A 144,179-nucleotide genomic window follows, 5' to 3' on the forward strand; every position below is an offset into this window, starting at 1 on the left:
AATAACTTCCCTGATTTACTACTGTGTGTGGAATTATGTTCGAGAATACTCCTGTGTTTCTCTAATAGTATTAACCTCTTATGTTTTGCAAATATTCCGCGGCCAATTATTGATTATTTTCCATACGACCCCTAACTGTATTGACCCAGCGACGCCATTTGTCAGCCGCGTGTCTTTAAACATCTTTTGAGACGACCATTTAAACTAACCCTGAGACGCCATATCTAGTAACAAGTAGCGGGGACAGGATTAATCAAAGGTAACTCTATGTGGTCACATAATCCAACACTGGCTCCATTTACGGTATAGGCAAGCTAAGCCAGCCTGGCGAGGAGTCGTGTGGCAGCTGTACAGACCGACATGGTAAGTTTGTACTGTGGCCATATGTAGATGACCACACCCTATCGATAATGATTTATATGTACGTGTCATCTGTATATAATCTTGTCAAATGTTTATAAGTTCTCTATTGATTATCATTGTTCGCTGAATTTCTGATGTTCAACACATTCTCAAAAATACTATACTCCATGAAATGTGTTTATTTTGGTCTTGTTTAGTCATTCTGATGATTTTTTAAAAACATTTTTAATTGAAATTTTAAAGTAATTAACATATGAGATGAAATCATAGTTGAAACTTTGTGGTCATTAAACGGAAAACTGATGTAGCTGGGAATATTTCGGTAAATTATACGAATGATCAACATTTGCAGCACAGAATTATTCTAATGCTACTCAGCGAACACAATCGTATAATTGTGCTTGTATAATGAAAAATGTAAAAGGCGTTATGTAAATGCACCTTGCTACACATCTAAAATCCAGCCAGTGTAATTCACTACAGTTACATGTTCCTCGGGAAATTACAAGGCGGTCTGGGGGCACCAAATTTGTAGTTTAAATGATGATGTTTTTATTCGATGTTTGATTTTAAATCTACATATAATGCTAATAATACTGTTTCTTACGCCATCAGTTTAAATATTACATCCAGTCTTAGTGATAGCATTTCTATTCAATCTTATTAAAATCTTGTGATCGCGACTTGTATACTTTGTAGTAACCTATAAACGAAGCCATGGAGCTGTGATTTAACTAATTGATTTATATTAGGCCTATACGTATTTTATTCATAAGTCTGTTTTCACAGACTTGACACGATATGATTTATACATACCCTTTTATGATTAAACAATAACACACCGTCCAATACCCATTAATCAAAGGTGAACTAAGGTTCCTTACCTAAATAGATAAGCTCTTCTTGGCAAGTGTAAATGTGTTAACACAGGGGCTTGGCAACAATCCCAACTCTATTTAATTCATAATGTTATCTATACTATATTGAACTTTTCGCTGTGTATCAAGTCCCCGTGCGCTATAATACAATCAACCTATATATCGAATATCTCCCCCATCTGCCCAATCAATTAGGCCTTTAGTTTTAGCCAATGACCATAAATACGACGCGTGTCGAATGCTAAACAACATTTTTATGTACCGTATGAATGGTCATTACATTTCGTGTGGTTTTGGCTGTTGCTCAAACCACGTGGATAAGAAAATTAGTACTTCAATTCATTGAAAGTTCGAATCATCGAAGTTCTACTATATTTTTGGTCATATTCCAGTCCTTAGGTCATGTTCAGACACTTTAGCGGGTCCAGATAAAATGATGAAAATCATACTATTTACAAGTGTATACTATATAAGTAGGAAGTATGATTATTAACGGTCTTTTATCTAACCCCCTAAAACATCTGAAATATATAAAACTAATTTTCAGATCCGTTTGTTTCGAACAGAAATTTTTGATGTATTTGTCGGTTAGTGTAGTTGAAATGCTAAGTTCCCTTACATCCCCCCTCAGCATAAAATGGAATAATTAGTAAAGCGGCAACAAGCTGTATTTATGATAATGAAAAGAATTGATTTTTCCGGGCAAAATATCTTATCGCTATAACTCGCTCGAAACTAAGGAGTTTGCAACACAACTTTGTCGGAATAGTCCAAGAGAATAATGAATGCTATTTCCATGGGACTGATCGTCATATAGATAATGTACTGTCACTTTCTGGGATAGCGTTTGATTGAGTCGGATTCAAATAGGTTTAAAAGCTCATTTGTTATGTCTTCAAACTGGTTCTTTGGTTTTCATGTTTGTTTGTGTCATATAACAACCAGAATACTTTGAAGTCGTGTTAGGTTTAGGAGTTGGCTGAAAAGAAGTGCCAGAAGAAAACCCACCGACTCACATTTAGTAACGGACAGGTACAGTATATAGGGTTTCGAACTTTTTTTCTAATGATCGAAAGCTAGTTGTAGTGTCAAGTTGGTTCTAAATTTGGGTTGGCGTATGACATTTTGATCAACCAGAGTTACTTCCCTTCGTTTATACTCCGTCAGTACTGACAGAGTGAAGACAAAGGGAAGTAACTTTGGTAGATCATAATGATACGTGTATTCTGTATTTGCGTATTACAGAGTAATCTGCCCTTGCGGGTAGGTATTGATTGTGACGTCGTGTGTTTGCGAGCGTAACGTCATACTTTTCGGAGAAAACGACGTCAATGCATTGTGCCCACAAAAGAATGACGGTACAATTGATACCTACCCGCATGGGAGCTAACTCTGGAAAGACACAATAGTGTTACAGTGTAAAAAAAATATAAATTATGAATCATTGATTCGGCATTAACGTGGAAATTCGACAATCTTTGGAAAATGTAAAAAAAAAAAATAATGATATGAATACATTATCAGCCCAGCAGTTTAGATACAGAAGCGATTCTTAAAGGTACCATTATATGATGTAAATATCGATAGTTTGTCGTGTTATCAAATCTGTGAAAAGCATGACTGTCTAATGACTGAGCTGCCTTTCATGTTTTATCAGTTTACAGTATTTGTAACGGGCCCTGTAATGAATGGAGGACTTACGTGCGGAAAACCATTACAGATATTGAGTACTGTACATGCACAGAAAGGCTTTTGCGATCAAATATGAACCGGTTCATTATTATGTATCGTCTGTATACGCTAGAGGCAGGAATGTATCTCTTTAATCGTATTAGTAAATGTCTGATAGCAATATTTCTTGCAAATATTATGTCACAGTTGAAAGCTCGACAAATGTCAGAAAGACATTGCTGTATAAAATATGAGATCTTGATGTCTGTGACAAACTATTTCTCATTGAAAAAAGTATATTTCCGTCATTATTCTAATCCATTAATATTAGATTACAAAATTACTAGATTAGAAACTTTTACATTGTAATAGGTACGACGCAATGTTTCAAATTGTCTTGGCTAAACCTCTAACATTGTTGAGTATCTTCTACCTAAATGCTGTACAGAATCAATTCTACTTCATGACGTCATTGTCTTCTATTACGTTAAAAATACTGCACAGATAAAAAGTTAAGTTAGAAATGATATGAATATTAGTCCTCGCTAACCCCTGGATGGAGTATCGATGATGTAATACCACATAAAACGTAAAAAAACTGCACAAAGGGATATTTATACTATCCCCCACTCCAACCTTGCGCCTTGATTGTATTGCCTGTTGTAGATGAAAATGAAAATATGGAAAAGAAATAATTACACGTACAAGCCACCCACTCGCGCAAAAACTGACCCAATTACATAGTTCACTTGTTGAAATAACAAAATTACAGTGCTAAAACCTCCTTTGACATAAAGACGGTATTACGACCATTTGGTATAAGGGACATTACGGTAATCTGCTATTAAACTAAGGCGTACCACCACGTATATAGCGATAAGAAACGAGGCCGAGCTAAATGGAAGATTGCCTTTCTAAGCTTTCGTCAATTCTGAAGCGATTACACATCAGAATAAATTAAATTGATAGGCCGGAGCCCCACTTGTCGATTTTTATTGATATGTGTAACACCTACAACACATTTGAGAATTCAATAGTGAATATATATCGTACATATCTTTGTAGTTAAGAAGGTATCCGGGGCTGCATGGAGCCCACGCATTTTGAACCACATGATTTATACAAATATTCAATATCATATATGGAATTTCACTTAGATGTTTTAGTGTAATATTGAAGGTTTATTAATTTACATGACTGTCATATAAATGGTCATTCTCGACACTCCAGGGGTTAGTATCACTGACGTGGATATAACGTCAGTGACAGTAACCCCTGGAGTATCAAGGTTGATAAATTACGTCAGGTATATTTCATTATATTTATATTTACTTGTCACTTCTACTATATAAACTAACCAAGGCAAAGTGACGTATATGACGGTATAACTGACACCCAAAACGTGACCGTTATGACGTCACTAATGTTGACGTGGTGACGTCAACTAATCAACGTCAAAATGGCTGTCCCATCTTGTGGATTAAATCGTCGTTGATTAACGGTATAATGGCCTAGCTTAAACAGTGTTAATGCAAAGACCCCAAAATGAGTTGATAATGTAAATATAAGCATTAAACTATCTTCCCATGGCATCTATGGTCTATATAGATGCCAGAGCTTTGCAGACAATCATTTCATAATGCGCGCTAGTAGAGCTTTGCAGACAATCATTTCATAATGCTCTAGCACGCATTAAGAAGATTGTCTGCAAAGCTCTGGCATCTTTATAAACCATAGATGCCATAGGAAGATAGTTAATGCTTAAAGTCCTAACCTCAGACGGAAAAGTGTATGTTGTTTGACTTCGTCGGGTTTCCTTCATTATGAAACCCGAATATTATGATTTTGAATTGCTCTGATTCTCGTAGTGACATGAACGCAAAAAAAAAAAAATTAACTAGCCAATATTATACCTTTTGTGTATTTTAGAGATAGAGAATTATTACTACCAATCTTGATCTCAAGTCTTTTAGCTTTTTTTTGTGATAATCCCGCTAAATGAGCTAGCAGATCTAGAGTTGTCTCGCCTAACTCCTCTTTTCAAATAAAACGGCCACTTATGCACAGACCGGTCCGTGTTTCAACAGTTAGATAATTTGAAGTTACAAATAGGCCTATTACTCTGCTGATATCTATAGTTACATTTAAATCGTTATATTGATGTTTCGATAATACTATATAGCATCTGTATCCATATAAGATATGATCCTGTTGGAATCAAGCTGTCACCGCTAAGTTCTTAATTAAGTGTTGTTCTAATATTGATGTGAAACTGTTAACATTGTCAACATTTCCAGCTGTTTATTGTAAAAAGAATTTCTGTCTACGATTGTTGGTAAAGATATATAAGTTGTGATGAAAAGTTTTAAAGATGCTCCACCGCTGACAATTGGTATTTTTTCACTATTAAAAACAGGAGCAGACGACTTAGTATTTTTCTCCAGTTACAAAAGTTACTTACTTTACACCATTACCACCATTGAAAAGTTTAAGCTTTTAATTTTACTTCAAGTTAAAAATATGAAAAATAATTAATTGCATCCCGAAAAAATTCCATGACACTATATCCTATATGGAATGAAGTACTGATTGCGCATGCACCACAGGCGAAATAAATTATTGTATATTATTTTTTGTGTTAATTAGGCATATATATACACGATTAAACACCAATTATTGTTCAAATGATTAACATCATTTATGCTCTGTCGGCGGTGGAGCATCTTTAACTTAAAACCTTAGTTTAAAGCTCATTTTTGACGATTAGGGACCTTAGCGTAAATAATTTATGATGAAAATAATTTCCTTACAATTAAATAACTATGCTAGTTGCTATTAACTTTTTACACTAAACATAAAACTTCTTTTGAAAACGCAGACACAAAATTGGGAGTTTAATGTGACCGGTTGGGGTTGCTTGTTCGGTGTCTTCAACAATATGCCTCATTAAGATAACACTATGTTTCTACTATTGCAAAGAGACAAAAACGAATATACCTCAACCTCCCAAAATATATAGACATTCACACAGGCAACACTGCGCACACAGGGATCTGAATATTAGTTACTGGGAACAGTTTGTATATATGGACACACCAGAGTGCCCATAGACCATGTTAGACGATTTAGGGATCTAGATAAAAAAAAACCTGGTTAACATCATATTCTACACAGTACTTTATACAAAGCTCGCCGAGACAAAAGATCTACACAAAACGGCTACTGCATTTGGAGAGAGTTGTATCATCCTATACAAGTATACAGAGTGCTGTCACTAAGACGATAACGCTTAATAAACTATAACTAATTTTCAGATCCCTGTGACAGGGAAGACCGTAGTGACTTGTTTATAGGCCGTTAAATTTAATTTTAAATTAAATCAAACTAACAAATCTTTACACACAGTGAAATATCAAGTTCCGACAGAATTGAATCGATTTTTTTTTGCTTTTGTTTTTCACGAGATCCTGTGTAAACTAATATTTGTGTAAACTATAGTAATGGAACAGATGTTATAAACTAGAAAAAGAAATGATATAAAATCATCCAGCTTATCATACACGTGTGAGGACAATATCTAACCCGAACGTTTAGACTTTACTTCATTTATTTATTGATTGAATTAAAATTCGTTTCAAAAGAACATCAGATGACTATTTCAGAGTGTTAGGATGTGCTTATAACAGTTTATTATACTATCTTTAAATATATCAACAGACTACAGTATATAGTGAACGGTAACACAGTATAAAGGTCGGCAAATGGCCATGCTGCAACTATTGAATATTGTCAAGGATGAAATATTAATAATTATTTTCTCCTGTGTTGTGAATGTTTAGCTATCTAAGTGATTTTTACAACAAGAGAGCTGCTGTTAGGATCGATGGCGCTTTTAAAAGGTTGTATTAAGTAATTTTGTGCTGTGCATTTCGACCAGGGAATTTATATGGACATTTATCGGTAGGTACAATGTAGAAGGATACCAAGACGTTAATAGGGAACAAAGAGACGTGATAATTATGTGTTATAGACTATGTACTATATATTATTTATATTAAATACTTTTCAAATGCATGCGGATGTGTATTACACGGAACTTACACGTGCATTACGTGAATGTAACTATTTTTAGATGAAAACGACAGCGCTAGCCTTTGCTGTCGATTCTCCTAGAAATAGTATACAACATCACGGTGCCGAATTTCCAACCAGCGGTAGCATATATATAGTATAGTATCACCAATCAACTGTCTGTATATCTTTATTATAGTATTTCTTCTTTAATACATACACATGTACATGTACCTTGGTTGGAAAGTCCCTATTGTATAAACAAATACCAATTCGCAGGTGCCTGTGATAATCAGAAGTTCGGCAAACCTTCCGCTAGATCACAGGGCGTGTACCTGCATGACTGGCTGGGGGAGGGGGTCCGTTACCTATAGAACAGAATGTGGTATACAGTACACAATAACACAACAGGTGCACTTATATATAACACTGGTATTTACTTGTTCACTGGGTACCTCAAAGTTCTCATATTTCTTTATTTGTCGCCCCATTGAATATTTAAAGTGTACCATTTATATACTTGGCGAGCACCAACAACCCACAACAGGTTTAGGGGATAGTTTGTCAATAAAAGCCACATACATTTTTTGGTTGGAGTAGAACTGATGGTGACTTTTCTTTAGAAACGAATCGAGATTGAAATACATCAAGAAATACTATAGTTCTATGTCAAATTGGTCACAAGGGTTCGGCACACGAGTCGACTCACTGTACCTGCATGTTCCAAAATAACCATTCGATTTTTTTTCTTCTTATTTCCTTTCTAATTCAGCTGTACATACCTACCTCAAATATATCTCTGTTTATTTTTTACAGGTAACCAACTGACGTTACGATGGTATACGAAACACCCCGATCGTCCCGTTCGGAATCCCCCGTGGCGCCATATCCTGGGTTCGACTTTGACGGGACGCGTATCTTCCCGTCCCCAATACCAAGAGTAACATGGCAGGGAGAAGCGAACGCCATTAGAAATCGTGGAACTGTTGGAAAGTGGGTTTTTGATTACTATGCTGGAAAATATGACTCGCCGCGTCCAGTACCAAGGTGTCCAACTCCGGCAGCTAAAGATAACCATGAACATGGCCGAAACGGGACGGTCGGTCGGCTGCTGAGGGATTCAGTCACCCCTCGACCATCCACTGCCCCTCCTCGTATTAAATCCGAGGCTGAGCCTATAGCAAGTCTTAGTAGGGGTAAACGTATGAAAGTGATTGTGCAAAAATATGCTCAGTCGGCACCAAGTCCCAGAGTTCCAAGAATTAAACCGGAAGCGGAAGGACATTCGCAGGTTCATAAAGGAGGACGAATGGACAAACTTGTTCACAGTTATGGATGTGTGACTCCGTCCCCTCGTCCTGTCCCGAGAGTGAAATCGGAGGCCGAGGGCATAGCTGACCTCAGCAAGGGGAAACGAATGAAAAAGATCGTTCACGCAGATGGGCGACTTCCGGTTACGGCTCGTGATAAAGCAGTTCCTCGTGTGAAACCGGAAGGGGAAGATAATGCCGATTTGGATCGAGGAAAACGAATGAATAGGATTGTTCATAGTTATGGAAGTGATCCTCCCGATCGTGCTATACCACGGGTAAAGCAAGAGGGTGATCCCAACTATAAACTAGATTTGGGTAAACGCATGTGCACTTTATTACATGACGTCAAGAAATACCCTACGTCACCTTGTCACGTGCCACGTGTTCGGCATGCCGAGGCGTCAACCATCTTACGTAAAAGTCGCGGTCAAATGGGACATGTTTTACGTCAGTCAGGTCAACGCACGTGCATTTACAAACCTGGCGTTCAAAAACAGTTGTACGACAGACCAAATTCAAATCTTATGTGATGATCAGAAGAGTGAAAGTTGAAACTTTTTATATTGTAAAACATCGCTTATTTATATAAGATATATATATCAATATCGTTAAAGGAATGCATTTGTATGTGATGGAACGGTTACACAAAATGTGCTCACGTATAAAGGACTAGCTATTAGTGTTCGTATATTCGTTCGTAATGCTAGCCTACAATGTTGTAAACTATCGAAATCAAAATCATAACCTTTAATGGAATTATATTTCTAGTTGGGCCTAAAGATGTGATACCAGCGATCGGATTTACCTTGACCGGCTCAACCAAATTGCCATAGGATTTCGATCAATGTGCATATATATACTGTAGTTGCTCCTTTGAAGTACATAAAGACTAACTTTATTATTGAAATATTAGTGCTTATGAATACGTTAGTGCATTTTATACTAAAAACGTACAATTGGTGTTATGTGGCTGTTGGGCACCACAATAAGATGTGGATATTGTCTGAACTATAATATCATATGTTTAACACTCTAAACTGAATTTAAAACTGATTGGAAGTTGATTTAACTGTGATATTATCAGCCACAACAGTCACCAACGTCACTGATTACTCACGACAGGCGTGGGAAGTCATCTGGATGTTAATTTTGTACATCGAGATGAGGGGGTATATACGACATTACAAACTCGAATCTTTTACCACGCTGTTCCATATAGACACTACAAACCACTCTAGTGTATTCAACACGACATTGTAGTAAACAAATATTGCTAATGCTATTATCTCTTATACTTATCTCATCATATGAGCTGTGATACACATATATAGAAAAGTCTATGGTTCAAGTTAAGTCATTATAAAACATATGACTTTTTATTAATTTATTTGTTAGTTATCAGATTTTAGGGTATTTTGACACGTTATCACGGGCGAGGCTTTTTTTTTATTATTGAAAGGGACCTGTTCCAGAGGAATATCTGTTTCAGGGGTATTTTAGCATTTGTTTTATCCATATGATTTAGTTGTGATGGGACAAAGTCCTTTGTGGAGGAATGTATATTACACTATTGCTATTGCTATTTCAAATCATTAAAAATCGTTTTTAGTAGATTTTATAAAAATTGTTATGCACATTTTAAGCACGCTTATGTCCTCAACGAGTTCGTGTTCTTGGGTCATAAAAACAAACTTGGTAGGCTTTATTTCTAATAATTACATGCTATTTGTGAAATCGGGTTATCTGCTATAACAATGAAAAATTGTGAACTTCATATTTTGTATGGAAATCAAAATTAAAGTTATGAAATTGTGAGTGAAGTATAGTAAGTCGAGCCATAATATATGGCAGGATAATATTCTATACATTTTAGGTGCTGTGGTTTGTGTATGTAATACACATGATTGTAATTAATTTTTGTCGTCAGTCTGGTCCATATAAGACACAGGGGCTTGGCACATCCTCAAACCCATTTATTAATTTATTTTTATATATGTGTATACATGCATTGATAAGGGCAGATAAGGCACAGTTTGTGGTTTCTAATTCAGGTCCCTGTGACTACAAATTTACAAGAAAATGTATAAACGACGCTAGAAAGTAATATGCATATGTCAATGTGGAACCTTTAGCGCTTTGCATATTTTCTCGTTTCCGGAAAGTGCCGAAGGTTAACGATTGGCACAGATCTGTCAGCATTTTTATAGTATTATGTGATTATTCCAGTCAGTATTCAAATATCAAACATACCCTTCTTTGTGCATTTGAAATGTAAGAAAATGTAAGTACATAATGTAGTTCTAATGTGATTTATCAAGTTAAAAATCAAGAAAATTTTACAATGAAATTTTGTACGTTCCTGAAATGCATAATCTAAAACCTGTGGCAATTTCCGTGTATAACAACATACCAAAGGAAAAAGACTTCAAAATATTTTCACGTTTACGGAAAGTAACGAAGGTTCCCGACTGAACGCTCGAGAATAGTCGAGAGCTCCCGGCCCAACTCGTATCAACACTCTTAGCTGTATTGTGATGGTGATATGTGATAGTTGTTTAGTGCTTTACATTGTTATTAAAACATTTTTTTTTAAATCCATTACTTCTTTTGGTTATTGTGTTTATAGACGTGATGATAGTGGGATTGACACTAAAATACGTTTCAAGACCACAGGGACATAGAAATATCAGAATTCCGTTGAATATGTTCAGTGTTTTTTTGTGTGTGTTTTTTTAAATATGGGTTTAAAAGTTACGTAAAAACATACAACTGCCTGTTTTAATTAGGCATACGCGTGAATGTACACTGCAACCGAGAGGTGTACGGCACATAGTTACATTATAAAAAGGGAGTTGTACGGCCTATAGAGTATAGTTACTATTATACATCTTTTCAGTGATGGGATGGTGAAAACTTAAAGGATAACTATTTAAGACTTAAGATAATGCATCTTATGTATCATTATTACATAATTAGTGTTACTAACAGTTTACAATTATGCATAAAATTGTGGTTTGTTTGTTTCTCAAAATCAGTGAATTGCAACATAAAGACACGTATAAAATGCACTAAATGCGTTCCCACTCAATAATTAGGTTATCGTTTGTAGATCCATTTATATTCAATATCCACGAAATTGTCGAGATGATAATGCGTTTGACTACTAAGATATATTTATTTTTTGATATCTGATCCATTGTCAATTTTAGAAATAAAGGTGATGATGATGATATGATGATGATGATTAAAATCATAGAATGATGATGATATAGATGATAGTTGTTATGATGATGAAGTGATAGCGATACTGAAAGTGAATAAGAATGAATGTATTTAGCTATTTGTAGTAAATTGCACATGAAAAAGAAAATAAAAAGAAAGAAGTTTAAAAATAGCTAAACGTGAAGCCGGAAGAATTATTACTGGTTTACGTTCATATGTAACTGTTTCAGCTTTATATTCGGAAACGTTTGGTTTTGGTTTAATTAGTTTAGCGTCCTATTAACAGCCAGGATAATTTAAGGACGTGTCAGGTTTGTTGGTGAAGGAAAGTCGGAGTACCAGGAGAAAAACGACCGACCAACCGTCAGTGTACCTAGCAATTGCCACACATGGGATTCGAAGCCGCATCCCAGAGGTGGAGGGCTTGTGGTAATATGTCGGGACATCATAACCTCTTGGCCACCCGAAACGGGCCTTGAGACACTTTCTTAGAGACGCAAATGTAGAAAACTTACAGTGCAGTCAACAAAATCGAGAATAATTTAGCACCAAATTTTCTCCATTCAGTTCTTCCTCCAAAAGTCGCTGATACTAATAACTATGCTTTAAAGGCCCACTACGTATACATTTCCTAAGCAAAATTTAGTGGTTTCTTAAAAAAAACCCATTAATAACATAAGAAAAAACATATCAAATGCCTAAGATGAGGTAACAACACCAAATATATGCAAGATTCCCTGCGTAATATATAGGATAACCGTGGAGATTCATTTCGATGTTTTGCAATCTGGCGCAATAATATTCAACTGCCGCGCGGTATTTAGGACAACGGCGGGAAACATAAGACGACCCGCGTTATGAAAATTATCATTTTATCATTTTGTTTATTTCAAATAAATTTATTATTTATTATTTTTTATTTTGGTTACCTGAGCTCATAGACAAAGGCAAAAAACTGGCTTATATCATAAATAAAAGCGTACTTTATTAACACAAAGACTTGCTATGTTTTAAGTTAGAGATAAGCCTCAAACTGTACAATATGTTGGAGAGAGAACAGATCTCGGCTGACGGGCCTCGATACAGTTCTCTCTCAAACATATTTTACAGGTTTCGGCTTATCTCCATAACATATTGTCGGGAAATTTGTTCTAAATTCGCTGACGTTATATGTCATCTGACTGAAAAATATATGTATAATCATCAAACAAACATTATCTATACAACTTAACACCTCAGTTTTATCTTTATGATAATTACCTATATCGAAGTCACTACAAGCCGTACACCTCATTTGCTATGAGCGGTACACCCGCTAATCAAAATATCAGCTATAAGCCGTACACCACCGAGATTTTACATTTCTCCCATATGGCATAAATAGATTGGTCTGAGAAGTATTTTTCTTGTGAAGCTATCCTTATATATCATATTAGAGTAATGTAGTTCTAAATTACATGTTTATGGAAGATGGAAAGTTCTTTTCCAGCATCTGTTCTAACGACAGGCGATTTAAGTCGGTACCTCCGTTAGTGTGTTTGCATGTTTACATCTGTCAAGTTTTTTTGGAACACTTCTCGAAAACCGTTTATATATCATTGTGTTACTGATATATTCGGAAACACGTGTACCAAAAGTCAGCATCCAAAAACATCTCAAAATGCAGATAAAAGCGACAATCTTAGCTCTGTTCAAATCCTGATTTTCTCACTCTCGCTTCAGGGGGTACCTAGTTCCGGGGTCATTACCACACTGTACCACACGGTGCTACAGGAACAAAGATAAATTTTGGAACTCAAATAAATACTGGAACACACATGTATATATAGAGATACTGAAACAAGAACAATTCTAGATGAGTTCCGAATACTTCTTCTCATGACCTTGACCTTTAGAACATCGATTACAAGAATCCTGCATGGAGCTACCTAACATATACAAATTTGCCATTTGATAAATATTATTCAATCATCGGAAACCTTTACAAGTCAACCCCATATAACGTAATACCACGGCTTAGACATTCGTACCAGACCCCTGTGACCAGACCTATCATGCATAAACACTAGATTATTTTTCATTCTCTGTGTACTTGCTATTACATCTTATTCAGTGTATAACTCTTATGACTTATTCATGCAAATCGGTGAATGTTGAGCCAGAAGAAATAATACGCTTTCTCTGCAGAAAAAAGAATCCAATTATTGTTGCCATGGAAACCGATTTGTAAATGACAAAAGGCTAGTTACAGAGAGAGGTTTGTTGTGTACTAAGTGACCCGGTCGTGAATAGACTTATTGATCTGCTTCACTATTTACTTATTCTATTGCTTATAAGATGCGGTAGGTTTTAAAGTTTAAAATTCTGTTAAAAAAAATAAATAAGAAAAAGGACACATTGTGTTACAGTCATTTGTATAAAACATAGTCACCAAATGTAGGGGAGGTAATTCTTGTTTAAACATATCGCTTTTTATTATTTAACTTTATATGTATTTATCACAATTTGTAATTAATTATTAATACTATTAATATGATATTTTTGTTGGGAAATGGTTTTTATAAGTTGCAATAACCTGTGCTCACTCCTGTTGTAAAAATGTTTTTGCAATGAAATACGTTTAAACTCAATTCGTTAGGTCATGTTTATCGGAATAATGCTAGCATTAATATAAATATGATGATGAAATAATATCGCTGATAGGTGAAATATTATCGGTGATAGGTCTAATGACAACTCAAATATTAAAAAATAAAACTATAAAACAGAGATCTGTATAAATAATATTTAACTAACTAAAATCAATATACATGATATCACAATAGTTGTCATTTTATTTTTACAGATTGATATAGCCGAATTCATTACTCTAATTAGTTTAGCCAATGTATTTTTGCAATATTTACTATATCGGAAAAAAAAAAGATAAAAAAAATAAAAAAAATTATGTGGAGATGCGGGGGATCGAACCCCGGGCCTTTCACATGCAAAGCGAACGCTCTACCACTGAGCTACATCCCCTCCTTGTTGACAAGGCATTTTAAATAATATTTGTAGCTATTTTAATTCCGGTAAGTGATTATCAGACTCATTTAATGCAGGCTGTAGTTCCATTTTATAATACGAATTCACATTTGATTGTAGAATTGATGCAAGGTAGATATGAAAATGTAAGAAGCTTTCATTAATAGAGAAACCCGTGATAAAGAAGTCAGGTTTGGTTACTAAATATAGCTTATTCATAAGGAGGTAAAAGTGTAGATCTAGCCCAAGCACGACTTACCTTCCACTATTTACTCGTTGATTTCCGGTGATAAATCATTCACGCTGTTCCAACTCAAGGACGTATATCTCACTTATAAATCCTTGTTCCAACTATATCGCCGCATGTTGATAACCAAGGATCTACTGATTTTTTATTGGAAGACAGTCGAGTTTGAGAAATAAGATAATTTGATTCCAACATACAATGACAATTTTAATGCATGTGTCTCTTCGTTTGTTACTACAGCATTTCAAGGATTTTATAAGTATTTATTTGCTTCTTTCTTTCTTTTTTATTGTTTCTAATACAAAGTGAACAGTAATGTACACGAATGTACACGTATTCAGTTTTATTTGTTACCGTACACTGTATACAACATTATTTTCTCTTTCTTTTATTTCATCAAGATGACCAAATTACTCGTTTATAACTGACGAAATTGATTTGAAGATTATTTGAAAAGTGAAGACTTCATTTATCGTCGGTTTACCGTGGTCTTATACAACCGAGTTACTTGTAATTTAATGTAGTCCGCTAAATTTTCTATATTATTAAGCTTTTTTGCCAAATATCAATTAAGCAAAAAAAAAGTCTGTTTAGGGTTTCATTAAAATATATATATATAGGGTCGGTAGGTCGGGATTTTTTAAGTGTCGTTAAGTAATGGCCGGAACCGGAGTCTGAGATCGAAATCCTAACTTTTATTTTTATTTTTCGTAGAAAAGTGGGGGGTTATAGGGTCGGGACTAAAAATTAGGGTCGGTCGGGTAACCCTAAACAGACATATACTTTTTGCCTAAGGCATAAAAAAGGCATATTAGCGGAAAGATTGTTATAAAGTTTTATAAGATTGTCTCTGCAGACCCATGAGGAGGTGAATGACTCGTAGGTTTCTAGTTATCTCTCCATTTGTTACAGAGACTAAATCATAGCGATGCTTCAATATTCTAGAGACTGGTGGGCAGTCTAGACAATACAAAATATGTGTAATAAACATTTAATTTTGTAATTATGATATACAATAAATTGCCTGAAAAATTATATGTTCAAAATAGTGTTTGCGATACGACAGAGTTAAAGTATATAATCACACATATAGCTTCTAAGCCTACCGTTCACCATATGTTACTTCAAATACTTGTATTAAATACTAACAGTTAGATTAAACGACGTCGCATGTATCTATTCCATTCCTCGACTGACGAGAAAACGTTGAAGCAGAGACATTGATAATTTACTATCTAAATCTCTGGTTGAAGACAATACTGAATTTCAATCGGCGGCCATACCAATTTCCGTTCGAAGCCGTGAGGTCTTTGTAAACTTCCATATTTGTTTTTTTTTTCAATTTTGTGTGATTAATGATGTGATGTCAATGTCAACGACTAAAACAACTTTCTGATATTTTTTTTCTGTTAACTCCACTGCCTGTCATGACATCAAGTTTTAATTCGGTACATAAAATGTACATGTACTCCTTCATTGTCTTTGCTGATGGTCCTTCACTTTATAAATAGACATATTTCCTTGTTAAATACTTTTAAGTACATTTTACATGTTTATAAAGAGACAGAATGAGATAACTTAATTCTCTTATTAGTGTTATTTTTTTTTAATTTTCTGTGACAATATACATTTGTATTTCTCTGACATATTATCACTTGTTGATCATCTTCTCTGGGTATCCTACACAATCTTGATAAGAAATAGTGAAACAAATCTAAAACTCATCTGACAATTACCACACCTATTTATAAAATGGGGATTCCCCATCTGTGCCTCCTCCGATTCCACATTCCTCAAATGTTACCTTATAAGTCCCCCGGAAGTGACGTCATGCTTCCGCCAAGTTGGAGGGTGAACGAAAACATTTGATGGTCCTGTACCCAAATTTTCTGTAAAGTTTTGACAAGCCTAGGGAACCTCTGAGTTTAAACAGCATATATGACAGGCAGGTAGGTACACCATATATCCTATGTATTTACACTAGTGACCTAGTTCTATGGTTGGGACTACAGCGGCGAAGTGATGTCTGATGAAGGGCTTGGTTCACTAATTAGTTTCGGACAGGTGCCCGATGTTTGGGACGGGGATGTTTGGATGATGGGTGTTTCCTCTGTTCGTTGAAGATTTAGTCACTTCAGATGTACGCTGAACTCTGATGCGAAATACTTTACGTCAATATATAGCCTACCGATACCTACATATGCACATTGTTTATTTGTTTACACTGACGGACTTAGATATGTTTATACTCCTGCTTATCCATATCATCTAAAAATGTGTATGTTTAATGTCGGAGGGTGTAAGACACAATGAACACTAATAAGAGAGTATGCCAAATATAATATCCCTGTAGGAGTCCTTTATAAAGTCTCTTAAAATTTTCAGTTTGGCATTTTCAGAGACGTCTAACGAAAGGTCTGTACTCTGAAGAGAAAAGAGTTATAAGGAAGGAATTGCAAGAAGGATAAATGTCATATTTGTTATAACTGAAACAGGAGAAGAGAAAATTTATAGCGGCCAGACCAGGATTCGAACCCGAGACCCCTAATTACTAGCCGAATGCTCAATCTCCGATCAGCTACCTGCAGATTACAGACAATTGACCCAGTCTAATCCCACTACACTGTCACTACCCTGTCCTTTTTCAAAGTCTTCACCCTTGAAGACATACAAGACCCTTATATACCACCTCTGTGGGTATTTTCATTGCATTTGGGCACTAAGTTTGTAACATAGATGAGAAAATGTAACGACCAGACCCGGATATCAATTCGAACCCTGGACCTTTGAATGCCAGCCGAATGCTCTACTGCTGAGCTACCTGCAGATCACTGATGATCAACCCAGTTCAACCAAGGATGTGATCTTGCAAAATATTGCAACTTGTAACTAAAATTATTTACAGCTAGATAGTGTACATATATTTGATGCATTAACTTTTTCTAGACCTAGGCCTGTGTGGTCTGAAATAAAAAAAATCTGTTTATATATAAAGCCCTTAATAGATTAGTCCTTTGATGCCTGGTACCTACTGACAGTAGAATTGTACAAATGTGACATTAAACTTTACCAACACAGAATAATTGAAGAAAAAAAAATTATGAAGCAGTTAACATTTTAATGATGATTTTAATTTCTTGCTGTGAATACATCATACCCAAAAATCCTGTTGAATCAGAAGTTGAACATTGTTGTACTTGCATAGTCCTACCTGAAATAATAAAATATATTTATCATAATTAATTTCAGATCATATGAATTACCGAAAGCACAATAGTGAAATTTGGTAATTGTTGTATATAATACATACATGTAAATCATTGTGTCTAGGATAATGCCCCTCTGCCCCCTCACCTTACACCCCAAACCTGTCCTGCCCTTTGCTGTCTTGATCTCCCCAAACACATAACCAAGTTACTTTCATTAGTTTGTTTACATCTAAATGACAATATGTTATTGGGCATATGATATTTGATATGTTACACAAGGGAAGTAACTCTTGTAACCTTAGTTACTTTATTTTCATTGATAGGAAAATGAGAATCTGTAAACAGAAACTAAAAAACACATATTAGACAAGCAAGATAAATTTCTAGCAATGTGGAAATTCTCAATACTTTACATATAACTAGTGGTACTGTAATTAAATTCAAATATTTGCTATTTTCCTCCTGAAGTAAATATATAAGACCTTTATTATTTGCGACACAGTGACTGTTAGATACGTATACTGCATTTGATAATCTGATTCTTTATCTTTTTTAAGTACATTATGTATACACACGTAAAACACTTAAGAAGGGCTGTATTACAAACTATGTTGATAACAAAGTGATTTTGTAGGTCCTCAGAGGTTCATTATAACTGTGTTTTACCGGTAATCATATTTGAATTTTGAATTAAAAAACTTTGATACTGTCAGAAAATATCAGTAAAAGATACTGAAGACCATAATGGAAATTAGAAAGGCAGACTCAACTGTGTAACTATATTATCTGAGTTCAATAATTATCAGTGATGTGAATCTATTCATCATCACGATTATCGGGTATCTTTTGTCTTTTTTGCAACAATTACGTATACTCTCAAAGTAAAAAAACCCAATAAAAATGAAGATACCAAGATAGAAAGGACAGTTTTGAATGTTAGATACATGTACATGCTCAGCTGCAATCTCTATTACATCTAGGTATACTTGTATATGTATGATGTATTATACCAGGACTGGAATTTCACATTTTAATGACTACCGGTAATTAGCAAGTGCTATAAATTGGAACTTACTAAAATACCTTTTTACTTGTAATTAAATCTCATATTCAAATATATAATGATAATTTTATTTGAAATAATTTTGATTTATTTTGCTTGGTGATGTGAAATGTACAGATACATCAACATTATTTAAAGGAAGAACAACATGTGCCCCCATATTTTCCATTAAAATCAATATTTATTCAAAATCATTAAGCTATTGTCACAATTGTCCCCCATGAAAATCACTTGCATATTTTTCCACTTGATATTCTAGGACATCTAGCTACTTCCAAATAGCAAGTAAAAAGTCTTAATTCGAGGCCTGTAACGAACTGGTTACTTGATAAAAACTACCAAAAAACAATTTGAAATGAATGATTTGTTTGTTTGCTTGAGTTTTACGGCTCATCAATAACTAAGGTCATTTAGGGCCAAACTACAAGTCAGGCATGAAAAATGTATGAATCAAAGTTTATATTTGTACATTGCATGCATGTGAACACAATTCATAGAAGTTAGAAGTAAAATCGATGTAGACAAAACAGCTACAGTAATTAATGCATGCAACTGACTTACCTTTAAAGGCAAATTATGTGAAAAAACCTATTTTACTAAAAAAAAATTGAACTTCATAAAATGTTGTGCATGTGTCCAGTCTGCCACGTAAAAGTGTATCTTTAAGGATATATCTTGTGCAAAAGATGGGGAACAATTGGGAGAAACTGTTAATCTTTTATAAACTATCCTGCAATGCTTATAAAAAAATGTTAAATTATGAATGCAAAATAATTAATTTTCAATGTTGATGCTATAATGATTATTTGGTTATTTGTTAGTTATTTTAAGAAAGACATATAAATCAACATTGCTACTAAAAATAATTTTGATATGTTTATCCCGAATGAGGGCCCCCTGTGGAGAATGGTGTTACATATGTAGATGTATGGTATCGGATGCTGGGCCTATGAGATAAGTGTCTCCGCAGGAAATGACAGTTTATGTACAAATGTATAAACCTGGTCTCTCTTGGGGTCAGAGGTCATACCACACATAGGTACCACTGTATAGAGGAATTCATATATCAGTAGATCTGTGGAGATTTATATTTAGGCCAAGACAAGAAAATATGAGTTAAAAGAGATTTTTAAAAAATAAATTTTATTCGTTATTCATATTATTGTAAATTTTAAGTTGATGAGGTGATAACATTAGTGATGACATCCGGTATACATAGTTGAATAGGGATTTGCTTGAAGAATTTATTGTCTTGGAAGTTCCGTCAAATCTTCCACACTGACCACCTTTATATAAAGCCCAACTGCTTAATAAAACCACTTTCTTACTTGGTCAATTTCAACACTGTGTATAAATTTAAATCTTTAAAGACCATTGTTTCTTGGTCCCTTGGGTAGTATTAGACCGGATTGACTCTAATAGACTCTATACAGACCGAGTTTGTTCTTCTCTTTGTAAGTTTTGGTTTATAATGTAAAAACAGCCACCTGTTTTGATTTAAAACAATAAAACCAAAAAATTATGTGATGATGATATATAGTTCATTGTTTACCAAAGGAAATAAGGCTGTATTAACTTATTCGATGGCTTCAGACTGAGTTTGTTCTTCTCTTTGTAAGTTTTGGTTTATAATGTAAAAACAGCCACCTGTTTTGATTCCTGCAGACAGGTGTAAAAGAGATACAGCTAATCTTAACTATACAACTTTTAATGTTGATGTGCGGAGCCAAATTAAGCTATATGGTCACAACCTGTTCCTTATCATCCTACTTCACTCTGTATCATATACATTGAGTGATAGCAAGGCCCATCACTTGTACATCAACAAAATGTTTCAGGTTGCCTTCAACTGAGAATTAATTGTCTTGGCCTGATTTGTTTGGGATGGTGGTTTTCTCACCTCTCAGCATCTTATGTTCAGGACTATTTATACAGTACTTAACAATACACCAGGATGTAGCAAGCTTTATGTAAAAGAGATTTACCCTAAATAAGTTGGTAACTCTTAAATAAGTCGGTAATAGGTGCTATTGTTTACGGATGTAACATTAGGTAATTGTTTAATAAGCCGTCGTAAAAGTGACCGTGATGTATGCTGAAGTTGGTGAGGTGCTGGCCATGAGGGACCAGAGGCGATCTGTATCGTCTGTGACATCACAGGAGGAAAGGTATCATGTTTAGGAATATGTAAATCAGTTTATTATATTTACTGGAATCGATTCCTGCATACTGTGATAGGAACGAACATACATATGTTCTACCTTTTAATAGTACATTTGTATGATTTAATTTAACATTGTATGTAACTGTTCTGCTATTAAAATATGGATATCTATGAGAATACAATAATATGTCTAGCAGTTTTATATTTAACTGAATTTAATATTATTACATGGACATTGGTTGTAATGTTCTACAAAATTCATGTTGCAGTAAAGCTGTCCTTAGTAGAGTTGTTTCCCTTTGAACAATCTAGTTTCCTGTTAAATTTTAATTTCATACTGAGATTGCAATGAGATAGTAATTATAATATGGAAGTTATATCAATTATTTTGATTATTACCTATGTAAACAGTTCTAAAAGATTGTAGTAGACCTATATATTAGTAAATCCACCGAAGGAGACTTTTGACAGGTTAAGAATAATTAGCTTTCAGCATTTTTGTTCTTGCTCTATTCGACTTTGCATATTGAAGAGTTATCTGCCCTTGTGGGTAGATATTGATTGTGATGTCATATTTATGTTTGCAATCGTGACATTGTTTTCAGAGAAAAATGAATATATCCAAAAATGGAGAGAGAGAAAAATCCCACGTGGGGCAGTATGTTGCTAGGTACTGACCACTAGCAGTAGTTTTTCTGCGGGTTCTCCAGCATTCCTTAACCAACAAACCTGGCATGTCCTTAAATGACTGCGGCTGCATGATAATAGGATGTTAACATTAAAACTATCAAACCACAAAATTATGATGATGATGATATATAGTTCAATGTTTACCCAAGGAAATTAGGCTGTATAAGTTATTCCATAAAAAAATATCAGGTCTGGAATGTGACAATTAAGTAAATGTATTTTTTCTGTGTGACATATATATATGATATACATACCTTATGGATTAGGCTCCCACAGAAACAGAAATGAGATAACTGGCTATTGTCAAGTTATTTACACTAAATTCAGAAACATCCAGCTCTACACTTCAGAGCCTAGCAGTGGTATAGTTAACCAGCCAACTGAATGTTAATCTTAACAGAAGCTACATTTTTTTTAGGGTCATGTGACTGCTAATTTAAGGTATGAGCTGAAATATAATATATCGCAGGTATTTAGGCTATAAATCGTTGTTATTTGACACGGAAACTACCCAAGTAGGTTAATATGTAAGTCGTCTTCATGGTAAAAATAGATAAAAAAGAAGAGTTTTATCATTAGCGCCAATCTTTATAATGTTTTCAGTCACACTTGGACGATTCTTCTCAGGGCAGGTGTAATAATTTGGGTAATTTGTCTAGACTTTAAAAAACATTAAACTACATTGAAAGTAAATAATGACTGAGATTGTGGACAAGGAAAGTAAAATAATGACTGAGATTGTGCTTCGTAATCCTGGCTTTAGTTCGTCAAAAGAAGTGAAAAAATATACTCGTGGTGTAAAACTTATTGATTATAATCTCATATCACTTGATCACTATACTTTAAAATCTTATCAGATAGACTCCTTTGTACAAAGACAATATGTAAATTGATAGCTATCTTAACAAAAACAATATTTAAATTGATAGCTATCTTAACAAAAACAATATTTAAATTGATAGCTATCTTAACAAAAACAATATTTAAATTGATAGCTATCTTAACAAAAACAATATTTAAATTGATAGCTATCTTAACAAAAACAATATTTAAATTGATAGCTATCTTAACAAAAACAATATTTAAATTGATAGCTATCTTAACAAAAACAATATTTAAATTGATAGCTATCTTAACAAAAACAATATTTAAATTGATAGCTATCTTAACAAAAACAATATTTAGATTGATAGCTATCTTAACATTTTTTCAAAGAAACATGTATGGTATATTATTATAAACAAGATAATTAGCAATATGATACAAACTTCTTTTAAACTTTCATAAAAGTTTCAACCAAGAGGCATTGTCAGTTTATGCAGGAAAAATAATGAAAATCATAAAATAGTTAATTGGCCAGTACTCTGATGTGTGTGTACATATATTTATTTGATAATCTTTTACCGCGGAAACATTTTGATTTACTGACTCAGAATTGGACAATATTTATCATAATTAATTTGATTGAATTAAAGAAAAGGATCTTACGTTGACTTTTGATGCTAATTTGGATGTGCGAGTTGTTATTTTGTCAACTTTTTAAGTTACACTAGATTTGTGAACTGCTAATTTGTTGATTTTTGAAGGTAATCTGCTATTTTGTTTGTTACACTGACTGGATTTGTGTCTTGTGACACTGGATATTTAAACTGCTATGTAATGTGTTTCTACATGAACTCATGGTCAACAGAAAAGTTTTATTATACATATAAATAGATTTACATTTTATTGACTTAATCAATAAATCATAATGATTTTACCATGTTTACGACATCTTTTAAATCTCAATTGTTTAGCAATGCTTAAAATGTTATATTCGTGTATAAACCAATTTGTACATGGGCAACTTAATTTCACATTTTTCATGCCAAACAACTTTTCAACGACAATTTAATATTTTGTGATTTGTAATACCTTGGTAATATGACTTTTTTTTATCTGTTCTCAGGGTATTTTTGAAGTGATTAATCTTTAGTTTCTTATTTATCATTAAATAAACAAAGTTTAATCATGCATGGAATTGCAGTTGTCATTTTAGGGCAGAATCCAGAGTGGCTGAATAGTCAGTGTCCAAAATTATTATGGCACTAGCTTTCTTCCTCAATGTTGTCCATGTGAGTCTTAAGATTATGAGGATGAATTCAAAATGTATAAGGTTGTCAAAGATGATCATATGATTTAGACTTTAAATTTCAAATGGGTCATAACTTCATATCATAATGTGATACAAAATATGTAAGAGACATTGTACTTTATGGAATCAGCCATGCATAAAAATGTTAATATATAACTTTGATATTCTCTGATATTGTCTATTTGAAATGTATTTTTGGGTTTGTGTTAAATGCATCGCTGATGCACTATAATAAGTATAGGATTTCAGTGTAATAAAATACACAACATAAATTTCTGGTTGTGAATTCTTCATTTTTTTTTCATGTGCTAGGAAAGACAGATGAAGGTCATTGAAGGTTGTGTAACTCTGATAATGAAATCTGTACATAATATTTGCATTTATGGTAAAAAATAACTTGGTATGTAAAAATATCTAAGTATGTATTTAAATTTGTCTTAAAATAACCCTTTCTGTGATATATGTATAAGCCTAAGGGTGTTGTCTTGTTCGGTGATGTTTGTAACAGGAAAAAAAATCCATCTAGTACCGTCAATGTTTCTGTTTGTATGTGAGGCTCTAAACTATCTATGATAATTGAATGAATTCTTGTTCCCATTTGTGTTCAAATCAGAAATTCTGTGTTGAATATATATATAAAGCAAAATTTCTTCTAAAATGATGAAATAACATTTCTTTAACAGAAACAATTGGAAATATGTGATAGTTTGGATAGAATTTTCAATGTTAGGAATGAGATTCTTGACTAAACACATACAATATACGACAGATGCAGAATTAGTTTTACGTATATTTACTACGGATGTCAGTCTCAACATCTATATATATATTAACATCAATAAAGATTTGTTTAAAAGGAATTTAATTTAAAATAGTACACCTGGAAATACTTAAGTTGAAATAAGTGAAATAGATATTACCTGTGTTTCGTACAGCACAGTAGTTCCTGTCACATGTAGGTACTAAATACTGAAGACGGTAGCTTGTCGATAAAAGGCTAGAATACTAATGAAGGCTCCCTACCGCTCCACTAGAACCTAGTCTTCATTACAAATCTCTTGTATACATAACCCCGGGGGAAAAACAACATACACCAGTTGAGAAGGTCAGGGGAAAAAAGGTTAAACGAACATTTATGCAAATATTTTACCTGGTTTACAGACCAGTGTTAATGCTAGTCAACAGATAGCATAAATGTCCTATAACTTGTGGAGTTTAGTATGTGTTTATAATGACCAATGTCCAGTGCATTGGTCGATACAAAACAATTGTTTGTTATAATCTCTTGGCGCTCTAAGGAAGTTAATACCCATGGGATATTCCGGGTGTCTATTCTTTAGAGATTGAGTTAATTCTGAAGACTTCGGATTTTGTCACCGACTTTAAAATTCTGGGTCAGTTACAAGGTTTACAACCCAGAATGCTTTGTAGGGTTGTTTGACTCTTACAAACGGTTTAGGGTGTGGATTTATTAAAACTAGCTACAGTATACGTTTGTATTTGTGAGCCAGAAAAAGATTGTCTTGATAGCGGGTAGGTTGTACACCAGCTGTGTAAGCGAGCCGTGAAGAGGATTATCTGTCGTGTGTTATGTGTGGGTATATATATACATACCCCTACCTCAGATAGCTGTGACGATGATACTTGTATAATTTACAACGCCATATACCAGCATTTCATATCGTGATTGTTTACCTTCTGCACGTTTCATATATATAGTAGGGCTGTTCACCTGGAGATTTATCTGTGCGTCTCGGATAAAACAACTGTGACGAAAATTGTAATATTTACAACATTGGGTACAGATTTTCAGCCTTTCATGCAGACAGGTGGTTGAAATACCTTGGAAATTTTACAAATAATTGACACATTTAATGGATGCATTCTGTTGTGTTAACCAAACAGCGGATTGTGACATACATAATTAAGTCACCAGGGATGTAAAAATTTGAATAATATCATCATTTACTCTGACCCTCTATGTAGGACAAGTCGTGGACCGCTGACATCAAGAAGCGTAATTTCAACAGGTATCTGTGTTATGACACGTACCTTTTGTCGTCATCATTTTGATGTTTGTAGCTTGAGTTTCAGTGCAATGCATCCAACACATGTACAGAATCAACAGCAATATTTTATCTCAGAAAGGAAGTGACACTGGTGGATTTACTTAGGATATATACACCTAGACAGGACATTACATAGTGATTGAAAAAAGATATTAATCATTTCCTCTGCTAAATAATATCTGCTGATGATTAACTCACTCAAGGATTGTTTATTGGTGTCTTAGAACCAAGTGCCTCTGATTGGTCGAGATACAGGCTGGCAAAACGCACCTGTATATTGTATAAACGGTTTGTGGAACAGATGGACGACTTGTCTGTAGTGTTGTCTGAAAAACAATAACATTTGCCTCAGTCATCTGGAAATATATACACAGGAATTATATTCGATCTGGAAAGAAATTTATGTAAGGTTGTTTTTATGTTGTTAGCCTGGAACTGAGAAGGTTTTAAGGAGAATATTTCAAGAAAAAAAGAGAAAGACAGAAATTGGTTTGGAATTGTGATATAAATATTCTGCTGTGGTAAAAAGGTTTTTAATTTGAGGCCGACATTATATACATTCATATTTATGTATACAGTGTATAAAGGAAATATATACTGTGGTTTAGTGCTGCCTATCCTAGATATTGTTTTGTTGCTGGAGTTCCTAGGCATTAATTTCAAGTGAAGTTTTTATGATGCAACGATAATGTGGAACTACTTCTTTTAAACATGGATGTTTAATTGTGCAATAAATGATCAATTTTCATCTGTAGTTTCACGAACAATCAATATATCTTGTGAGTCAGTCATCGTAAAATCTGAACAGTTTGTCGAATAGCAGATATAATTTCCACTTGATGTCCATGCAACTGTATGTGTGTGTTTGCAGCTAATATTAATATATTGATCAATTTACCCTACATTGCACCACAAAATTGATCAGTGAAGAAGTATATCAAATTTCAGGGTATAGTGTCCACTCTAACATTACTCTCATATCGTATTGGAACAAGCACCTGTTGGGAACAGATTTTCAGTTAATGAAAAAGTTTCTTGGAATTAAATTTGGTTGGAAGTAAACAAACCTTGGAGGATATTACCAAGACTGGATTTTAAAAAATGGCCACCATAACTAGCAGACCAACAAACAGAGGAAATATGAAGGGAGGGAAAGAAATGCTTCGTCTACAATCCCTCAATGATAATACAGAAAGTGAACTTTTCCAGCGGAGACGTCTTCATTTTGGCGGTGAAGATGAGGGTCACTATTCTACTATCAATGGTATAGATGGAGTTGCAACACTACCGAATGGTGATCAAAGGTATTGGAGTAGGATTTTAATTTTGTAGAAAGTTGCAAGAGTGCCATATAAGACACTCCAAGGGAAGGAATTGGGAGGGGGAAGTCGACCAATTTTCATTTGCTTTAGTGAAAATGTAAAATGCCATGTTTTCATTGAATGAGAGAAACAATTTTAACCTCAAGGCCTACACTTTTATTTTACAGTATGATAACTGCATATATATTTAGATATATCAATATTATTTGGATTTTATCTGGAAATATAAATCACAGACTATAACACAGTTGCGTATTGAATTTATTTGTAGATATAAGCAATTATGACTTTATTTGTATTTTCGCTGCAGTCCTTCTTATGAAACTTTACCAATTGCAAGTGCAGTTGACAGTCACTTAAACTATGAACTTCAATCCCTTCATGGAATTTGCCTCTGTCCATGTGGCATTCACATTGGCTATGAATGCCAACTGAAAGATATGTTCAATGCTTAAATAGTTAAACATAAATGATAAATGCATATATAGATATGCAGAATTTATTAAGGACATAATTCAGGCTATGCCTAATTAGAAATAGTTCATGTTGAAAGATTTTTGAACTAAAGAAAAAAACTTTCAAATACTAATTCTCCAGAGGGAGAATATATATAAACATTAAATAGTATAATATCCCTTCCACAAATTTTTGGCCTCTTGGCCATCTTCAGGTACATAGAAACACAGGAAAAGCTAGGTGAAATCCATCTTGAACCTAGCTTTTCTTGTGTTTCTATGTACCTGAAGATGGCCAAGAGGCTGAAAATTTGTGGAAGGGATATTTATACTATTTAATGTAAAGAAAATAAAATTTCTGTTATATATAGTGCAGAGGTCTAGATTCTATAACTTTTTGAGGGTAAAATAATAATGTAATGATTCCCAATTTGATGTAATCTGGAAAATCATGTAATAATTTCCTGTTCAGTGTAATCGGTTATATTACCTAAGGTTGGGCTATATATCCCCTACAATTACTGGTCTGATCTTAATCCCTCTAATCCAGACATGTTTACCATACAAGAATATTCTCCGATTCTCAATACCAAGATAAGACCGTTTGAATGACGGGGCAGATTAAATTCCTTGATATCACTTATTGGTCAGGTCGGGAGGCAAATATTTGACTTTTGTAAAATTCTTCAGATCTTAAATGTTAATGATAGCGTTGACATTGATATGTTACTCATTTGTTTACTCAAGCTGTGATTTGACATCATTTTTGCATGAAAATGGGAGAAGTAGGGTCAATGATGTTTGCAAATTTGTCCTGTCAGGTCAGTGCTGTCACATCATGTTGTGTCCCGTTAAATATCCCACCCTGTTTTGATGTTCTGATCTCAGATAGGGCAAGGATGGGGGGTGGAAGGGAGGGGCCAATTTTGTCTTATTTACTGTTTTACATTATCAAAGTAATGAAAATATTTTCAAATTTTCATTTCAACTGTCCCAGCCATATTATAGATTTACAAACATGTGATAGAAAGATGGTGGGCTAGTGGTAGAATGTCAGAAACATTAATTATAACCACTTGGTTGCCAATTCCCAGAGGATGAGGGCTAGTGGTAGACTGTAAGACACATTAACCACTCAGCCAATCTGACCCAAAGGTGGAAGCTCTAATAGTAGAATGTCAGACACCTTAACCACTCAGCCACTGTGTCCTAGAGTTTTAGGGCTAGTGGTAGAATGTCAGACACCTTAACCACTCAGCCACTGTATCCTAGAGTTGTAAGGCTAGTGGTACAATGTCAGACACTTTAACCACTCAGCCACTGAGACCCAGAGTTGTAAGGCTAGTGGTACAATGTCAGACATCTTAACCACTCAGCTACTGGGACCCAGAGATGGAGAGCTAGTGGTACAATGTCAGACACCTTAACCACTCAGCCACGGGACCCAGAGTTGTAAGGCTAGTGGAAGAATGTCAGACACCTTTACTACACAGCCACTGGGACCCAGATGTGAAGGGCCAGAGGTAGAATGTCAGACACCTTAACCACTCAGCCACTGTGACCCTGAGGTGAAGGGCCATTGGTAGAATGTCAGACATATGAACCACAGTGCAAATGTCAGACAAATTAACCACTTTGCCACCAAGGGCTAGTGGTAGAATTTTAGACACATTAACCACTCATCCACCATGACCACTTGGCCACAAAGATCCAGAGGTGGAATTTCGATCACCTGAACGACTCGTAATCCAGTGGCATAAAAAATAAGTTATTGCTGTAACTAATATTCAAAATACATGGGTGGTGAACTGTATATATAAAAGAAATCACTTATCCCTGAAATTGTGTGTGTGATGCCTCATTTGCCACCTAAAGCTTTCCTCTCTTACACTCTGATCTTAACCCAGCATTTTATATTGCTTTACTCAGCATAAGCTACCTATGAGGAATGTTCTGTGTAAACGGGTATCGGTGATATATACCAATAGTAAATCTCAGATGTCTGAACTCACTCGACTGAACACTCGAATGTCTCAAGTAGATCTGTGTTACCCCACTGTTGACAAATATTGACATCAAAATTGGTTGTCTGTTAGGTTTAAGCTTTCTGGAGGATCAAATTATATAATTTGAAGTACATGGATTTAATTTGAAGCATAAAAATATATGTTATATAGATATAACTCATCTGGTACTAGTTCTAGATAGTATTTGAATACGTTAATTAAGTCTGCTAATTTTTTACCATAACACATATATGTTTGTGTTGACAATTATGAGAAATGAAAGCAGCATAATATAACATGGCATTCATTGTAAGGTTGTTTGAACCCGAACACTAACCGAATGCTCTACCGACAGAGCTACCTGATAATTGACCCAGACCAATCCCGCCTCAACATGTTAATTTGATGTTTTTAATGTTGAATCTAAAGTCAAAGATTATTATCCTCTAACAAAAATTTTTGCATTCTGTGCACTGAAAAAAACAAAAAAATGTATTGTAATCATACTGTAATCTCATTACGGATTCACAGTTTTATTGTTAACACAACACTTTTCATATGCATGGATTATTGGGAGAAAAAAGTATCTTTGTGTGTGTCTGGATCACATACAAATGTAACTAGATATGTATCTATTTTGAATGATTCAACTGCATTATTGCTATCATTTACAAAAAGGCATATAAACAAAATATACCATGTGCAATGTATGCAATTCTTTGTGTTGACGAAAATTTGAGATCTGATAACAGTTCTAGAGACAGGGAGCAACATCTAGAGTGAAATACAGAATGTATTGTAATTGTTTGGCATGCATTCATGATCAGTGATAACTGTGGCTGAGTAAATAGTTATGATATGTTGGGACATCTGAACCACTTGCCTCCACCTCTGGGTCGCATACAAGTTCAAATTTATATTTAGGCTGTTGCCATTTTTTTCCCGGCTACTTCGGCTTTCCTCCGCCAATTAACTTTGCGTGTCTTTACATTGAAATTACCTTTGCGGTTAAAGAGACCTTCAACTTCTCAATCCAAACCAAGCGTGCATTCAAACAATCTTCGTATCAAAATTCTGAACATGTACACAAATATTTCCTTGTGATAATTCATACAAAACAAAGTCCCCATAGATCAAACAGATAACATGTGATAAACACAAGGATCTCTGATTTAGACCATACCTTAAGTTTAACCACACCTGTTTAGTCTCCACATGATAAAACAGCATGAGGTTTCTTTATTGTCTGATATCCATATATGGATTGGATATGTAATATATTTGTATGTCATAACTAATTAGTAAGGCGGGTTAATTTGGCGTAAGAATCCATTCACATAACATAGAGACAACAAAGGTAAATGGATAATCAATTCATTAGCCTGCTCGTTACTGATGTGTAAATAACATGTGTAGGTGCATGTTAACGTGGAACACTCCTTTGTTTTGAAAAAAAAAAAAATGTGATCAAGGCTGTGTAGTGTGTTTATTAAATATGGTTTATTTATTTAAATCTTGTTTACAGCTATGGTTGGTTAATTCATAAAAGAATATCATGGCCAGTTATAATTGTTAAAGAAAAACCAGAGTACCCAGAGAAAAACCAAAGCTGAAAAGGCCTTATAATGTGTCTAACTGTGTTTCATTTATGATGCAGTTATAGAGCTAGCATATGTTCAAATACAACATTTTCTCACGCATTGATATAAAGTTATTCATGTATAAATACATAGATCATAATTTTACTATTATGCTATTTATTGTAACATTATGTTAAACTGCAACACGGTATGAATGTGATAATACAGTCATGATAACATTGTATTATACCACACACATCTGTACATGTATAGCGATAAACATATACATATTCATACAACAATCGAGAATCAGGAATGCAAATTGACTCAGGCTTATTATGTATATATAGATCATGCGATGACATTTTATAAACTGTCGGAGTGAGAATGAAAAGTGGAAAGCAGCATTTTTATAACCATGTGATCTTCATTGTCTATTTAAACTCTGGAGCTTCCTTTCAATATATATTTTGAAACGAACCTTAAGCTTCTCCTAATATTACTTCCAACATGATTACCTCCCTTGTTTTGCCCTCATACACAGTAGCTGTTACTATTAATACTCCATCAGCAGAGCATCAGGATATATGGTAATATAGACTAAATGTATTGACATATGTGTATGTGTTTATAATTCCATCAATTCAGAACCATGTCCTCACCGTATAATGCATCAATTAGAATAATGCCTTCTTCCGTTCAGCAAATATGACCAGAGAGATTATGATATACAATTTCACTCCATTGTAAGAGATGAGGTAATTTTGCTATTCATTTTGTGTGTTTGTACTACAATCTGTACATTATACAATTGCAACAACAGAGCGGGTATAGGTTCGTATTTAGTCTTTACCCTTTGTGCATTATCGTTTTTGGTACAAAAGTTTTTATGTTTATGCCTATTCTTGAAGAGTACTAGGTACATGTATTTGGATTTAGCACAAACATGCATGAAACTATCTGGCAAGTGTTGATATTGTTCTAGTAATGTTTCTAAATTCATAATGGCATCTATATTTTAGTTTAACTTGAATCCAATGGCTGCAGAGATCACCCTGAATCCAAGATGACTGCTATTTTTTAGTTCATTCTAAATCCAAGATGGCTGCAGAGTTTATTGTGAATCTAAGATGGCTGGCCTGCTATTTTTGAGTACTTTCTGAATGAAAAACACCTGCTATTTTTTAGTTTTTTCTGAATCCAAAATGGCTGCTGTTTTTGAGATCTATGTGAATACAAAATGCCTGCTATTTTTGATATCTATGTGAATCCAAAATGGCTTTCATTGTTTAAATGTTAACTCATTAATTATCTTGGTGAATAATTTTTTTCTTCCTTTCAGTAAAAGCATGTCCCTCGGGAGCTCCGTATGTCACCGTTGCAATGAAGGCTTCGGTCCGAGTGAGCAGATCATGAACTCCAATGGAGAGATATGGCACACCAAGTGTTTTGTGTAAGTATATTGTCTAGTTATTACCAGGTAAGTATTTAGTGATACAATTTGGATTCATCGTAGTTTATGATATGGGATCCCTTGGCACTGAACTCTGTTCTATTTACTTTATTTGATAAACAAATAAATCTTCATTCTTTTTTTTTATGTCAAGTACATTGCACTTAGAAAGATGAAAATTATATAAAGATATTATTTATATCTTTAATGTACAATTTATCTTAGATTTAGTTGTATCTCATTCAACATAAATATTTTCTGTCCAAATATCATACAGAGTTAAATGATATATTATAACTTTCAACAAAATTTTGCATTTTAGTTGTGAATATGTAGATGTTTAATATAGATCTGACTTACAGGTGATTTTGCATTCCTGTGGATGTTTTGTTAATCGCATGTATAATAGATAGTTAATCTTTTTTTTTAATTCATAATTTCAAATAAAATCTCAAAATTAAAAAAAAACTGTGAATAAAGAAAATTCTCATAATTGTCAAGATAAACAAAGATTTATACTTTACAATCAGAAATTAGATTATGAAGTTCTACCTGTTAAAAAAAATAATTTCAATTAAAAAAAATCTGATGCAAACTTATGATGTTGCAGGAATTAAAAGTTAATTGATTATTTGTGTTATATATTCTAGTATCAACAGCTATGGTCATTTTAATGGAATGGAATGTCTGGTTTTTATATTGGATAGAAACCAGAGTTCCCTGAAACATATCACTAACCTGTTGCAAGCACCTGTCATATCAGCCCATATATGGTCGTGAAAGTGTTACCGACCCTAGAAATAGAAGACCAGTGTTAGACTTCATATTCCATATGATTATCATTTGGCTTATAATTACTCAATGAAACCAGAGTTCCCTGAAACATATCACTAACCTGTTGCAAGCACCTGTCATATCAGTACATATATTGGCCTGAAGGTGTTACCTACCATAGAAATAGATGACCAGTGTTAGACTCCATATAATTATCATTTGGCCTACACTATTGTAAAAGATGTAGTTAGCTTCGATAAGAATTGAAATGTCCTCATACTGTTCTGTTAATATTTTAAGATTGAATGTCAAGCTTGACATGTTTTTGCATTAATCCTGATACGCTCATTTTGAATTGAATGATAAATTCTGGTTCTATATAAAGGTTTTTGTTCATTACACAAAACTATGCTGGCATTGTGAATTGGTATTCACTTACAAAAGTCGTTAAAACTTTCAGTAATTGTCATATTAATACTGTAAGATCAATTAGTTAATGTTGATATATATAGATCTAGCTCTGAAAGTTGAATACAGAACTTGTTTTTAGAACTGTGGATTGGCATGGCATTGCTGTTTGTTGTACTATTACTGTATGTTAGGTATAGCCTGGGAGATTTGATGGATGGATGTCAAGTAACCACATGTAGCTGCCCTGGTAAGGGTGGGTATTGACACCTGTGTTAAGATAATAATGGACGCCCTTTGTTGATGGTGGTTTTAAACACCTTGTGTCAAGTTAGTTCTAGATGTCATGTGTCAAGTTAGTTCTAGATGTCATGTGTCAAGTTAGTTATAGACTTTATGTGTCAAGTTAGTTATAGATGTCATGTGTCAAGTTAGTTATAGACGTCATGTGTCAAGTTAGTTATAGACGTCATGTGTCAAGTTAGTTATAGACGTCATGTGTCAAGTTAGTTATAGACGTCATGTGTCAAGTTAGTTATAGACGTCATGTGTCAAGTTAGTTATAGATCATGTGTCAAGTTAGTTATAGATGTCATGTGTCAAGTAATTTATAGACGTCATGTGTCAAGTTAGTTATAGACGTCATGTGTCAAGTTAGTTATAGACGTCATGTGTCAAGTTAGTTATAGACGTCATGTGTCAAGTTAGTTATAGACGTCATGTGTCAAGTTAGTTATATATGTCATGTGTCAAGTTAGTTATAGATGTCATGTGTCAAGTTAGTTATATATGTCATGTGTCAGGTTGGTTATAGGCGACTAGCTGCAATATTGTAGCTCAAAAGACTTTTTGACAGAAAATGGTTTCATCTTTAGAGCTACAATTGGTGCCTATTACTGCTAATGGAGCAAAGTAATCATTATGCAAACCATTATGAAATGCTTGTTTGCATTTTTATCGTACTTGTTTGATATCGCTTACCTACTAGGCAATAAAACTGAACCACATAAAATATCAAAGTCTCATCGAGGCATTATTTTTTTACATAATACATATGAAGGTCTTTCTGAAGCAAATTTATACGGTAATCCACAAATTGTGAATTTGACGTCTTGTGAGCGATGCGGTAAATATTAAGAATGGTAGTTATGTTTGTTTAGGACAAAAAAAATATGTAAATGCATGTATATGCATAAAATTGGAAACCTACAAAAAAGTATATAAAACTATGCCCGAATGATTTTTGGAGGCTGTGCTCCACTACAACACATAGGGACCAATTCGTACCCTGCCGAAAGGTATAGTAGGCTGGGTACGTATATTTGTTCTAATAGGCGACGTGTCAGGTTAATTATAGATGTCATGTGTTAAAGTAGTTATAGACGTCATGTGTCAATTAGATTATGGACTTCATGTGTCAAGCTAGTTATAGACATCATGTGTCAAGTAATTTATAGACGTCATGTGTCAAGTTAGTTATATATGTCATGTGTCAAGTAATTTAAAGACATATGTTGCAAGTTAGTTATAGATATCATGTGTAAATGTAGTTATAGATGTCATGTGTCAAGTTAGTTATAGATGTCATGTGTCAACATGTGTCAACTGTGCTTAAGATGCTCTAAAATAGGTACAGACGCCTTCTGTCAAAGTAGTTACAGAAGTTCTGTGTGAATTTAGTTAAGGAAGCACTGTGCCAAGGTAGTATTTAATACCTTTTTATCAAGATATTTTAAAACACAGTGTGTCACGAAAGTTTCCACTGCTGCAGCTGACTATCTAATCTCATAGCTGTAGTTAGTTTCAAGACTGATGTATTTATTTAAACATATCACATTTTGGAGATTGGCTATTTTAAGTTTTGAATACCATAGTTAAAACTTTGTGTACCTGTGAGTTTTGTTGACTTGTTTCCTGTGTCAACATCATGGGTCTATATAAGTTTGTATTTGACCTATAAAACCACAGCGTGGGTGAATTCTCATAGCACCCTTGGAGCCAAAGGTGACCATTTTATGACCATTATCTTATCGTACTGTTATGGTGTTTAAATACATTTGTATTGAGATGTTATTTTAAAACGAATGCTGGTATTATTACACAAGCTGGTTACACCTTGTTGTCGCTCTCCAGGAAGTTAATATAAGTTCACCCGAATGACCTAATCAAAGAGAATTTCAAGGATAATAAAGAGGTTGTTTAAGACAGAAGGTCATTGAAACCCGAAGGTCTCTAAGGCAATTTTGACTGTATAATATATAGTTAATTTATAGATCAAGATGAAAGTCCTTGTTTGTCTTCCAAAAACTTTACAAAATTATTACTGGACAGGGACATAGCTCGAGGGCTCAAATCCTCAAAACCAACAGATGTGCATAATCATATTGGCAAGGACGCCAGTAACCAGGCCAACAGCACACTGACTATGTACAGTCAGTGAGACAAAACTTAAAGCAGTAGGCAGCCATATTGGTAAGGACGCCAGTAACCATGCCAACAGCACACCGACTATATACAGTCAGTGAGACAAAACTTTAAGCAATAGGCAGTCATATTGGCAAGGACGCTAGTAACCAGGCCAACAGAACACTGACTATATACAGTCAGTGAGACAAAACTTTAAGCAATAGGAAGTCATATTGGCAAGGACTCCAGTTACCATGGCAACAGCACACTGACTATATACAGTCAGTGAGACAAAACTTTAAGCAATAGGCAGTCATATTGGCAAGGACACCAGTTACCATGGCAACAGCACACTGACTATATACAGTCAGTGAGACAAAACTTTAAGCAATAGGCAGTCATATTGGCAAGGACGCCAGTTACCATGGCAACAGCACACTGACTATATACAGTCAGTGAGACAAAACTTTAAGCAATAGGCAGTCATATTGGCAAGGACGCCAGTTACCATGGCAACAGCACACCGACTATATACAGTCAGTGAGACAAAACTTTAAGCAATAGGCAGACTCATGTAGGTGATAACATCAGTTATTAACAACTAACCAAGAAGCCTGCCTTATTTAAGAAGATAAATGACATGGCAGTACATTAAACTGATTATGACTTCAGCTTTTTCTTCAGATCTGTGTAATACTACTCCATTCTCTGAGCTTCAACAGGACATGAAAACTAACACCAGATAGTTTTTATCCTCCAACCTGAATACAGTAGATCATGTTTCTGCTGAATGTAGTGTATCAAGCCTATAGCTGAATGTGAACGCCACAGGAAACATTGAAGATTAAAAATTACAGAGTCAAATTCACTTTTCACAAATAACCTCTGGTAAATTGTATATGGACTTGTGAAAAAGATAAATGTTTGTCAGATTTGACATTTGACAGTTTTAGGCAGTTTTTGGTATCATGGGACGCCTGTTATAGATCAAATCGTGTGTCGTCCTCCTAGTGGGCTTGTTTATAGCAGCAATCAATCGGTTCATGTTACCTCAGGTATTACAGTTCCTTTTATTTGGAGGTGGGGGGGGGGGGGGGGGAGGTTGGGGAAGTGGGGTTGATTATTCATTTGATATGTTCATGGTCAAGGTAGATTACTCAAAAATAGATTCTCTCGAATTAAATAGAATGAATATAATGACAAGTAAGACTACATGTAAAGCTTATTGTTGTTATAAGTAATTGACAAATATTTGTAAATAGTTCTCCAAAGATTTAGCTAGTGTCATAGAGGATATTACAAAAATGTTCTCCTTGTATAGTCAAACAACTGTGCAGTAATTACTACAAGAGTTAGGGTGCAAGACTGGCAATGTTACGCCAGACTTGCCTCAGAAAAAGATTCCCATGAAACAAGCAAATATGTAGAGTTATGACATATATACATGTCAATCTGAGATAGTTCTCAATCATATTTGTTCAGATTAATGACTTTGAACAATTTTTCAAGGTCACAAATATGACATGAAACTTAACCAGTAACCTAGTGGAATACTGTATTCTTAGATTGATAACTCACTGTTTGGTGGGACTGTTGCACTACTGATGTTTTCAAGTACAGAATATTTTCTTTATCAGTACTTATGTAGTGCCATTAGGTTTAAATGTCACTGCATTTTTGCACATGTTCTTGTAAAAAGCATGCTTCTTAAAGAGGTGTTTGATGGCATGTCTTTGTTATATTGATATATATACAGTGTACTCTCCTATGCATGTTACATATTGTGTATCTTTAAAGAATTGTGATTACCTTCATTTTGGTACTTGTAGTTCCAGTAAAAAGAAAGAGGGAGGAAGGAACAAGAAAGTATTTTATTGAACATTCAATTATTGGAGTAAAGCTTTCAAAATTAATATAACTGACCCAGATAATCATAGAATCATTTTGAATTTAATTTATTATTCAATCATTGTTTGTTTTGTTTAATTGTATTTTACATCCTATTAACAGCCATGGTCATTTAGGAGGTTCTCATGGTTAGACCATAATTACCTGGCTAAGCTAATACTTATAAAATAGCTACCTACTTATGGCCGGGGCCCAGTTTTACAAACATTCCTTAAATCTAAGGAATCACTTAACTTAAAATTCACCATAGGAAAGCATGACAGATTTTAATAAAGGCACCTTAAGATTTTATCCTTAATTTTTGTGATGCTTTTCTATGGGGAAAATTAAGTAAAGGGATGTTTGTGAAACTGGGCCCAGTTTCAGGCAAATTTGAACTTGAGACTGAGAGGTCAAGGACTTTGGTAAAATATGATGATCACAGAACTCCTAAGGTGTTAACGTAGTTAATTGTCAGGTGAAGGTCAAGGGTTTTCCATGGCATGTACATTAGCTTTCTTTCACATGACAAAATCTGTAAATGTGACATTGATTTGATTATCAAACAGATGTAAAATAAAATCAAGGGGACCTTATCTCATTCCCCCACCCCTCCAATTTTCAAAATGGACTAGTCCAGTCTTTGATCTAGAAGAATCTGTATGCATCTTCAGGGGTGAGTGGGTTAGTGTATTATACCCATGCAACATAAAGGCATGCATACATGTTTGAATTTTGTGTGCATGCATGCCTGTAATTAAGTATATTTTTTTTATTTTACGCATGTTTACATTATTCATCACTTTAGATTTATGATCCGACCTAGTGCTATATTTACGCTTTATTATTATTTTATTTATCTTACTTTGATTCTTGGAGAATTATTTACAACTTAATGCTTTTTCAATATTTTTCCTTTGCTCAACGCTAATGCTTTTTGTTTATCTTGGTAATGCTGTTCATGCACCAGTGAACTGCAGAAAAAGCCGTATGACTTGGCATGTGCAAAGTGCAGTGACTATCTAAATCCGTGGGAACAAATCGTAAACTGCAACGGGCAGGTGTGGCACACCAAATGTTTCGTGTAAGTACTAACATAGCACCATATGTGGGGCTGATAGATCCACATGCGGTAGCCAACTTACTTTTTAAGTCTAACTAAAATCTTGAAGGAAATATGAAGTTAAAGTTCATCTTTATGTCATTTTTTTGTTGACTGGACATAGCTTTTACATTTCCCAATGGACCTGAATATCTACAGATAGCTTTTACATTTCCCATTGGACCTGAATACCTACAGATAGCTTTTACATTTCCCAATGGACCTGAATACCTACAGATAGCTTTTACATTTCCCAATGGACCTGAATACCTACAGATAGCTTTTACATTTCCCAATGGACCTGAATACCTACAGATAGCTTTTACATTTCCCAATGGACCTGAATACCTACAGATAGCTTTTACATTTCCCAATGGACCTGAATACCTACAGATAGCTTTTACATTTCCCAATGGACCTGAATACCTACAGATAGCTTTTACATTTCCCAATGGACCTGAATACCTACAGATAGCTTTTACATTTCCCAATGGACCTGAATACCTACAGATAGCTTTTACATTTCCCAATGGACCTGAATACCTACAGATAGCTTTTACATTTCCCAATGGACCTGAATACCTACAGATAGCTTTTACATTTCCCAATGGACCTGAATACCTACAGATAGCTTTTACATTTCCCAATGGACCTGAATACCTACAGATAGCTTTTACATTTCCCAATGGACCTGAATACCTACAGATAGCTTTTACATTTCCCAATGGACCTGAATACCTACAGATAGCTTTTACATTTCCCAATGGACCTGAATACCTACAGATAGCTTTTACATTTCCCAATGGACCTGAATACCTACAGATAGCTTTTACATTTCCCAATGGACCTGAATACCTACAGATAGCTTTTACATTTCCCAATGGACCTGAATACCTACAGCTTTTACATTTCCCAATGGACCTGAATACCTACAGATAGCTTTTACATTTCCCAATGGACCTGAATACCTACAGATAGCTTTTACATTTCCCAATGGACCTGAATACCTACAGATAGCTTTTACATTTCCCAATGGACCTGAATACCTACAGATAGCTTTTACATTTCCCAATGGACCTGAATACCTACAGATAGCTTTTACATTTCCCAATGGACCTGAATACCTACAGATAGCTTTTACATTTCCCAATGGACCTGAATACCTACAGATAGCTTTTACATTTCCCAATGGACCTGAATACCTACAGATAGCTTTTACATTTCCCAATGGACCTGAATACCTACAGATAGCTTTTACATTTCCCAATGGACCTGAATACCTACAGATAGCTTTTACATTTCCCAATGGACCTGAATACCTACAGATAGCTTTTACATTTCCCAATGGACCTGAATACCTACAGATAGCTTTTACATTTCCCAATGGACCTGAATACCTACAGATAGCTTTTACATTTCCCAATGGACCTGGATACCTACAGATAGCTTTTACATTTCCCAATGGACCTGAATACCTACAGATAGCTTTTACATTTCCCAATGGACCTGAATACCTACAGATTTGATATTGTGTATAGCTCAGGATTGAAAAGTCTGTTCAAACTCCAAACTTTATTTATTAGTCTCTTTACAAAATACATCATGTAGAGAAAATAAAGTACGTGTATGTTAAAATGATTGACTTTACTATTGCTCAAGGTCAAGCTGAAGATCAAATGGATAAATATGGAAAAAAAATTGAACAACTTTCTAATCATATTAACCAAGAAACCTGTAAATGTATGGATATGTGTCATGTGATAAATAGAATACAGGATGATACAGGCCTTGTAGGCCTCGAGTTGTACTGTTTCTTGTTTACAATTCCATGTCACCATTCGTAAGACCGTATCTATGTTAGAATGTTATCGTGAGTTGGTTGATCTTAAAGTCCTTTTCAGTTGTCATGTATGGGATTTAATGCAGCTAAAACATGTTAGTTCCATTTGTTAACCACCTTTGACGTTAAAATGGAAAATGTAAAAATTGGCATTGAGAAATAGCTACTAGATAATAGAATATATATAGTGGGGGCAGATACATTTTACTTTGATACTTTCGATAGACAGGTTGGAAAGTTTTGATGGCGCTAACATTTAATTTTCTAAAATTTGCTTTTATATCTGTTTATCAATAGCTATCAGACTATCTTAACAGAACTTAAAATATAGGAACATGGCTTTATTAACAGCTGAACTTATCCATGAAAGGCTAGGGGCTGCAGTGGTCGATATATAGTACCACAAACCCTCCACCGTTAGATTGGAAGTTTGAATCCCATGTGGGTAGTTGCCAGGTACTGACCGCTGATCGATGGTTGTTCTCCGGGTGGTCCGGCTTTTCTCCACCAACAAACCTGGAATGTCCTTAAATGACCTTGGCTGTTAATAGGATGTTAAACTAATAAAACCAAACATCTATGTTTATATACATTCAGAATCTTTGAATTTCTTGGTGCTTAGTGAGTCATTGTAAGAGATTTTGTCACCACTAAATTCTGGTAACACATCTCAAGCAGACTGAAATAAGAATATCATAGTGAAAAACCTGTATTGGCCAGACAGATTATTGCGTGCAACTCCTTGTATTGTACAAATTCCAAATTTTATCAATAAAATACATGACAATATTTATTTTATATTGGGTATTATATGTAAACACTAGCACAGCTGACCCTCGCTGTCTCCACATGCCACATTCATCCTTGAGTTAAGCCCAGAATTCCTGTCGTTAATCAATTATGTTCACACAGGGACATCTTGTTTTATTGCCCAGTTTAATTAAAAATCAAAATGATCCGTCATCTGTCACCATAGTGGTGTATCACATTTCACACTAAATGTCCTGGAATTTGAAGAAAAACAATCACGCCTAACTTTTTGGTATATATTATAAATCAGTTTTATGGCCAGAGGCCATCCACCTCTGGTTTCAAGTTCAAATCCCAATATCAAGCAGTTGCCGGATACTGACTGCAATCCGATGGTTTTTCTCAGGATTATCCGGCTTTTCTCCACCTTTTAAACCTGGAATAGCCTTGTAAAAGAGTGTTAATAGACTATTAAATCAAATGATGAGGTCTTAAAATGACAGAGAATAGAAACAAATCCACTCCTTTTTTTATCATATTTGTAACATGCTTCTGATAGAAGAAAGTTGGGTAGAGAACTTTTGCTTATCTGCCAAATCTAGACAGGAGGGGGCATAGTTTACCCATGTCACTCCTGTCCTGTCCTGCTTTGACAAATGAAAGCCATAAAATCTGTCTTCCTTACATTTTCTATGACGCCTAATTGTTAAGCTTATGCTCGATCACTAAATGTAAGGTAGATTTGTATGAAGAAAAAAACCAGTTAAATAAATCACCATGATGCTTTATCCACTTTTTAATCATTATCTATGGCCAGTACATTATTTAAATGCAGTAGTACTTGATATAATCAATTGGCGACTGTCATGTGTACAGTTTAGTGAGGAATCAACATAAAAATATGGTCATACATCAGAAAGTCAGAACAGTGTCATTAAACTGTAATGTACTACTGAAATAAGTTGAGCTTTGACTATAGGCAAGAAAGAAAAGTAATGATTTCCGGCTAAAAAAAATTAAAGCTTATACACTGGAAAAAAATTGGTGTTCTTTGTAATCTGAATAAACTTTTTGTCATTTATATGTTATTTTAACAGTTTAATTGCAGGCTGAATTCTGGAAATAATAAAGAGATCCTGTGTCACATCTTATCTGGTTTCAGAATCTCAATTTACTGATTACATTATGTAGTATGTGTTCATGTACTGTTCATTATTCATAATTGATATCAATAACTAATTTGTTTAAAATGTATAATCACACTCTTTATTTTGGAAATTTTATGTGAATGTTTGTATTCACAAGGAGCAGACCATGGATAAAAACACCTCACATAATTATTCCGTCTTTGCATGTTACAGAGTTATCTCCCTTGCGGGTAGGTATTGATTGTTACGTCATTATTTTGAGAACAAAATTCACGTCATTTTCTCTGAACACATGACGTCGTAATCAATACCTGCCCAAACGGGCAGATAACTCTGTAATGTGCAAATACAGAATAGTATGACCTTGGCATGTCACTTTGGAAAACATATCACCGAGATACAAAATATTATTACACTAAAATGATGATATTAACATCTGCATGTGCTGTATGAGAGAATGACTATAGGAAGTGGGGTTTTAGCTTTGGACTTTGGTTTGCAGTGTTTTGGTTTCCTTGGTTTCGTGTGTGTGATAATTTTTGGTTCGAAGGTTGACATACAATCTCTGAGTCAGTGTTAGGCCGTGTGTATGTCACTGTATACAGTTAAAAGGATGTACATTCTAGGTGATTAACTCTCTATTAACATCGATCACCTTTGATTTTCTGTCGATTGATTAATCATCATGTGAACCAATTGTTTCTCTGCCTTAATCATCCTGACCTGATGGCTGATTGATCAACTTCCTACTGTCTTCAAAATGGAATACTATCGTATGTTGATTAAAACCTCTGTAAATGATACAAAAGTACTTTAAAGAAGATAAAACCAAAAGTAAAATATAATGTCTGTACATTTACAGACATCAAGATTTGATATATAGCTTCTTAACCAGTATCTTTATAAGTTAAAGTCTAATTATAAATTTAGGGTTCTGCATTCTGTATTCAAGTATGCTCCCCTAAGCTGCCATTTGAGAGCCCCATCCCCCTGTATTCAAATCTTAAGTAAGCTCCCATAAGCAATTCCTGATATAGGAGCACCACCTCCCTCAGCATTTATAACTAAGTAAGCTCACCTAATTATATTATAATATGACATAAACTGTTCCCATAAAAGACCCATCTCATTGTATTCAAACTTAAGTTAAGTTAGCTCACCTAGGCTGTGCACCACCTTCTGCATTCAAACCGAAGTAAGCTCCGTAAGCTGTCCATATTCAAGTGCCATCCTTCTGTATTCAACACAGATCCACCCCACCACTGAGACCACTACAGCTCACTGGCTTGATACTCTAAATAGCTCAAAGGCTAATTTCACTCTTGTCTTGCCAACATTGAGACAACAAGGAACTTTTCATAAAAACACAGCTTTGTTAACTTACTTGCTTTCAAGAAAGTTTGAAAAGCTGGCTTAGTTTAGAAAATGATGACCCATATATCTACCAGATGATAGATAGATGAAGGTGGACATGGTATATTTACATCCTTGTTATTCCAGTTTATGTTGTTACTTGCAGCTGTGCACAGTGCTTCCAGCCATTTCCAGATGGAATCTTTTACGAGGTGAGAAAAAGCAAATTAATTTCATACACAAATGCATATGCACTGTATCAAAAAAAAACTCAAAAGGAACGAATAAACAAACAACATGTTTTGTATAATTACCTGTTGATATTTACCATAGAATAGTACATAACAGTTATCAATTAATTGATTGCATCACAAATATTGTTAAATTAAGACATCTAGCAATGCAGGAAAACAGCTCAACAAAACTGCAAAATAAGATGGCTTAACAAGAATGATTTTATTCCACTAAATTTTAAACTTTCAATGTTCGTCTGAATGTTTTGGATACGTTACTCTGTACTCATCTGGAAACGTTTTATTTTTCAGTTCGAAGGCAGGAAATACTGTGAGCATGATTTCCATGTACTATTTGCTCCATGTTGTGGAAAATGTGGTAAGGACAGAATTTTTAGCTCAACTGGAAGGGTCGGTGAACTTATGTCATAGCACGGCGTCCGTCGTCCATCTGTAGTCCGTCTGTCAACATTTCCTTTAAAACGCTACTAGTCATAGAGTTCTGCATTGATTCAAACCAAATTTGGCCAGAAATATCATTGGGGGGAGGGGAACAGAGTTTGTATAAATTTTGGCTCTGACCCCCTAGGGGCAGGAGGGGTGGGGCCCAATATGGGAAATAGAGGAAAATCATTTAAATTGCTATTAGTCATAGAGTTCTGCATGGATTCTAACCAAATTTGGCCAAAAACATCCTTGGGGAAGGGGAATAGAGTTTGTATAAATTTTGGCTCTGACCCCTAGGGGCAGGAGGGGCGGGCCAAATAGGGGAAATAGAGGTAAATCTTTTAAATCACCACTTTTCTTAGAGTTCTGCATGGAATGTAACCAAGTTTAGCCAGAAACATTGATCCTTGAGGAAGGGCAACAGAGTTTGTCCCAATAGGGAAATTGGAGATAAATCTTTAAATTCCTTCAGAAAAGAAATAATGATCCTATATTCAGAAACTACTTGTCATTACAATAACAAGGTCAGCGATTCAGGCCCTCTGGGCCTCTTGTATCACGATTTCTATTTAAAAACAAGTTTGCGAAGATTAATAATTACGGATTGAACAATTGAATGATAATTCCTATCAATATGAATGATGTAAATATTAATTCACAGAGATAAGCTTTCGTAAATCACGTGCGAATGAATGTTAATTTACAGTATATATTAGTAAAATGGCATTATTTGCACTGTATCACCAAAAATAATGAATACTGAATTCCACTCTTAAATGAAAACCATAACAAATTTAATTTGATTTATAGTATTAAACTACCTTTATGTACTGTATGGCTAATTTGAATGTTATTTGTAGGAGAGTTTATTATCGGCCGTGTGATCAAGGCTATGAATGGTAGCTGGCACCCTGACTGTTTTAGATGTGAGATCTGTAATGGACCACTGGCTGATGCTGGATTTGTCAAAAATGCTGGAAGGTAAAGTTATGAACCATATGGAAATATTTTGTACAAGTATATATACATAAAGAGCTATATTAGAAAAATGCTAGAAGGTAAAAATCTGCAACATGTAAAATACAAATGTAGGGAATTAGTGTTCCAAGTTCTAGAGGGAATATATGTAGGATTACAAATGCAGCTGAGTCAAACTCTAAATGACTGGGAAGAAATTATGCTTAGAGATTGTAGCTGACTCAAGCTCGGAAAAGCTTCAGGTAAAAAAATTTGAAGGGATGCTAATTTTACTGCCTATTGATAAAATTACTGAGAGGAAAACTATTAAATCTGAAATTTGATGAGAGATACATGATAGAAAGGCGAATTTCTAAACTTTGGGATGTTTGGTTCTCTAGAAATATGTCAGAGAAGGATTATTGATTATGATTTAACCTGTATCTTTAATAAATATATGATGTTCAGTTTTTAAATGTTTGGTTTAGGCAAGTCCGTGGTAGAGGTTAAAGCCACACTATACGTAACTATCAACAAAAATTCAAGTTAAATTCGACTCCGATATTGTTAGTATTTGTAGATGTAGTTGAAATTAAGATATATTAAAGAATATTTATAAAGTTTTTTTAATAACTTTGGTACAGCAGTTGTTGAAAGTCGATACATGTAAACATGCCTTCATTTTAAACTGGTCTCCATAGAAGTTACGATTATTGCCGAACGGAAGTCGGAAAGTTCATGACCCGTTTTCGGAAGAGTTCGGACAGACGTTACGTAGTTACGGTAGTCACATGACGTTCTTGGCAACGACGTTACAATGTCGGTTAACTTCGGCTTTTTTACTAAGTGGGACCCACCTAGCGATGTTTAATATTTATTTAATTTTTATCAAAATATTCTGAATCATAATCGCTCATCTTGACTTCGATTTAGTCCTGTCTCTGCATGATTTACAACAGGATTTTTTTTCAACATTCTTCTAAATCTTGAAAAAAATAAGAAAGATACGGATATTGGGCCTTTAAGTCGAAATAACTTTCTAACAAACAAACAATAAAGCAGTAGACTCCTATAAAAGGTAGGAGAATCAACATAATGGTCAAGATGGTAGGGGTAAACATTGGTGAAGGATCATGCTATGAATTACAGATGGGGATTTACCATTTACAATAGGATGTTGTTTGTATTATTCAGAGCTCTGTGCCGGGAGTGCAATGCCAAGGAGAAAGCTAAAGGCCTGGGCAAATATGTGTGTCACAAGTGTCAGTAAGTATCAAAAACAGACTATAGAGTGCAATGCCAAGGAGAAAGCTAAAGGCCTGGGCAAATATGTGTGTCACAAGTGTCAGTAAGTATCAAAAACAGACTATAGAGTGCAATGCCAAGGAGAAAGCTAAAGGCCTGGGCAAATATGTGTGTCACAAGTGTCAGTAAGTATCACAGCTAAAACAGACTATAAAGTGCAATGCCAAGGAGAAAGCTAAAGGCCTGGGCAAATATGTGTGTCACAAATGTCAGTAAGTATCACAGCTAAAACAGACTATAGAGTGCAATGCCAAGGAGAAAGCTAAAGGCCTGGGCAAATATGTGTGTCACAAGTGTCAGTAAGTATCACAGCTAAAACAGACTATAAAGTGCAATGCCAAGGAGAAAGCTAAAGGCCTGGGCAAATATGTGTGTCACAAATGTCAGTAAGTATCACAGCTAAAACAGACTATAAAGTGCAATGCCAAGGAGAAAGCTAAAGGCCTGGGCAAATATGTGTGTCACAAGTGTCAGTAAGTATCACAGCTAAAACAGACTATAAAGTGCAATGCCAAGGAGAAAGCTAAAGGCCTGGGCAAATATGTGTGTCACAAATGTCAGTAAGTATCACAGCTAAAACAGACTATAAAGTGCAATGCCAAGGAGAAAGCTAAAGGCCTGGGCAAAATGTGTGTCACAAATGTCAGTAAGTATCACAGCTAAAACAGACTATAGAGTGCAATGCCAAGGAGAAAGCTAAAGGCCTGGGCAAATATGTGTGTCACAAGTGTCAGTAAGTATCACAGCTAAAACAGACTATAAAGTGCAATGCCAAGGAGAAAGCTAAAGGCCTGGGCAAATATGTGTGTCACAAGTGTCAGTAAGTATCACAGCTAAAACAGACTATAAAGTGCAATGCCAAGGAGAAAGCTAAAGGCCTGGGCAAATATGTGTGTCACAAATGTCAGTAAGTATCACAGCTAAAACAGACTATAGAGTGCAATGCCAAGGAGAAAGCTAAAGGCCTGGGCAAATATGTGTGTCACAAATGTCAGTAAGTATCACAGCTAAAACAGACTATAGAGTGCAATGCCAAGGAGAAAGCTAAAGGCCTGGGCAAATATGTGTGTCACAAGTGTCAGTAAGTATCACAGCTAAAACAGACTATAAAGTGCAATGCCAAGGAGAAAGCTAAAGGCCTGGGCAAATATGTGTGTCACAAATGTCAGTAAGTATCACAGCTAAAACAGACTATAAAGTGCAATGCCAAGGAGAAAGCTAAAGGCCTGGGCAAATATGTGTGTCACAAATGTCAGTAAGTATCACAGCTAAAACAGACTATAGAGTGCAATGCCAAGGAGAAAGCTAAAGGCCTGGGCAAATATGTGTGTCACAAGTGTCAGTAAGTATCACAGCTAAAACAGACTATAAAGTGCAATGCCAAGGAGAAAGCTAAAGGCCTGGGCAAATATGTGTGTCACAAATGTCAGTAAGTATCACAGCTAAAACAGACTATAAAGTGCAATGCCAAGGAGAAAGCTAAAGGCCTGGGCAAATATGTGTGTCACAAGTGTCAGTAAGTATCACAGCTAAAACAGACTATAAAGTGCAATGCCAAGGAGAAAGCTAAAGGCCTGGGCAAATATGTGTGTCACAAATGTCAGTAAGTATCACAGCTAAAACAGACTATAAAGTGCAATGCCAAGGAGAAAGCTAAAGGCCTGGGCAAATATGTGTGTCACAAATGTCAGTAAGTATCACAGCTAAAACAGACTATAGAGTGCAATGCCAAGGAGAAAGCTAAAGGCCTGGGCAAATATGTGTGTCACAAGTGTCAGTAAGTATCACAGCTAAAACAGACTATAAAGTGCAATGCCAAGGAGAAAGCTAAAGGCCTGGGCAAATATGTGTGTCACAAATGTCAGTAAGTATCACAGCTAAAACAGACTATAGAGTGAGAAAGCTAAAGGCCTGGGCAAATATGTGTGTCACAAGTGTCAGTAAGTATCAAAAACAGACTATAAAGTCAGCATGGCAGTTATGTCAGATAATTTTAATAGAATTCCATTATTGCTTCTTTTTAGTAAGAAAATAAAAAAAACATCAAAAACCCCATCTAAATTTCTATTTTGCTGTTATATGAATCTAGTGGTAGTATACATCATAAATTCTCAGAAATAAATGGCTATCCTGTTTTATCCTTGTTTTGTAATCGCTGACTTCAACTTAACAACGGTTGATTGCATTTGATGTTATATCCTGTATTCCTTTTTTAAAACAGAGTTATCTCCCCTCTGGCTGAGGTATAAATCGTAATATCATTTTTATTTGATCGAAAATTATGTTGTTTTTGCTGTTACGCACACACAAAGATAGATAACTTTATAATCAATACCTATATGTTTGTACTATAAGTATAATTTAAGTTTATCTTTTACTTTCACAGCTCAATCATTGAAGAGGGCCACATCCGCTACAAAGGAGAGGCCTATCATCCATATCACTTCAACTGTTCCTCTTGTGGGTAAGTCTAAAGAAAAATCTACATCTTCTATGTTCTTTTGGCAGACTTCGCAACTAAGGATAATGTAAACTGACTAAATTTCATGTGCGATTTAATTTTGTGTAGAACATGATGAAGTAGAAATCGCAAAAATTAATTGCCGTGATAAAGTGTAAAATATGTGTACAATAGAATAGAAAATCATATAACTTTAAATTGGGAAAGTAGTTCGTAGCGAAAATATAGGTAGCCATATAAGTGATGATACATGTTTTTGTAAGCTATAATTGAGTATGCTGTAATTACTGACTAATGTGTATCAAGAGTAAAAACCCCACTGTGGTCAGTATCTGGTATCTACCCAGCTTTGTTTCCAACCCACATCACAGAGGTTTAGGGCTATGTATAGGCAATTGAGACACATTTATTCCTTGACCAATAAGTTTGAAATGTCAACGTAGAATTGATATTTAAGGTATGGAATTCGAAATTATTCGAATTAACATCATTGTATGTATTCTGTCTCTGTATTACATATTTACCTCCCCTTGCAGGTAGGTATTCATTGTGGTGTCATTATTTTGTGCGTGTAATTTACATTGTTTTCATTGAAAAATATGATGTTATGCTTGGAAACACATGATGTCACAATCAATACGTACCCACAAGGACACTAGGACAGATAACTAATAATCAAATACATAATATTAACACACATTACTGTTAATTGGTTACAGTGGAGAGCTGAATGCAGACGCTAGGGAGAAGAATGGGGATTTATTCTGTCTGCGTTGCCACGACAAGATGGGAATACCCATATGTGGGGCCTGCAGGTATAAATCATTGACACATTTATTTTTGTCCACCCTTTGTGATTCATCTGTATGTCTGAAATGACAGATCAATTAATATTTGGATTTTAGTGGAGAGATCAATTGATATTTTGATTCCATTGGAGCTCCATTTAGAATGAGAATTAATATCTTTACATCATAAGGCTCACAATGACTACCTGCCAGATCATGTCTGTCGTCTAGAGCTTAGATATACTGGAGCTAGCTTCAGTTTAGTTATTGATACAGTGAGGTGTGCATTCATTGATTTATAAAAGAAAATTTAAAATGTTTTTTGATTGTTTTGAGAACATAACAAATACATTCCTACATTATGTTTTTTACAGACGTCCAATTGAAGAAAGAGTAGTTCACGCCCTAGGGAAAGCTTGGCATGTAGAGGTACGTGAGGTTTAGTATTGAAAAGTACTCTATAGACAAACATGCTTCATATCAAATGTACCGTAAAGTGTCCATGTAAATGACAAAGGTATATAGAACATTCAAAATTGGAAAATATATTTTAACACAGGTTTGGTAAATTTTCTGACACAGATTATATATGAATACATAAAATGTCATTGTTTTGTGTTTCAGCATTTTGTGTGTGCTAAATGTGAGCGGCCATTCTTAGGCACCAGACATTATGAGAAGAAAGGGTTGGCTTACTGTGAAACTCATTATCACCAGGTATTGTTAATTGGGCACCTGTAAATGATTTCATGAATTTTAAGTGTAAAACATTCATGATATAAAAATGAATAACATTTAAAAAGTATGGCTTCTGATACTACTGTTTCTTAAACACACAATTACCCACTTGCATCATTTTCTGAGAAGGCATAAAGACAATCTGTCTTGAAATGAATGCCAAGCTGTAGATAATATATAAAACAAAAGTAATTGATTTATTACTTCATGTAGTTCATGTACATTTGTACTTCTGAATATATACAATGTTTTTTTTTTAGTTTTTTTTTCTCACAATCTGTACTTATGATACGAAAGTACTTGATGCATATCCTTGTTAATAAATATCATAATATATGTTAATTATTTTTTTTCTCACAGCTTTTCGGGAACATCTGCTTTGTATGTAATTGTGTGGTAGCGGGGGATGGTAAGTGTATAATATTCTATTTCTCTTTATAAGTTTTTAAAAACAAAAAACAAGAACACCTGATATCCCAGAGAAAATAGTAGCTGCATTAATGATAATCGTTCAGAATGAATAATTAGTCAGAGAAAAAAATCATATATTATCATTCATTCCATATATCTAATGTTTTAGAGAAAAAAATCTGAACAAATTGTTTATGATGTATGCTTCTTGATTTCATTGTATTTTTTATTTCATTGTTGATTACAGTTTTCAGTGCCTTTAACAAGTCGTGGTGTGTAGGACATTTCGCCTGCTCCATCTGTGACAGAAAGATGAGTCACAAGTAAGTGTCCATTCAACTTATTTAAATGTTAACTGAAAGCAGTAACAATATTCATGTTTACATTTTATAATGAGCTTGTAAAACTGACTCAGGGGAGTTACTCGAAAATATATCAATACCTTTTAACTTTCTTTAAAAATGTCATTAATAAACAGCGATTTTCTTGTATAAGATAATTCATTTATTATATGAGTGAATTTTAGCATACACACCACAATACTAAGGTATATCGTATTGGATATTAGCTGCAAGGTACTGGGTATCGGGGAGACATTGAAGCATTATATTGATGTAACATTGAAATGTGAGTTGGAAAATCTTTTATTCTAGAACCAAATTTAAATCAAACCACTTACAATACAATTTTATACATTCTTTCAACTGTTTGAATATGTATTCATTAGATTGATGAACATTTAACAATGCTTTGTATGAAAACTTTCTTTCCAGAACAAAGTTTTTCGAATTTGACCTGAAGCCAGTGTGTCGAGTCTGCCACGAGAAGTTTCCTGCAGAGTTGAAGAAAAGGCTTAAGAAATACCATGAGGAAGTGAACAAGAAGGCAGCTAATTAATGGCAGTTTATGGTGTCATGAATGCCACTAGGTAGTCAATGCTTTAAGTCTTAAGTATTATTAGTATACTTTTTAATGTAAAGCAAGAACCTGTCAAAAAGGAATATGTTTTGTGAGGCGGAAAACTCATTTTATTCAACTTCCTATGTTTCATGTAGAGTGCAGTTCCATTATGGAAAGAAAAACAAACATTTACCAATTCATATCGGAGTCAATTCTTCGATGTTTTCCCAAAAGGTCTTATTTCAATGTAAAAGTTTGCTTATGTAGATTCATATAGGAATCATGACAAAACGAAACAGTTTCTCATCCATTGCTTAAAACCAAATGTCTTGATTGTTTAGATGACGTCTTACCTTTTACAACAGGCCCTCTCTAATGAGTTCCAGGCAAATGTAGGGCAAATATCGGCTATGTGTATTTGGATTTTGTTTTATCTAGGAATTATTGTTAATAAGATGTGAAACACCAAATAATCAGACGAATGGCTGGAATGCCCTCATTGGCAGGTTCTTGCGTAGTTTATGAAATCAGGTATATTGAGAAAATAAAAGAAAAAAAAGATTTTTTTTTTTTTGTACATTATGTTATGATCAGCAGTGTATAGATGCGTGCTACAGACTCTTTATCTAATATTCCAGTCGTTTGTTATAGAGTTGTCTCCCATATTACCCAGTATTGTAAACATTGCTAATGACGCAGATGAAGACTTGGGTCGGAGGTTATGTTGAGTAACATGTAAACATGAGAATGTGGTTGTTGATGATAAATACTGAAGTTAATTTGTTCTGTGGTGGTGTGTTTCAGGAGGAAAACGTTTAGGATTTGGTGGCATCTGTTGGATGTAAAAACTAGTTCTTGTTGTTGTGTATATTGATGTTAATTTGAATATTCTGTCAAGGATGTTTGTGTGCCTTTCAATAGTGCCATACACTTACAAAATTAAGAAAAGAAATGAAATAATTATCGACATTACTAGCTGGATATAATGATAATAATGTAGATGATATTCAGTCAATGGTCTAAGGGAGATAACACACTCAAATGCATTCAAAACGTTATATAAGGGAGATAATTTATAGATGATGCCAAAACTTAGTTATTTTAAAAACTTAAGATGTATGGTATTATATGTTTTGTTGAAACAAAGGCTTAGGAGTAAAATTGAGGAAGTCAAGTGACAGTTTAGTTTTGGTATATTACAGATTGACCTTATCCAATAGAACTGGTTTCATTGTAATGAGGGACGGGACTATCATACATTGTTTATGGTATAGTTTATTACTCTCTATAAAATGATGTTATTTATTTATTACAAGTAATCATTGTCCTTGTTTCCAGGTAGTTAAAATTTTATAGAGCTTTTATGTTCCCTGATTGAGGAAAAATTGTAATCCTCTGTTTAAGAAAAGTGTTTTTAAATCGTTGTTTTAATATTTACAGTTAAGCTTCCAGTTTTGGCTTTTGATATAAATGTAATACTTGCAGCATAGTCACTTAGATAAGTTTATTGTAAAATCGCTTCTGTATTAAGTTTAATAATATGTAATTTATAGTTTTTGATCAAATATAACCAATACTCAATTTACCTCATGCCTAAAACATACCTTTGTCCATATTACAGCAACTATATGTTAGAAATATCAAGTTTGTACTCAATGTCTAGAAATATTACACATATTTTGAAAACAATAATGACATCTTTGTATGAAAGCTCATTAATTCATTTGAAAAGTTTGTTAAAAAGAGGTCATAGGGGTTGTGGCACAAGGTCATAGAATGCGGAAATGGTGAGATCACGATGGAACTAGTCGTGGATGTCTTCAGAAACTCATACCTGTTTAATTACTTTGAGGTAGTGGTGATGTGTTGTAAAATCCCTACACGTGTTAAAAAGATTCATTAGGATCAATGTTTCATGAATAATTTTTTTCATCTTATTTCGAGATTTTTCTAAACCCAAGAAATGATTTACTTTACAACCCGGCTACACTTGACTATAATAAATTAAGTCATATCTTATCTGAACGCCACATTTACATTATATAGCTTCTCTGTAGGATATTTCTCTTATTAAAATGCATCATTCTTTTTAAATGGATTCAATCCTATTTGTTATTTATGTTATAATATTAAAGAATTATAATGTCACTCCCACTGTTAGTGGTGATGTGATAACCTACTAGAAGTCTTTTGATCAGGACTTCTCGACATGTCAACTTTTTGAATATATTTGCTTCAAATATATTGCATGCTTGTGAGTCAATCAATATCGCTATATCTTATTACTGTCACGTGAGTGTATCTTATCACCGTCATGTTTTGTGAAGACTTTTATTCTTCATTATTTTCTAAGCGCTTTTTTTCTGGTGATAAATCTTTACACATGAATCTGGTAACCACAGATGCTAACTCTATGCATTTTCATACACATATGCAATACCAATACCTCTACTGCTGAGAAAGAAATGAAATGTCTATAAAACGGTAATGTGATAATTGTTTAATTAATACACACATGTGATGTTCTGCAGTCTTGTTAATTAATTCATAAAAGCTTTTTCTCTTTGTGAATTTGGTTGTTCTAACATTATTTCCTACTTCTATACATCATTAGATAACCATTTATAAAGTTGTAGAAATCGCTTTCTGTGGAAGTTTTGTCGAATGCCAAAACCAATCTGTATAAGGTAAAAGCTGGAACATATTTTTGTGTGGTTGTTTTTTAACTGCTGAATTGACTTTAATGGAATATTTTTGTTAATTAACAATTATAATTCTCTGTGTACTTTGTGAAGGAAAAAACTGAAGTTGAAATTTTAATGCCTTAACTCAAGCAGAATGAGCCCTAAGTGATTTGATACTTTTACAAATATGGAGTGCATTTCATAGGGTCGCACAATGAAAACCTTCATGCAGATTATAACTTTTATCGATTTCAAACACCATCTTGAAAAATTCAGCGGATTAATTTCTCTGATCATTTCCCCCTTCTAATCATGATTTTATTTGCTTATCATTATTATTTATATACTCCTATTTGTTTATATTTATATTCTTTGGTCTGTATATGAGCATGTAATCTTTATGTATTTGATTTGTTTGTATATGTTAGAAAATATCAGTCATTCATATTTATTTTTTTATGTAGTCTGTGTGTATTTTGCACTGTGTATATGTATATTTAGTTGAAATGGTTATGATGTGCCTAATAATGTTATACGATATTTCGATAATGATCTTACGTTTCCTAATATCATAGTTCTCTATCGAACATTTTAATATCAATTCACTTGAATAATTGGAAATTGAACGTTTGAAAATTTGGGTTTATTGATTGATATGGTTCTTCAGTCATTAGTCTATATACCTTATGTTTATTTACAAAATGTTATAAACAATATTTTAATTTCCTTTGTTTTTGTCAAAGACATTGAACGTTTACGTTTAAACATGTTTAACGACCAAACAGTCTTGAGGCCTTACAAAGTGCCTACGATCATTGTATACTGAACGCTGCAACTTCATAAATTACATTATTTTAAATCAAATTGATAAAAAGTGTAAAAACGTTTGCATCTTGAATTCTATAGATACAATTTGTTGTGTGCATTCAAATGTGAAGTGTAATTTATCATACTTGCCAACTTTTTGAAATTCCCATAAGGGTAATGTCACTTGTTTATACTTTTAACCTCAAGGAAGTCTACTTAAATGTAGTAACCCCCTATGAAGAAATTAGAGGTTGATTTTTGCATATCATGACCTTTTCTTTCTGATGTTATAGTCAGATTTGTGACATTTTGAATATCAAAGAATTTGGACTTGCTAATATTGCCTAAAATGGGGGGTTCAAAATTGGGAGTCTCCCTCCCGATTAGGGAGGTTGGCAAGTATGAATTTTGGCTATTAGCATTGAAATACTTTAAATTGAAGTCGCTTCGACTACATAATATGGAACTATACAGTATGTATGTGATTCTCCTTTATTAGATGGCATATATAATAAAATTCATACTGCTTAAGATATGCAAAATATTATGCCTCATAATGTGTTAGAATTAAGCTAGACTAGACTATTACTAGGCTCATCTATATACCTTAGTCACTGTTTGATGGTGTAGAGTGTTGACCAGAACATCGGGGAGAATTACGGTAATCACTAGTCCGCTAAACCTGAATATGTTATTAGGATTTTTAATTTTGTTTTTGCCTAATATATAGTCTATATATCAGGCAAAAAAAGCCTAATTATATAGACAGGTTAACGGACTAGGTAATCACCAGATTGTCTATCTCATACCATATTTAAAGAATAGATTTTATCAATGTATTAAATTACGTATGTGAAGTGTTTTACAATGTACCTTTACTTGATCTACAATCACTGCCAAATTGTGTTAAATCTGTGACGTCCACTTGTAGTGTTACTGTCTACTGTTAAAGTGTACAAGTTCTGGTTATAAAATTAAATGTACCTTATATCATCATCATGTAATTCTCACATATAGCTTGCTTACTATGTACAAGTAAAAAATGGAATGTTAAACGTTGTTTTTGTTGTATTTAAACAAAGCAGAATGTTGGCATCATAACATAATTGTAATCCAAACTTAAGCGTTTATTAATTAGTGCAAAAAATAACTACCAATAATGCAAACATTTCTATAAGAGTTACTTCCCTTTTGGGATATTACAATTTAAATGAGAAACAGGCGTTACAGGTGTTCTCTGTTTCAGTGATAGTATCGCCATACAAATAACATTTGTCAAATCACTGTCCTCAAATTAGAAATGTTTTAGAATAATGATAATAAAAACAGACGTCATTAACCAATACAATTTTGATATGTTAAATTTTAAAACAATGTCTTAAAACTTATTACACGCATCTCATTGCAACTGGTCATATTAACATCCAAAGGCAAATCGCTTGTCATCCTTTTTCCAAGGTGAAAATCCATGACTGAGAACTAAGTGTCAGTTTAATATGTATTGTATTATAAATATTACACACATTTCACATGTGAATCACGACATACAAGTCGCACTGCTGTATACGTCGCACTCCCGATTTTCAGGGGAAATAGTCCCGACTTATACTTCGGTACATGTGTGTGGATAATAGGTCAATGCCATTACATGTAGGCCTAATTCAGAATTAGAGTACATGACAGCAAACAATAGAAATAAGTTAATTTACATGTCATAAACGGAGATCAAACATAGCATTGTTCGTACACATTTCAGTTCTGAAAAACGTTTATAAAAACAAAAATATCACAGTTGATTTAAATCTCTAAAATACAATGTAATAGATAAATCAAGGTCTTATATATTTGAAGTAACATTTTTATCATCAAACACGTTCCTCTATTTGTTTTTCTGCAGCAGTTATCATGTCACTTGAGTCCATTAAACTGTTTTCGTGAAATCCAACACCATCAACATTCATATTCGTTTTATTTCCTGTGTAATCGATATTCGAATTTGTATCCGGAATAAGTCTTTCCTTCTCTGGGTCTTTAATTATTGTAGTACTTCCTTTGATATTGTCAAGTAGAACCTTGCCTTTTGTTTCCATAAGGAACAAACATGCTATAGACGTAAGTAACATGCAACCTCCGGCCAGGAAATACATGATCCCCGGAACGTCGTTGTTCTGCGTTAAAAGTAAAAACTGTATGGTAAAGCAAGGATTTATATCTACGTTCATGGTCAAGAAAGGAAGAATTAATATTAAAAAAACGTGTTATAAATTTGCTTTGCTCCTCCATATTTTCCACCAATCTTATCGGATTATGAAGTTACATCATACGAGACTCGTCAGCCAACAGTCAAACTATGAACATTACCTTAGCTTAAGCATTTCATCATGATGATTCAAAAGTGAGTCAACGCAAAAACAGTCTTTATTGTTGATGGTAAAGACAAAAGGCAACTCTGTTTTTACCTTTTACCTTTTATCTTATCTTTTTACTTTAATCTTAAATTAACTTGGTACTGGCGATATAAAACTGACGTATAATGATAACATTATGAAGTTGCATTGTAATGCACAGAACAATTGATATGCGAACTGAGTTCAAAATCAAGTGAATACCATATCTCTTGATGCATTGTCAAATAACTTTGCTTCATTACCAGGCATAAAATGTCCCGTTCATATAATTCTTTAGACTTAAGAATTTCTATTTGCAATTAATAAAGACATACAAAAGTCGCTAGTCACATTATTTTTCCATTTTTTTTTCGCAAATATAAAGTCTTTCACAATGTTTGACCAGAAAGGCGCTATGTCACAGGAATACGTATAGGACGTTGGCCTACTGATCGTAACATGCTGTTGGTCTTATATTAATTGTGAATGAAATGCGTAGAAACATCTCTCAACGGTCAACATTTTGAGAATTCGCAAGATTGTAACAGTTTTTCTTACAATGTTAGAAATAAAACTTTATTTACTTTACATCGATTGCGAAACAAGCTATGCAAATCACTTTCGATGGCCTGGATGCAAGAGCGCGTGATCTAACAATATTCACATGAATACAAAAAACACGAAACAGTTGAAAATGATACAGTGAGCTGAGAAGTTAAAACATTCCAAACTGATAAAACAATGGGTTTGGTTTAAGATGAATTAAAGTTAGAAGTACTTTTCCCTGCTTTGCAATCAATGCATTTATTGGGTGTTGCTAAATCATCTTTAAAAGAGAATGAAACTCCCACTCCAAACTTCATATCTAGTACATGCAAAAGTTAACTATAAAAAACAAACTTGAAATTATATCAGAATGTCACTTCACATGCTTGACTAGTCCGCTAAACCTGCCTATATTATTAGTTTTTTTTTTTTTTAAATTCTGCCTAATATATATTAGGCAAAAAAAAAAAATTAAAAAAGCCTAATAATATAGGCAGGTTTAGCGGACTAATGCTTGACTTGAAAATAAAAAATATTACTAACCAAATAAACGATTTTTGGAGCCAGCATACTTCCGGTTCTCGCTACTGCACTCTGTAAGCCATAGCCGATATTCCTGGAATATCAAATCAAATATAAACACTTTTTTGTGTTATCAATCTTTTTCTCTTTTGTAAATTCAACGCGAGAAATATTTTCCAAAATTGAGTGGGCGAATTTTTTTATAAATATCCTTTAACATACAAGTTACTTATATGACATATATTTAGTTTGATTGCATACTCTATCAACAATTCAGATATTTAGAATCACTGGCTTCTCGGCCGCATAATGACGAGACTGTATGGTATATTGTCGAGTTTTCTTTCGCGCTCATAAATGACCTTCCATAACATCGAGAAATCATACAGGCATTTGTTAACCTTATGCTGTGAATTTGGATGTAGTTACTAAACATATGACATTTTTAATACAGAGTCAGATGTCATTTTTAACTTTGTTAATATAAACTTTATTTCATTTCATTTCTTTTCCTGTACAATAAGTTACAAAAGTAGCGTCTAGTATAAACAAGAAAGGAATTTTGATTTGGAAATTTAAAAGTTATATTAATCAATATCCTATGCAGAAGACGTACCAGTAAAAGGGGACTGAACTAATATCATATTTGAAAAAGAGAAGCAGAAGTGAGAGTATTTTACACGAAAACAGAGGAGATGGGGTTGGGGTGGAAGGGGAGTGGGATGCTCAGATATGTTATCATGGAATAATAAGATGTATTCAGTGAACAGAATACGTTTGAGTGACGATATCCAGACAAATCTGTTTGTTGAAACAGTTTAACATACATGTACGTATTTACAAGTCAATAAAAATGATTTTACAATCAGGACAGAGACAATTTTCCATTTCTACTTTGATTAAGTAATATTTTGCCTTATCTACGTATTCACCACACATACTTTTTGTTATCACGAAGGACATATATTTTATGTCACCTTTGTCCCGCCATACCTTACCTGACGACTGTAGGATAGGACTCGGAGGTCAGTAATTGTAATCCGGTCCATCCTATGACAACACACACTTTGGTTATCAGGGCAAATATTGTCCTCAATGTCTCCTTGTCAGCAATATCTGTAGCAATATAGACAATAAATTAATAAGTAATAAGTAAATCAACTGCTTTTAATTTTTAAACCAAATCAATTTTGCGATTTTATGTCTAGCAACCTATTTCACGATTTATACCCATGTGGTTCTACTCTACTCATGCTTGAAATAATTTCTCTGTAACTAAATCTCTAGATTTCTAATTATACGTACATTGTAAAATACGCTAAATTTAATTACACGCGACAATAAGTTATCTTGTTTGTTTTTTTACTCATTTTTTTCTATAATAATTTTTTTCATTGACTAAAGGCATAATTTCAATTCCTGACAGATATAGGACGGCAACTAAATTCTCCTGATACAGCTTTAAAAGCCGCAGTATGCCCTGCTAACCATCCAATGAAAACAAAATAAAAGACTCGTTTTGCATATTACAGCATAATCTCTTTTGTGTAAAAACCTTTTCCCCGAAAGGTAATGTTTGTATTAACTTTCAGCAGTCACAAAAACATGGCATCATTAAGCATGAATGAAATATTTTCCTTTTGAAGGGATTTTTGTGCTGTACGTCTCAACACTTTCCAAAGCAAACACAGGAAACCATGCATTTCTAGAACGGTGATAAACAACAGTAAATACATCTTTCATATACAGTACCCGTATTCTCCAAATGACTTTTTATAGCCATATGCTATTTGTATAAAGTATAACAAGTTCTACTGCTTCTGCAAGATGAGGAAGAAGAAAACAGCTATATATAAACATTTCTTTTTTTCACATTAACCAGCTTTTTCCTTCAATATCGAAGGCTACTTCTATTGCAAAATTACCTGATATTTTTATGGCATTCCGAGAAATACACTCCCCTTATTAACATCTCCACATAGAAAAGTACTTTGAAACCACAATTGTTAAGTTACCTGATATTTCTATGCCAGCACTGGAAGTACCCTCCCCTTAGTAACTTTTTCACAAAGAAAGTGACTTTGAAACCACATTTGTAAAGTTACCTGATATTTCTATGGCAGCCACAGCCATCCCCGCCAGTCCTCCTAACACATAAAAGAAGACTGCTAAAGGTCTCCTGCCGATCATGTTGACCAGGTAGTAGGTCAACAACATGGCAGGGATGTCTATGACTTGGATGATGAAGAAATTGAAGTAGATGTCGCCCGAAAGATTCTCAACACCAAACGATATGGCGTAATATACGTAAGAACTGCAAAACCTGTGAAAATAACATTATCCATAATATTTGTTTATAAACGGTTTTTTTCCATCTATATTTCATTGTTGTCAAAACTCCATAGCCGAAATTTTAAGCCAAAAGCGATAGAAATTTCCTCTATAAACTATATTTGTTTTCGATTAAATATCTAAGAAACATCTCGTAGTTAAGAACCATTCATGAAAGCTGTGCTATGATAAGTTCATATCGTAGGGAGAGTATCGACTACATACCCTTGGCTAGCGAAGTTGCATCCAGTGGTACAAAGAAATTCACCAAGTTAGTAACGGTTAAGAGGTTTCAAATAACGTTTTTACTCCTAATTGCAAGAACGTTCACACACATATAATTGACAGCTTACCATCCTATAGCCAGCAATACTGTGGTTCTAAACAGAAACCATGAACTGAAAAGGTCTCTGATGCTGTAAATTTGTCTTTTGTTCGCTTTGACCTCTGCCCTTGTGATATCTACCAGACTCCCTAGGTCAGGTGCTGGCCTGCCATTGATTCGAGCTATTCTATTTATGACGGATTCTGCCTCTGGAAGTCTATCGTGTGACACCAACCATCGGAAGCTCTCAGGAACCAGGCTAGTTTTTCACATTGAAACAAAAGAAAAAACACACTTATGTTGTACTGCATTTAAATAATGAATCAATGAATACCTAGAATGACGTAAACGTACTTATTTTAGCACACTCAAAATTTAGCGCAAATGCGAAAAGCAGTAAATTATGATTTATTAGCGTGGATATATATTAGCGTAATTCGGTGGTTCAAAACACGAAATACGGAAAATTGAGTGCTTCAAAGTTTACAGTATATCAAAATATAGTATTTATCAAAAATATGCTAATAGCTAAGCAATGTATGTATTGAAATCATACCAATAGCAAAGCAATGAATTTATTAATATCACACAGTTAATTTATGATGATTTACTAGAGGCTGTGTTCTAAAAGACACATATATGGCACCAATGAAATAGCTGCCGATTCTAAATTTACGCGTTGGAAGATTTTGAGATTGATATCATAAATTCAAATTCTTCATTCATGAAACGAAATTCCATAGGATGGAATTATGTAATGAATATGCAATAATAAAATGCTTATTTTAAAATGAGATTCTATTTATCAGTTAAAGGGACAATTCAGTCTAAGAGAACATTAAAATTTGTATATATATCAGATAAAACAACTTCTAATGGAAATTACATCTGTCAGTTTTACTGTGATATGCCTGAAACGCCTATGGTGGTGACACGTGTGTGAAATATTCAAACTTGCTCGCAGTCCGCCATTACACACTGTGGTCGAACTTCTTGTATGCCGAACCCTGTCCCTTGCTCGTAAAGTAATGCAACTTTTGGCTAGAACTGCTCAAATCGCTCTGACAGTAGTGTGTTTACCTTATTAGGTGAATTGTCTTGCCTAAAAATCATTTTATCACCTTCTCAGTGGTTATGTAGTTCATTTGTTTAACGTGCGTGACTTTGGCTCGGGTATGGGTACATAGTTAATATTGTACCTGCTTAATCGTATTGATCAACGATTTGATATTTCAACGATATTAATTAAAATACTTAACAATGTTGTGGAATTTGTCAATGTTTTACGTTATATGTTTCATAAGAAATGTAGAACAATACATTTATGCTATAGTTTGCTTATTGGTTATGTAAAAGAATTTGCCTGAGTGAATTGTCTCTTTAAGTGCTGTATTATTGTTAATTTTCACAGGTGTAAAATTTCGCTTTTTCATGTTCGGAACTTATTCGCAATTTTTTTCGTGAACTATCTGTGAAAGCGTAGTTCATACAACAGAATATATTATGAGTAGCACCATGAGTTTTACACATTTTGTGAATTCGCGAATTTAGCGAAATTAAAACTCTCGCGAATATTAACAACTACACAGTATATAGACATCATGACTTACCCGAAAAACAGCAGAAACGGTGCTATAGCCACAGCATTAGCTATATGTAGGTACTTCCAATCATGTAGCCACCAACCAACCACGGCAAAAACACACAATCCCATAGGCCAGATAGGGATTGTAACAATAATGGCCCTGTACTTGGTCGGTGTAAACTCTATCATATATGTATAGTACACTGTAATGTAGCAGCCGAGTCCAAATCCAATCAGAAACCGGAAAGCTGCGAACATTTCCCAGTTCACTGAGAACACACAGCCAATATTTGCCAGCAGAAGGATCAGCATGGATAAGAAATAAGTTGGCTTGCGGCCGTAGTAGTCGGCGAACTGTCCCGCTATCAACCCGCTCACCAGTATACCCGACATTTGAATAGTGGTGATGGTGGACGGTATTCCATCACGGTCACATATCAGATCCCACTGAAAATAGGTTGCATGAGAATTTCATATGTTACAATTAGACTTTTGAGGTGTTTCCCCATAGAAGCAAGTAAAAGCAGCACGGACATTTATGACTAATTAGTACCATGAACATTATTCTCAATATCAGTTGGGATTATGACGTCAAAGACAAAAACATTTTTTTTTGTCTATGACTTCATAAATCCAAATGACATTGAGAGTTATGCATCCGGAACTCCTCGGTTAATAGATTTTCGTGATAATACACGAGTTCAGGATGGAGAGTTATGCTCAATAATTCTTGCTTGCTTGTAAAGACCAATTTAGTTCTTCTAAGAATTTAAGTTATCAATCCAAAATTTGATCTCACATTTGACAATCATTTTCATGGAGTTGATGTTATTATCTCATAACATTATAATTGATTATTCTTCGGAGGAAATGCTAGTTCGATAAAGATGAAGGGTCTTTCACAAATTTCCTATGCAGGATGTAGTCAAAGTTTGAAAAGCAGATAAAATATCACTTTTTTGATCTTTGTTGCGCGGCAAGATCCCTCTGGGATCTCTTGTTATTTATGGAGCGAATTTACCTCAGACGAATGTTGGTTCTTCGTACACAGATATTTATTTACACATATATTATGACGACGTGTATTTCTTAAGCATTTCAATCCAAAATGATTATATTGCTCAAGCATTTCTTTAAAACAAAGATTATGAAGACTTGTATTTCTCAAGCATTTCTGTAACAAAAGATTATTTTTAGGCGATTATTGCACTCGCAGTTCTTTCAAACAAAGTTTGTTTAAATGCACTCTTAATAAATTCTTTTGAAGAAAATGCTTGTCCAATAGATATGTTAATAATAATTTTAAACATTTGTTTGGAAGACTTATTGAGCAATACCAGTCTTAATAACAATCTTTCTTTGAAATTATAACATTAAACATATATTTCAATATATTTCAAGGAAATATTTCAAGGAAAAACCAATAATTTAGTTACTTGTAATAGTAAAACATATTTCCATTTAATGCCAGTTATATTCCATTAATATTCAGATAGTAAGTAATACATATCATAATTATTAAGCGTAAAATTTTTATCTATATCCTGACAACACATATTTAACAGTAATATTTGTATATATTTTTATTACCTCGTTGACAATAGTGTAGAGGCTGTCATCAAACTCGATTTGTTCACATTCCTCAGTTATATTTCGTGTTCCTTCAAATTTGCATTGATGTAAGTTACTGTCATTTTGGTATCTCCCCAATGTGCTGTTTCCGGGCCCATGCATACACCACCATTGTGGCACGGCCCCCGCTATGGACATCATCAACATGCTCCACCCCATCCCTAATTTGGATGGCATTGTAACGAGGAAAAGAAGCATCTGGAACCTTCCAAAGCCTCCGCTTTCCTCTATAACATTCTCCATGAAGGTACTTAGTTTGGATGACATATTAATGGTGGGTTTTGGTGCTGACAGTTGATCTTACGTCTATATGGCTATGCTATAACTAGGGTTGTTTTATTTTACTCGTTCATGTCTTTTTAAAATACACATCTGTAAAAGAAACGTATTTTTATTGATTCAAGTATAAACGGAGGCTGATGCAGACCGGACTAGTGAATAGATAAGTTTTAAGTCTTCTAGTGACCACCTCTTAATGAAGACCACTTTCATGGGGTTTCAAATGGCAAATATCAACACATTACATGTCTATAAATGGCTATCATACAGTACCATTATTTTCCCGTATTTATTGGGTGGTCTTTATAGACAGGCTTGATTGTAGATTTTGGAAAAAAACCACAAGTGCAATGAATTTTTAACCTCTTTCTAAGCCTTTGTGTCAATTAACCGGATCTAGGTTTATATAAAAAGAAAATGTCTTAAACTGATAAAATATTTCTCAAATTTGAACCGTTTTCTCCATCTTATTACATGTTTTAGAGGACAGAACGTAAGGCAAGGATATGTGAAAATTTATGGTTTCCATCACCGATTTATCAAATACCTCCCGTTTAGACATTGTAGGATCGAAAAACTACTACATCATATGTTTTAAAAATCACTAGACCCTTCAATACAGTTTATATGTTTTCATTATATAATAGATTTGTTTAACATTCGAGTTTCACAATTTTATTTATACATGATCGTAGCAAGGAAATAGAAAGGCAGATCAAGAGAACTGATATGGTGACATCTGATATCAAATCGAATAGAGAAACATACCAATATCGACCACGAAACTCTCCCTTTTTATCAATCTGTATCTCTTGAAATAATTAATAATATAGTTGCAACATATCTATTTACCTTAACGCCTAGATCGTTTAATTACTGAATAGGAATTAGCCTGCAAAGTGTTGTTGAAAAATGTTTTTGGAATATAATTGTGTTCTAGCGATGTGTATGGTATTTTGCAAGAACACTGAAATTCCTAATTACATTACTCAAACTCGTATCGGGACATCCATCGAGCAGATGAGAACTTAATCGAAAACTGTTCATGTCTTTTTTACTCGAGTTACTGAAGATACACTTTAATATCCTGACAAGGTGAAGGGCGTATCCTGACAAGGTGAAGGGCGTATCCAGACAAGGTGAAGGCCGTTTATGAAGAAGAATACGGTAAACACTGGCCTTAACTTAACTATCAGAAGTGATCCCGAAACTTGAAATGTAAGCGTTATCTCGACTTCCGCATTAATGAAATATGGGTTCGTGTAGATAATTTTCGATTTTGTTTGAGTTCATTTATCATATTTGTTTAATTATATAGATATATACCCTTGTTTGATAACTATTGGCGGTAGTCGCTTCCTTATGTGGAACAGCATAAAAGTCAACTACGTATCCGGAACAACAATAAATGTTTACAACAAACAATTATTACGCCACAACATCTATATCAATGACCTAAAGTGATGGTATAAAATCAAACATATGCAGAATTCATTATATAAATCTTTTTATGATAATGAAAGTTCATTTCGTTATTTTAACTCGTTGCGCAGTGATAGTCAACTTCTTCGCGGTAATTAGGACGACGACAGGAAACATACGACGACCCGCGTTATAAATATTATGTAATTTATTTGTACATATGTTCACTAATTACACCACGTGCGGTACGAGCGGTAAGCTAATCTGCGGCTTTTCAAAATTTTCAAGCTCGTTTTGATTTCATATTTTGAAAATTAAAAATTGTTTCAGTTAAAATATATACTTTTAAGGAAACCGGGAATGACCAAATCACTGATAATGAATTTGGTTGTTACTACTTTGATTTTAAAGAAACCGGGAATGACCAAATCACTGATAATGTATTTGGTAGTTACTATTTTGTTTTTTAACAACAGATGTAGGTTGACTGATCACATTAGCTTTACCATACAACTGTTATGTCGCATCATTGATGTAAGAGACAAAAATCGAAATATTAAATGTCTAAAACCTTAACACGAAAAAAATAAAAAAGATACCATGGATGAAAATTTAAAAACGGCCAATAATTCTTGAATTCAACAATTTATTGGATTAATGTAATGACCAATACTCAAATGTGAAAGAATGAAGAATATGAGGTAAATTCATAATCAAACTATAAAATGTTGTAAATAAAATGAATGGAAATACAACAGTTTTGTCCCTTCAAGATCAATGTAAGACAAATATATATAGTCTATGAAAATTTTGAGTTCGAAAATGAAATTGAATTTATGTATCAAAGACGTAATAGCAAGGGTTGTAATTCCAGATAACACCGGATGATTATCATATGAAGCCTATATACACAGTGTTACACACATGAAGACAAAAGACAGAAAAAAAATCTGTAAGCTTATGTATGTGGATGTACTGTACTTATCTAGAAAGCAGACAAATACTGATAAACTCGGCAATATTGGAGTCCTATCAATGTTCAATTTGTTGATAAAGGTTATTTACGTCATTGGTAAAGGATCAACATACTGAAACTTTTTTAAAAACTAGATAAAACGTCAAAATCTAACATTTATTTCTAAGAATCATCAGTATTGCACGCACAATGACGCCACGTTAAGTCACCAATAGAATGAAATTATTACATGATCCTAGCTACTGATGCTCCTTAACTGACTATACACTGTATCTACAGAAGACATTAGAAGATAGTAGTTTTAACTAATGTTCTTTCGTTTTAAGACATAAGATCAGCTTTATAATATATATATAGTGTGTTACTTACATCATTCGAGGACTTTGTTGATCCTTACGTCTAATATGTGTACCTATTGTATTCCTATTATCACATGTACTACATATACACCCAGATGATATCACTGTTATCAATATGTCACATTCGCAGACTTGTTAGCTTTACTATGGTAGTCAATGTAACACAAAAATCATTTTGCATAAACTAGTTGTATTCGATTTCATTTAATCAAATACAGAGAAAATAAATACACCGAAAAAATAATTGAAATGTGTTTTTTTTTATTGCAAGACTAGTATTTTTATTCTGTATTCCACGTTATTTTTCTGATCTCTCATGTTGCAATATTGTGTGAAAATTTTATTTATTGTTACTATTTTTTGATATATTTTTCATTTGTGCCGCTCTTTTGTTTATTTTATATGTTATTTGGAAGCTTCCAATACACATTAGTTATCGGTTGTGAGACACACATGTACCCAATCCAGATAACAATTTGTCGCTATTCATTGTCGGGGTTAAAGTTCACAATATAGTCTGTACCTAGGTAACATAGGTATATACAATAGACGTCATATGTTGACAAACACGTAACACACCAACAGCAGAAAACGTTGACAGGATAATTTGTCTGTCGTTTTTAATATTATTCAATTTCCTGGCAACAGTTGTTGGAAACTTTACTCCCCCATTAATTGTATCGTTGTTGCCATTGCTATTTTTCTGTTTGAAGACGATCCCCCGCTAATAACCTCAGATCAGGATCAGTGAGATATTGTTTAAAACAGACATGTTTATCTTGTATAAAATCGGATGAAATCAGTAATAAAATGTTTGCTTCTAATTTGTAGAAGTTAATACAATGCTGCTTTTTTTGTTAAACGTTTATATGTGGCTATCGACATATTTTGAACGCTATGGTAACATGATCAAAATCCTCTAGTTTCAAAATGGTAGCATCAGACAAGTTTAAATTTAACTTATTTTAATGAAAACTAACAAAATCTGGCTTTTAAAGAATATTGAACACACTTATGTAACAACGGCTGGTTTTTTGTCGGTAAGGGAAACTTCTGTTGTGATTAGATACTAATAAGTATTTATCAAATAAACATAACAGAAAAATATTTAAGGAAGCCAACATTAAGACGATTCCTTTATCATTATTAATACAAGTGGGACCTTTGTAGCAACGCTTTTGTTAGTTGTATCCTTAAGCAGATTTACAATGATCATCAATGTACCAGTAAACATTTTTCTTCTCATATTTTTGACTGATTTGCTGGTTTGGCTAGGTATATACGTGTTGTCTACACTTGTCATTGTGGGACTGTTTTATAGTGGGGTTTTTTCACTGAAGCATACTGCCAAAGACAACGAACAGCACACCCTGCCATTTTCATTGGCTTAAAAGTTCATGTTATCATCTCATAACGTAGAAACGGCGTCGCGATTTGTAACACACCGTCTAATTGGCTGAAACAAAGCGATATGTTAGAAAACGACATGAAATTTAGAATTTTTATGGATGAGATTGGATTATAAGGATTAGCATTATAAAGTTGTATGTCATGGAGTTATATTTAAAAAATGTATGCTTTCATTATAAAATTTTTCTATTTACACTTTTGATTTGTGTGTTATATCTTCAAGTCATAACATATATTATGCAAGTTAAACCTTATGGAAATACCGGTAGGGGTGATATCTTTTATTTTATAGGGAGATTGAACATACATTTAAGGATTTAATGCTTGAGCAATAAATATCTTAATAATAAATATTTCTATGAAGAAAATATTTAGGCAGTACATGCCTCAATGCAATCTTTTAAAGATGCTTGAGGAATACATGCTTTAATAATATTCTTTCATTGTCGGGATGTTTCAGCAATACATTACTTATTAATAATACTTCTAAGAAAGAAATACTTATGCAGTACACAATTATGGACCTTTGTTAAGGTCCATATGGTGTAATATCGCCCACGTAGAATAAATAATGACCGAGGGCATTTTAAATTCTAGAAGGCCGATATAACACCATATGGACCGAAACAAAGGATATATATATTAGATATGTCTTCCCCTAACAAATGTTAAAAAACATTTGTCAAAGAACGCCACCCTGAAGAGTGCCGCGTTTGGGCAATGAAGTTAGCAAAGAAATATTAAAGTCAATATGCTATATATTAAACGTCACGTGACCATGTATTAGCCAATGAAAATAGTGGAAAAACAGAGCATATCTAACATATGCCATTAAACAATCTTTCTTTGACAAAATATTTGATCAATATATGCTTAAACGCAATCTTCCTTTGTCTTAATGATAATTTATCTTTGAAAGAAATACTTGAATAATACAACTATAATCAAATATCTCAAGGAAAACCGATAATTTAGTCATTCATAAAAATGCTTCCTACATGAATATCCATTTGATGCCAGTTATGTCAGTCATATTTAGAAATAAATATTTTTCCTTATAATTAAGCGTAGTTTTTTTTATCTATTTTGTATACATATCCAAACTAATATTTTCATTACCTCGTTGACAATAGTGTAGAGGCTGTCATCAAGTTTGAATTCTTCACATTCTCTGTTAATTTCATGTTCCTTCAAATGTACATTGATGTAAGTTACTGTCATTTTGGTATATCTGCACTGTACTGTTTCCGGGCCCATGCGTACACCACCATTGAGGCAGGCCCCCGCTATGGACATCATCAACATGCTCCACGCCATGCTGCTTGGGATGGCATGGTTAAGAGAAAAATAAGCGTCTGGAATCGCCCAAACCCTCCACTCTCCCCTATCACATTCTCCATGAAGGAACTTATCTGGATGACATGTTAATGGTGGAGTGTGGTGATGACAAACGAGATATTATGTCTTTATGTCATCCTAAATGTCTACTTGTATGATGACTAGAGATCTGTAACGTAAACGTTTGAATTCTTCACATTTCTCTGATTTTGAGTATGAATGTGTTCATAAATTAGACAGATACGTAAAAATCGTTGACATATGTGTAATAACACTATTATGACGTCACATGTAGTTTTGACGTCAGTATCTATATATGACGTCGTATGATTGTATCAGAAGACGGAAACGTCACATCAGAGCCAGATTTCTACTGTTTTATATAGAGAGGAAATTTAAAGTTTTACCTATATTTATATCAATAAAAGTTATATGATAAATATCATCTTACACTCGTGATTATGTGTTATGAAATTTATCAAACTCGTTAAATAATTTGATATGCCATACGCCTAAAGGCATATCAAATTATTAAACTCGTTTGATAAATTTCATATCATATAGCCTCTCATGTAAGATCCTCTAGAAGATAAACCTTCCTTGCCGACCATTTCGTATAAAAACTAATTCTCGAATAAGACCACTTTCCCGGGATATCCAAATTTTGACCTGTGTATAAAGTTCACGCATTGATGTGATATTTGTTTTTTTTGTGGTCGTTATGGATGGGCGTGACTGTATGTAGAAAAGTTTGAAAAAAAAGTTACCAACACAATTGTAATAAAATTGTTTCTCTGTCTCATTCTGTCAATTTATCGGGATCTATTTTTTCAGAGTTAGTGGAGAAAATCAGAAGCTATAAGATAGAAAGCCGATATAAGATAATTCTTCTTAAAGAGAAAATGCCTAAATACTCAAATATTTCCAGTGTAATTGACCATCATTTTAGAGGGAAGAACATCGTCTAATAATGTTGTTTTGTTTTATTTCTTTTCTGCCATAGGCTGAAAAATAATTATACATAAAAACATGATAATGATATTTAGGATATGCGAACGTAGCTTGAATTAGATTTATATGACCAAGGGAACCACACAACATGAGGATGGAAATCACAACTTTACTTTACCATCATGTTATTAGAATTAGTAATGAGACAAATTAAGTTTTACTTAATTGATCAAATAACCCCCGTCTAGATTGCATGAGCTTAATGTTACACACTTTATTGCATGATTATTTTCAGAATAATTTACCAAGAATTTCAAATAAAAAAGTTTTCAAAAGTTACGAAATCGTGTTCCACTAGCCAGCTTGATAACAAATTCGAAATAAGAATTTCATATCATTGCAAAGGACCAATGATAATGGCAAAAAGTAATGTTAAAAAGGTATATAAAGTTCTATTCCTATTCGATGGGCCGCTGATTGATATAGACAACAAATAGGGTAAAAGCGCTATAATTTGAGGTTTACAATGGCGTAGTTTGTGATTCCTTCTCATACCGGGACATATATCTTCAGGCTGTATCCAGAAATTGCTAGTAATTCTTTAGTTATTAGAAATAAATATCTAGATACACTTCAACACACACACGAAGGGTGCAAATGAAGACAAATACAGATAACAACCTCAAAGTTATCATATATAGAGTCTTTTTAAACCCGTGGTAACACAAGCGTTATCTCTCATCCCGCATTCAGTAAATATGGGCTCGTGTGGATAAATTCCGATTTTGTTCGAGTTCACTTATCATATTTGTTTAATTATATAGATAAAACCACTTAAGTGATAACTGTTAGCAGTTTTCGCTTCCTCTTTTGGAACGTCAGTATGGAACCATAGAAGGACCAAACAGCTGGATAATGTCTAGGACATATATAAACCTTTAATAGGATGAAGAGGTTTGATAAACTCTAAGAGAATTTTTAAAACTAAAACTAATTTCTAACAGGAGGAGTAGACAAACTGTTAAAACAATTCTGACATCTGAACGGAAACACTCAAGTAGATATTAGTCTTATGAAAATTGGTATGATTTTATTAGTTTAACGTCCTATTAACAGTCAGGGTGGCGTAAGAAAGCCGAAGTGCTAGCCATTAGAACCAGACAACTGCTCCACACGAGATTCGAACTCGCGACCCAGAGGTGGAGGACTTGTCGTAGTACGTCAGGCCATCTTAACCATGCAGCCACCGCGGTCCCAATGGGCATTAGTAAAGTAAAAAGATACACATACTATTATGTATAAAGGCAATCAACAAAACATTATAACTGTTTTATCGTTATTTGACTCTCCTTTGATGTAAGGAACAACATATTGACACGTAAAATTGTCTTATACCCCAACATGTAACGATACAAATATGCTATGGTTGAAATTAAGAAAACGACCCATAATTCTTGAATTTGTCGATTCAGTCAATGTCTGTCTGTCTGTCTGTCTGTATCTGGTGGATTATGTGATAAAATATACAAAGTATACAAAGACAATTTGAAAATCTAAACCAGGTTTGAAATCATATCATTATATTTACATCATATATACATTAATGTGTATGTGTATGGATTTATCTAGAAAGCAGGCAAATAACTGATAAACTATGCCATATTCAAGTCCTATCGGTATTCATTTCTACTTACTGATATAGGTTATTAACGTCATTAGCTATAGGGATTAGTTTACTGAAGGTTTTTAACATGTAGATAAAATGTCAATCACAATGTAGCATTTTTGTATAGAATCATCCATATATAATTGCATGCAAAATGACACAGGTTAAAATCAGTAATTTAATAGAGATATTACACGACTGAATAACTGATGCTCAATATTCTGTATTAACATATCATAGAGTTATCTGCCCTTGCAGGTAGGTTTTGATTATGACATCATGTGATCGCGAGCGTTACGTCATGCTTTTAAGAGAAACTACTCACAAACAATGACGTCACAATAGATACCTACACAAGGGAGATAACTCTTTACATATGTTGGAAAGAAAACTCTTTAGCATATGTAAATATAAATAGAAATTAGGAATGTATAACACTGTATCTCACATGAAGCACCCCTGAAAAAACTGGAGGCACCAGAAACTATGTAAATGATGTACAAAAGATACGGTACACTGTGGTTACTTTGGTGTTAACTTCTCTGTAGTCTTCCTGTGATTGGTCACATATACAATTTCACAGAAGTCAGGGGTACAGATCAAATGATAACCCTGGAGTATATCAATATGTCACATTCGGCGGGAACTGTTTATCATACCATTAACTTTCCTCTAGCAATGGATGTTTAACAGAAAATCATTTTGTATAAACTATTCATGTTTTAAGTTTTATTATATTTATGTACGGCCTCTGTACTTTGATTTTATTTCTTTCAATAAAATACTATGAAAATAAATATGGTTATGAAAATTAAATGCGATTGTTATTGCATCACAAATATTCTATTTATCTGTATTACATATCCGCATCTCTGTCTAGAGTCGTCTTTTTTCTTTTCTGATCAAATGTTTTGTGATAATGTAATTTGTTTTATCACCTCCCCTTTTCCTTACCATTTGATGTCCTCCCGTACTGATAATGTTTCCAATACACATTTGCTGTCGGTTGTATATAGACACGCAATTCAGATAACAGGTGTTCATTATACACTATGGAGGTTAAAGTTCACATTATAGTCTGTACCTAGATATTGCTTCACACACAATTAACTCCACATGTTGACAAACAACTTAATGAATAGTATTACTGGAATAAATTTATTATTATCCTAAATTGTTAACAATACTTGTCATGACACATTTTAAAATATGTCATGAAAAGAACTGTTTAACAATTTAGGATAATAATTATTTATTTCCCCAGGATTTCAATGTACTGTTTAATGCAAAAGGATTCTCATCATTTTAATTCTCTATATGGCAAAAGTTAGAAAAGTCTTTAAACAAATACAATAATAAAACAACATACAACATGTTTTACGTACGGAACATTTATTGACAATTAACTTAATCAGCTATTTAAATTTCATTCCTAATATACAGGCTAATTACGATTACAATTATAAGAGAGAATCACATACTGAGTTGATGTGTTGATTTCAGCTTTTATTTCCAGCATCATCATTAATGGTGAGTTTGATTATTATCATGTGATAATCATATCAGCGGTGGAAAATTGTAATAATGTAAAAAAAGATATATTATCATATAAAACTAAACAAATTCCAAAATGTCAAAAATATTCCAACATTATTTATGAACTAAACATATTACTGCATACAGAAACGCAGTGTATTGCAAAATTACTACATAATTTGTGGTTAAAACATATAGTATATAGTACATGTATGATTTACATTGTTTTTACATTATATAAAAGATTTATACAACGATGTAATAATATTTGACAGAAAAAAATTGTATATATCAATACTATCACCGTCATTAAATTGATATTTTTATGACGCCGTTTTAAGTAAAGTCTAGGCACTGTCATCCTCGATAATCCAGGGGTTTCTAACACTGATACTATATCCAGAGGCAACAGAATCGACACAGGTAATTTGATCCTTTGATGTATATCAGAAGAATCGAATAACGGCACACTCTGGTTGACTGTATTGCTATGAAGTTGGGTGTCGGTCAAAGGAGTCTCTGCAGGCCTGCGACTGGTCAGTTTGTGAATAGTCCAGAGGTTGGTATAACGTCAGTGATAGTAACCCCTTAAGTATCGAATATTATGCACTACCTGGTTATTAGGAGGTCTGAAGTTGGTTGCGAGTTCCTAGTTCCTAGTTCCGTTTCATAAACGGAACTAGGAACCAGACCCTAGTTCCGTTTAACTTAAACGGAACTAGGAACTCGCAACCAACTTCAGCCTTCCTGGTTATTATTCTTACAGTTATAATAGTAAAATGTGGTACCAGATTGTGTTGATAAGTTATCTGAGAAACAAATAGAAATCAACATTTACTGTAGCACAATTATTCGAAGTTCGAACTCGCGATGTGGAACGAAAACAAGCACTTCATGTAATATACAAAGCTAAAATACTTTAACCTTAACCATTTAAGTTATGTATAAAATAACTGGGCGAGAATTCTAACATGATATTTGTCTTGGTTAATCTAATGAAAGCGATAAGGTTTTATGAATTCAGTTGCGCAAATCATTCAAATGAACAGACAGACATGTATGATGCCTTATTATAAATATCAGTTATAACACAGACACTTTGTATTGTTTTCATACTTCATGTAAGCTTAAATGAAAATAGCTGAAGTCCCTTTACAATTACTAAACACATTGCAAAATGATTAAAAGAATAAAAAACTATTGTAAGTACAGTGTTGTAGTTATCGAAATGTTGGTAACTTTTGGCGGTGAATAGCATATGAAAATCTCTTTTTCATTCATCAGTATGAAAATTAAGGAACATCTAACTTTAAGCCACTGTGACACATATATGAATGTCACTTATTGAAGAATATATAACATCTTAACCAATAAGCCACTGTGACTTGAATTACGGCTTATTTTCGCGGGTCAATATTTTCGGAATTTGGCTTAAAACCGAGAAAATTTAGCGATTTTAAATGTCATATTTTAGCTATACAGTTTTTACAGTTTTTAACTTTTCCCTAATCAAATTTTCGCGACTATAGCAACATTCCTCGAAACCGCGAAAAATTCAACCTCACAAAAATAGTTAGCTGTACGGTACTTCTGTTTACATTAATTACAAATGAGTGATATACGTGATGTCGTTGTTCTCCATCTTAGCTGGTGTATTATTAAACAGTTTAAGTGGATGGTGTTTGGTCTTTTGGTTTTTAGCCCTAGAACTGAAGTCAGACAGGGTGTCAGGCAGATGTTTGTTCTTAGTCTCCGGCATAAAACAAACGCACAGGAAGGCCGACATGAGTAGTCCACTGCATATAAAGTACAGGAGTCCAGGGATACTGTCATTCTGTTAAATAATTTAACAAATTCAGAAATCAAAATATTTTACGTCGTGGTAAAATAAAGTTTTTATAGCTAACGTGTAAACGAAGAAAGCAATAAATGTTATATATAAGCGGAAACCGTATTGTCGTGATTTTCTAATTTAATATCATTCTTATTTTAAAAAGTTTTTACTGTGACCAAACATATCGCTATATGGTTGGATAGTGTTGTGTATCATAATCATTCTAGCGCAAATATGTTATTGCACTGAAACTAAATAAAAGAAATTTTGAAACTTGATTGCGAATCAATATTTAAATTGCACAATATATAAGGCTTAACGATGGCTTCTCGCCTAATTTTAATTATTGCAAACGTATTCCAGCATTTTATAGGATATCAACTTACCAGGAACACACATTGTGGGGCAATCAGGGAACCTATCCTTGCTGTAGCATTGAATACGCCACTGCTTACAGATCTGAATCAGAGAGAACAGGCGCGTCAAAAGTGATTATAAAAGAAAGAGCAAACACAATTTATTGATTCAGTTTGAAACTCAAAATTAGCTGCCTTAAACAGTTACATGTAATATAAGTTTATTATTTAAACGTAGAATTATCTACATACTGTAAGTGTGAACCTTTACACTATACCTAAGCAGAGACCTTTCTACCGCTACCTCATGTGTAATACTGTGTGTATATCACGGAAGTGACAACGTCGGAAAATGTTTGCACGAACTAATCGCAAAAGGTTTACACGAACAAATCGCGAAATTTAACACTCCCGAATATACCAACGTTTACAGTATTTGCCAAAAAGTTTTTGTTTTGTCATAAACATTAATAAGGAATGACGTTTAGAAAAATATGGCGACACATTCACTGATAAGTCGTATCGAAATATGATCAATTCAAGTACATTTATTGCAATGTTCGTAACAAAGTCAAAACATGATATTCAAAGTTCAACACAGTAAGATTATATTATGATTTATGATAATAATAATAAGTTTACCTTATCACAGTTGGAAACATTTCTATAGATAAAAGCTTAATGCACAGCCATGCCATGGACACACCGATTTTTGAAATTAACGGAAACACTGTACGGTATACATGATTCTGCAACCCTGAAAAAGACGTTCAGAATAATATTAATAATAAAATTGATGTAATCAAACATCCTTCTATAATAACTTATTTCTAGTTTATTTGGTGTTTACTTGTCATATTAACAGCATGGTCGTTTTATAACCTGCCATCTGAAAACATTTTCAGTATCTAGTACCTGTCCGACATTGGTATTGAAATTATAGCCTAAAGTTGGATATATGTCCATAGAAAATCATCGATACTCACGGGTTACTATCACTGTTGATTAATTCAACCCTGAAATATTTCATAGCAAACCTGATGTCAGTTCAGAAAAAAACCTGACCAATTACAGGCCAGCAGATACCTCCTTTGAAGGTTACACAGACAGCGACGACCAACTTCAGAGTAACACAGACATCCACAATGTACCGTTATTCAATTGTTTACATGTTTACATGGACCAAACTACCTTCCCAACTGTAGTCGCACACAGAAACTTAAGTGTTGATATGGACTAATCTTGGGTGGATATGCCGACATTGATAGTAACCCCTGAAGTATTGAGGTAGAAGAATGTTGAAGAATTTTCTATCTCTGCGAAGTAATGTTGCATGTTGTTATGTGTGAAAAAATTATATAATGCAATGTGTTTTGACATGAAAAAACTATGTATTAGTCAATATGCTTGAGTATTAATGAATTGCATGCTAAACAGGGTAACGGTCGAACGTACCTGTTATTTCAATGAAAGCCATAACCACAGCTGCAAATGCGCCTATACTACTAAACAATAGGGCCGTCCACTTCCTTCCAAGTCTGGCGGGAATCAAAATATAGAATCAGAAAAGGGGAAAACGCTTTACAAAAAAAATGTATACTACAGTAATAAATGGCAAAAATATTGAAAGTTTTTTTAATAAAATTCTCAATCATCTGTAGGAACGTTTTCAGGATGAACGAAGATATCCAATATTATAGTTAGTGCTAAAATTATTAAACTACTAGAATAACTAGTATAATGTTGGTGACACTGGACTTACCGGTTGGTAAATGACTACTCCACAAGAATAACTAGTATAATGTTGGTGATACTGGACTTACCGGTTGGTAAATGACTGTTTCACAAGAATAACTAGTATAATGTTGGTGACACTGGACTTACCGGTTAGTAAATGACTACTCCACAAGAATAACTAGTATAATGTTGGTGATACTGGACTTACCGGTTGGTAAATGACTGTTCCACAAGAATAACTAGTATAATGTTGGTGATACTGGACTTACCGGTTAGTAAATGACTACTCCACTAGAATAACTAGTATAATGTTGGTGATACTGGATTTATCAGTTACTAAATGACTACTCCACAAGAATAACTAGTATAATGTTGGTGATACTGGACTTACCGGTTGGTAAATGACTGTTCCACAAGAATAACTAGTATAATGTTGGTGATACTGGACTTACCGGTTAGTAAATGACTACTCCACAAGAATAACTAGTATAATGTTGGTGATACTGGATTTATCAGTTACTAAATGACCTCTCCACAAGAATAACTAGTATAATGTTGGTGATACTGGACTTACCGGTTGGTAAATGACTGTTCCACAAGAATAACTAGTATAATGTTGGTGACACTGGACTTACCGGTTAGTAAATGACTACTCCACAAGAATAACCTGTATAATGTTGGTGATACTGGACTTACCGGTTGGTAAATGACTGTTCCACAAGAATAACTAGTATAATGTTGGTGATACTGGACTTACCGGTTAGTAAATGACTACTCCACTAGAATAACTAGTATAATGTTGGTGATACTGGATTTATCAGTTACTAAATGACTACTCCACTAGAATAACTAGTATAATGTTGGTGACACTGGACTTACCGGTTAGTAAATGACTACTCCACAAGAATAACTAGTATAATGTTGGTGATACCGGACTTACCGGTTAGTAAATGTCTACTCCACTAGAATAACTAGTATAATATTGGTGATACCGGACTTACCGGTTAGTAAATGTCTACTCCACTAGAATAACTAGTATAATGTTGGTGATACCGGACTTACCGGTTAGTAAATGTCTACTCCACTAGAATAACTAGTATAATATTGGTGATACCGGACTTACCGGTTAGTAAATGACTACTCCACTAGAATAACTAGTATAATATTGGTGATACCGGACTTACCGGTTAGTAAATGTGTACTCCACTAGAATAACTAGTATAATATTGGTGATACCGGACTTACCGGTTAGTAAATGACTACTCCACAGAATAACTAGTATAATATTGGTGATACTGGACTTACCGGTTAGTAAATGACTACTCCACTAGAATAACTAGTATAATATTGGTGATACTGGACTTACCGGTTAGTAAATGTCTACTCCACTAGAATAACTAGTATAATGTTGGTGATACCGGACTTACCGGTTAGTAAATGACTACTCCACTAGAATAACTAGTATAATGTTGGTGATACCGGACTTACCGGTTAGTTGTGATGACTACTACCACTAGAATAACTAGTATAATGTTGGTGATACTGGACTTACCGGTTAGTAAATGACTACTCCACTAGAATAACTAGTATAATGTTGGTGATACCGGACTTACCGGTTAGTAAATGTCTACTCCACTAGAATAACTAGTATAATATTGGTGATACCGGACTTACCGGTTAGTAAATGACTACTCCACTAGAATAACTAGTATAATGTTGGTGATACTGGACTTACCGGTTAGTAAATGACTACTCCACTAGAATAACTAGTATAATGTTGGTGATACTGGACTTACCGGTTAGTAAATGACTACTCCACTAGAATAACTAGTATAATGTTGGTGATACCGGACTTACCGGTTAGTAAATGACTACTCCACTAGAATAACTAGTATAATGTTGGTGATACCGGACTTACCGGTTAGTAAATGACTACTCCACTAGAATAACTAGTATAATGTTGGTGATACCGGACTTACCGGTTAGTAAATGACTACTCCACTAGAATAACTAGTATAATGTTGATGATACCGGACTTACCGGTTAGTAAATGACTACTCCACTAGAATAACTAGTATAATGTTGGTGATACCGGACTTACCGGTTAGTAAATGTCTACTCCACTAGAATAACTAGTATAATGTTGGTGATACCGGACTTACCGGTTAGTAAATGACTACTCCACTAGAATAACTAGTATAATGTTGGTGATACTGGACTTACCGGTTAGTAAATGTCTACTCCACTAGAATAACTAGTATAATGTTGGTGATACCGGACTTACCGGTTAGTAAATGTCTACTCCACTAGAATAACTAGTATAATATTGGTGATACTGGACTTACCGGTTAGTAAATGACTACTCCACTAGAATAACTAGTATAATATTGGTGATACTGGACTTACCGGTTAGTAAATGTCTACTCCACTAGAATAACCTAGTATAATATTGGTGATACCGGACTTACCGGTTAGTAAATGTCTACTCCACTAGAATAACTAGTATAATGTTGGTGATACTGGACTTACCGGTTAGTAAATGTCTACTCCACTAGAATAACTAGTATAATGTTGGTGATACCGGACTTACCGGTTAGTAAATGTCTACTCCACTAGAATAACTAGTATAATGTTGGTGATACCGGACTTACCGGTTAGTAAATGTCTACTCCACAAGAATAACTAGTATAATGTTGGTGATACCGGACTTACCGGTTAGTAAATGACTACTCCACAAGAATAACTAGTATAATGTTGGTGATACTGGACTTACCGGTTGGTAAATGACTACTCCACTAGAATAACTAGTATAATGTTGGTGATACGGACTTACCGGTTGGTAAATGACTACTCCACTAGAATAACTAGTATAATGTTGGTGATACTGAATTACCGGTTAGTAAATGACTACTCCACTAGAATAACTAGTATAATGTTGGTGATACTGGACTTACCGGTTAGTAAATGACTACTCCACTAGAATAACTAGTATAATGTTGATGATACTGGACTTACCGGTTGGTAAATGACTACTCCACTAGAATAACTAGTATAATGTTGATGATACTGGACTTACCGGTTAGTAAATGACTACTCCACAAGAATAACTAGTATAATGTTGATGATACTGGACTTACCGGTTAGTAAATGACTACTCCACAAGAATAACTAGTATAATGTTGATGATACAACCGGACTTACGGTTTAGTAAATGACTACTGGACTCCACTAGAAAATAACTAGTATAATGTTGGTGATACTGGACTTACCGGTTTGTAGTAAATGACTGTTCCACAAGAATAACTAGTATAATGTTGGTGATACTGGACTTACCGGTTAGTAAATGACTACTCCACTAGAATAACTAGTATAATGTTGGTGATACTGGATTTATCAGTTACTAAATGACTACTCCACTAGAATAAACTAGTATAATGTTGGTGACACTGGACTTACCGGTTAGTAAATGACTACTCCACAAGAATAACTAGTAATACTGTTGGTGATACCGGACTTACCGGTTAGTAAATGTCTACTCCACTAGAATAACTAGTATAATGTTGTGATACCGGACTTACCGGTTAGTAAATGTCTATCTCCACAAGAATAACTAGTATAATGTTGGTGATACTGGACTTACCGGTTGGTAAATGTCTACTCCACTAGAATAACTAGTATAATATTGGTGATACCGGACTTACCGGTTAGTAAATGACTACTCCACTAGAATAACTAGTATAACGGTTGTAAATGTGAACTACTGAATAACTAGTTAATACTGATACCGGACTTACCGGTTAGTAAATGACTACTCCACTAGAATAACTAGTATAATATTGGTGATACCGGACTTACCGGTTAGTAAATGACTACTCCACTAGAATAACTAGTATAATGTTGGTGATACCGGACTTACCGGTTAGTAAATGTCTACTCCACTAGAATAACTAGTATATAATGTTGGTGATACCGGACTTACCGTTTAGTAAATGACTACTCCACTAGAATAACTAGTATAATGTTGGTGATACTGGACTTACCGGTTAGTAAATGTCTACTCCACTAGAATAACTAGTATAATGTTGGTGATACCGGACTTACCGGTTAGTAAATGACTACTCCACTAGAATAACTAGTATAATGTTGGTGATACCGGACTTACCGGTTAGTAAATGTCTACTCCACTAGAATAACTAGTATAATGTTGGTGATACCGGACTTACCGGTTAGTAAATGTCTACTCCACTAGAATAACTAGTATAATGTTGGTGATACCGGACTTACCGGTTAGTAAATGTCTACTCCACTAGAATAACTAGTATAATATTGGTGATACCGGACTTACCGGTTAGTAAATGTGTACTCCACAAGAATAACTAGTATAATGTTGGTGATACCGGACTTACCGGTTAGTAAATGACTACTCCACTAGAATAACTAGTATAATGTTGGTGATACCCGGACTTACCGGTTAGTAAATGACTACTTCCACTAGAATAACTAGTATAATGTTGGTGATACCGGACTTACCGGTTTGTAAATGACTACTCCACTAGAATAACTAGTATAATGTTGGTGATACCGGACTTACCGGTTAGTAAATGACTACTCCACTAGAATAACTAGTATAATGTTGGTGATACCGGACTTACCCGGTTAGTAAATGTACTACTCCACTAGAATAACTAGTATAATGTTGGATGATACCGGACTTACCGGTTAGTAAATGTCAACTCCACTAGAATAACTAGTATAATGTTGATGATACCGGACTTACCGGTTAGTAAATGTCTACTCCACTAGAATAACTAGTATAAATGTTGATGATACCGGACTTACCGGTTAGTAAATGTCTACTCCACTAGAATAACTAGTATAATATTGGTGATACGGACTTACCGGTTAGTAAAATGTCTACTCCACTAGAATAACTAGTATAATGTTGGTGATACCGGACTTACCGGTTAGTAAATGACTACTCCACTAGAATAACTAGTATAATGTTGGATGATCTGGACTTACCGTTAGTAAAGTCTACTCCACTAGAATAACTAGTATAATGTTGGTGATACCGGACTTACCGGTTAGTAAATGACTACTCCACTAGAATAACTAGTATAATATTGGTGATACCGGACTTACCGGTTAGTAAATGTCTACTCCACTAGAATAACTAGTATAATGTTGGTGATACCGGACTTACGGTTAGTAAATGTCTACTCCACTAGAATAACTAGTATAATATTGGTGATACCGGACTTACCGGTTAGTAAATGTCTACTCCACTAGAATAACTAGTATAATATTGGTGATACTGGACTTACCGGTTAGTATGATGTCTACTCCACTAGAATAACTAGAATAATATATTGGTGATACCGGACTTACGGTTAGTAAATGGACCTACTCCACTAGAAAACTAGTATAATATTGGTGATACCGGACTTACCGGTTAGTAAATGTCTACTCCACAAGAATAACTAGTATAATATTGGTGATACCGGACTTACCGGTTAGTAAATGACTACTCCACAAGAATAACTAGTATAATGTTGATGATACCGGACTTACCGGTTAGTAAATGACTACTCCACTAGAATAACTAGTATAATGTTGGTGATACCGGACTTACCGGTTAGTAAATGTCTACTCCACTAGAATAACTAGTATAATGTTGGTGATACCGGACTTACCGGTTAGTAAATGACTACTCCACTAGAATAACTAGTATAATATTGGTGATACTGGACTTACCGGTTAGTAAATGACCTCTCCACAAGAATAACTAGTATAATATTGGTGATACTGGACTTACCGGTTAGTAAATGACTACTCCACTAGAATAACTAGTATAATGTTGATGATACCGGACTTACCGGTTAGTAAATGACTACTCCACTAGAATAACTAGTATAATGTTGGTGATACCGGACTTACCGGTTAGTAAATGACTACTCCACTAGAATAACTAGTATAATGTTGGTGATACCGGACTTACCGGTTAGTAAATGACTACTCCACTAGAATAACTAGTATAATGTTGATGATACTGGACTTACCGGTTAGTAAATGACTACTCCCACTAGAATAACTAGTATAATGTTGGTGATACCGGACTTACCGCTTAGTAAATGTCTACTCCACTAGAATACCTAGAAACGGAATACCATTATATAAATGTTGGTGATACTAGGACTTACCGGTTACTAAATGACATGTCTACTCCACTAGAATAACTAGTATAATATTGGTGATACTGGACTTACCGGTTAGTAAATGTCTACTCCACTAGAATAACTAGTATAATATTGGTGATACCGGACTTACCGGTTAGTAAATGTCTACTCCACTAGAATACCTAGTATAATATTGGTGTGATTACCGGACTTACCGGTTAGTAAATGTCTACTCCACTAGAATAACTAGTATAGTGTTGGTGATACCGGACTTACCGGTTAGTAAAATGTCTACTCCACTAGAATAACTAGTATAATGTTGTGGTGATACCGGACTTACCGGTTAGTAAATGTCTACTCCACAAGAATAACTAGTATCATGTTGGTGATACTGCACTTACCGGTTGGTAAATGACTACTCCACTAGAATAACTAGTATAATATTGGTGATACTGGACTTACCGGTTGGTAAATGTCTACTCCACTAGAATAACTAGAATAATGTTGGTGATACCGGACTTACCGGTTAGTAAATGACTACTCCACTAGAATAACTAGTATAATGTTGATGATACTTGACGTACCGGTTAGTAAATGACTACTCCACTAGAATAACTAGTATAATGTTGATGATACCGGACTTACCGGTCAGTAAATGACTACTCCACTAGAATAACTAGTATAATGTTGATGATACTTGACTTACCGGTTAGTAAATGACTACTCCACTAGAATAACTAGTATAATGTTGATGATACCGGACTTACCGGTTAGTAAATGACTACTCCACTAGAATAACTAGTATAATGTTGGTGATATACCGGACTTACCGGTTAGTAAATGTCTACTCCACTAGAATAACTAGTATAATGTTGGTGATACCGGACTTACCGGTTAGTAAATGTCTACTCCACTAGAATAACTAGTATAATATTGGTGATACCGGACTTACCGGTTAGTAAATGACTACTCCACTAGAATAACTAGTATAACGTTGGTGATACCGGACTTACCGGTTAGTAAATGACTACTCCACTAGAATAACTAGTATAATGTTGATGATACTTGACTTACCGGTTAGTAAATGTCTACTCCACTAGAATAACTAGTATAATGTTGTTGATTACCGGACTTACCGGTTAGTAAATGTCACTACTCCACTAGAATAACTAGTATAATATTTGGTGATACTGGACTTACCGGTTAGTAAATGTCTACTCCACTAGAATAACTAGTATAATGTTGGTGATACTGGACTTACCGGTTAGTAAATGTCTACTCCACTAGAATAACTAGTATAATGTTGTGATACCGGACTTACCGGTTAGTAAATGACTACTCCACTAGAATAACTAGTATAATGTTGATGATACTTGACGTACCGGTTAGTAAATGACTACTCCACTAGAATAACTAGTATAAATGTTGATGATACGGACTTACCGGTTAGTAAATGACTACTCCACACTAGAATAACCTAGTATAATGTTGGTGATACTTGACTTACCGGTTAGTAAATGACTACTCCACTAGAATAACTAGTATAATGTAATGGTGATACCGGACTTACCGGTTAGTAAATGACTACTCCACTAGAATAACTAGTATAATGTTGATGATACCGGACTTACCGGTTAGTAAATGTCTACTCCACAAGAATAACTAGTATAATATTGGTGATACCGGACTTACCGGTTAGTAAATGACTACTCCACTAGAATAACTAGTATAATGTTGATGATACCGGGACTTACCGGTTAGTAAATGTCTACTCCACTAGAATAACTAGTATAATGTTGGTGATACTGGACTTACCGATTAGTAAATGTCTACTCCACTAGAATAACTAGTATAATGTTGGTGATACCGGACTTACCGGTTAGTAAATGTCTACTCCACTAGAATAACTAGTATAATGTTGGTGATACCGGACTTACCGGTTAGTAAATGACTACTCCACTAGAATAACTAGTATAATGTTGATGATACCGGACTTACCGGTTAGTAAATGTCTACTCCACTAGAATAACTAGTATAATGTTGATGATACCGGACTTACCGGTTAGTAAATGACTACTCCACTAGAATAACTAGTATAATGTTGATGATACTTGACTTACCGGTTAGTAAATGACTACTCCACTAGAATAACTAGTATAATGTTGATGATACCGGACTTACCGGTTAGTAAATGACTACTCCACTAGAATAACTAGTATAATGTTGGTGATACCGGACTTACCGGTTAGTAAATGTCTACTCCACTAGAATAACTAGTATAATGTTGGTGATACCGGACTTACCGGTTAGTAAATGACTACTCCACTAGAATAACTAGTATAATGTTGGTGATACCGGACTTACCGGTTAGTAAATGTCTACTCCACTAGAATAACTAGTATAATATTGGTGATACCGGACTTACCGGTAGTAAATGCTACTCCACTAGAATAACTAGTATAGTTGATGATATTGACTTACCGGTTAGTAAATGACTACTCCACTAGAATAACTAGTATAATGTTGATGATACTGGACTTACCGTTTAGTAAATGACTACTCCACTAGAATAACTAGTATAATGTTGATGATACCGGACTTACCGGTTAGTAAATGTCTACTCCACTAGAATAACTAGTATTAATGTTGGTGATACCGGACTTACCGGTTAGTAAATGACTACTCCACTAGAATAACTAGTATAATGTTGGTGATACCGGACTTACCGGTTACTAAATGACCTCTCCACAAGAATAACTAGTATAATGTTGATAATACTAGATTTACCGGTTAGTAAATGTCTACTCCACAAGAATACCTAGTACGATATTGGTGATACTGGACTTACCGGTTAGTCAAAGTGTATGTGGCTAACACAGTCGGGATCTCTACTATGCTCAGTAAAGCCATATTGAGATAGAGGTTCCCTGTTAGGCCTTTAACCTCAAACGACACACCATAGTATCCGTACCCACAGGCCAACCTGAAACATAGAAACAGTGATAGGATATTATATAATTATTGACCTCTTCTTGTGTTAATACGACGATCATAAATTGCAAAATTACTTCAAAGCTGTTATAAATCGTCAAAATCACATGGAAATGGTAAATAACTATATATTCATATTCCATTAATTCCCCAATAAATAGTACCATCCTTTGAAATGTTTTGCCTTAATTCATGACTACATTTTAAAATCATCAAGAGGTTCCAACCTATAAGTATGCAGGATAAAAGTCAGTCAGTTAATAAAAAAAATTACAGAGTATTCTGTGATCACATGTTATCACCCCCAATTATTTCATTGCGATTCATAAATACATGAACGTTATTTTTAATTTGTGACGAAATTGAGGACTAACATATCATTCTATATTTTCATTGCGACTCATAAATACATGAACGTTATTTTCAATTCGTGACGAAACCGTGGACTAACATACCATGATATTACATGTAAACCTGTCATTTTGGTAAGTTCGGCAGAAACAAACATGTCTTTTATGCTATAGGTCCTGGTGACGTCAGTATCCCGGACATCTGTTACTATCCTCATCTCTATAGCTTTCATATCCTGTATAGGTTTGCGGTTAAACTTTGCCATATTCTGTATCACTTTCAGTGCTGCGTCCTCCTTGTTGTTTGATACTAGCCAACGAAAACTCTCGGGCATCGACCTGCAATCACATATATATAAATATTAAGAAGAAGAAGAAGAAGAATTCAGCAGCTAATCAACTCGAAATAAACAATTATATGACGATATCAGGTGTTACTATTTAAATCGCTTTGTTCTGTAACTAGATTTTTTTTTAAAATGTATTCAGCTTAACAATATGGATATGTGAAATAGTTCTTTTCATTCGCTGAAATTTAAAAATGACAGTAGGATCATTTGATATACCGTATTTTCCCTATTAAGAGCGCCTCCTCTATTAAAGGTCCCTTGTTTTGCTGAAAAAATCCACTACTTTAATACATTTTTTTTGTGGAGTATGGTGACGATTTGTCTTTGCAGGCGCTAATAAGATAATATGCTTTTAAGCACATGCATTGTAAAATTTGTCAAGCTAACTTTCCTTATTATAAAACATGATTTAGTTTTTAAAAATAATTATAAAACAACAACAAAAATACAAACCACCAAAAGAAAAACCACGGAGCGACAACAATAGCGGACACAAAATGGAGATTTTTCCAGTCATGTATTCCCATAGCAATGAATGCGAATATTGTCGACCATATCGCCCACATTGGAATCGTAGCCAAGACTGCACGTCGTTCTTTAGGGATGAACTCTAGCACATATGGGTAGAATATTGTTAAATATCCTCCCATTCCTAGTCCAAGGAACAGTCTGCATGTGGCAAACATCTCCCATGTTATCGAAAATCCACATATCATGTTGAAAACCATTAAAAATAGAAGCGACAGGAAGTAGGTCGGTTTACGTCCAATTTTATCCGCCAAATGTCCAGAAAATAGTCCCCCTAGCAACACGCCTGCCATTTGTATGGTGGTTATTGTTGATGGTATCCAGGCCTTGTCACAAACTAGGTCCCACTGTTAAAGACGAAAATCATTATTTTCTTTATTCACATACAGTAAAACTTTCTCATGCTTTTACCTTGCGTGTAAGTATGACGCGTTCATGGATGTATTATTATATGCTTTTAGTCAAACTTAGTTACATAAGTCCATAATCCTGCACGGTAAGAAATAAGAAATGTCGCTGATGTTAAAAATTCGTTTCCCGAATATGCTCAATTCAATTTTGGAAATTATCTTATTTTCAATTATTAATATCGATAATAACTTTTAGTTTTTAAAATGCAACCATTTTCCCATAGCGTTCTTTATTGGATACGTACCTCATTTACAATTGTATCCATGCTATTACTGAACCTAAAGTCATGACAACCAGTTGTGTGATTGCCAAAAGAAAGAGAACACTTGTTGGCTGTGTCATTGAATGATGTAGGTCCGGTAACGCCATGGTGGACATGGTAGTCATCTGTGATACAGTTCCAATCTGGAGTGGAACCTGCGAACGTCATCATCATCATGCTGAACACTACCGAACACATGCTCCCTAAAACTACCGCCATGATAAAAACCTGGAACCGTCCAAAACCTCCATACTTATCAAGAATTTCATCCAAAAATTCATTGATAGGTATATTTTCTTCCATTTTCATTATATTGGCTGTATCGTATGATCAGAACATATGTAATATGACGGTTTATATAATCTGTACTGTACTTGATATTTGTTTTAATCTGCCGCCCCCACTTAACCTCGTTTAAAGTCAAATAGTTTAAGATAACATCTGTATCAAAAGTACGGACCTCAGTAAGCTCCAACCATTTCAGTGTAATGTATCATATATTTAAGGATTGAATCTTGCTTAGATCGATTTCATGGGATGACGAATTGAGTTCCTCTTGAAACAAATTGAATTTACTGCAATCCTTATATTTTCAATTGAATCGTATTAAATTATCATTTTTTTTAAATAAAAAGTTTTGCGAGTCTCCCTATGCTTGTGCAAGTCTACAACGAGAGACGTAAAAATGGTCCTGTAATTAGAATTCAACTACGTGTAATTAAAATAAATAGCGCAAATGTTGCAATTTTCTCATAAATTTATTTCGAAAAAATATCTTGTTATTGTAGTCCACATTAAACCTAAAACATTTACAATCGATTTAGAAATGATTGCAAAAATCATCCGCCAAGGCTGCGGAAGGATAATGGACTGTGTGATCCGGTTTTCTTCCGAATAGGCCTTATGCCAATGGTAAGGCTTGCAGCCCCCCAACCTTCCTTCCAAAAATGTAACACGTCTCTCCTTTGGTGAGGATGTGAACATACTAATGCTAAAAAATTCAAAAAAAGAGAGTTCGTGTAAATATTCTTAAAATTGTAGAATTCTGTCCTGTGATATTTGTACTTTTTTACAAAACCACTGTTTAGATTTAGGCCTCTATTAGGAAGCTATGCTTACTTAGGCAAAAGTAGGCCTAGAATATTTTCTTGCGTGAAGACCGATGTTAAGGATGTACTCCTCTGAGAAGTCAAATTTTTCTTGTATTAAACTTTTTTTCTGATATAGATTTTTTGAAACAGGAGTTCATACCATGAAAGAAAATGGAAGAAAAAACATATGTCCGTGTGCTCGTTTTTGAGCTATTGTCACTCAAAGATACCAAAATGACAAAATAGTGGATTTTATTGGAATTATGCCATTTGACCTCATACACTAGAATTTAAAGCCATAATTCCCTAATGAGGTGTTTGATATGTATGGATGTTTATAGAATTTATTTTCAAGTAGTCTTCATTAAAAATATATCAGTTATGATTAATAAGAGTAATATTTTTTCTCAAAATAACAACATATGCTACCCCTACCCCTTAATTTTGAGCTCCAAAATGCACCATTTTCAGTCATTTTTGTCAAATTTAACCCTTTACAGAAAAAATTATGGTATTAAAAATTTTTGTCAATAGTTTGCATATCAATAGGGAAAGGGTTGTTCTTTCTAAATCAGCCAGAAAAATGGGGGGTCCGTGTGCTTACTTTTTTGCCCCATTTAAATATTTGTTATTTTTCAATATTTTTGACTAAAAAATAAAAGTGCTCAAATTACCATTAAATGTAGAAATAAAGTGACAAAAGTGTTTCATTTCACACATTAATGTTTAATATTTTAAATAACTTGAACCCAGTGAAGATTTACAGCAAAAATTAACTCGATACAGCTGAAATGCTGACGCGGTGATGATTTAAGTAAAAACAATTTAAGTAAAAAATGGGAAAACGGTGTGGCTCTACTCAAAGCCAAAAAATACACAATATATCAAACCTTGCACCGCTACAAAATGTTGGTCATTTTTTAAAATCGCTGTGTAAAAAAATCTACTTAAAAAGTAGAAATGTAATTACTTTTGACAAAATTTGCTATGAGACCCACATGCCTACAGATAATTGATAAATCGTATTCTGAATATCTCATAACTGTGTTTTGATCTATGCTTGTGAAACGGAGAATTCAGCGCAGACTGAATCCACTAGAAGCAAACATTAACACATGCCTTACAACATACTACAAGTTCATGAGCAAATGAAACAGGAAATATTATTTATACTCGATGCTAGTATTTCACATTGCAGATATCCCAGCTACTTATGTAAGAATTGAGCAATATTAATAGCCAATCAATGCATATTATTATTAACTGTTTCCCAAAAAAAACTGAAAAACTGCGCGCGAAAAGCTTCATTTTTAAGTCTCTTGATGAAGATTCCTTTCCTCTTGTTTACATCATAACGTGGTGTTATACAGCTCTACACACATCGGATGATAAAAACAACTCATACAAGATGTTCTTATTCATATAAACTTTAATTGGCGAGTTCTTTTTGTTAGTCTTACAACCAAAAACATCATCTACACAACACAGATATTCATCTTGTTATGCAAAACTTCTATTCATTCTTTTGAAATAAAATAGGTTAATGCATATCCCGCAGCAAACAGGGTAACATCTTAGTTTATTCTTGTCGTAATTATCGGTCTCTATAATTTATTATCAATAAACGGCAACAGATGCTTTTTGTGTCAGGTTTTTCAAGATTTTATTCCTCATAAAAAACATGTATTGTCATATTTTGTTTTTTGCCTCTTCAGTAAGTTAGCATTAAGTGAACAAACTATGAACAATGCGTCTGGGGTGACTGGGTTAATATCTGTGACTACTGTAGCATAACGTTAACCATGAAGTGGACATGTTCCATAGATTGTTGTGTCCGAAGTGTCATTCAGACACCATTCCAAATGTACGCAGGGAGAAAATTTATCACTGTTACTGCTTCGATGCGTCGTTAACTAAATATATCAAAACAAAACACGTACCACTAAAACATTTTATTTAAAAACAACACAACCATCAAATAAGGATTTTCTTTTCAAACCTATAGAAATTATTATTATAATGGGGATACTTTGAATTCCTTGAAGCCGAAACACCTTAATGTTATGACAAAAATAGTAGTACATGTACAATTTTTTGTGGCAATTAAAACAGTAACGACAAACGAATCACCAAAAATAACGATTCCGCAAATTCGGTGATTTTCACTGTGATAATGTTGTTTCCAAATCACTAGCCTAGTCGTATAATTGTGATATGTTAGACATCAAATTGAAATTATTATAAAAGGAAATATTCCACCCCAAAGGAAAATCTAGAAATGCTCACACAAATCCTTTACATTTACGATTATAAAATTTTACAAAATAGATATGCTCCATAAATTAACATGCCTCATGTATGCATGGAAGATAATAAATCAATACATGTATAACAAACAAATCATACACAGTTAATCATTTTAAGCATTTTATGTAAAAACTACATATACAATCATGATTTATGTTCAAACCTAAACGTTTTTGATGAAATTATTATCATAATGAGTTAAATAAAAGTCTTCGAAACCAAACCACACAGACACTGATGTTATGATAAAATGCAATAGTGCAGGTTTTGTAGTCATAAAAGGAGTAATGAAAACCCTATCACTAAATAACGATATCGTTAAGTCGGACATTTACACAGTGATAATGTTGTTTCACTCGCGTAGTCGTATGAACTGAACAAATTCGAAGAATTAAAAAAGGAAATACCCCATTCCAAAGGAAAATCGTGAAATGCTCATCCAGATCCTCCGAAACCTCAGACATTACGGTACAAAACAGGTTACATGCGATTTCAAAATAGTATACAGTAGTTTTCTAACAGGTGATTCATCTTGAATAAAAGGTATTGAACTATCTTAAAAAGTGTCTGTGTCAGGAATCACATTAGCGACTTATCGATTACAAGCCAAATATCCCACTACAAGACTTACGTATTTACAAAATAATAAAATTAAGAACAAAACATATTGATGGCCATTGAAATGATATAACTGATTCAGTCAGTTTAGCAGTTGTGTTTAATATATTAATATTTAGTCCCTTTCCATAAATAACTTTAAAATAGTTTTTGTAATTGAAAGTAAAAAAAATCGACTCTAAACTAAAAAAAAACCCAACTAAACTATGACTAGTACGTGGAAACCTGTAAGCGTCTAGGTAGCGGTCTAGAAATGCCTTAGTAAATGGAAAAAGACGAATATCTTAAAATGTCCGGGTCATCGGGATCTCCGTTGTTCATCGAATATTAAAAAGGACTTTGAACTATTAACATCTCGAAATGATGAAACAGTTTTATGGCAAAAATCAGTAATATTAACTGCAACAAACTATACACAGAAAGTTTGTCAACCTCATTACAAGATTCCGTTTCTAGCTACTAAAGACGCAAATATATTGGTTCCAATACAGATTATAAAACAGATAACTTCCAACAAACTATACACAGAAAGTTTGTCAACCTCTTTGCAAGATTCCGGTTCTAGCTACTAAAGACGCAAATATACATTGGTTCCAATACAGATTATAAAACAGATAACTTCCAACAAACTATACACAGAAAGTTTGTCAACCTCATTACAAGATTCCGGTTCTAGCTACAAAAGACGCAAATATACATTGGTTCCAATACAGATTATAAAACAGATAACTTCCAACAAACTATACACAGAAAGTTTGTCAACCTCATTACAAGATTCCGGTTCTAGCTACTAAAGACGCAAATATACATTGGTTCCAATACAGATTATAAAACAGATAACGTCCAACAAATTTATACTTATATATGGGATATATTTCACAGTGGGGTTTTATAAATTACATATAACTTTGAATTTAGACATAAAAAAACGTATTATTTGGCCTTGCAGATGTAAAAATGAAAGATAAATGTATTCCAATTAACTGTTTTTGATGTCAAAAAAGAAGATGAACTTAAACATAACTGCATTGAAAACATACATATAAAAAATGTATCGTGATCGGAACCCCTGGGGTATCGAGGATGGGAATGAATGTGATGAGTTATCTAGTACACGTATATAAGTGGTGTGGTGAGTGAGAACCCTCCTGTGTGGGGACATTTGTGTATATTTTTGAAGGCTAACCCCAAAGACTCAACCTTGGCGGCCTTTAGATGTGTAACATGTCTGGGGTAATTTCAATTAGAAATGTTTCTGCTTGTGTAAAAAAAAAAAAATAAAAAAATAAAAAATAAAAATAATAAAAAAAATCAGTAACTATAGGTGAATACCAGAGTCATAATTCACATATCTGAACTTATCGAGATTCTTCCCGGGCTGATATCATCAGATAGTTCAAAATGGTATTATTTCAAAGTTATATCACAGAAACATTCATTGGTCGATATCATATGGATTATGTGCAATAACAGTATTTTGGCGTCACCGGCGACCGGCATCTCAAATTGTATAACGAACTGAATAAATTTCATAGTAACTCATGTAAAATTATATAATTCTAAAGTACATTTTAAGTTCCAATATTGTATCACTAAAGACTTCACAATGCCGTCGTAGTAAGCTGGGAACGTATATTCGTCCTGGTATATGATGTATGGACATCTCAAGCTGTATCTTGAATGCTGTCTTTTTATTGGAATAATTTGTGAACGTTTAGACAAAACCTTCATCATGATACTCGAGTTATTATTTTTTCTGCCAAATAATGATTACAAAGTATGTTAAATATCAACGTTGTTAATCACGGATTGATGCTAGTTGCAAGATATTTTATCAGATAAAAAGATGAGATTTGAAAAACCTGTCTTAGCGACCACCTCTGTATAAAGACCATCTGCCTAATACGACACAACTTTTCGAAGGTCCCAAATGACCGATATTAGTACAATTCAACCTGTGTATTTTGTAAGGACTATCTGGCGAAAGAGACCAATTTACTCCTTCCCTTGACTGGTTCATACTATCTGACGATAGAGACCAATTTACTCCGTCCCTTAACTGGTTCATATACTATCTGGTTATAGATACCAATTTACTCCTTCCCTTAACTGGTTCATACTATCTGACGATAGAGACCAATTTACTCCGTCCCTTGACTGGTTCATACTATCTGGCTATAGAGACCAATTTACTCCGTCCCTTAACTGGTTCATACTATCTGACGATAGAGACCAATTTACTCCGTCCCTTGACTGGTTCATACTATCTGGCGATAGAGACCAATTTACTCCGTCCCTTGACTGGTTCATACTATCTGGCTATAGAGAACTATCTGGCTATAGAGAATAATTTACTCTGTCCCTTGACTGGTTCATACTATCTGGCTATAGAGACCATTTTACTCCGTCTCTGACTGGTCTTGACAGTTTTAACTTTATCATAAAACATGATCTTAATGCGGAATTTAAAACCGAAAATACGTAGATTGTATTAAACGGAACGTGGATGTCATAATGGGGAGAACTGTTCACCAGGAGACGTTGAATTTACATCAGAAGAGCTGGTACACATCTATACAGTTTCTCTTTGATTCATTTGTTACTACGAATTTGTTACCACATACAGATATAGCTCTTGGACTATTAATCTCATCCTTTGATGTTAGCAGTTCTCTGATCCGTGTGCCGTCCTGAGACACCTGTACCACGTTGTTTGACCCTTGACCACAGACATACAGATTCCCGTCACGGTCCATGTCTATTCCCATCCCATTCTTGACCAATCCGACGCGCAAGATACACGTTTGTACGTCTGTCGACAGTTTGGTAACGACCACGTTATTCGCTTTAGACGTTGACAGACTTGCGAATGTTCCTTTTTGGTTTGGACAGGAGACGAGGTAGTAACAGTTGTTAGGTAGCTGGTGAAACATTTCTGATTTACCGTCCATTCCTACTCTGTAGATATATATTGGTGTACTCACCATGAACGTCCCATCTACATACGTTAAACCACGACAAGATTCTGGCGTCTTTATAACAGACGATAGTCTCAGCATCGAGTCCTGTACTTTCACGATATGTATACCGGTTTGGTTGTTACACACAGCGACCGTCACTGTGCTATCATCCATTAAACATACATCATATGGGTAGCCATTGATTTTTAGCACACTCAAATTTTTTCCTTGGGACGAAAACAATTTCAGACATTTATTATTATAATCACTTACAACTATATTTCCGTTGGACATCAACACAACTCCGTTAATATTACATTCTTCGTTATCTGATTGAACCTTTATTTGTATGTTCCTCCTAAGTTCCTTAACACGACTACAAGAGAATGTTCCTTGACTCTGTATGAAATCAACCCCGTCAGGTAGAGTACAAGGTTGTTCCTTCGCAAGGATTCTTCCCATGGACAATGGACTGGTCTGATCAATTGTAACAAGGCTTGCATCGATATCATGTTTAATAGTGACCGACTTGGAGGAGGGTATCTCTTCAATCAGATCATTACAGGCTCGGATCTCTGTCTGACCGCGATGGAACAGTTGTATCGTATAGACATGATCTTCTCTCTGAACTGCTGTCCTTGTCGCTTCTCTTGTACTTTGAATGGAAACCTTTAGACGCCTACACTTTTGTCTTGATACATCAATCTCCGCTTTCTCAGCTTTATATTTTGATACCAGTTCCTGAGTTATCTCCTCTTGTTTTTTGTCGAGATAGGCATTGAATCTTAGTCGCAGATCTGAAATATTGCTTAAATCATTTTCCTGGCATTGCTTCATAAAATCGTCGCGATCATCAAATGATTTGCCAATCAGTTCCATACAGTTAAAAGCTTTCTCAAGGGAACCCTCCATCTGATCAAAATAAGTGGTCTTTGCTTTTTCGAAGTATTCTCTTGTTGTCGTCACTGCGTCACAGCTTCGATGAGCTGTGACGATACATTTGTTGCATCCGATGAATTTATGATCTTCACAGTAAATTCCATCTTCTCGTTGTGTGTTTGACATGTTTGTATGGGTTGATCGTCTCTGTAGTACGCCATGGTTATCTTCCGTGATATACACAATGTCACACATTTCATGGATGACATCATGGAAACTTTCTTTACAATCCTCACAAAGTAACATGTTATTAGTTTCACAAAAGAACTTTGCTGATGTTTCATGATTTTTTCATCTTCCTGCAGGGACCACAATGCACTGCAGAATCCGTAGAGGTTTGAGGAAAATTTCTGCACAATGTTATAGGCGGGAAACTGCCGTGCCCAAGTCTCCTTACTCTCAGAGGGATCGACTGGCGATGTGATCTTCCTACAAACAGGACAGGGGAAGGAGGTCGCGGCCGCCATCTCACCTGATAAGTCTGTGACGATGTAGGTACCGAGACATTCCTCACAGAAGGAATGTAGACAAGGAAGAGACTTCGGTTGTAGCATCTGCTCCAGACAAATAGGACAGTCGAGCAGACGACAGGGCGATATAGAGGCTTTGCCATTACCTGGTTTATTTTCCTGTAGATGTCCACCTTCCGCCATCTTGGTCTGATAGTGAATCTGAAAAACAAAGTGCAGTGTTACAGTGATCATTTCATCATTTTTTTTTTACATTATATGACATGTGTTCTTAGGTTGAATAACTTTTTCAGACAATGAACCATTGACTGTAATCATTAATAGGCATAAGATTCTTTAAATATAATTAATTCCTTGAACTTAAGCAGTAAACCAGATATTGAGAACGTCAAATCATTTTATTATATGATGTAGCAAACGTACGCATGTTCTGCACGTTTTGTATGAATACCATACGATCCTAAATATAAAAATACTTCCTACTGCCATTTCTTCTCAGTAAAACGTACTTTGACATTCTGCCATCTTTTTTTTTATTCTCTCTTGTTATTTCGAGTCAGTAGAAGATAAAGGACCTCTTTTACGAACAATGGAAATTTGCCCCACGAAGCAATTTTATTAAAACTAAATGTTACATGTAGCAACATTAATGCAAACCCTTGAAATACGTTTAAAAAATTTAAAAGGTCCCAGGGCCTGTGCCGTGGCCAAAAATTAATGTTGCACAGTAGAGGTGTATGACAGGGTTCCCTTTTTGATCCAAAAAGGTATCAAAATAATGTTTTATATCATGAAACTGTATTATTTTCTGAAGAGTATATATAATGACATATGATGATCACAAATATGAGGCAAAATGAGACAAATGGCTAACATTTTGGTTAATATTCTAAATTTTTTAAAGATTGAAAAGTCGAAATTTTGCTGGTAATGATTTTCGGCCTATAAAGGATTGGAAGTATCAGTCGCTAATTATCGTAACAAATGGTGTATTTCAACTCACACTTCCAGTTTGAGTGCACAAAAATATTTTCTATAACTAAAGTTTGGTTTCATTACCCCTGAAGTCAAGATATAGTGTGAATACACTTTCATGAGAAAAAATTGTGGAACGCGTTTTAGAATTTTGTACGTTTTAAAAGTAGGTGCATCTAATAGGCATAGGTCTTTAATTTTAGCCACTAGCATGTATTAAACCAATCCGTCGGTATGCACCACTGCCCGAACTTTCAGTCATAAAAATTGACGAAACAAACCGAGACTAATTTACTTAATACTCTTATTTAATAACATCATATAGTATACATTAAAATCGTCCTACAAATTGAATAGATGATTGTCGTACACTATATTATTGTAGAAATATTATCTGAACAGAATGACTCCCTGAATCACAAAGTATTTCGCGATCTATGTTTTAGGGCATATTCAAATACACTTCACTTTTCAGTGCCCTAGATGATGATTGCCATACGGCGATTCATCTAGAAATATTATTTTTATTATATTTGCAGCTTGATAAGCTAACTATTAAAGTTAATATAATAACTAAATTCTAGAAAAAAATTAGAGGGTGCTGGAGAGTATGATTATTATTTGTAAATGAAGAATGGTAAAGGTTTTTAACCAATTTTACACATCAATCCCGTAATCAGTTTATGTGCATATATGTATATAATGTTGTTTTTTCAAAAATTATTGTGCTTTCAAAGTGTTGGCAATGGCATCAAATCATACCATTACTTGTTTAAAAACATAGACAAATTGATATAAGATTTTTTTTTCGTTCAAAATTATATTAATTTTACTATATTAAGTATTTCTTAGCAGTTTAATATTTAGATTGTTCAGAACATTTTGTGATCACTCAACTGAAGTTTAAAAAAACACATGCATCTTTTATGGTTAATGAAACAGTCAAAAGTTTTTGAGGTCCACTGTATTTTATTTTCATAATTAGCTTTTTGCAGTGTTTATCGTAAATCACTCAATTACTTAGATCAAATTCAAAATGGCATAAGCGTTGTATCATAATCAGGTAAAAAAAAAAATGATTTTTATAAAGAAAATTAACTCGGTGTTCATCAAAACATGGAATTATTTACATGTCTGTTGGGGATCCAATAATAATTAGAAATTATACTGTGAATAGTCACTATAAGCTAGAGTAACATTACAAGCTATATGCTCAATACACGTGCCCATTATAATAGATTTCTCAGTTTGCACTCATGACACTCTCATTTATCCATGTTATGACATGGTGTTCTCTCGAACTTATCTTCATGTATGGATTAATCACCATATCCGCCCAATTAAGATTGTTAGAGATGTTTTTGGTTCCATACGGACTTACTTTACAGGAATTACTTATAAAAGACTAAGTATATTCTCTAAACTCAAAGTCAGTTTCATATATTGTGGCGATAAAACGCCGTTTAATCGCACACACAATTTTAACCACGGGGATTACACCATAGTTAATGTCACCTGTGGTGATCGACATGCACTTTCGTTTTTGTGGACTATTACTTCAGTTTAAGTCTGTTTAATTTTCCTAAATTAATATAATAATACTATCCAAGGAATATCAAAATATGATTATTGACAATAAAGATACAGTCAAGTTTTGATGATCTACCTATTACAGATAACGTCTATTTTCATTATTAAAACTGCTACATTCAGATAGTAATTTTGCAAGATAAAAGAAGTATTTGCCATTAATGTATCTAAATCTGAAATGATACATAAATGAGTTTTCCGACCAAATTAAACTTAAAATCTAAAACGATGTAATGTGTAAAAGTGATGAGATTTACATTTTTTAGCATTAATCAACATAAATGTTAATCTAAAGTGTTAGCCCTGCAAATAATTGAACTACTCTAAGTTTGTAACAAATGACACATGTAACCTGATATCTCTTTGCTCTAAAACCACACAGTTACAGAATCCCATTTTAATCACTCTCTTCACTGTAATTTTTAAATTTGCTCTATACTTACAAAAATCATTAGAACAGGACATATTAGTGAAGCTACTTCAAATGCAAAATAGCTTATTGTGGTCATAAACACCCAAATGTTTTGTAATTTTGATTATGTAAAACTTATAATTTTTCTACAAAGTATTACTAAATAAATCAATTTGAAATCATATCAAGCGTTACAGATGAGTATTGGAATATACATTAATGTTGACACCGTTAGATTCGTGATTAAGGATCCAAAATAATCATATTCATAGCATTATGTAACGTTACTAAAAATATACCTTGCTGTATTATAACCTTTAAACGATAAATTTACCGGTCCACAATTTTTCTGAAATTTTCACAATATTTACTTCAGGTTTTGAGCCAACTTTTTGGAAAATATTTTTGGTGCACTCAAACTGGAAGTGGGTGAATCACCATTGTTAATAATTGACATGACCGAAAATAACACCCAATATTTCGATATTTTCTGTCTTTAAAAATGTAGCCAAAGTTGTATTTGTCACATTTTGCCTACATATTTGTGATCATGATATGTCATTTTTTATACTCTTCAGAAAATAATACAGTTTTATGACATAAAATATTATTTTGATACCTTTTTGGATCAAAAAGGGAACCCTGTCATACACCTCTACTGTGCAACATTAATTTGGCCACAGCACAGGCCCCTGGGACCTCTTGAACTTTTTAAACGTATTTCAAGGGTTTGCATTAATGTTGCTACATGTAACATTTAGTTTTAATAAAATTGATTCGTGGGCAAATTTCCATTGTTCGTGAAAGAGGTCCTTTTATTAATACTTTGAGACAGAAATTTGAATTATCAGGAAAATTTTTCATTGATTTAGATATTATCACCAAAATCCTATAATATACTGTAAAGATACATATTTACAGTTTGTACTGACATGGACTTAATAACATTGCTTTCTAGCATTATCATTATCAGTGTGTAATGATAGTACAGCACGTGCGGCGATTCCATTGTTACGTGAATAGTCGCCGCTGGCGTAGCAACGTTGGGTCATGACCCCACTTTTGGTTGGAACATATATATGAATGACTCAATTCCAATCAGCTGGTCTATCGAATTCATTGACGATGACGGGAAAGTAAAAAATATGGGTATTCTACAGGGGCGGATTCAGGTTTTGAGGTTAGAGGGGGCGTGGGACCAAGCAAATCAGGCGAGGGGTCTGGGGGCTGAGGCCCCCAGAAGCTCTAGAATAAATGGTGCAAAATCCTGCATTCTGAGGATTTCATGAACACATTTTCCAGGAAATAATTGAAGCCATTTCAGGATGTTTATTCATGGTTTTCGTGTCAAGTGTCATATTTTTTATTTGAAGTTTTGATTTAATTGTTTTACTTACAGAATTGCAATATCAAAATCTTAAATATTTATATGGACATAAAAGAAGGGTGGGGGTCTGAGGACTTCATGTACACTTTTTCCAAAAAATAATAGAAGCCATGTAAAAATGTTCGTTTATCATTTTTGACGTCTAATATCATATTTTGAATATAAAGTTACAGAATTGCACTGTCTAAAATCTGAATATTTATAGAGGCACGAAGCAAAGAAAAGGATGGGGGTCTGGGGGCCGCCTAGAACGAATATACGTACCCGGCCTACTATGCCTTTAGGCCGGGTACGAATACATAGGGACCAATTCGTACCCGGCCTAAAGGCATAGTAGGCCGAATACGTATTGGTCCCTATCTATCGTGGTGGAGCACTGCCTCCGAAAATCACTCGGGCATAGTTTTTCATACTTTTTTGAAGGTTTCCGATTATTTTACGCATATAAATGCATTTACATATTATTTTTGTCCAAAACAAACATAAATACCATGCTTACTATCTACCGCACCGCTCACAAGACGTCAAAATCACATTTTGTGAACTTGTCGTATATATATAAAATGTAAAAAATAATGCCTCGATGAGAATTTGATATTTTATGTGGTTCGGTTTTATTGCCTAGTAGGTAAGCTTTATCAAATAAGTACGATATAATGCAAACAGACGTTTTATAATGGTTTGCATATAATCATCACTTTGCTCCATTAGCAGTAACAGGGAACAATTGTTGCTCTAAAGAAGACACCATTTTCAGTCTAAAATACTTTTGAGCTACAATATTGCAGCTAGGGGTCGCCTATTGAAGGTTTTTATGGGACTAATAAAAATGTATGTGAACTTTTTTAACGATATAAGCTTTTACCTTTATACATTATCTGTCAGATTAGATAATGTATTTTCACTAACATACACAATCTTCATAATTCATGTATTAGACAGTGAAAGAAAAGAAGGCTAGTGGTCTGTCTATGGCCAGACGCTGCCTGGAATTATTACTATCATCCTGTTTTCTAATAGGGAGCCTTTTGTCACGTGCATTAACTTTTTAACATCGTTTGTCCTATCTTATAACATTATCGTTAAGATATGTTTTTGTTGAAACAGAAAAGGAAGGCATCTGGCCATGTGGTGCACCCAGACCCCTAGAAGTTCTCGTTTTCTGTTGCATTTGGTTCTCCATTTGGTTTGATTTTCCACTTTTTTCTTTACACACATTTTCTGAGGACAAATAAAAGGTTTCTAGAAGCATTCGACGTCAGTAGTGATCTTGTAACTGGCGTTTTGAAAGTACGCACACATTTGTGAATTGATAGTCGGATTTAATACAGGACTTTAATGCTGATTCAAAAATGTGTAATATATCATTTACAGACTGAAGAACGAAGGGCATGACATATAGTCAACCAGCGAAGACTCATGGACAGCTACAATTCCTTCCACTCACTCCCTCCCCCTTTTCTTTTATTGCTAAGGATATCGAGATATAACCTGTCAATATTGAAAATTAATGGCAATAAATTATCTAATATATTGGGATTTTATCGTTTTTTCAGGAAAAAGTAAATACTTGACGGGATTTACATTGTACCTTTTAAGCGATGGAGATAAAACCTTAACTTACACGAACAACAATATAATTATTCCATTGCGCCTGGATACAAGTATGTTCATGCATGTATGTACCACAAAGTCGAATACATTTAGATTTTAAAATGATAACATCAAACGGTAAAGGTAGGAAATGGAGCTTTCTGTCTAATTCTCACTCTTTATCTAATTCCTTATTTTTTCCCTTTTTCCTTTCTCCCTCTATTTTTTCTTTCTTCCTTCTTTTCCTTCTTTCCCCTCTTTCTTTTTCCCTTCTTTTTCCCTTTTTTTTCTCTCTCATATTTTAGGAGGGGGCGTACGCCGGGTCCGCTCCCCTTGGATCCGCGCCTGTTCTAATAAAAATTATGCAACTGTCGCGAGAATAAATAATATTCATTTACGTGGGAAACAGTTCATATAAGGTATAGATTTTGTTTTTGCTGAGGTTATGAAGGTATACTAATAATGGAACCCGTGTAAATTTTATGTAACCCGGCTTTGACGGGGTTACATAATTTACACGTGCTCCATTATCATTATACCCTCATAACCTCAACAAAATAAAAACCTATTCCTTAAAGTTTTGAGCAGACGATATTTCATTATTACTTTCAATGATTTTTTGTAACATAATCCGCCTGATTTCCAGTTATTTCGCACATGTAATATTTTTGCGTTTGTCACTAGTGTAATATGACCTAGAGCGATTTTCATTGGTTGGAAATTCATTGTCATATCAGACAGAAACAATAAAATGACGTCAGGAAATATGACGTGACGTCAGGATTACGAGGACGGCGGGACAAATGGCGGCCTCTACTGGATTTTTGGAATACATTTAGACGTGAAATTCTTTGTTATGTAGGTATAAGTAGTGATGTAAAAAGCATCTTGTTCGTGTTCATTTCATATAGGATTTTATGAAACTCGTCTCGAGATTTTCTTTTTGCTCACAAAAAAAAACAACTTCTTAGATGCGTTTCATAAAATCTCATTTGAAATGAACACTAGAATAGTCTTTATATAAATCCATATTATTAAGCAAATGGTGACTTTTAACGTTGCTGAACTCGTTATGTTCAATATGTAAATAAAAATTGGACGTGAAAAAAAAAGAGAAAAAATCCCAATTTATTACTTGCCGGTCATGTACAGGTTGTAATGATTTACATTACTCTATGTAGATTGTTGAGGTTATAGGACAGTTTCAGTTACCTACATATATATCAATTTTTATTTCTTGTCAGCTAATACATTTAGCCAATATTGATGGTTGAGCATTAACGAATGTATACATCCGTATTGGTAATATTATATTGAAAGCAAGTTTAAATCGGTGAATATATGTATGACGGTTTCGCAGAATATTGTCAGGGTACTTTCACTTTCGATTTGTGAAACGCACATTTTCCTTCTGTAAAGAATACACCGTATATAACCAGAAGAACATATAATATAAATGATTAATATTAGGTTTCGAAAGGACGAATATGTCGAACACACATCTCAAACTACGAAACGATGACCACTGTACAATATACCGGTATAGGTATCTGTTATATTTTTACCCGTGTGGTGAGCACAGAGAATTAAGATAGTTGATCTATATATCTGATGAGTATAACAGTTAGTTTGATATATATTTTGATATCACTTTGATACGATATTGAGTGTTCTCTTTAAAAAGACTAATAATCAAAACTTACCAACGATTTTGACAACTCTTGATTGACAAAAAACCAGCAACACGGACTAGATTTAGTTCCTGGTAGTGAAGTGTAATTATAAACCAACTGGAAGGATCCGAAAACGGAGGCGGTTAAAGCCGGAAAACCGCCTCAATTATGCACTAGGAAATTAATTTTCTCTTATGAACACAACTTTTATTTCAAACATCAGGATTTTCTTGTTCGAATGACAATAATTGTTACTACAGATTGCCTTTCTGTATAAAACAAATTTGTATTTATTCAATGTAAGGTAATATTTCGGCTAAGTGTGCATCTATATTGATAGTGAAAGTACCCGATAGTATTGCAAAAAATGTACATGTTTTCAAAAAACGACTTTATTAGAATGGCTGAGATAAGTGTTTCAATGCTTTTTGATGATTTTAATGGGTTTTTAAAGTGGTAATTTTTCGAAAAAAAAAAAACAACACTTTGAACCGATTAATTCACTCAATATTGATAATTCTCTTTAAAAAGACTAGTTATCTCAACTTACCAGTGTTTACCAACGATTAGACAATTCTTAAATGGCAAAACACGGACATTGATTTAGTTCCTGGTACATGAAGTAAAGTGTAATATAAACCAACTAGACGGGTCTGGAAAACGGTGACGATTAAGCCGGAAAACCACCTCAATAATACAAGTTTAATCGAACACAAACAAATTTTATAAACTGCAACATTGTATTCTATGTATTAAAGGAGATACATAGGCATATATACATGACAAAAACATCTAATAATGAAAGGTTATATTACCAAAGTAATCATGAATAATAAGTGTTATGCCATCATTACGTCTATATACATTATAAAATTATAAAACAAAAAAATAGAAACATCTTGTAAACTAACTTTTTAGTGGGAGTTTTCTTTTGGCCGTAGTTTTATTTTAGCGTTGTTTTATTTAAGCGGTAGTTTTATTTGAGCGTTTTCCGTGCTGTCTTTGAAGCACTTATTTATGTACAGCGCTGAATTGTATAAAGTGTATTTTTGGTATTGAACTACCCATTTGCACTAATTCATATCCGTGTTTATAAATCATACTTTGCAGTGTTTCGAATTTGCACTGAAGTGTGACTTCGTTTACAGTAATTTGCCTTAGGGGCTGTCTCAGTTGCTGCATGGAGAACCCACAAGTTATTCTACACTCTTGTTAAAGATACTTACCAGCGAAAATTCATGAAAATTGTGATAAGAATAATAATGTCTGGTGCTTGTTAAGAACCAGGCGAAGTTGAGACCGGCGTACATCATATACAAATGAATACATAGTTAGGAGAGTGCTAAATTCTAATGAAGAACAAGGCGATAAACGGTCCTGCACGAAGTATTATAGATGTATGATTTGGGACAGAAGGTAGAATAGATACATGCACAGCACGAGAAAGCCCCAAAGTAATATAAGTAAATGTATAAAATGCAAAACATAAATGTCCAAATTATAATGAAGGCTGTGGTAAAGTCAATCTGATAGAAAGAAAAGTTTGTTGTAATAGTAAATTAAATGGAGGAATTGAAATGATAAATCTGACAGACATTGTAGAAAATATACAATCAAAAACAGTTTACAGAATTATGCACACAAAACCCGAGGCATGGAATGCTATTGGAAAACACTACTTAAAAAAACTTGATAATACATATATGCAAACCAATTTTCTAGCTATATGTTCTGACTTGAATGGATTAAATATTAGCAATCAAATTCCTAAATTCTATTACACTATTTTGAAAGCATGGTCAAATATGAAATCTAAAATAGTATCTAATGGAATATCACAAATTTTGTCACAACCATTATTCGGACACAAAAACATACAACATAATAATCAACCGTTATTTTTATCTTCTTTTTCGAAAAGTGGAATCACTAAAGTGTCTGACATATGGGATGAGAACAGGAAAAACTTTATCAACAACCAAGAACTTTTAAGAAAACTTATATTTAAACATAATTGGATTGCCGAGATTTTCTAAAGTAAAGAAAATTATACCTAGAAAATATATTGAAATTATTAAAGGTAATGAACAAGAACCTGAAAACAAACAGCATATATATATTAACAATAAATTAGAGATATGTGTTTTTAAAGTAAATCATTTTAAAATTGTAAAGCCAAAAGAACTTAAATTGAAAACCCTGCATACTATTACTACACCAACTATAAGTCCAAAAGCAGAAATTAAATGGAATACTCAATTTCAGAAGGAAATAGATTGGATAAATGTTTGGAATTTTTTTGGAAACACCGACTATGCAATTACAAATAAAATGAAAGAATTTCAATGGAAAAGTATACATAGGGTAATATATACCGAAAACAAACTAAGTCTAATGAATAGATCCGATGGACTATTTCATATGTGTAGAACTGAAAATGAGACTTTAACCCATTTGTTTTTTAACTGTTTATTCACAAAACAATTGTTAGACATAATACATGCTAATCTTTACAATAATGAAAGTTTTGACACTGAAAATATGACATGGAATATTGATGAGGAGAAAATGATGCTCGGAGACTGCACTGAAAAATACAATATCTAACAAAATCATAATTACAACTAAATTGGTTATATGGAAGATCAGGAATATAAAAAAATACCAAAACAAATCAACTTCTCCTACATCAGCATTTCAAATTTTAAAAGAATTACTTAAAGATAATCTGTCATTATACATAAAAACCAAACAAAATGGGAAAAAGGAATTGATAGTTTCAAAATACCGAAGTTTATTACAAAAAATGTGATACTCTTTTATCATTCAAGTATATGTGAGAGTTAGCTCCCCTTGTTGTTGATATCAATTGTAATACTAATGTATTTTTCACACTCCTTAAAACTAATTATGGATTGATTAGAAGTTAAATTTAAAAATGTAAAAAAGTACATATTAACAAAAAACATTACATAATATGTGTACCACTGAAATTAGTAAAAGTAAGAAAGCATTTATCTCAATTTGTAATAGAATGTTAGACTAGGTGATACGGAGTAGTCTCCCTTTTACCGATTTTTTTTATATTAGAGTTATCTCCCCTTACCAGACATATTTACACAATGTAAATTAATTATTTGAAATTACAAATATCAATTTATTTTGAATGGATATGAATGATTGAGAGGTAATGATGAATAAATGAATATATCTGTAAATAATGTGAAAGCGGTGAAAGTTTGTGTTCAAGATTAGAATAATCTATTTAAAAATGGAAATTTGTGTGCATGCAACAATAAAAATTATGGCAGGAATACATTGTAGACAGAAAATGGTACTGAAACAAAATTAATGTATGTATGCAGACTATAGCATGTGGCCTGTTATAGAATTGAAAAAAGAAATGATAAAATTAACAAACACAAAGGTAAAACAAGCATGGCCACTACAGTTGTACAATCAAATAATAATATAAACAAGTACAACATTTAATTATAGTAAACTTTCACTGTCCAAAAGTCATAGATTGTTGAGCAAATCTAATAGATGTTCTTTACGTACGAATTTTTCTTTGGTAATACAACTGAAATACTTTTTTGGAAAATGATCGCATTTAGAAAGTTTAACATGTATGTTAACTCATGTCTGTAGGTGATCAATGATCACATCTAATAACTATAGTCCCCTAGCGATCAAGTTCCTCAGGCCTGTTAGGGAAGACTTCAGTTACTACATATTATGTATATGTCAAAAGCTGTAACAAACATTAACCCCATTGATTTTACACATTAAGAATAGTGCTGCTCTTGTAATGGACGCATGATTGACAAAACCATTAGTTTTACATGTTCTTCTCTCATTGGTTTCACTTTCCAATTTGCTTTGTTGTCATTATTATAAGGTTGGTTACAAATAGCCTTACCTTTAAGCTTCATTATGAAATTAATAAACAGTCGCACTCAACACACGTGGGATTTCAGCCCTTTAACGTTGTTACGCTCAAAAGTGCTAAGTAGTGCCTACATTAATCAATGATGGATTAGCGTGATCCAAAAGTGAATGTTGAAATAAAATGTAGGAAATAATGCAACTCTAATGACTTCACACAAAGTAGAGGTAACCATGCACCAGGTCTACTTTATTTAATATTGATGACCAAAGAAGATAGGGAACACGCTTTGTTAAGCTTAATAAACTACTTAAGATCAACTGAGAACAAAGGAAAAGTGTGGCCAATAAATATCTTGCTACCATAGTTGAGTCCAAAATCTTTAAATAATTAATGTTTCCATTAATTTATCAATAATTATCATATGATAGCTGAACATCAACTTCAAAGTATTGTAAGGAAATTTTTACCTCATTAGGAACCTTTGTACAACAAATGACAATTGGAATTATTTAGCTGAAATTGATTTTAAACACAATGTATTCTCATTTAAAGTTTCTGACCAATTGTTTAAAAGAGCTTGATAATAATATAATTGTTTCACTGTACATATCCCCTAAATATTTTGGTGCAACATTTTTGCAAAATCAAAGTTTTTATTTCTACACATGGCAAAAGTCCTTGTGCTCCTTACGATGGATAATGACAAACTGATGTATTAACATTGAGCAAGAACCCTAGTACCGAAAAGTCCTCACAAACATAATAGGTACAGGTAAATAAAACAGAGAACCATGGGAGAGTCACGGGTATAGGGATGGAAAGGTGTGTATTTTCAATCAATCTGTATTTTTGTTCGAGGTTAAGAAGCATGCAGTAAGTCAGTTATTGTATGATTTCTCGTCACTCGGGACTTATTACCCTCTGGATTCGCTCGGGAGTAATAAATCCCTTATTACTCGAAAGTCATGCAATAACCATTACATGTCACCTTCCCGATAACGGGTTTTCTTCCGGGCACTCCGGTTTTCCTCCCACACTAAGATCCCTCGCGTGCTTATATTCGGGCATCGAGAGTGATTTGCATAAGTTGTATAGTACTGGTTTCGTAATCGATGTAAAAAAATAAAGTTTATATTTATAACCATTTACACACTATCTCTGGTATAATATGCATTTACACTGAGTGAACTGTGTTCAAGCGTCCGGATTAGACTCCTCCCTCAAATTTTGTAGCATTCTGTAACGACAGCAATGAAAACTCTGGTAAATTGCCTCGATTGATTAGACTCCTTGTGGTGTTGCGCAAACAATGTTGATTTCAAAGGGTCCTACTGAATTGACTTGGTCACACATTTGTACCAAAGATTGTTAGCATACAAAAAAATAAAATATGTTTTGAAGTCAATCGTCATCACATAACCATCGAAAGATAACGCACTATAAACATACACAGTTTTAGCTGTACATCCCGCCTCTAACATGCACTGTAAATTGTATGAATTGTAATATATTCTGCTATTGTAGTTCAAGAAAACATAATTTGACATTTGGAATACTCTTCATTACATGGACTGACGAATATCGGTCCAAATCATGTACATATATATATATAGTAACTGCTTCTTGGGATTCAAATAAAATACGTGTAGTATCGTAAAGTTAAGGTACCAAATAGCAAATTTCCACACACTTTAACCTGTGAATTGAGGTTATGTACATGTAGGTCATGACTATATATATGTATGTAGTGATTGGTTTTATTTTACGATTTTGTATACCAAACTGTTGCAGTATTAATAAGTTTTTGAATGTGTAACAGCCAAAACAGGTACGTTCCGCCCTCAGCTACATTATCGCTGTTAACTAAACTCCGCCCACAGTTTGACTGACGCAATTCCCAAGCCGATAAACGCGCATATGACTGGTTGAAACTGTTCACGTGATTTGTGGCTTGAACGATTCGAAAGTCAATTCCGGACACTTGTTATGATTTCACTGTATAACTGTAAGTACCTCGACTATGACCTCAACATAAATGGTTTCAAAATTGATGTAAGAACTCACTGTAAGAATATATTACATAATGGAAATATACCGAGTTAACTACAAATAGTCACATAACTCATTAAATATTTCAATAATTAAAGTCTAAAATATCAATCAAAATGTTTAGAAATGAATAAAAAGCATTAAAAGGATCTGCCGTTTATACTAATGGTTTAATTAATTACACTGACTTCTAAATCAGTAGAGCTGGAAGACATGTATTTCGTCCTGGTTCTTATTAGAAACAACGATTTTGTCCCCGCGCACAGAGATTGCCCCTGGACAGTCGATTCCATCGTTTGACGTCAGAAGTTCTCTTATCTGTGTGCCGCACATCGACACCTGAACCACGTTGTTGGAGATTTGACCACAGATATACAAATTCCCATCACAGTCTACGTCTATTCCCCTTCCACCCTTTACGATTCCGACCCGCGTTATGCACGTTTTGTAACCACTACAAAGTTCGGTAATGACCGTATAACTCTCTGTTGAACTAAATATACTGGCGAATGTGCGTTTTTCCTTTGGATAAGAAGCGAGATGGTTGCAACATTTAGACATGTGATGAACCTTTTTGGACTTGCCTTCCATTCCTACACGGTAAATGTCTTTCGAAGTACTCACCATAAATTTCCCATCGATAAACGTTACACCATAGCACTTTTCTCGTGTCTGTATAACAGTTGATAGAGACAATGTGGCGTCCTGTACGTCCACAACATGTATACCGATTTCGTCTTCAGATACAGCAACAGCTACGCTAAAACTATCTACTAAACAAACATCGTTTGGGGATCCGTTGATTTCCAAAATATTCAAGCACTCTCCTTGAGGTGAAAACAATTTCAGGCGACCATGTTGATAATCACTTACAACTATGTTTCCGTTAGGCATCAATACAACTCCATGAATGTTACAATTAGAGTTCTCTGATGGAACCTTAACTGAAATTGTTCTTAGTTTCTTAACTTGGCTATTAGAGAGCGTATCGTGGTATCGTACATACTCGACTCCGTCAGGTAGGATGCACGTGTTTTCCTCTACGACGATTCTTCCAAAGTGAAAGTGGACTCGTCGGATCAATTGTGACGAGAACAGCGTCGATGTCATGTTTTATAGTGACCGACTTTGAGGAGGATATCTCGTCAATCAGATCATTACAGGCTCGGATCTCTGCCTGACCGCGATTGGAAAGTTGAATCATTTCGACATTATCGTCTCTTTGAGCTGCCACCAAAAACGCTGCCGTGGTAATCTGAACGGCGACCCCCAGTCTTCTAAGTTTTTGTCTGAACATATCAGCACTTGTCTTCTCAGCTTTACATTTCGATATCAGTTCCTGAGTTATCTCCTCTTGCTTCCTGTCGAGATGGGAGTTGATTCTTTGTCGAAGATCTGAAATACCGCTCAAGGTATTTTCCTGACATTGTTTCATTGCAACATCTTTATCATCAAAGTACTTCCCTGCTGATTCCATGCGTTTTAGAACAAGTCCAAGGGATTCTTTCATGCTATCTAACTGAAGCTTTTTCTGTTGTTTTCCGCAATATTCCTGGGCCATTGACACTTTCTCACAGTGCCTGTGATCTGTGATAATGCATTTGTTACATCCGAGGAAACTATGATCTTCACAATACCATTCGATGTTCTCGTTATGTGTGGAACATGTATGTATATGTTGTTTCTGTAGCAGGCCACGACTTCCTTCACTGATAGAGACAATGTCACAATCTACGTGGATAACATCGTGGTAGTTTTCTTTACATGCTTCACAAAGTAACATGTTATTAGTTTCACAAAAGAACTTTGCTGATGTTTCAAGATTTTTCATCTTCCTGCAGGGACCACACAATACACTGCAGAATCCGTAGAGGTTTGAAGCAAATCCTGCACAATGTTATTGGCCGGAAACTGCCGTGCCCAAGTCTCCTTACTCTCAGAGGGATCGACTGGTGATGTGATCTTCCTACAAACAGGACAGGGGAAGGAGGTCGCGGCCGCCATCTCACCTGATAAGTCTGTGACGATGTAGGTACCGAGACATTCCTCACAGAAGGAATGTAGACAAGGAAGAGACTTCGGTTGTAGCATCTGCTCCAGACAAATAGGACAGTCGAGCAGACGACAGGGCGAAGAAGGGCTTTGTCATTGCCTGGTGTGTTTTCCTGTAGATGTCCTCCTTCCGCCATCTTATTCTGATAGTGAATCTAAAAAACAAAGAGCAGTATGACAGTTATCATTTCATCATTTTTACATTATATGACAGGTATGTTTAGTTTGTATAAGTCTTCGTATGATGAACCATTGACTTAATTAGTAATATTCAATGGATTCTTTAAATATAATTAATTCTAATTTTTTAGCTGTAAATCATACGTTGATAGCGTCAAATTATTTCAATTACATGATGCAGCACACGTACGCATATTCATCACGATCATGTAAACCCATTAACGAATATATATATATAATATCTGCTACTTGATATTGAAGGCAATTTTAAATCGGTGAATATATGTGACGGTTTCGCAGAACATTGTCAAGGCACTTTCACTTTCGATATGTGAAGCATACGTTTCCGATATTAGAAGCATATATCGTATACTTACCGTATACCAGAAAAAAACCATATACTATAAATGATTAATATCTGGTTTCAAAACGAAGAATTATTAGTACACATCTCCTCCACTCTGAACAAAGATCGTACTACAATATACCTGTACAAATACAGGTGGCTGTTTTTAGATTATTTTACCTGTATGGTGAGAGCAGCCAATTTAGAAAGTATATCTATATCTCTGTAGAGTATAACAGTTAGTTTAAGATATACATGTATTTTGGTATGACATTGATATAATATTTAGTTATATTAAAAGTTATCTCAACTTACCAGTATTTACCAACGATTAGACAATTCTTAAATGGCAAAAAGTCAACAACACGGACATTGATTTAGTTCCTGGTACATGAAGTAAAGTGTAATATAAACCAACTAGACGGGTCCGGAAAACGGAGACGATTAAGCCGGAAAACCGCCTCAATTATACAAGTTTGATCGAACACAAACACATTTTATAAACTGCAATATTGTATTCTATGTATTAAAGGAGATACATAGGCATGTATACATATTTCTTTCATACCTACGGGTGTTATATATACTGGCTGGTCTAGGGCAATAAACTCATGTCGCCTGAGGCTGTATTGCATGGCTACCCATACAATAAAGCCTCGTGACGTCACGGCGTCAACAAAATCTCTTTTTCCTCGGCAAAATTTTAACATTTTTTTTTCGCAAATATTACTGGTTTTACTATAAAAGATGCAAACAACGGAATTTGTGTTGAAAGTATCACGTAATTTTTCATGCATGGAAAATTGACTTCCAGTCGCGGATTTCTTCGAATTTATTTCAAAATGGCGGGATATTATAGTTGTAAAATTGCAATAAAACGTCGAGGTATGAAAGAAAAATACTCTTTCATAAGTGGATATGAAGGATAGGGATATCCTACCCTCGGGATCACAAAATGTTGCAAAACCCTCGGCAAGCCTCGGGTTTTACTACATTTTATGACCCTCGGTTAGAATATCCCTATCCTTCATATCCACTTATGAAAGAGTCTTATAATACAAGACAAAAGCATCTAATAATAAAAGGTTATATTATATAAATAATCACAAATAAACTCTAATACTAAACTGTTATGTCATCATTGCGTCTATATACGTTATAAAATTATATAAATAATAATAATAATAATAAAAACATCTTGTAAACGTACTTTTTAGCGGTAGTTTTCTTTTAGCCGTAGTTTCATTTTAGCGTTGTTTTATTTAAGCGGTAGTTTTATTTTAGCTTTGTTTTATTTAAGCCGTAGTTTTATTTAAGCCGTAGTTTTATTTTAGCGTTGTGTTATTTCAGCGATAATTTTATTTTAGCGTTTTCCGTGCTGTCTTTGAAACACTTATTTATGTACAGCGCTAAATTTTATAAAATGGTATTTCCGGTATTGAACTACCCAATTGCACTAATTCATATTCGTGTTTATAAATCATACTTTACAGTGTTTCGAATTTGCGTTAAAGTATGACCTCGTTTACAGTAATTTGCCTTATGGGCTATCTCAGCGGTAGTTTTATTTTAGCGCTGTTTTATTTAAGCGGTAGTTTTATTTTAGCGTTTTTTTTATTTAAGCGGTAGTTTTATTTTAGCGTTGTTTTATTTCAGCGGTAGTTTTATTTTAGCGTTTTCCGTGCTGTCTTTGAAGCACTTATTTATGTACAGCGCTGAATTGTATAAAGTGTATTTTTGGTATTGAACTACTCAATTGCACTAATTCATATTCGTGTTTATAAATCATACTTTACAGTGTTTCGAATTTGCGTTAAAGTATGACCTCGTTTACAGTAATTTGCCTTATGGGCTATCTCAGCGGTAGTTTTATTTTAGCGTTGTTTTATTTAAGCGGTAGTTTTATTTTAGCGTTGTTTTATTTCAGCGGTAGTTTTGTTTTAGCGTTTTCCGTGCTGTCTTTGAAGCACTTATTCATGTACAGCGCTGAATTGTATAAAGCGTATTTTTGGTATTGAACTACCCAATTGCACTAATTCATATTCGTGTTTATAAATTATACTTTACAGTGTTTCGAATTTGCACTGAAGTGTGACTTCGTTTACAGTAGTTTGCCTTAGGGGCTGTCTCAGTTGCTGCATGGAGAACCCACAAGTTAATTTAAACTCTTGTTAAAGAAACTTACCAGCGAAAATTCATGAAAATTCTGATAAGAATAATTATTTCTGGTGCTTGTTAAGAACCAGGCGAAGTTGAGACCGGCGTACATCATATACAAATGAATACATAGCTAGGAGAGTGCTGAATTCTACTGAGGAACCAGGCGATAAACGGTCCTCCACGAACTATTATAGATGTACATGCACAGCACGAGAAAGCCCCAAAGTAATATAAGAAAATGTATAAAATGAAAAAAAATTGATGTTCAAATTGAAGGCTATGGATAAAATTTGCGAAAGGGTAAACAATGCATATGATGCATGTAGAAAACCAGAAATTAAGTATGATAAAAAAGAATATGCAACAGTAAAACATGGCAGGCATACATTGTAGAAACAAAAGGTACTGAAACAAAATTAATGTATGTTATAGAATTAAAAAAGAAATGATAAAATTAACAAACACAAAGGTAAAACAAGCATGGTCACTACAGTTGTACAATCAAATAATAATATTAACAAGTACAACATTTAATTACAGTAAACATTCAATGTCCAAAAGTCAAATATTGTTGAGCGAATAAAATAGATGTTCTAGACGTACGCATTTTTCTTTGGTAATACAACTGAAATACTTTTTTGGAAAATGATCGCATTTAGAAAGTTTAACATGTATGTTAACTCATGTCTGTAGGTGATCAATGATCGCATCTAATAGACATTTCCAATAGTAAGCGTGGACGTACTACGCGCGCGGACTCGGCGCGTACTAGGTGATTTTTGGGGGGGTCGTCTCAAAATTAAAACTGTAAAAAAAATGTACATTCGGAAATGTATATTGAGTTCCTGTCCATTAAATACAAACCAATTTATTTAAACTAAATGTTATATGTAGCAACACTGATGCAAACCATTGAAATGTTTTTTAAAACAATCAAAAGGTCCCAGGGGCCTATGCTATTTCCAAATTAAAGTTGCCCAGTAGAGGTGTATGACAGAGTTCCCTTTTTGATCCTTAAAAGCAATATCTTATTTAATTTTTCATGTCCTTTCCCTACGAAAGCCGATTAAGTTCATTTTTGTAGAAGGAAAAAAATCGCGTATTAATCGCGTAAAAATTACGTTATTTCGCGAAACATTTTGAAACTTACGCGTTATTACGAGAAACTTTTGGTGTTGTTAAGCGAAATTGTTGGTGTTATTACTCGAAACTTTTAAACAATTAATAGTTTTGTTTTAAGATGTTATACCACCCCAATTTACATAATCGGAAGTCTTTATATTATATTTTACCGAGGCAGTATAACACCTATATACACATTAAGCGAATCAAAGGCCTCTAATTTGTATTAGATAAGAATTTTCACTGAAAAAAGTCAATAGGATTATTTGAGGTGCTTTGTATTAAGAAAAATGATGGCCATAAGACACTACCCTAATGAACTCAATGTCTTGGATAGTGGAATTTAAAATCAAAATATCGATGCGACTATGACGTCACAACACTAATATTAAACTGATGTTTCTAAAAATGATCCGAGTCCATACGCTATACATCGACCTCCGCGTGACCATGGGATTAGTGGAAAATTTTGTCTTATACATTTGGATTTCCAACAATAAAAAGTCATAAGCAGTAATGCGAACGTTTAGATAAAATTCATTGTACATCAATGGATTTGTTAGGAAGTATAGATACTCATTGAGAGTTATTTTAGCAACAGTATAGATACAAGCAAAGAGAAAATTTGCTTCTTATAAATTGTGTGTAAAAAATGATAATCAGAACCTATACTAAAATGAACATGAAAAGTATGTGGATGCACGTGAGTACGGGGAGTATATTGTAGCTTAAAACCTCAAAGGTATTAAAAGCAAATCAGCTGTTAAGCGGTATTTAAATCCATGGAATTAACAAGATGGAAACAGTTTTCAGATTTAGACGATGTTTCAACATATTTGTTGAGTGAACTTCGGCGTTTCGGACAACGTCATATGTGTATAGATGACAAAGTCCTTGCTCGTCCATATAAAATATGGCTTCCAAGGGCTCAAACAATGTAATTTTATATACTATTTTTTCGCGTAATAACGCGAAAGGTTCGCCTAAAACAAGATGCTTCTTATAATTTGTGTGATCGCACAACGTACCAAAAACAACGTCCAAATACCGCATCGTGCGCCCAACTATGCGATGTGCGGTACAGACCGCATAGTTGTGCGATTAGGTGTATCGCACATCGCACATTTTGGGTATGTTTTTGCAGTATTTATCAGATTTAAGGTTAATATTCTTTAGGGCAATTTGGGGTTTTATTAACTAAATTTTGATTAAGTACAAAATTATTAGGACTATTTTTGATAGAGTCACTGGCAAAATGGCTATAAATTTTTTTAAATGATACACAATTCAATAGCTGGCGGAAATGTCTTAGTTAACGTAAATAGAGAATCCAGTAAATTGACGGTTATTAATTCTTGTTATTACATATGTAGATTTGTTGTACATACTATTACATATCAGATAATAAAATGTTTCAGAAGTGAGAGACTAACATCGTACATAGTATGATATATACAAGTAGATGGTACTGTAAAGAATACGTTTAAGTAGGCATAACTGTAACTGTGGACAGACACTAAAGTTTGTAGTACAGGATAGTTTAACGTTGTACGCTTCGTCCATTTTGTAAGAATCGGAAGGGGGGGGGGGGCGGGTTTTTGCCCCTCGGGAGTGAAAGATGGCGGGTCACCATGTGTGACATGCGCCCTAGAGAAAATACGTTATTTTTTCGTAATGTATTGTAGTCTGCAATTGTATATGAAGCAAAACCCATTTCATGTATTGTAAGTCGGTCTCTCAATTGTATACGTCAAAAATACAACGTAATGACAGAAAATGTATTCTATTATATTTAATGGATACAGAGCCCTGATTTAAAATTACGTTCATTGCAAATACAGATTGAATGGAACTTTCCTTTTTGAGACGACCCCCAGAAATCGTCTAGTACTTGTCTGAGTCCCACGCGGCGTTGTACGTTCACGCTTACTACTTTGAAATGTCTAATAACTATAGTCCCATAGTGATCAATATTCCTCAGGCCTGTTTAGGGAAGACTACAGTTACTACATATTCATGTATATGTCAAAAAGCTGTAACAAATCATTAACCCCATTGATTTTTTACACATTTAGAATAGTGCTGCTCTTGTTATGGACGCATGATTGACAACAATTTCGTTTTAACATGTTCTTCTTCTCTCATTGGTTTCACTTTCCAATTTGCTTTGTTGTCATCATAATAAGGTTGGTTACAAATAGCCTTACCTTTTAGCTTCATTATGAAATTAATAAACAGTCGCACTCAACACACGTGGGATTTTCAGCCCTTTAACGTTGTTACGCTCAAAAGTGCTAAAGTAGTGCCTACATCAATCAATGATGGGATTAGCGTAACCCAAAAGTGAATGTTGAAATAAATTGTAGGAAATAATGCAACTCTAATGACTTCACACAAAGGAGAGGTCCACCATGCACCAGGTCTACTTTATTTAATATTGATGACCACAGAAGATAGGGAAACACGCTTTTATAAAGCTTAAAGATGCTCCACCGCCGACTGAGCATAGATGATATTCATCATTTGAACAATAATTGGTGTTTATTTGTGTATCTATATGCCTAATTAACACAAAAAATAATATAAATGATTTATTTAGCCTTTGTGCATTCGCAATCAGTACTTCATTCCATATAGGAAATAGTGCCACGGATTTTTTTCGGGATGCAATTAATTAATTTTTCATAATTTTTAGCTTGAAGTAAAATTTGAAGCTCAAACTTTTCAATGCTGATAATGGTGTAAAGTAAGTAACGTTTGTAACTGAAGAAAAATACTTAAATCGTCTGCTCCTGTTTTTGATAGTGAAAAAAATACCATTTGTCAGCGGTGGAGCATCTTTAATAAACTATTTAAGATCAATTGAGAACAAAGGAAAAGTGTGGCCAATAAATATCTTGCTCCATAGTTGAGTCCAAAATCTTTAAATAATTAATGTTTCCATTAATTTATCAATAATTATCATATGATAGCTGAACATCAACATGAAAGTATTGTAAGGAAAGTTTTACCTCATTAGGAACCTTTGTACAACAAATCACAATTGGAATTATATAGCTGGAATTGATCAAAGTTTTTTTTCTTTCTACACATGGCAAAAGTCCTTGTGCTCCTTACATGTACGATGGATAATGACAAATTCATGTATTAACATTGAGCAAGAACCCCTAGTACCGAAAAGTACTCACATGCATAATAGGTATAGGTAAATAAAACAGAGAACAATGGTTCGAGGTTAAGAAGCATGCAGTAAGTCAGTTATTGTATGATATCTCGTCACTCAGGACTTATTACCCCCCTCGATTCGCTCGGGAGTATAAAATCCCTTATTACTCGAAAGTCATGCAATAACCATTACATGTCACCTTCCCGATAACCTGGGTTTTTCTTGGGGCACTCCGGTTTTCCTCCCCACACTAAGATCCCTCGCGTGCTTATATCCGGGCCATCGAGAGTGATTTGCATAAGTTGTGTAACTTGTTTCGTAATCGATGTAAAAAAAACATAAAGTTTTTATTTATAACCATTACATACTACCTCTTGTAAAACGATGCAGTTACAGTGAACTGTGTTCAAGCGTCCGGATTAGACTCCTCCCTCAAATGTTGTAGCATTCTGTAACGACAGCCAATGAAAACTCTTGGTAAATTGCCTCGATTGATTAGACTCCTTGTGGTGTTGCGCAAACAATGTTAACTTCAAAGGGACCTACTGATTTGACTTGGTCACACCTTTTTAGCATAAACTTTTAGATAAAAGATTAAAATATGTTTTTAAGTCAATCGTCATCACATAACCATTAGGCCATGGGCTAGGAGGGTCCCACATGCACCCCCCCCCCCCCAAACCTCCGAACCAATATTTTTTCTGAACCCTTATGATCCACTGATCACAAATCAAAATGTTAACATTGCATAAGTTGGAATGAACTTCCGGTTATGACGTCATCAAGATGGCCGCCATCTCGATTTTCACTAAAAATTGAAAAATAGTCATAACATTGACATTTTTCAATCGAAGTAGACAAATGAGGTATCAAAATGACCACAATAGAAAAACAAATACATTCCAGGACCAAATATGCCAACATATGTAGTGATTTCTACGCAGGAAAAGAAATAATGGGATCTTAAGCTCAAAAATGGAAATTTTTTAGCAATTTTTTCATATTTGGTTTGACGCAGCAAAAATGTTTCCCAACAGCAAACCATAATTTTAATCAGTTATTTGACCTCTTAATAGTCAGTAAAAAGAACAACAACAACAAAAAACAATGTTAACATTAAATAAGTTCCGGTTATGACGTCATCAAGATGGCCGCCATCTCAAATTTAACTATAAGTGAAAAATAGATATAACATACATATTTTTCAACTGAAGTAGACAAATCAGGTATCAAAATGACCACAATAGAACAACATATACATATCAGGACCAAATAATCCAATATATGTTATGATTTCTACGCAGAAAAATGAAAAAACACGGGTTTTAAGCGCAAAAATGGTAATTTTTCAGCAATTTTTTCATATTTGGCTTGAAGCAGCAATAATGTTTCCCAACAACAAGCTATCATTCGTAATCAGTTATTTGACCTTTTAACAATCAATAAAAACAACAACAAAAAATATGTAGAAATGCAAAAGAGAATTATTGTTATACCTTCATTTGGTTTACAAAACACCATGGCCTAATGTTTCCCTGTTAACAGAATTTGGCGATATTAACGAGGTCATTATAGTGTTATTTTGATCATGTGTTCCGCGAATGTGATGGTGGATGGCGGTAGGTGGGTTTGGCAGTATAACGGGTGTATTTGTATGGGAGGAAATCCGTTCTGAATAAATTCATGGCGATAAGTGCTTTTGGCGGTAAAACGGGTGGTGATATAACGGGGTTTTACTGTAATTGTTACTTCATACAACCTGCTTAATGTTGAGCGGAAATTACAATTTGATATTAAAAAAACATTCATATTTATTTACAAAGAAAAATTGTTAAGTGCAATGTCGGTATATTTTATATCAAAAAGAGTATATATATATCGATACGTCCCGCGAATGAAAAAAGACAATCTTGATATCCACAAGTGTTCAGGAATATGTTAAATAAATGACATATCACGTTTCAAGGATTCAAGAACTACTATCCTACTTACACATAAATACACATCTACAGACTGATAATCACAATTTACACATTTTAGATATGTTAAATTTTATTTACACCTAAAATTCAGGAAAAACCTGATTGTCAAAACATATTTGACAAAAACGGAAAGTAGTTTATCATTTACTTCTGTCTTCTGTATAGGAGGGCTTCATTCAAAATGATTACACAGTTTATAGCATTATTTCGAACATATTGCTTCTTAAAATCTCTCTCAAGGGCGACAGAATAATGTCGCCTGATGGAGCTTCAATGGCTATAATTTTCCTATATAAAATATAAACAAAAATATAACATACATCACACACTGATTTGGAAATTATAGCTAATATCTTGTGTGTATGGTCAAAACGGCAAAATTTCAATAAAATCCAAGATTTTGTCAACTAGGTGTCTTTGAGTGACAATAGCTCAAAAGCGAGCACACGGACATATGTTTTTCTTCCATTTTCTTTTATGGTATAACTCCTATTTCCAAAATCTATATGAGAAAAAAAGTTTAAAACAAGAAAATTTTGACTTCTCAGAGGAGTACATCCTAAATGGTTTTCCTATATAACATATATAAACAAAAATATAATATATATGTACATGTATAGAGGACTTTAGATAGAAAAACTCCATGTGCTATACTATTGTTCGAGTTTGACTTACTTAAATTAATGCAGTTAAAAAGCTTGGTTGGTACTAACGCAATACTTCCAATGTAATAAGGTCTTTTGGCTATATGTGTGTCTCCTAACAAGATATTCCTTAAGGATCCTGACGCCCACCATCGATAGATTTTTATCAATCAAATGCACAGTTTTTTTCTCTGCTTTTCTCTTTTTTTTTCTTTTCCATTACAATCTTAGACAGCATGGAGACTTTACACAAACATTCTTGACAATTTTGTAAAACCTTCTCGATTTGAAACAGACTTCAGTATGTTCAACCGCGAGATGTGAGACAGGCCATTTCTGTATTTTTTGAGAAATAACAGTAATAAGAATTGTTTACGAACGGAAGGACGGACGACAGGCGATTTGAATAGCTCATCATATGATGATAACAACCTAAATTAGTTTTAAAAGATACATATTTGAATTTAATTGAATATTGGGCTGTGCAGGATTTACTTATGTTAGGTATAAAGTTATCAAGTTGTTTTCAAAGCTTTTACATAGGATTGGAGATTAATCATTTTGAGTCTCCTATCTATACATTCTTTAACAACCTTGTCACTTTAAATGTCTCAGTTTAGGTTTATAAGATAAATACTGAAGCAGAAAAAGTTAGATTCTTTAAAAAATATAAATTTAGAGATTTAGAAATAAGGTATCAAAACTTTTTGTGAAAATCCTCAAGGATTAAAAAAACCTCCTTAATATATTTCAAAATAGTAAACAAGCATCTCAAATTTTAAAGCCTAGTTTTATTACCCCACATGCTACTAAATTAACAATCTGACATAAAAACAACAAAAGATGTTCAATGTATTTACAGAATTCTACGGAGAAATTCTGAAGGGACCACAGCGAAAAGAAAAATTGTCTTCCAGCATTGGTGAAGAAACAAGGAGAAAAAATCAACACTACTACTAATTCAAAACTTAAAAACGTCAATGGTTTCAATAAAGCATTGATTACAATATCATGACAAAGGATCACAAAGGATTTTGACTTTGATGACGGTTGGTGGGCCATATGGGTTTACAACTGACTCCAAAAAATAACACGACTTTTCCAGGGACATCTCAGAACGATTCAAGATAAGTATCAACTCAATCCCAGCAGCTGAACTTGAGGAAATACTTGCAATGGGAAACGTTTACCGATAACGGACAACGTACGATGGCGGAAATAGAACGGTTGCTATGTACCATTCTAAACCTAGATGACATCAAAACGAGGACAGACATTTTAAGATTGACAGACCCTCAGTTACTTGACCTTGTATCGCTTGTATTTTGAAGAATTGATTGTAAGTTATCTTTATATATAGTAAGACATCATCAGAAAAAAGTGATATCAAGACTATGAATGAAACTCCTATTGAAAAGTCGCATCCCGCGGAAAAGTTCATCAAAATATTTACATACATTTGTAACACAATTTGTCCTACAAGATATATTGTAAGAGTATAGTTTTGTTATGTAGCTTCAGGATCCATTCACTGTGAATAGGTATGTGTATATATGAAGAATGGAAATAAATCCATCAACTATCTGCTTTCGTTGAATGAAATGATTTACTAGATAGGTAATTATGCATTTCGTCAATCAAGCTGTGTCTGTTCTTTTTCACACTGTTGTTTTTACAGACAGTTTACATCTAAACACGTCTTAATAAATGGATCACTGTGACTTCTAAATCAGTAGAGCTGATAAACATGCAACTCATTCTGTCCTTTATTAACAACAACGAATTTGTTCTCACAAACAGATATAGCCCCTGGACGGTCGATTCCATCCTTTGACGTCAGAAGTTCTCTCACCTGTGTCCCGTCTGCAGACACCTGTACCACGTTGTTAGACTCGTATCCACAGACATAGAGATTGCTCTCACGGTCCACGTCTATTCCTTTCCCTCCCTTGACTAATCCAGCCCTCAGGACACACTTCTGTTTACCACTGGATAGCCTGGTAACCATGATTCCATTCGTTCTTGATGTAAACATACTGGCGAAGATGCAGTTTTCATTTGAACAGGAGGCGAGCTGGGTGCACTCTTTAGGTAATTGGCAAATCTTTTCTGCATTTTCACCTTTCATCGATAATCTGTAAATATCTTCTTTTGTACTCACGATGAACTTTTGATCTAAAAACGTTATTCCATAGTAATATCTTGGCGTCTTCAGAACAGTGATAGGCGTCAGCAAGGAGTTCTGTACTTTCACGACTTGTATTCCCTTGCTGCCAGAAGATACAGCAACTGCCACTGTGCAGTTATCAATCAAACATACATCATGTGGGTATCCACGTATCTTCAGAGCGTTCAAACACTTCCCTTGGTGTGAAAATAATTTGAGATACATGTTTAAGCTATCGCTTATAACGATATCACCATTTGACATCAATACAACTCCATGGACATAACAATGCCTCGTGTCGTCGGATGGAACATTTATTTTAAATTTCCTTAAATTCCAGATGAGACTATTACACAGCAATTTTTTTTGTATACACCTAACCCCGCCGGGAAGGGTACATGGCTGCTCCTCCACAAAGATTTTCCCAAGGGACAATGGGCTGGATGGGTCGATTGTGACGAGGTTTCTGTCCATATCATGTTTTATAGTGACCGACTTGGAAGAGGATATCTCGTCTATCAGATCATTACATGCTTGAACCTCTGTCTCACCGCGATTGAAAAGTTGTATCATTTCGACATGATCGCCTCTCTGAGTTGCCACCGAAGACGCTGACGTGGTATTCTGAACGACAGCCTCCAGTCTTCTAATGTTTTGTCTGAACACATCAGTATTTGTCTTCTCAGCTTTATATTTCGATATCAGTTCCTGAGTTATCTCCTCTTGTTTCCTGTCGAGATGGGCGTTGATTCTTTGTCGCAGATCTGAAATACTCTTCAAGCCATTTTCCTTACAATGTTTCATTGCAGCATCTTTATCATCTAAGTACTTCCTTGCCGATTCCATGTATTTTAGAACACGTCGAAGAGACCCTTTCATGCCATTTAACTGATTTTTTTTCTGTTGTTTTTCGCAATATTCCTTGGCCATTGTCAATTTCTCACAGTGCCTGTGATCTGTGATGATGCATTTGTTACATCCGAGGAAACTATGATCTTCACAATACCATTCGATGTTCTCGTTATGTGTGGAACATGTATGTATATGTTGTTTCTGTAACAGACCACGACTTGCTTCACTGATAGAGACAATGTCACAATCTACGTGGATAACATCATGGTAGTTTTCTTTACATGCTTCACAAAGTAACATGTTATTAGTTTCACAAAATAACTTTGCTGATGTTTCAAGATTTTTCATCTTCCTGCAGGGACCACAATACACTGCAGAATCCGTAGAGGTTTGAAGCAAACTCTGCACAATGTTGTTGGCCGGAAACTGCCGTGCCCAAGTCTCCTTACTCTCAGAGGGATCGACTGGTGATGTGATCTTCCTACAAACAGGACAGGGGAAGGAGGTCGCGGCCGCCATCTCACCTGATAAGTCTGTGACGATGTAGGTACCGAGACAGTCCTCACAGAAGGAATGTAGACAAGGAAGAGACTTCGGTTGTAACATCTGCTCCAGACAAATAGGGCAATCGAGCAGACGACAGGGCGAAGAAGAGGCTTTGTCATTGCCTGGTGTGTTTTCCTGTAGATGTCCTCCTTCCGCCATCTTATTCTGATAGTGAATCTAAAAAACAAAGAGCAGTATGACAGTTATCATTTCATCATTTTTACATTATATGACAGGTATGTTTAGTTTGTATAAGTCTTCGTATGATGAACCATTGACTTAATTAGTAATATTCAATGGATTCTTTAAATATAATTAATTCTAAATTTTTTAGCTGTAAATCATACGTTGATAGCGTCAAATTATTTCAATTACATGATGCAGCACACGTACTCATATTCATCACGATCATGTAAACCCATTAACGATATATATATATATAATATCTGCTACTTGATATTGAAGGCAATTTTAAATCGGTGAATATATGTGACGGTTTCGCAGAACATTGTCAAGGCACTTTCACTTTCGATATGTGAAGCATACGTTTCCTATATTAGAAGCATATACCGTATACTTACCGTATACCAGAAAAACAACATATACTATAATAGCACTTATGGCAATAAACCATATAGTGCGGTTATCGGAGGGCACCTGTTGATTTGGTAGCGTGATACCTAAAAAAGTTATGTCAGAATTGCTGACGAGTTATTCCCCCTTTTTAAATGAAGACAACTTGGTACAAAGACAGCTTTGATAGAGGCTAAGTTTATGTGAAAAAATAATTGGTTTGAACACTCAATTTCTTCAAAAATTTTGATGCATTTCTTTTGTTTGATATCTAATGTATGTTTTTAATCTGATTTTGGATTGATTTCTCAAATACATTCTGTTAGATGGGAATGGATTTATTTCCGTCATTGACTTCATAATCCGGCATGGCGCCGGCGTGATCGATAGTTTGGCAAAGTATTAAAAGTAAAGTCATACTTTTTGTGATACATAATGAATGCATCGAAATTAATAATTTGTATATTTCATTGTTTTGAATCTGTTTCACTATAGGATATATCCTATTATATTCAACTCGGAATAATTTCGACGATTGTGAATGTACTTGGGCCGAGTTTTACTTTGTTGTCGAGATCGCACATACATTTGTAAATGTAGGCTAGCATGAATGTGATCGATCATTTAAATATTAAACAATTAATTGTAACAGTTAAACACTTCCTTGGAGACGATTGCGATCGTATTGATTCACTTTACCCATTCGGGGCGAGATTCCCTGTTGGGTCGAGTTTACCTAGCGGTCATGACCTATGTATTTCGGTCAAGTCGATCGGCGTACCAATGTGAACCGTCTCTGTACATGTACAAAATTGTTATGGTTAAATTGAACAGTACTTGTAAATTTTTGTTTTGAAATGTGAGATGTTTTTGATTTCACAATTATAAACAAAGCAGTATTTTAGTAATGGTATACCATATACATTATTTGTTATAATTATTAAAATATTATAAAGGTGTTCTAATCACACATTTCGTTTTTTATTCATGCATGAATGCATCCGTAGCGAGACCCCTATAGAGACGGAAGAGGACAGGACCAGCAACAGTGCCTGCAGAAGTTGAGTCGGTGACGTCGACAGTTGGGCCTAGTCATGGGACGATTTCAGGACCTCTTGCAACTGGGAGTGGAACTGACCATTATATGCCACCTGAGCTACTGGTAGCAGCAACACCTGTATTACAAGACCCGGGTACGTCCTTTGGTGTAATGCCAACCCCTTTTGCAAGTGTAACTGATATGTTAGGCTTGAATGTATCTGTTTCAGTGAAGCATAAGATTACAAATGGAGAGTATGTTGTACTTTCACAATTGTTGTCTAACTCAATGGGAGATTCCCATCGGGCTCATAGGATATCTCCAGTTGATGGGGGCTTCTTATTAAACCAAAACATCAATATCCTAAGATTTTTGACATCAGTAAATGGACAGATGCAGTCATTATATATATCAGCATTTATACAGCAATGCACCCAGAACAGTTGCATGGGTTGTTAAAATACATGCAGGTTGTTTGCCTTGGGGCTCAGAGATGTGGTGGCATGGACTGGATCAAATATGACGAGCAATATAGGTTAAGAAAAGCTCTTAATTCCCAAGGGGCATGGGACATCGTTGATAATGAATTATACCTGTTATATATGCAGCCACAGCGGGTCACCCTACCTCAGTCACAAAATCAAAATTCTAACACCCTAAAATGTTTCGACTATAATTATAAAGGAAATTGTACACACCCACACTGTAGCTACTATCACATATGTATTACGTGTAGTGGGGGCATGCTAGTATGAATTGTGTTAAAATGAATACAGATAACTCATTCTTTCCGAAAAACAAACAACAATACAAAACAGCAAAGACATTAGGTAAGACACAAATAAACAAGAGGCCCAGAGGGCCTGTATCGCTCACCTGGTTTTTTGTTAGTAATTATCACAAGACTCTGACAATTAGAAAAATAAGCAAAATTGACTCCCAAAGTTTAATTTTGAATCACAACCATACAATGATGCTATTAATACCATACAAATATGCTATCCAATACACAGGTTCAGAGACAAAGTAATTTATATGAAAGTAGTAGCCTAATTGACCTTTTTGACCTCGCATCTATTGCCGTCTAAGGCCCCGGGGGTCAGCCCTATCATTTGTACAATTTCAAATCCCAACCCTATAAGGATGCTACCATTGCATTATAAGTGCTCTTCCATTCTTAGTTGCAGAGAAGAAGTCGTTTATATGGAAATACATGTAGCTAAATTAGCCCCTTTTGACCCCACCCTTCAGGCCCCCGGGGGGTCAGCCCCATCATTTGCAAAATTTTGAATCCAAACCCTATAAGGATGTAACCATTGCATTATGAGCGTAATCCCATGTTAAGCTGTAGAGAAAAAGTCATTTATATGGAAATTGACCACTTTTGACCCCACTCCTCAGGCCCCTGGGGGTCAGCCCTATCATTTGCACAATTTGGAATCCCCACCCTATAAGGATGCTACCATTGCATTATGGGTGCTATACCATGCTTAGTTGCAGAGAAGAAGTCATTTATATGGAAATAGCCAAATTGACCCCTTTTGACCCCGCCCCTCAGGCCCCTGGGGGGTCAGCCCTATCATTTGCACAATTTGGAATCCCCACACTATAAGGATGCTACCATTGTATTATGGGTGCTATACCATGCTTAGTTTCAGAGAAGAAGTCGTTTATATGGAAATAGCCAAATTGGCCCCTTTTGACCCCGCCCCTCAGGCCCCCCGGGGGTCAGCCCCATCATTTGCACAATTTGAAATCCCCAACCTATAAGGATGCTACCATTGCATTATGGGTGCTGTACCACGCTTAGTTGCAGAGAAGAAGTCATTTATATGGAAAAAGCCAAATTGACCCCTTTTGACCCCGCCCCTCAGGCCCCCGGGGGGTCAGCCCTATCATTTGTACAATTTTGAATCCCCACCCTATAAGGATGCTACCATTGCATTATGGGTGCTATACCATGCTTGGTTTCAGAGAAGAAGTCGTTTATATGGAAATAGCCAAATTGACCCCTTTTGACCCCGCCCCTCAGGCCCCCGGGGGGTCAGCCCCATCATTTGTACAATTTTGAATCCCCACCCTAAAAGGATGCTACCATTGCATTATGGGTGCTATCCCATGCTTAGTTTCAGAGAAGAAGACGTTTTATGGAAATAGCCAAATTGACCCCTTTTGACCCCGCCCCTCAGGCCCCCGGGGGTCAGCCTCATCATTTGTACAATTTTGAATCCCCACCTATAAAGATACTATCATTGCATTATAGTGCTATCTCTAGCTTAGTTTCAGAGAAGAAGTCGTTTTTATGGAAATAGCCAAATTGACCCCATTTGACCCCGCCCCTCAGGCCCCCCGGGGGGTCAGCCCCATCATTTGTACAATTTTGAATCCCCACCCTATAAGGATGCTACCATTGCATTATGGGTGCTATCCCATGCTTGGTTTCAGAGAAGAAGTCGTTTATATGGAAATAGCCAAATTGACCCCTTTTGTGCCCCACCCCTCAGGCCCCCCAGGGGATCAGCCCCATCATTTGTACAATTTTCAGTTAGTAGCCCATAAGGATGCTACCAGTCAAATTTTGTTGAAATCCGACCAGCGGTTATGGAGAAGAAGTCGATTGTTGACGGACGCCGCACGACGGACGACGGACGACGGACGCCGGACGCTGCGGTATCCCATAAGCTCACCTCGGTCCTTCGGACCAGGTGAGCTAAAAATCACAGCTCTGAGCTACTGGATGGCCAAGTACCCACAGGTAGCAGTAGGGACACAGCTTCTTGGGGGTTTTTGAAATGGTTTTAGAATTCAATATCTAGGCTCAAGGCTCCCGAGAGAATCCAGAAAATTGAAAGTGGCCTCCATATATCTAACACACACAAACATATCAGAAAATATTGCAGGAAGTAGAATTAGGTGGAGAAGTAGGATCCCCTTTGAAGAAAAATCAATGGCAATGTGGATATAGGGTCCCCTAGGTTTAGTTCCCAAAAAGATGCAAAATGGAGGTTAATTACTCACCTTTCATGGACTTCAGGTAAATAGTAATATTGATCCTGATACAGTTTCTGTTAAATACTCGTCATTTGATAAAGTATTTAAAATTATAGCAGTTTGGAAACGGGACTTTGTTAAGGAAAATTGATATTAAAATCTGCATTCCGTCCTCCCAATCCATTCGGCGGATTTTCCGATACTAGGATTTAAGTTTCAAGATAAGTATTTCTTTGATAAGTGTTTGCCCAGGGGGTGCTCAATTTCATGTAGTCTATTTTAAAAAAATTCAACATTTATAATTTTATTGAATGAGTAGTTAAGGAGAAGTGCAGTGAGCAAAGTCTAGATCAGTATTTGGACGATTTTATATTTGCTGGAAAAGAAAAATGTGATACATGTGCTAGGCTCATGTCTTCTTTCGAGAAACATACAATGAAATGTGTATACTTATAGCTGAGGATAAATCAGAAGGTCTAACTACAGTTTTGGTGTTTTTTGGGTCTTGAAATTGACACTATTAAAATGGTAGTCAGGGTACCTTAGGAGAAAGTGGTATCTCTCAGGTCAGAACTTGTGAAAGTGTTGGAAAGTAAAACTACATGAATAACAGTCTGGCTGAGATTATGTCTTGTTGTGCAAACGCTATACCAATAGCTAGGACCTTTGCACGGCTATGTTTAATGCAATGACAGATATACGGAACCCCTTTTATAAAGTAAGAATATCTGAGGAAATTAGATCAGACTTCAAAAATGTGGTTGCTATTTTTGAAAGATTTATTTTAATGGGTCCTGTTACTTTGCGGAGAGTTCTTGGCGCATTAATGTGGATTTAGGTCTGTATACAGGTAGTGCAGGGAATTGTGAATTAGTTTGTGGTTTCTGTTGGGGAAGTAATTGGATAGTTTTCAGGTATCTAAGTGATTGGCAGGGAAAATCCATCATGAGAGACATAACTTTCTTAGAATTGGTGCCAATAGTTTTTGGCAGCCAAGTTTGGTCTTATGAGTTCAGGTTTAAGAAAGTAATTTTTTATTATGTAGGCAATATTAGCTTAGTAACTCTAGTTTACTATACTCAATAACAAAACACCAAAGATACATCAAGTAATGCGATATATTGCATATATATGTCTGTTAAAGGCTATTCGCACTCTACAGTTCAAACTTTTATTGGTTTGAGTTTTAATTGCAAGCTAGGTGGTCATGATGATCTTACTCAACAATTTATTGTTTAAAAAACTGTTGGAAGGAATTAAGAGAGATAGTGATGAAGGTGGTGACACCAGATTACCAATAACAGTAGACTTTTTGGCTAGCATTATTAAGGTTTTTCCCAATTCCCAGGATTTGTAGCTCTCAGTATATTCATTAGCATTGTATTTCCCGGTAGGTGAAATCACAGTCAATATTAATCACATACCTTTCAGGGATATAACATTTTTGGAAGTGTCACTTCAAGAAAATGCTGCTACATTACACTTATCTTCTTCAAAAACTGATCAATATAGCAAAGGTAGTATCATCGAGCTACAAAGTAACGATGCCATTTATTGTCCAGTCGGTAATCTTCGCAGATATATGGCAGTTCGACATAGGGTTCAGACTCCATTAGTATGTCATTTTGGTGGTAGAGACTTGACAATATATCAATTTTCTAGTGTCCTTACAAAAGCATTCAACAGTAGGTACTGCAAAGCACATTCCTTCAGAATTAGTGCAACCACAGCTACATCCCTATCTAATATGTCTACTGAAGCTATTATGGAATGTGGTAGGTGGAAATCAAGTATTTACATGAGTTACATACAAATACCAACTCAAAAAATTAGTTTCCAAACGCTAGTTCCCCTCTCTGCTTTGAGGAATGATAAACACCTTGCAAGTTGCATTAGAAAGCTTCAGAACAAGTAATACATTCTTTCCAAATAATTAAGTCAGCTATGCTATGAATGATGAAGGCATTTTTGGTCACAGCATTGTACCGTGAAATGTGTCGCCATCTTATTTGGTTTTCGTTTGGCTGTGAACGTGCTACTTTTGGTGCACGTTCCTTTGGCAGATTTCGCGGTACATATTAATGATTTATATTGATTGATTGCCATCATATTGATTATATATGCTGTTTATATTGACGTGAATCAGCTGATATCTGTTTCCAAGTATCACTGATCACTATTGACATCTGATTGATTGATTGATTGAATTTATTGTTTAATTGATTGAGGATGGTTTCCCAGAATCAATCAATTTATTTGATTGATGGCTTGCCATTATGGTCTATTGATGGAACGGCGGCTATCTTAATTGGTGGATTACTGTTTCCAAGAATCTATCAATTATTTGTGTTGCAATTTTGATTGAATTTGTTTGATGGCGTGCCATTATCCAAAATTGAAATTCTTTGTTGTCTGTGCATCTAATGATAAATGATTAATATCTGGTTTCAAAACGAAGAATTATTAGTACACATCTCCTCCACTCTGAACAAAGATCGTACTACAATATACCTGTACAAATACAGGTAGCTGTTTTGAGATTATTTTACCTGTCTGGTGAGAGCAGACAATTTAGAAAGTATATCTATATCTCTGTAGAGTATATTGGTAACCCAAAATGTATTAATCTTGCCGAAACTTTTTAGAATAACGGCAGAATACTTAATTTTAACAAGTTTCGGCAGGATTAGCATGTGCTTTTTTATTCAGTGTTAACCCTTAATATTAGGACTTTTCCTTAGAATTCCAATTCGATCAGAAAAATTAAGTATTCTGCCGTAAAATTAAGTATTTTTCTGTCCGCTGTCGGCGCCGTGACGGCCGACTAACAAACCATCAGAGGCTATCAGTTACAAGTACCCACCTTTGTTTACGTGCACGGCTATCTAATGCTACATAGTCGAGGTCAAACTTTTCCGATGCGACGGTGAAATTAACAGATTCGGCGATAGAATTAAGTATTTCGTCGGTTATATTAATACTTTCTGCGCGAAGATTAACAGATTTTCTGACTGACGTTGGTAATTATCGAGCGGACGCGCCGAGCCGTGACGGCCGAGTACACACGGCTTGCACAGGTAAACATTAGGTTTATGGAACGGGTCAAGCTATCCGATTGTAGACTACCCCTGTGATATTTATGTTTACGTCATGCATGCACTAAAACTACTTTATTTTTCTCTAAATATACAGTTACTTGCTTTACTCTCGTCATTCTTGCTACCTGGCGAAACATGCATTTTTCAACCTTTTTTCGGGAGAGTTCCGATACGAGCGGTAAAATATGAATTACTGTTTGTACTGATGTGAATTGTGTTGATACTAAATGCTGTCCGAGGTTCTCGTTTCAGATATCGTAAGACCAGAGAAGAAGATCGAAGAAAATACCAGGCTGACGTTATGATGCAAAACTTATCAGATGAAGAGGATTAATTTTGAAATAAATGAAATTATACGACATAAGTTCACGTGTTAATTTTTACCAATTTGTAAAGCTTGTCTACCCACCTTGTATACATGGCTTCGATCTGCGATTGAAGACGTTTCTGTAGTTCTAGATCATTGATATTCAATTAATATAGTATACCTGAGGTTCTCGTTTCAGATATCATAGTGTAGGACAAGAGAAGATCGAAGGAAATACCAAACTGACGTCATCACTTGTGTTAACTGTTGAAAAGCTGAAGAGGACAATAAAATTGTTCGTGTTGATTTTTTTTACATCCCTGTAAAACTTTGATATATTTTCCCTATAAATGGCGTTTTGTAACACCAATCACATAGTTCCTTTGATGTGGTCACAGGTAACCAAGGATTTATAAGTTTATACGTCCTTGCAGGTAACCTTCAACCCCTCACCGATCTTTCGACACCCTAATGCCAATCCCACTCGAAACTTCCAACGAATAACAATGGATTTCATCAGACCCATATATCACGCTTGCGCGCCATTGCGTAAAGAAATCAATCTGATCATCAAATCCATTACAACATCTGTCAGTCTGATTAAGACTATGTTCCTAATTTGATCAGTAATTAAAATAGTACAAAATTTGCATTTTATTACTGCTTATCCATATATCAAATTACAGATAACATATATACAAGTATAATCTATAAGTATCATATTTTAATATTAATGAATTAAGTGTATATTCTAATCAGTGCTGTCTATCTGGTGGTTTTTATGAACGTATTAATCAGTATCAATTTCTAAAAATATCGAAGAAATAACTGCATCCTCAACTCACTCATGTCACACAAACGCCACCGCCCCATTTATACAGACCGCACACCCCTCCCCGTCATGAAATAACTATCCACCCAGCGTGAACCATGACGACCTTTCTATTCCTGTCAAACTTATCAGTACCTGGTCATCACGGTAAACTGTAATATGTGTGTGTTTTATTTCAGTGACTGCGGACCAAATCGAGTTACCAACAGAATTTAACAACTTTTCATTTCAAAATACAAGTCAACGTATTATGAGATATTTTATATAAAGACTAAATGGTAATATTTCAAAAAAAAAAAAAAAGCTTCTCGTTCTAATATACGACTTTTCAGGACACGCACGTCTTTGTTTATCTACTACACTAAACCCAGATATATGAACGATTTTTAACAGATTAAAAAGAAACTTTCTATCTAGTTACAGTTTTTGGTTTTGGAGTCCTTGACTATTCATTTAGGTACGACGATGTTTTCCGATAAGTATTAGATAAAATAAATATCATTGTATAATATTAGCACACAGTTGTGTAGTCGTACTTATGGTACATGTGTACTTATGGTACATGTTCTTCGACTACTATTTTATTGTGTATGGGGAACTCAATCTAGTTAAAATTAGACTTGTAATTCCGCTCCACTACGATACTTTACGTTACGCTTGTATTGGAGCGTAACGTAGAGTATCGTATAGTGGAGCGGAATTACAAGTCTAATTTTAATTAGATTGATGGGGAACTGGGAAGATTCCCACTCGAAGTAAATATCAAACTGAGAATGCTGTGTTTTTGGAATAGACTCATACAAAATGAAAATAAATTAAGTAGCATACTTTACAAACTAATCTCGAAGTTACATTTCGAAGGAATATACACATTTTAATGGATATCTTTCATTAAAAATATTTTTGACGAATCAGTCAAATATCTTTCTCAATGAAATACAAATGATTAACAGTTTTTATAAAAGTTTTATGAATCAGCGCCTTCAAGATCAGTTTATACAAAAATGGTTCTCATGTGTGGAAAACTCCTCAATAGGGCAGACTTATCTAATATATAAAAAACAATTTGAATTTGAAAATTATCTTATAAAATTATCGGAAATGAATAGAGTATACATAATTAAATTCCGTACATCAAATTTAAAAATTCCAATTGAGACTGGAAGATGGCGTAATGTTGAGAAACGTGAAAGAATATGCAATTTATGCAATGAAAATATCGGGGATGAATTTCACTATCTTTTTGTATGTAAACACGAAGAAATAAAAATATACGTATTAAATATATCCCACAGTATTATTATAGTAATGAATAAAAAAGCTATGATAGTAGTACGGTATAAGCATTGTTAATTTTCAAATTAATTTTCCATATTTTAGTAATTGGTAATGATATATATTGTCCATCCTGCCACGTGCAGTTAAAAATGTAACTTGTATAATCCATGTAACACATTTTAATGTGTCTGGGAGACTATAATGAAATCTTTGAAACTATCCTCTGAGTTGCAGTGACATGGATTAATTACATATTAGAGTACTCGTAGACTGGTTAGACAAGTCTGTTAAAGCACGACAGGTGGGCTTTCCACGTGTTTTCATGAGGTATGACCCCGTTGTCTTGGTCACGCTAGAACCCCGCGGCGATCTACATGCCAAGCCACGCAACCGTATTAGTTCTCAGGTAACTTTCTGGGTACGACTTCGCAAATTTTCGTTATGGGTTCGTTGGAATGGCCACGCGTGTGATTTAGAGAGTTGCCGCTGGCGGCTAGTCGCCAACCTTTGTCCATCATCCGTAAACATGAGGTTAAAAGAGAAATTTTAGTGATAGATTGGATTAAATATCCCTCTTGCTAAATAACATTTTTGTGATATATCGATTTTCATTTTTTTATATTATATATATATATGTATATATATATACAATTAACCAGGCAATTCACGCTAAAAATATGTATATAACCAGAAATATACTTCCATAAATGCACACGATACAATATAACACGTAACGCAATAAGTCGGTGGATTTTATGAAAAGTAAATAAATTTGTAAAGTGAGTTTGACCAAAAGACATAACGGCCGAGTATAAAATAATATATATCATTACTGGGTTTGCGCTGGTGTTCCATAACTGAGGTCCTCAGATTGAATGGGGGTCCTTTTAATACATCCTTGATATACAAAGTTCATTTTTTTTATTTCAAGTTTTATACGATCTTTGATCAATCTAAATGATTCAACCTGCGGGCTGATTATAAACAATCAGGTAAAAAGTGGTTTCAAAAGCATTTAGTGTTTCATGTACATCGACAAAACACATCAAATTAATGAGAATAATTAAAACAGATGACAAGGATCGTTAAGCTGTACTTTTTTGTAGATCAATCGATACAATCCATAAATATCTTCATGCGTGCTAAAATTCCTTCCACGGTTAAAAAAAATTGTGTGAGTCCATATTCGTCATATCTTCTAGGTCCAAAATCTGCTGCATAAAGTCCATGAATACATTATTGTTTTTGTCAAAACTGCATACTACTTTTAAAATCACTGCTCCGTTAAATCAGTATCGTTTAGTACAGTAGTTGAGTGATGACATGCTCTGAAAACACGTGGACGCGTTACATCTTTTGTTTATCCGTACAATTAATTGAAAGAAGTCTACAAATAGTCAGTTAAAGAAGTCGTATCACCTGACTGGCTATAATGTTTAAAATTGTCTGAAAAATGAACATTATTCTTTAAGAAAAATGTCACCGTGCCTCATGGGCTATGTCATGAATACTATTACCCAATCACATAACAAGCGTACCTTGATTGGTATTAATTGACTCCGCCCCTTGTCATCACTTCTCTCGCTGAATCTTGAATTGACAGCTACCCGATTTCAGTAACAAGCGGCCCTTTAATGACTGGGGGCCCAGTTGGGGGTTGTTTTTTCTATGGGCTTAGTCGTCTATCGTCATAATTTTGAAGGGGACTTCTAACACGACCATGAAGATTTGTCTCATACTGATTTAGAGCTAATACTTCGCGATGACATAGTGACCTTGATGATGCAACATATCGATTTGATATGGTCCAAAGCTAGCTCGTGGAGTGACCGCATTTGTGTTAGGTATTTTAACACAACTAGAAGTGACTGGTTAGCTTGACAAATTTGGACGTGTATATACTAACCTAAGAATACGGATGTAACTAGTACTAAGGGCCTATTTATACAGGAGGTTTTCGCAGAGACTTAGCTATAGTAATATATATTATATATAAGTCTTTGGTTTTCGTAATTAAAATATCTTTGCACTATGAAACTTGCGATGTCGATCACCTCACCTTGGTACTCGCCGGCGGAATATGACCAATCCGATACCTGTCGACAGAAATGAAGTTTTACGACAAATAATATAATGAACTTTTTTATTGGTTTCAAAACGAATATAAATCTTTGGCTGTAGCAATTTCGTAAAGTTTCCTTCTGCTCTGATCCTACGACATCTGAAACGTAGAAAGTAAACTTTACTAGAATTACTTTTCATACATAAAAAATTGTTGTATAGATAGAAACAGAGACATAGATAATTTAATTATTACTATCTTAATCTCTGATAGAAATGAAGAAAAATCCACCAAACCACGACCAAGGATTTTTAAGTGAAAAGGATTCGTCACTGTCCCTTTGTAAACACTACTAAACGCCACGCGCGATGTCTATGAACCGGGAATAAAAACCATTTTTTTCTCAACAGATAATTAAACTCTTATCAAGTCAAAAGAAATACCAAAGAAAATTTCACAACGTTTAGTACTTGCTTTAAAGAAGGAAGATTCAGAAGATATTTTTTTTTAATTTTTCGTTAAAAACACGACAGCTCATGAATTGACAGCACGCTTCAGAAAGTAAGACGGTAACCCTCGCACCCGCAAGCTACATCAAAGGCTGCGCCGGCGGATATCAAAGGAAAATAAGTCGTCGCCCAACGTCACGGTCAGTGCACAAAGACAAAAGCTCCTGCGCCGTACTTGCCCAAAACCCAGTGTGACTGGAGTATACTAAAGACCTGAATGGACCTGAACGGGACCTGAAGGGGGACCTGAACGGGGTTTTAGAGTATTAAATGCATATTTATATGGAATATCTCTTTATTTTACGCTAGAATATATATTAATACACATCTTGATGTCTTTTTTTGTGAAAAATCATTTATTTATTATTTATCAATACACAATTATTTTACATGGTACATTTCACATTCACATATCTAATGTTAGATCTTCATCAAAACATTTTGCACAGTATTTACAGATAATGTTCAAAAAGTACATTACAGAAGTAAAATGTCAATATGTACACATACATCACAAACACATTGGCCTACGCACTGAAAGGAACTGTGTCTGGAGTCCGGTGTCGTTAAGATGTACAAGGTCGTGGAGGTAGTGGTCGGGGAACTTAACATGGATCATGATAAAGTTGAGCTTCGTCTGTGTCAATCGGTTGATCTTGTTCCGTTGCTTGTTGAAAGATGTCTGTGTCAGGCCTGGGGACTTGGTGAAGTTTCCACGTCGGAGAATCTCTGTGAAGTAAATCTTCTGTATGCCGGCTCGAAGTAGGTCTGTCTGAAGTGTCTGGAGTCGCTGAAAGATCTCGTTGGGGGATGAAGTAGCAGAAATGTCGTTACCTCCAAGCTGAACTACAACAACGTCGGGTCTGTACTCTATGAGATCTTGTAACACCTAGCAGACAGGTAGCTCCAACACTAGATCAAACACCCAGGGACACATCACAGATCAGTTTGGCTAAATTTGTAATCAATAATAATGGTGTGACACATGTGCCAAGTAAGGAAACTTTTTTAGTAGATGGTAGGGATAATAAAAAGTATGCTGTTACTCTATTTCCTAAAGAACATTGTTCATGTCCAGCTACTACAAATTGTTATCACATTATTGCTGCTAAGCTATCAATAGGACAACAATTATCAGATAAAAAACGTGTTATTAGTTTGAAACAACTTAGAAAAAATTCTCATAAGAAATCAGATAAAAAGTCAGGTAGAAAACGCCCTAGAGTTCTTGATGTTGACCAAGAGATCATTCCTGCTCCTGATTCAAAAGCTGCTAAATTAGAAAATATTAGCCTCTCAGATACACCAGTTCAATGTAATGTAAATACACCAGTTCACTGTAATGTAAGTACACCAGTTCAATGTAATGTAAGTACACCAGTAGCTCCAAAATCTAAGAAAAAATTACAATTTAGTGAAATTGACAATGTCAAAACCATTACACCAGATTATTCAAATAACAATAATTATTTACCAGTAAAAAAGAGACAGTATGGTAATTCAAAGAGTAAGAAATCATGGACAGGGAATTTGAAAACAATGCATAAATCTAAGATAGAAAATAATGGTTGGTTATGTTCAGATATCATGACAAGTGTCAGTTCAATTCTTTCCAAACAGTTTCCTAACATAAAAGGATTTCAAGACACATTGCTAGCTCCAACAAAGCATGATGATGGATCATGGAAAAATACTTCTTTGTTTAAGTCAACTTCTTTTCCTTCTGGTCAGATACATCATAACGGTAAAGATCATTGGGTAACATCAGTTCAAACATCAGAAAATTCAATTTTTGTTCTTGACAGTTTACAAAACTCTGTCCCACTTTCAGATTCACTTCAAATCCAATTGTCATCCATATATGGTAAACCAGGTCAAAACTTATCAGTTAAAATCCCAGAAGTTCAACAACAAAGTAACAGCTTTGATTGTGGTCTATTTGCTATAGCATTTTTGGTAGAATTTTGTTTTAATACATTCACAGGGTCTAAGAAAATAGAGTTCTGTCCCCAGTATCTTCGACCTCATTTGGTTAGCTGTTTAGAAAAAAGATCATTTTCACCATTTCCAAAAACTCAAAGTAAGACTTGTGGTAGTTCCAAAATTAAATTTGTTAAAATAGAATTTAATTGTTCTTGTGGAAAACCAGATTGCTGGGAAGATATGGTAGGATGTGAATGGATTAAAGGCAAAAAAAGTATTTGATTACCATTGGACTTTATTTTTATTGTGTTAAGTAGGCTTAATGTAGATGTAATAATTATTATCAATTCATTACTAGTGAAAACAATATGCAGGTGTATGAAAAATAAAAGTAAGAAAAAATTGTTTGTCTTAATTCAGTCTCCAAGATCTATTGTGTAAATAAAATTATATGGACTCAGTGTAGAACCACGTCCCCGTCGTTGAGTCTGGAAACATATGGCCAAGAGTTCTACATATTTCTTGTTGAAATTACATATACATATGTACTACTAAGACTAACACAGGTAACTTATAATAGGCCTATCAGTATCAGGTCCCGCTCAGGTCCGCCATGTTATTGTTACGGTAAGCGACCTTATTGGCGAGCTATATTTAAATATATATATAATATTTCAAAAAGAAATTACAACCATATGTGAATTTATATATATTCAAACGGAAAACAAAGAGATGTTACTTATATATATCGATTCAATACTCTAAAACCCCGTTCAGGTCCTCCTTCAGGTCCCGTTCAGGTCCGCCATATTATCGGTACGGTAAGCGACCTTTTTGTCGAGCTTACAATTAAGTCTTCAAAAAAAAAATTTCACAAAAAAAGACATCAAGATGTGTATTAATATATATTCTAGCATAAAATAAAGAGATTTTGCATTTAAATATGCATTTAATACTCTAAAACCCCGTTCAGGTCCTCCTTCAGGTCCCGTTCAGGTCCATTCAGGTCTTTAGTAGAACTCAGTGTGACTTATCCACATCATATACTTCCTTGCCATAACCAATCGAAAAATTATCAAGTAAGGTGAAATCAAGGAACAGAATATCAATCTAGTACAAACTAATTAAGATAAAGAGACAGAAACATCTTAATCACAGAACGAAGCCATGTATACAAGGTGGGTAGACAAGCTTTACAAATTGGAAATTGATAAAAATTAACACGTTAACTTATGTCGTATAATTTCATTTATTTCAAGATTAATCCTCTTCAGCTGATAAGTTTTGCAACATACCGTCTGCCTGGTATTTTCTTCGATCTTCTTTTCTGGTCTTACGGTATCTGAAACGAGAACCTCGGACAGCATTTACAATGTAGTATCAACACAATTCACATCAGTACAAACAGTAATTCATATTTTACCGCTCGTATCGGAACTCTCCCGAAAAAAGGTTGAATAATGCATGTTTCGCCAGGTAGCAAGAATGACGAGAGTAAAGCAAGTAACTGTATATTTAGAGAAAAATAAAGTAGTTTTAGTGCATGCATGACGTAAACATAAATATCACAGGGGTAGTCTACAATCGGATAGCTTGACCCGTTCCATAAACCTAATGTTTGCCTGTGCAAGCCGTGTGTACTCGGCCGTCACGGCTCGGCGCGTCCGCTCGATAATTACCAACGTCAGTCAGAAAATCTGTTAATCTTCGCGCAGAAAGTATTAATATAACCGACGAAATACTTAATTCTATCGCCGAATCTGTTAATTTCACCGTCGCATCGGAAAAGTTTGACCTCGAC

At 34.4% G+C, this 144,179-nt stretch overlaps 5 protein-coding genes, 1 non-coding gene and 4 pseudogenes across 13 annotated transcripts in view; 3 read left to right on the forward strand and 7 right to left on the reverse strand.

Moving 5' to 3' along the window:
* The first annotated feature begins 206 nt into the window (after positions 1 to 206).
* Positions 207 to 10,894, forward strand: LOC138307421 (uncharacterized). 2 transcript variants are annotated; one of them, XM_069248163.1, is made up of 2 exons: positions 207 to 363; positions 7,800 to 10,894. In XM_069248163.1, the coding sequence occupies exon 2, from the start codon at positions 7,819 to 7,821 to the stop codon at positions 8,824 to 8,826; it is 1,008 nt and encodes a 335-aa protein (XP_069104264.1). In that variant the 5' UTR covers positions 207 to 363; positions 7,800 to 7,818; the 3' UTR covers positions 8,827 to 10,894. The 2 variants fall into 2 exon arrangements, with proteins under 2 accessions (XP_069104264.1, XP_069104265.1); XM_069248164.1 differs by lacking the exon at positions 207 to 363 and adding an exon at positions 6,633 to 6,872.
* A 3,573-nt stretch (positions 10,895 to 14,467) lies between these two features.
* Positions 14,468 to 14,539, reverse strand: Trnaa-ugc (transfer RNA alanine (anticodon UGC)). Its single transcript has one exon. It is a non-coding gene; the product is annotated as a tRNA-Ala (tRNA).
* Positions 14,540 to 16,594: 2,055 nt separating this feature from the next.
* On the forward strand, positions 16,595 to 57,388 carry LOC138307429 (LIM and senescent cell antigen-like-containing domain protein 1). Of its 7 annotated transcripts, none has more exons than XM_069248173.1 (14): positions 16,595 to 16,738; positions 32,824 to 32,934; positions 39,380 to 39,493; positions 44,769 to 44,814; positions 45,148 to 45,214; positions 46,143 to 46,263; positions 47,434 to 47,505; positions 49,931 to 50,008; positions 50,725 to 50,820; positions 51,168 to 51,222; positions 51,418 to 51,510; positions 51,892 to 51,940; positions 52,190 to 52,265; positions 52,716 to 57,388. In XM_069248173.1, the coding sequence occupies exons 1-14, from the start codon at positions 16,728 to 16,730 to the stop codon at positions 52,837 to 52,839; spliced, it is 1,113 nt and encodes a 370-aa protein (XP_069104274.1). In that variant the 5' UTR covers positions 16,595 to 16,727; the 3' UTR covers positions 52,840 to 57,388. The 7 variants fall into 7 exon arrangements, with proteins under 7 accessions (XP_069104274.1, XP_069104277.1, XP_069104273.1 ...); XM_069248172.1 differs by lacking the exon at positions 16,595 to 16,738 and adding an exon at positions 20,724 to 21,229; XM_069248170.1 differs by lacking the exon at positions 16,595 to 16,738 and adding an exon at positions 25,280 to 27,422.
* Positions 57,389 to 58,198: 810 nt separating this feature from the next.
* On the reverse strand, positions 58,199 to 68,762 carry LOC138307428 (organic anion transporter 3-like). Its single transcript, XM_069248169.1, has 8 exons — positions 68,708 to 68,762; positions 65,620 to 66,033; positions 64,055 to 64,476; positions 62,473 to 62,703; positions 61,894 to 62,111; positions 60,787 to 60,904; positions 59,810 to 59,882; positions 58,199 to 58,501 (listed from the first exon to the last, which is right to left on the reverse strand). Exons 2-8 carry the CDS (start codon positions 65,926 to 65,928, stop codon positions 58,199 to 58,201), a joined length of 1,674 nt encoding a protein of 557 aa, XP_069104270.1. The 5' UTR covers positions 65,929 to 66,033; positions 68,708 to 68,762.
* An 8,328-nt stretch (positions 68,763 to 77,090) lies between these two features.
* Positions 77,091 to 91,127, reverse strand: LOC138307982 (organic anion transporter 3-like). Its single transcript, XM_069248932.1, has 8 exons — positions 90,576 to 91,127; positions 89,846 to 90,267; positions 89,148 to 89,381; positions 88,550 to 88,684; positions 79,244 to 79,326; positions 78,431 to 78,545; positions 77,819 to 77,891; positions 77,091 to 77,432 (listed from the first exon to the last, which is right to left on the reverse strand). Exons 1-8 carry the CDS (start codon positions 90,900 to 90,902, stop codon positions 77,202 to 77,204), a joined length of 1,620 nt encoding a protein of 539 aa, XP_069105033.1. The 5' UTR covers positions 90,903 to 91,127; the 3' UTR covers positions 77,091 to 77,201.
* A 5,816-nt stretch (positions 91,128 to 96,943) lies between these two features.
* On the reverse strand, positions 96,944 to 99,174 carry LOC138307328 (tripartite motif-containing protein 2-like; annotated as a pseudogene).
* A 12,530-nt stretch (positions 99,175 to 111,704) lies between these two features.
* On the reverse strand, positions 111,705 to 114,522 carry LOC138308274 (uncharacterized; annotated as a pseudogene).
* A 6,976-nt stretch (positions 114,523 to 121,498) lies between these two features.
* LOC138308271 (uncharacterized) overlaps positions 121,499 to 144,179 on the reverse strand; it is a 31,307-nt pseudogene continuing 8,626 nt past the window's right edge.
* Positions 124,973 to 144,179, reverse strand: part of LOC138308273 (uncharacterized) — a 20,672-nt gene continuing 1,465 nt past the window's right edge. The window contains exon 2 of the mRNA XM_069249269.1: positions 124,973 to 127,943. Within this exon, the coding sequence (XP_069105370.1) occupies positions 125,931 to 127,925 (1,995 nt within the window). The 5' untranslated portion in view covers positions 127,926 to 127,943 and the 3' untranslated portion in view covers positions 124,973 to 125,930. The remainder of the gene's footprint in view (positions 127,944 to 144,179) is intronic.
* On the forward strand, positions 127,936 to 131,018 carry LOC138308275 (uncharacterized; annotated as a pseudogene).

Source organism: Argopecten irradians, chromosome 14 (genome assembly GCF_041381155.1).
Source record: "Argopecten irradians isolate NY chromosome 14, Ai_NY, whole genome shotgun sequence".
NCBI classification, from domain to species: domain Eukaryota; kingdom Metazoa; phylum Mollusca; class Bivalvia; order Pectinida; family Pectinidae; genus Argopecten; species Argopecten irradians.

Coding starts and splice junctions, on each gene's coding strand:
- LOC138307421 (XM_069248163.1), top strand. CDS start 7,819: ATGGTATACGAAACACCCCGATCGTCCCGTTCGGAATCCCCCGTGGCG.
- LOC138307429 (XM_069248170.1), top strand. CDS start 27,220: ATGGCCACCATAACTAGCAGACCAACAAACAGAGGAAATATGAAGGGA. Junction 47,506..49,930: donor TATGTGTGTCACAAGTGTCA/GTAAGTATCAAA, acceptor TTACTTTCACAG/CTCAATCATTGAAGAGGGCC. Junction 50,009..50,724: donor TTCAACTGTTCCTCTTGTGG/GTAAGTCTAAAG, acceptor AATTGGTTACAG/TGGAGAGCTGAATGCAGACG.
- LOC138307428 (XM_069248169.1), bottom strand. CDS start 65,928: ATGTCATCCAAACTAAGTACCTTCATGGAGAATGTTATAGAGGAAAGC. Junction 62,704..64,054: donor CCGTTTCTGCTGTTTTTCGG/GTAAGTCATGAT, acceptor GTGAAAAACTAG/CCTGGTTCCTGAGAGCTTCC. Junction 58,502..59,809: donor CTCCAAAAATCGTTTATTTG/GTTAGTAATATT, acceptor CTTTTAACGCAG/AACAACGACGTTCCGGGGAT.
- LOC138307982 (XM_069248932.1), bottom strand. CDS start 90,902: ATGAAAATGGAAGAAAATATACCTATCAATGAATTTTTGGATGAAATT. Junction 77,892..78,430: donor ATGTTTCCAACTGTGATAAG/GTAAACTTATTA, acceptor TCTCTGATTCAG/ATCTGTAAGCAGTGGCGTAT. Junction 77,433..77,818: donor CCCCACAATGTGTGTTCCTG/GTAAGTTGATAT, acceptor ATTATTTAACAG/AATGACAGTATCCCTGGACT.